Raw genomic sequence first — 121,831 nt, 5'->3', positions numbered from 1 at the left:
TGTTGCTTGTCTGAGAGATTTTAGGAAAGTCCTAAGCATGAGGCTCGAGAGGCTACTTGCACAGAAAAGCCCCTGGAAATGGCCCGGATGAGCTGCAGGTGGGGAGGGGCGGGGCCTCCGGGAATCACGGGGCGGGGCCAAAGGTTGGAGTCAGGTGCTGGCGATTCAAATATGGCGCCTGCCTGCCTGCCGGCTGTGTGCAGTGAGGACTCGCCAAAAGAGCCATGGCCTCCGTCAGCCCTTCTGCCTGGGAGAAAGCTGCGCCTCCACCTCTTGCCCGGATCTCAGGCAGGTTAGTTCCTCCCCGAGTGTCCCAGGTCCTTTCAGGCTGCTGCCCGGCGCTGGGCGCAGAGGGAGCGTCCGAGTGAGTCCGTGCCGGGCCCTTCATGAGGAGCTGCTGGGGCTCCCGCAGCCTCCAGGTCCCTCAGGGACAGTCCCCGCTGGTTTCACAGCCCGGAGTTGTGGGGACGTCTCTTCCCGGCCCTGGAGCCCTGGGCTGAGGGCCTGCTGTGGGGCTGGGACCCCTCCCTCTTCTGGGAAACCTCCGCGGCCGAGATTCCCTCCCGGGTTTCAACCGCGGCACCAGGTGTGGGCTCGGGGCCGCGTCTTCGAGATTCAGCCTCGACCCGCCGGCGTCTCCGCCCCTCCCGCCGGTCTCGGTGCTTCTTCAGTTCCCTGGTTGCAGGGCTTCTGTTCAGCCAGATTTCAGGAGGCTCTGAGTATTTTAGTTGTAATTTTGATGTGGTTGCGGGAGGCAACAGGTGCAGCTGTTACCTACGCCGCCATCTTGTTTTCCAGTCTTTGAATTCTTAATGCTGTTGTTCAGTAGAAGATTCTCTTTAGTGTCAGGTAACCTGGCTTCCTGTTTATTTGTACTTCCCTGAGAAAAATTTTGTTGAGCTTTTTGTTCTAATTGATAATTTATTTGGAGTCGCTTGTAGTTTATGTAAATATTTTAATGGATTTTAAAAGGAGCCAGTTCTTAGTGGTATTACTTGCACTGCCACTAGCTGGAAAGCCACTTCATATTTGAGAAGCCACTTGGGGGGTGGGGCATTGAAATAATCAGAGAAAGACACCAAGCGGCCTGCGGTGGTACTAGAAGTCAAGCTGGGGCCAGGTCCTGCAGGGTCCCACGACGAAGTTAGGATGTTGTACCTTATCCTGAGAGCTGTACCCCAAGGGGAGCATTGAGGAGCATTCTAGGGAAATGGTGTCATCCTGTCTGGTTGGTGGGAGATTGTCTGGGCAAGGATTGATTGGCTTTGGTGAGGTGGGAAGGAGATAAAATGGGGAATGTAGCCTTCAAATATCGGCGCCTGCTGAAAAAGCTCAAAAGAGCACAAGTCTTCCTGCCCATCCACCTTGTTGCTACCAGTGCCTCTTGTGTTTCCACCTCTCCAGGCTGCTAGCATGCCCTAAGCTCTGCTTATGGGTAGATTCCTGCCAGTGAGGACATTGTGTGCCCTCAGGGACATGGCCCTAAAGATGCAAAAGAAACAGGAGTATGTTTGGACAGGGCATAGGCTTTGGTGTCAGACACATCCAGGTTTGAGTGTGGTTTCTGTCACTTAGCTGGATGGTCTTGGGCAAGTTACTTTTTTCTGTAAGACCTTATTTTTAGACCAGTAGGAGAGGCCTCTGCCTTGGGCCCCCATCTTTAGAGGACCCTGCTATGATCTTCTTCCCGCATGCACCTGCTCATGGGGGGAGGCGTCAATGCCAATGATCAAGGCCCACATGGTAGCCTGTATGAATGGTGCTCCTCCAGATTTGCCTAGTGCACAGCCTGTGAAAATGCAGTGTAGGCTGCTAATAACGGTGGCAAGGAGGGCAGGATTGAAGGTGTTGAGGGGGTAGAATCCAGACTTGCAAGTGTCAGGATGTGACCAGGAGCATGATGAGGCTGTCAACGACCAGAGTGAAATTTGACAGAGTTGAGAAGTCAGTTTTAGGTATGTTAAGACTTTGACCCTCTAAATAGCCACCCAGAGCTATCTAGGTTCCTGAACTCATAGGGGAGGTCAGAGCTAGACACAGTTCTGGAAATCATCAGCACTGGGGTCATAGTTGACACCTGGTGGCTGAACGAGGCCTCTGAGGGAAAGGCTATAGGCCATGGTGAGGATTGAGCAGATTCTCTTGAGGGCATCTGTATTTAAAATACATGAATGCACAAAGGGGCCATGAGAGGGGAAGAGAGTTTCAGGGTCCTGGGACAATGGAATGCTGCTGGTGGTACAGCCCAGGAGTGGAGGGTTTCAGGGGTCAAGGCTCCAGAGGGGTCATTGAGGACAGGATCCTTGGCCTAGAAGACAGCTCTTTCTGGAGAGACAAGGGCACGGGTGAGTGGTATGGAAGTTGAAGCCAAGAGGTTGTCTACACCTGCAGAAATGTGGTAGCAATAGGAAGGAGTGAGAAAGGTGATGAGCATGAGGGCAGAGCAGGATCAGGGCACAGACCTGAGAGCACGGTGGGGGGGCGGGGCTACAGAAAGCGGCTAGTGGATGAAGCTTGTTCCAGAGAAGCCAAGGGTGCGAACCAAGGGAAAACATGGAGGTGGGGGAAAGTTAGCCCAGAGGAGTAGGGATCAGTGTGTGTGAAGAAAAAAGATGAAAATATGGGAAGATGTAGGGGAGAGAAATAGGGCAGCTCCCTGGGCCTGGGGTTGGGCTTCTGGGCAGAGTAGAACTGGTATCTGCCAAGGCTTCCAGAGGTAGCAGTGGGGATGGGCTTGGAAGGGCTAGATTTTGATGAGCTTTGGTGGTGTTCTCTGTGTGTGGTCCTCTTGCGTCTTCTGTGGTGGTCATGGCTCTGATGGAATGTGCCCTGTGTTGAAGGTATTTTCAGCAGAACCATGCCTTGGGGGTATGAAAGGATTCATTTCCTCTCACAGGATGGTGAGTGCCCATTATTTTCAGAGTACTTGGAAGACATAGATGACTGACAGTGACCTGAGGTTAAGAAGCCTGAAAGACCCCAGCTGGTGTGACTCAGAGGTTCGGCATCAACCTAGGATCTAGGCGATCATGGTTTGATTTTCGGTCGGGGCACATGCCCAGGTTGCGGGCTCAATGCCCAGTGGGGGGCGTGCAGGAGGCAGCCAATCAATGACTCATCATCGATGTTTCTCTCTCTCTCCTTCTCCTTCCTCTCTCTGAAATCAATAAAAACATATTTTTTAAAATCTTAAGAAAAAGCCTACAAGAGCATCAACAGAAGAACCTGGGATAAGGTTGTTGAGCAGGTTTGCATAGCTGAGCAGGGAAAACTAATGATGACAAAATTAAGATTCAAAATGGGAGAGAGGATGAGATAAACAGTCCAGGTAAGATGGCTAGATATCAAGGGCTATGTGTAGAATTAAAAAGAAGATGAGCCCGGCCAGGTGTGGCTCAGCGGTTGAGCATGAACCTGGGATCCAGGCGATCCGGGTTCAATTCCCAGTCAGGGCACATGCCCAGGTTGTGGGCTCGATCAATGGCTCATCATTGATGTTTCTATCTCTCTCTCCCTCTCCTTTCCTCTCTCTGAAACAATAAAGATATATTTAAAAAAAAAAAAAAGAAGAAGAGGAATTGCATAAAGGCTGGGGTTGGGGGACCAGGCTTGGCAGTAGTTCATATAGGTCACTATGTGGTTTCTGACCAGTCTTGGACACTTTAGTGCCCTATAGTTTTGTATATGTGACAAATAATAATGATAGCTTCTATTACCTGCCATGTCACGAATGCCTGAAACTTTTACGGCAGTATTTTTTGTATCGTCATATCAGTCTTACGTGGTATCATTAGCCTGTTTTATAGACAAAGAAAATGACATTGGGAGATGAAATGGCTCATCTCACATCACACACTTGGGAAGTGAGGGAGCTATGTCCTTTCCACTGAGCCACACAGCTCTCAGCACGACTCAGCTGCTTAAAAAGTTAAACCTGCCCAGCCAGTGTGGCTCAGTTGGTTGAGCGTCATCCCATGTACCAAAAGGTTGCTGGTTCGATTCTTGGTCAGGGCATTTGTTCGGGTTGCAGGCTTGATCCCCAGTAGGGGGTGTGCAGGAGGCAGTGGATTAATGTTTCTTATAGATGGGTCTTATCTCTCCCTCTCTCTGAAACCAATAAAATTATGTATTTTTTAAAATTAAAAAAAAAAAAGGTTAAACCTTGGTGTCTCTGTGCTTGACTTAGGCCAGGCAGATCCCATCTGGAACAAAGTGTTCATTTCTAGAAATCCCAATATAAGGATGCTGTAGGTGTTAACGACAGGAGAGTGGGGAGGATAGGATAAGGTCTGGGGCTATGTCACATGAAAGTTCAGGGAATTAAGGATGTGGTCACATGGCAGAGGGATTAATTGGTATGCTTCTCTGAGTAGAAATTAATTCAGTGAGTGGGACTTGGAGGCAGATTTAAATTGGCTCAATTTGTAATTGCAACAAGTTGAGATTCAGAGTTCAATAATATTGTGGGTGATTAAATGCTTCCATATCCATACAATGAAATACTAGGCAACTCTAAAAAGATGTAGTTCTGGCCCGGCTGATGTGGCTCAGTGGTTGAGTATTGACCCATGAACCAGGAGGTTCCGGTTTGATTCCAGGTCGGGGCATGCACCCAGGTTGCGGGCTTGATCCCCAGTAAGGGGCACACGGAAGGCAGCCCATCAATGATTCTCTATCATTGATGTTTCTATCTCTCCCTCTCCCTTCCTCTCTCTGAAATCAGTAAAAACATATTTAAAAAAAATAAAAAAATTAAAAGATGTAGTTCTGTATCACTGATATTTAAAGATATATTAAGTGAATAAAGATTATAACAAAGTATTATTCCATTTAAAAATGTATGTACATATACGGTTATATTTACACACTCAGAAAACGTTTGCAACCAATAAATATGTGGTTCTCTTGTAGTCAGATTTCAGAAAAAATTTTAAAACTTTGGTCTTCTTATTTTTCTATATTTAACATGGAATTTGTATAAGAAGAGATGAAAGCAGATTTATAGTTACCCAGTAGTGAATCAGCCCCTGCAGAAGCAGGAATGTCCTGGTCCTCACCTCAGGCCATGGACACCGGGCCAACACAACAGGGGCTGGGGAAGGGGACAGGACTAGGGCTCTTTCAACTCAAAAGATGTCAAGTGGGAAGAAACAGTTTACCAAACACAGTGTGGCCTCACTTTTGTAAAACACACAGCCGTGTGTGAGGATCCTGGATAGCTGTTTGTGCCCAGGCACCTCCAGGGGTTCCGTTGCAAGAGAAACAAAATGGGAATGAAAGCCTCTGAGCCTGTCAACTGGTACCCAGTTAGGATTGTGGGGTTATCACTCGGATCCCTCAGGGAGGCGCTCTCCTTTCTAGTGACCTAACAGGATGCTGGTATCAACTAGAAAGAATGCTGAGGTCTCTATGGATGGCTGGGAGCTTGTCTCTCAGATGTGGAATCCATTTCAGCCAGACGTTTTAAGCAGGAGGGGACAGGTTCCCCTCCCAAGTGTCCTTTCTTTTGCTTTCCTTGATTTATAGTTCCCTTTTTAGGATCAGCCACCACAATTGGCAATCTGAATTAAGAGAGGTAGGTAGCCCCAAGCATGGGACCTTATGGGAAAGCTCCTTGCCCCATGGACAGCAGAAACTAGGCCCTATATTTGGCCCTCCCTACTAGACATGGGGTTCAGGCCATCAGACTGGATGGAGCAGGATTAACAATTCTTTAGCAAACATAACATCAGAAGTATACAACTTTGCTGGGGGCGGGGTGTTGGTCTCCAAATTGAATGATAAAAGGGAACACAGATAAAAGGAAAAGAAAGCAAAAGGAGAAACACATGAGAAAAAGGCCGTCTCTGCTTCCCCCGTTTTAACAGCTGATAGCCTTTGAACATTACTTTTTGCAGGTGGCAGAACGAGACAAGGACAGGTTCAATCACTGCTATTAGTGAGGGCTTTGTTTGTGCATCTACAATCTGTGCCGGGCAGTTAGACAAGATCAGAGCAAGGATGATGGGCCAGGTACAGAAGGTCACCACCTAGCAATGGGCAAAACTGGGGAAACAAGGACCTCGACCCCAGATGACTTTTCCTCCCCTAGATATCTCTGGCCATGCGGTTTAGACCCCCTGACCTTTCATACTGCTGGTCTTGCTGTTCAGATCCTCCCCTGGCCTTATGCTAGTCTTGCAGGTTAGACCCCCTTAGGGAACAAACAAGGAGGCCGAAGAATAGCCCTCAAGCATTAAGCCCCCAGGACAAATGAGGTTCTGGCCCACTTCAAATACATCTAGGCCTCAGTTGTGTTTCAGCTCCAGGCCCAGAAAAGCAGCAAAACCAGACAAGAGAGGCCATGGCCGACCTCAGGACCAGCTGCACTGACTAAAGCACCCCCTGCCCTGGCACCGGCCAATCAGTGGTGACCGTGCCCCTGAAAGGACACAGCTGGAAAGCTGATGAATTTTCTATTGAGATCTTCCCCTGGGACCTCCCATAAAATCCTGGCCCTTAAAAGTCCTGTGCTGGAGCACACCAGAGCCTTTCTCCTCTCTCTCTTCCCCTCAGGAATGTTACCTTTCCCCTTCTCTCTCCTAAACTCCAAGGGCCCTTCTTTTGCCTCTGTAGCTTTTTTCCTGAGCCCGTATCCTCTACTGCTCACTTCTTCTATCTCTGTGACTTTCTAAATAAACTTTCTCTTATAGTTTAGTTTGAGTCTTGGCTCTGAATTCTTTCCTAGCCAGAACTCAAGTACTGAGGTTGCCGAACCCAGGTGCGGTCTGACCCCACCCGTCTAACACCTGGTGCCATTCTCTCGGCCAACAAATCTATGGTGTGAGAGTGGAATTAGAGTGAACCTTAAATACCCCAATCTGGGCCTGCTTCCAGGGAGGGAAAAGAAGGATCCACACTGAATTTGAGTGCAAAAAATAAATATAAAATTTATTAAAACACCCACAATATTTTAAAGATACCAGGAGTAATACAGTTCACAAACCCAGTTGTTTGTGTAAATTATAATAAAATACAAATCAAAAAGGATACATACTTGCAATTTCTAGGCACCCTAAATTAAATTTACTGAAACACTGGGGGAGAAGGGAGGGTAAGGAGGGGTAGCTCAGGAGGCAAACCAATAAAGTGGGAGGAAAAATATTAACAAAAAGGTAAAAATTATACAAAATAAAATTATCAGCATAAATTTACTGTACTAAGAATATCTACAGTTTAATAATACACATCCTATTGCCTTGAGACATTGCAAAAATCTACCATTCATCCATCAACCCCAGATAAACTTCATTTCAAGTAGCCACAGTTACAAAGTCAAGACGGAATATTCAAGTATGGTTGTTAAGTTCACCTCCATTGGAAGCCAAGTAACCAAACAGGAATTCAAAGAGAGAAGAAATAAAACACATCAAAAAGCTACAGGGATTCTAGAGTAAATCTAATGCATTTATATGCCTCAATACGACCTGACCTTGTTTCTTTTAAAATTGGAGTACATGAAAAAGAAACACCACCACTCCTGTTTTTCTCCTCCGTTTTCCCCTCAAAACAAAAAAGTATTGGAACCAAGAAAATTTGGATGTTCAAATGAGCCAAATGGTATTTTTTAAATCCCCATGTGAATAGTGACAAGTTATCCCTGAATGATGGGTAGTCAAAATGAGAAAAGAGAGCAAATAATACCACTACACAAAGCATCCCTGATATCAGAATAGAAGCAGAGGAGGAAGTAGGCCACATCGCTCACTGATTCTTAGGCAAAAAGCAGCGTTAGACCTTGCGTTTCTTTCTGGGCTGCAGTCCGCTCAGGGGAGAAGCCTATTGCTTTGCTCTTGCCGGCAGCTCTGCGGGAGGAAGGGCTGGGAGCGCCAAGACCGGGGCCTCGCGTGTAGAAAAGGCTGCAGGCGCGGGTGTGGGGCTGTATAACCTATGCTGGGGGCACGCACCTCAAAAAGTGTTCATTTTGGTCCAGGGTTATCTTGAAATTGGCCGTGTACTACCGTTGATGCAGGTGGCTAATACAACTAGGTTTTGAGGGAGTCATTTCAGATGACGGCAACAATGACTGAGAAAGCTCAATGAGACGGGCAGAGGAAATTCACATTTTATTGAAAAGCAAAACTTAAGAAGAAAACAAAAGTCAACCAAGCTCCTTCCTTTAGGCGGGCTGCTGTTTTAACTGAAGAATGAAAAATGAAATGACCCCAGGTTCTTCAAGGTCAAGTACACCATCAAATGGACAAGCTGCAGGTATCAGACCCTCATGGAATCTACTTTACTGAAGTTGTCATGTTTTCGAGGTATTTAAAAAAAATTATTGTGACAGTGGATGACACAAAATGGAGCTTCCTGTTGAGTTTTTAAAACATCAACTTTTGTGGACCCAAGAAGAAATTTAGAATAGCACCAACTAAAAAGCAGCCTCAGTGGCATTGAGTGAGCAAAGCTCATTCCTTTAGTTTGAACATGAGGGGTGACCGATGAGAGGCAGAAGCAACACTGGGGCAAGGCTATGAGGAGCCAAGGAAGGAGCCCCTGCCCACCACGGCCCTGGCCAGGGCCAGGTGAGGAAGGAGATCCTCTGGCCCACCTCGGCGTGCAGAGCACCTGGGACTCTCGGAGAGGTCTACTTGGCACCCTGGGCTGCAGGAGAACGTGTGTCCTTGGCTATGAGAATGCCTGCCATGTTAGAAGAGACAGGAGACCCTGACCCCCTTCCTAAAAAAAGAAGAAAAGAAAAAAAAGCCCTTCCTTTCTCATTAGGCCTGAGAAGACAGAAGTGGAACTAGAGCACCAGCCACACCAGGCAGGCCCACTGCCCTACGAGTCAGGGAGTAGCCGCCTTTGCGACTTGCCTTTCTGTATTTGGCCACCAAGGGAAGACCGATCAAACAAAACAAATACTGCTCAGAGCAGGTGACAGCACGGTAAACAGAGGTCTAAGGAGACAGCACCAAAATAGGGAGGGGAAAAAAAGCCAAGAGAGACTGGAGCCCACCTTGTTTTTGGTTGGTTGTGGTTTCAGAACCTTGATAGCACCTCAGCAGGACAGGATCGGGGACAGTCACATTAAAACACCATAGCACCATTTTATTGAGACTATTTCAATTCATAAAAATGCTTCCTAGTCCATAAAACACAACTTCAGTAACAAAAGGAAAGAGACTGGTTGAGGCACGTCAGGGATGTCATTTTAATGTTCCACCAGCTTTGCCTTGGTCTGAGATCTGGCGCTGGTTAACTGTCACCGAGTCTGGCGGGATTTCTCTCAATGAAATCAGGTTACCAACTACTCATCACCGACCGTCCTTGCACACCTACTGCTGCTAAGTACAAAACAGTGAAGCTCTGCTACTTCTTTCCTTGCTTTAGCACTTTAAAGATCCCTTGCTCTGCACACTACGGTATCCCAAAGAGGCTGGTGGAAGGACCAAGAGGGGGCAGGGTATGACCTCTTTCCATGCACACCACTGTCATCTCCAGTGAGAAGGCAAAGCAGTGCCCACGAAGCTGGCGAGTGGGAAACTGAGGCCCTGCCAAAAAAACAAACCCAACATCAACAAAAACAAAACACCTCAAAATCCATGAAACACCTTTAGTCAAGATCTCCGATGGTTAAATAATGGTTTCTTGAGCTAGCACCAGTTATTTTGTGAGAACCTGCCGCGAAGCAATTTTTATTTTAAAAATCTCTTAGCACAGAACTTTGCAAGCACGTCCCTTGCACACACAAGACGGAAAAACTAAACGAAACGAAACAAGAGGAACCAATTGTTAGCACTGCATGTGGATGGTGTCTGTGGATGGGGCACACTGGGGAGATGACTAGAAGACATCGTTTTCTGTTGCTATAATATTACTCTTAAAACTTGGTCATGCTGTTAGGTTCTTTAGTTGCAATGGCTTTATTTTTCTTCTCATGATAAAAATGTCTGTTAATCATCTTTAGGGCTTAAAAAATGATAGAGCCAGTAAAAAATAAAAGTTTGATTTTTCTCTTTAAGAAACCTTCAGCAGCAAGGGGGGGATAAAGAGCTGTGCATAGTTACTTTTTAAATATACGTCTAAAGCATGCTAATTTTAATGACTGAGATTTGAGGTAGGTTATACATGTAGTGTACAAATCAGCATGGGCTTGAGCATGGCCACAGCACCACCTAATTTCTGAAACACCATTCTCAGGGGATGGGGGCGTCCAATGGAGACTGCCTCTTGACTCTCCTCTCAGCAGCCTGTTTGCTAATCTAGAAATTTATGCACCAAAGGCTGTTTGAGCTGGGGGGTTGGGGAGGGACAGACATCACATGCTTTGAGCTTGAATTGGATTCTCTTTTCATCTAATGGCTTTGCTACCAAAGGGTGGCGAGGGAAAGAGTATATTTAACATACATTAGGAAGATTCACACATGCCAAGTATCAGAATCACCTGGGTTACACTCGGGACCTTCCAAACCAACAGCCAACCTGGGGCTCTCCCGGGTCATACAGACGGTCACATTCTCCAAATGTTTCGTAAAATATTGTATTTCTTGCTTAAGATCATTTAAAATGAAGTTTTCAAGGCACCCCCGTATCTACCTAAGCACGGAGTCAAATGAGACCTGCATAAAAGTACTGATGCGATAAGCAAAATAGCATTTAAAGGACCCCATTTTCCTCAAAACTAGAAAATTAGCATGCTCATTAAAGACTCTGCTTCCTTTAGCTTGTCAAACTGAAGGTCAGAGGATTTCCTATAAATCTGAGTTCTGAATATTCTAAATCCTGATAAGCATTTGGGTATTTATTTTCAAAAGCAATATTTCATTTTTGTCCGGTAAAATAAATGCAACTTTACAGAATATGGTAAAAGTGAAGGATAGACAAAGCACGTTAAATATTCAGCTATTATTTACAATTTCTCCCACAATTACATGTTAAAACATACTTTTTTTTTTTTTCAAGTTGCTGTTTAAATCTAGGCAAAAGTGCTTAAAAAAATCTTTCACTATTTACAGTTAAAACCAGACCACATAAATGCTCAGGACGCGTTACAGTGACCCTCCGCCAGTGCACCCAGCGGGCGGTTCTCAGCTCTTACACAAGGCACCTGGAAGCTCAGGAACTTGCCTTTAGCATCGTCATCTGATTGTTAAACTCGTTTTCCGTTTTACGAAGACCCACATCTGAATAAAACTGCTCAGTAAATATCTGCCATTTATCTCAGGGCTTGCCATTCACTGTGTGGCCACATTCCCCTCTGTGTGTCCTGATGAAACCTCCCTCCCATTCACCACACATCCACATTGACACAATTGCTGCTAATATATTACCACAGGAAAAACAAACGCTCCAAGGAGTGTGACTTGCTGTCCACGAATGCTGCTTCCACCTGTCAGGCCCAACCTCTCTGAACAATGTTGTGAAAATTAAGCACCACATTCTCATTTCAAAGAACAGAACAAATGCACCAGAATTTTCGAACGAGTGTGTTAAAGTGGGTGGAGAGGGGAGGAAGGAAAGGAGAAAATGACAATAGAGAAATGGCACCAATTAGGGAGGAAAATCATAGCTACCAGTTGAAAACGTTTGACTCTTGCATTTTAAAATTAAGTGTAGGCCCACCCCCCAAATGATAGCATGGGGGTGGGGTTCGGGTGTGAGGCATGCACCATTATCCAATGTGAAAATCCAGGAATAAGGGGAGATGTGTTAACTGCGGTTACACTGATGTGCTGAGCTCCCGCAGGACGCGACCTGCCCCGGAGAGTCAAGGAAGTCCCAGCACAATTCTACAGCACCAGGCTCTGCACAGCGCTGCACACAGGGCAATGCTGGCTTTTCACAGCTTGGGTTCAACTTCTTGTTTTTAAAGATACAGTAGCCCTTTTTCGGTATCAGTATGGACTTTGGGGCATTTTTTTGAAAATTGCCAATAAGACAAATTCCTTCAAGCCCAGTATTGAAAAGGCTCCTAAGGGCCTCTCAACTCCAGCTCCATCACCAGGTGCTGCCTAGGGAACCATGACTTCACGGGACTTGATAAATAACGGACAGAAAGGATTCAGTGTGGTGACTAGCAAGCTTGAAGCTGTCTACTTCCAACCTGGTTTCTGGGGAAATCTCTGTCAGCCTCTCAGGTGCCTGGCCTGGGATGCACCTGCCCCTCCCCCCAACTCCAAGCCAGTGCCTGGAAAAGAGACCCTAGATGTTTTTCTAAGGATTCTCCTATCCTACAGGAGAGGACAGAAGCCATCCTGAGGGCTCCCTCCCCGAGAGGGAGGCATATCTGTCCGGAGGGATGGACTGGGTAGCTACAATCTGCACTTGGCTCATGAGGGGCAGATGGCTGAGAGAACCTCGTCAGCTCCCAGAGGGCCAGGCTTGCTGGGCCCAGAGAGCCTGGGCAGGAACGAGCACGTCTGGTCTTTCCTGACCATCCTTTACCATTACTATTGTCGCTTTTAAAAAATCCAATAAATACACATTTTAAATGGAATTTAAAACTACTCCTTTGTGAAAGGACACTATAAACTTTCTTTCCATTATTGTGATATACAAGGATAGAGTTTTAAAAACAAGAGAAAATAAAAGCCCCCCTAACAAGGGGGGGGAAAGCCAATGTGAAGATATAAATATTAAGATCACGAAAAAATCACCCGACAGCCGTAGCTTCTTCTTCAAAGTGCTGGGGAAGTTGGGGGAAGGGAGGGGCGGGTCAGTTCTGAGGTTTGGACCATAAATACATATATATGCGTATCTATATATGTATATATAGATAAAAAGACTTCTGCACCCCCAACCCGCCCCCAGGTGTGAGGGCAAAAGCACCACAGAGGCAGCTCGGGCGGGGCCCGACGCTGAGGTACGCTGGCACCCCGGCACCTAGATCCAGCGGCTGTAGGGACCAGTGACCTTCGTGTAGGCGTAGGAGGACACGGTGACCGCCGAGTCTGTGGGCACAGCCAGCGCCTGCCGGGTGGGGACAATCCCCTTCTCCTTATGCTGGGGCTCGGGGACCACAGCACCCCCCCACTTGCGCTTCTTCCCGTAGAGCTTGGCCTCCTGCTGGCCCAGGCCCAGGCGGGCGGCCTCCTCCTGCCGCGCCCGCGCCCTCTCCGCCAGCTGCTTCATCTTGGCCTCCCAGAGGGCCAGCCCGTGGTTGGGCTGATTGAGGTTCTTGTGCTGGTAGAAGACCAGCGAGATGCGCGTGGGGTGGCAGCGGTTGGGTTTCTTCAGGGGCGTGGTGGCGTGCAGCTCCCGTCGGGCGCACTCGATGAGGATGGAGCCGTGAGCGGGGGCCACAGCCACGCCACCGATGTTCTCGTCCAGGAAGTTGTGTTCACTGTCGGACCACAGCTCCTCCTCTTCCTCCTCCACGCTGCCCTTCTCCTCCTTCACCGCCCCCTTGCTGGGGGGCTCCTCGGCGGTCCCCTCCTCCAGGCCGAAGGGATCCCACAGCTTCTCCTCGGACTTCAGGGCCCCGAACAGCTTCTCACTGGAGCCCAGGGGCATGCCTAAGGACTGCCAAGCTTTGTCCAGCTGGCTTGCCCCCGGAGTTGGAATCCGTCCCTCCTCCCCTTTCAGGGGGCCCCACAACTTGTCTTGGAACCCAGGACCACCTTTCAGGGCAGAGTTGAAATCCCCTGCCCCCAACCCCCATGGCTTCTCAGTCAGGCTGGACCCAGCCAAGGCCGAAGTGTTGTTCCCAAACTTGCAGGGGCTCCATGGTTTGCCTCGTAGCCGTGCTCCAGGCTGGGGGGCTGGCTGCTGCCCCTCACCAGGGAACAGCCCCCACTGGCCATCTGAGAAGTGAGATGGAGTCAGGCAGCCAGCCCCAAAAGAATTGAGCTTATCGGGGACAATAGCAGGGCTCTCCGCTGGAGGGAACACACTCCAGCTGCCACTCACACTGTTAGTCCTCTTGGGGGACATGCTTGAGCCTCCTGAGTACTGTCCCCACAAGTGATTGGGTCCACCATTCTGAGATGCCTCGGGCAAAGGTGTTTTGACCATCTTACCAGGGTCTCTGGGTACAGATTCGGCCTGGACCAGTGGGTCTACTGGCTCTTGCTTGATGGATCTGTTGTAGCAGTTGGAGCTCTGTGCAAAAGGAGAGGGGCCCCTGGACACTGGGTGGATCTGGGGGGCCTTGGGAAGCAGATACTCCTTGGGGCCTGGATAAGCAGGCTGCTGGTGGTGAGGAGTGGGGTGGTGGGTGTCCGTGGGAACAGCCTGGCCAGGCAGCTCGGCAAACTCAGCACCACCGTAGGCCGGGCTCAGGCTGTTGTGCAGAGCGTGGAGGTCTGGCTTCTTCTCAAAACTGCAATTGCTGCCACTGTGCCCCCAGGTGCCAGGCCCCAGGAACTGAGAGGGGAAGACGGGGTTGCTGGATGGAAAGCCGTAGTAGCCGAATGACGGAAGAGCGTACTTGGAGTGGAAGCCATTGACGGAGGTCAGGCTGGGCTGTGCATAGTAGGAGTGGTAGGAGTACACACTGTTCATGCTGTAGGGGTCGGAAGGCCGGCAGTTGCCCAGCACCGAGTAGCTCTCCACCACCGTGTTGCTGCTGTACTTGAAGGAGCTGAAGTGGTTCTGCGGCTCCACCTTGAGCGAGGGCTTCAGGCTCTGCTGGGACAATCCACCCTTCAGAGACAGGCCTGGAGAGAACAGGGGTAAGACAGAGAAGGAGCAGATAGAACCACAGCTGGCCAAAGCCCTGGGCAGGACCCCTCCCCCCTGAGGTTTCCTCTGCAGGTCAGGCAAGACAGAGAGGCTGGACGTGCTCTGGGTGCCGCTCAGCATGGCCCTCCAGACCCCCTGAAGCCCTGGGGGAAGCGGCTCACAGAGCCCATGGCCCCTCTGCATCACTCCTCCTCCCCACCCCAGCAAACCGCACAAGTCCTCAAACAGCACCTCCCCTCATGCTGGCCACTGCAGGGACAAGGGCCAGGAGGCGGCGGGGCCGGCCCACTCTGCTGGCCCCACTGCAGCCCACGTGCCTGAAGCCATGGTACCCGCCAGACTCTCAGAGAGAGAGGGCAAGCTGGAGGGAACCCCCAGCTCCTCTTTGAGAAGATAAGATGACCTCCCTGCACTCGCTCCCAAAGTATCTCCTACCAGGTCTGGTGTCCTGGGGCTGCTGTGGCTATCACCCTGACAAAATTAAGATAATGGGATGATCCAGGTAAGCCAAGAGGGGCCCTGGGACTGTTCTGTCTGGAGTTCTATCTTGAGGCAGAAATGGGGCAGTGAGGGAGCCGTCCAGGTCCACCACTCAGCACTAATGCCACCCCGGTGGGTGCCCGCTGCCCACACACCTGGGTCAGTGGAGATGCCGGCTATCTCCAGGGCCTCCTGCTTGATCTTCTCCGGGGTGCTCAGCTTCTCCTTCTGAATCTTCTTCTTCTCAGCTGCCGCCTTCCTGGCTTCCAGCTGCCGCTGGCGGCAAGACTTGGCGGGTTCTGGCAGGCGCCGGACCTCGCGGGGGAAGGCGGTGAGCACCTGGATGGCCCCGCTGCCCACCTTGGCGTTCTGGTTCTCCTCGCTGCCAAACTCATCGGTGGTGGCCATCTTGTACAGGGGGAGCACGTGCAACTGCTCGTCCTCGGGAATCTTGCCCACGCAGCGATTGTCTTCCTTGGTCAGGGTGCAGACCTGCCTCAGCAGACAGAGGAAGGGGCACGGAGTTGGGGGAGCCCAGCACTGGGCAGAGGGGCTGAGCATCCCCCGTTGGTGAAACCCCTTCCCCACACAGCCCCTACACCAGCCACACGCGGCCCTAACACTCCCTGTTACCTCTTGGAGAGTCTGAAAAGCACCTGTCTTGGTTCACAGAGTAACACTATCACCAACATTTAGTCGGCTCTAGAGCTTTCAAAGCATGCCCACTCACGCTGTCTCCTGTGATCTTAATAAGGCTGAGAGGGGATGAGATGACTGGCCCAGGGTCACATGGCTGGCAGGGGCCGGGTCAGGGCTGGGAGACATGCTCAAGCCCAAACCCCCTCTCTACACTCCCTCTCCCATTGACTGCGCCTAGCCTCGCGGCTCTAACCATGAACTACATGCTCTCCAGTCCCAAGTTCATTTCTCCAGATTCTTCCTCTCCCCAGCCTATTCCATATCTCCACCCCGACATCCAGCAGGCATCCCAAAACAGAATTCTTGTTTTTCACCCCACAACTGGTCTTCTCCCATTATTCTGTATCTCAGTTAATAACACCAACACTCGCCCAGCTGCTCAAGCTGAAAACCTTGGAGTGGTCTTCTAGTCTTCTCTCTTTTCATCCTATACCCAGTCCATCAGCAAATCCTCTCAGCCGTATCTTCAAAATCACCCAAAATCTGCCCAGTTACCCCCGACCCCCACTCTCACTCCTGCTCAAGCCCTGTCACCTCTGGCCTAGACAACTGTCCCAGCCTCCTATATGGTCTTCCTCTGACTCTCTCCCCCCTCCCCTCTCCTCCCATCCCACATACTTGATTCTCCGCCTGCAGGAGCAAGAGTGTGTCTAACTTTAGGAAAGAGACCTCACCATGCCCAGCTGAAGAGCCCTCCAGGGACTTCCCATCACATTTAGAGCACAGCCCAGGGCCCTGGGCCCTGCCTGCCCTACCCTCACTGCCCCAAGCCCCTGCCTGTGCCGCTCCTTCTGCCTGGAGCACTCCACCCCCAGACATTCAGCTCCTTACTCTGGGTTCATTCATGTCTCAGCTCAGGTGCCCCTCCTCGGAGAGGCCTCTCTGCCTCTAAAATACCTCCCATCACTTCATCCCTTGCTCACGTTCCTCTTTTCCTCACAGGCTTCATCACTACCAGACAGTATGCCACATACTTGGGAAGGACTGCCTTTTATTCCCTGGCTTCTAGAGCCCTCCCTGGGCACAGTAAACCTTTGCTCAATGAGTGAATCAAGAGGGTATTTGGACTTCAGTCCAAGTGTTCACAGAGACCTGGGACTGCACTTTACATAACTGGGTGGGGGGCTCCAGGTGCCCAAGGGGATGCATTCTGTAGCATCCACCTGATCATGGACAAGAAGGCAAGCTCTGTCCGTGCACCTGGTGAGAGTTTTCTCAGAAAGGTGGGCAGCAGGGGGCAGTAGCAGAGTCTGAGAATCTGTCTCTGGGTCCCCCCTACTTGAGCCCACCAGTCTGCATAGACTAGTTGGCCCTCTCCCAGGATGGACCCGTGGGTGGGGCTGTGACAGGACACAGGCGTCCTTACCACTGTGCAGCCGTTGTAGAGGTTATGTTGATCCTTGTGGGCGTGGGCACAGAAGTCCATGCAGGCTGTGACTCCCGAGAAGGGCCGCCCTTCCTTCAGCCCCAGGCGGCAGTCGATCGCTATTTCCTCGTTGGTCACCTGTGTGGATGACCATGGAGAGCCGCTCATGTTTCCTGAGGTGAGTGGCCCTGATTATGTACCTGGGTAGGCCAGGTCTTGGGGAAGGGATGTTAAGGATCACAGTCACCTTGCCTTTGGGCTGCAGGATGGAGGGTTTCTGGCCGAGAACCCTGCAGGAATTACTTCCTCCTGGGCTATCTCAAGTCCCCCTCACCTCCCCTGGGGGGCATTTCATGTGCCCCTTGGAACACATAAAAATGGTCTTTGCTTTTGAGTGCTGTACACTGTAGATTAGAGGCATGGCATGGGTGACGGGATAGAAACTCAAGCCTCACCAGCAGAAACCGGACTAGAGGTGGTGGAGGGGAATGAAAATGAGAGATGGAGGAGAGACGGTCTGGGATGCAGTCAGTGTGGGGTGGAAAAGGGACCTTATCAAAGAACTGCATCACTGCTCCACCTCTGGCTGGGCCTTTCCTGTAAGGAGCACAGAGGAGCTTATCCCAGTTCCCTACTTTAGGCACCCTGGGCAGAGATGTAGGTGACATGTGGGTGGAGAAAGGTCCGAGACCCAGTACCTGGTTCTGGTAGGCCTGGGGGGCCAGCCGCTTGTACAGGGGAGCGACTTCGGTGGCCAGGTCCTGGAAACTCTTCCGCAGCACTTCTTCCTGTGGAGAGAAGGGCCGTCACACATGCAGAGCAGCCCGCCTGTCCTGCCCCACACACTAGGCATTAGCCAGCACTCCAAGACCATCACTGGCTTCCACTGGAAGGACAGGAAGCTAGGTGCCACCAGGTGTTTTTACAGCACTCCCTCTGAGAGGGGCATGGTGCCATGTCTGTTTAAAGTTGGAGACACTGAAGCCCACCAGGAAAAGCTGCTGCCAGTCATCCTGGCTGCTAAGCTACTGTTCTAGCCCAGTGCTCCTCAGACCACGTAAAAATGGCTCTTGCTTTCAAGTGCTCCACACCCTAGGTTAAGGGCGGCATGATGGTAGCATGTGAAAGCATGAGCAATGAGTGTGGGTCCTTCCCGTGTTACGGACACTGAGGGCGTTAAAGGTCTATGCTTGGATTTCCATAGCTAGCCAGGTCCAGAGCCTGTCCTGAGCCAGGTACCCAGATTTCAGAGCTCCACCCTCTATACCTGCACCCTTAGGTGTGTTAGTCACAAGCCAGGTGTGGCTATTCAAACAGACATTAATTTTAATAAAAATTAAAATGCAGTCCGTCTGTTGCACTTAGCCACATTTCAAATGCCCAACAGCTTCATTGGCTCCCGTGGCTACTGCACTGGACAGCGGAGAACATTTCCATCACCACAGAACATTCCCGTGAACAGTGCTGCCCTAGACGAAGCAGCAGACCCTCAGCTACACTGAGTAGAAAGTTCTGGGTGTCTACAGGGTAGCGAGTAGGGCTGTGGAAGCCCCTAGCAGACACTGAAGAGTTTCCAAAGGTAGCATGAAGAGTTTTCACAGAAGAAATCAGGAGCAAGAGGGAAGGAAAAAAGAACCACGTTCATAGACTTAGAAATAGAAGAGCAAGACCAATGGCTGCCATCCATGACGGTACCTCTCTGGCTGCCACCCAGATGCTGCTGCCAGCTCCGTAGGCCCAAAGCCAGCACAGCACGAGGCAAGGCTCATAAGCTCTGAGGAGACCCAGGCCAGGGCTTAAACCCTGACTTCACCATTGCTGCCATATGGCCTTGGACAAGCCACGTGCCTCGCCTGGAAAGTAAGGAGTAATGTGCCTAGGTCATCAGGGCATCGTGAAATTAACTGATACCTGTGAGGTGCTGGGCAGAGTGTCCAGCAATTAGTAAGTGCACAGGAAATAGCAGCTGATGGAACAGGGGAAGTATTTGTGAGAAATTAAAACAATGCATTTTCATTCCCAATAACTCCTAGTTCTCAGTGGCCCTGTGGCTCCTGCATTCATGGAAGCAACTGCATTTGCTACTTTGGGGAGAGCGGATGCTGTCCTAAATAGAAGCCCACTGTCAAATCAGACTATCAGACTAGCTCACACAGCAGTGTGACAGCCAGGCTTGGAGGGAAACAAGAGTTCTAAATTTGAAAATGCTTCCTTTTACTTCTGAAAAGCAAAGCTGGAAGTCTGAGCATAGAAGTTTATTTGTGGTATAGAACAGATGTGCCCCAGGGGAGTCCCCGCCCATGGAAAAGGGGGAAGCCCCTCTGGTTCGAGGAGCTTGGAGAGATTTGAGATACAGTGTTTGGGGCCAAGGTGTTGCCTGGAATCCAGCAAAGAGACCCAGGATGCCACCCTTGCTCAGACAGGAGGGAGGCAGGGAGGCTGGAGGGGAAACGACAGAGCACCTATACAGGCCTGCACCTTCTTTGCATTTCGAGTAGAGACCACCTCCCGGGTGGCCTTCATCACATGGGCCACAGAGGGTAAGTGGCCTGACCTGGAGCTCCCACAGCCTGAGCACAGCTGGCAGTGGAGACCCAGAGGCCCCTTGTCACTGAGTTGGTAAGAGGCCTGGCCTCCAATGAGGAGACTGCAGAGAGGAAGCCTCAGACCTACAGGCCATACCAAGTGGATGCCAGCCCAGTGCCCAGGAGCAGGACAGACCTTTGGTAAAGAGTAAACTGGACAACTACACAGAGACTTCCTCCCAGCTGCCAGACGGGATAAGGGATGCCTTGGGAAGTCCAAAACTGGCCCAGAGAATGGCCCAAGGACCAGAGGCCCTCTTCCTGCTACATCTCCCACACCCAGAAAGAGGTCTTGGGAAGAAGAGAGGGAAGAAATTACCCTTTAAAAGGCTCAAATTCTGATGAGAAATTTGAATATTTACTTTAAAAAGATGGTTTTAAACTGGAAGAGTCTGAAGCACTTGTAAATGAGAAGCCTAATTTTTCACTTGTTGCACCTCTCCGCGAATTCCCCACATAACATTTCACAGCGAGATAAGCTCAGTTAAGAAAAATGAAGCAAGGCCCATTTTCCGTCCATTTGAGTCATGGTGTGTCAACCCCTCCTCCCACCTGGACAAGAAAGACACCAGGTGGGACGGGGTGAGTGGGAGGGTCCTGCTACTCCCTGAGAGCTCCTCACCTCTTTGGGGTTGTCTCCCGCCAGGCGGAACTTGCGAGGTGTCTTGCTCCGAGCATATTTGCAGCCGTTGAAGTACATGCTCCAGGAACAGCCGAAGGAGAAGGAGGCACCGCAGGTGTTGGGGTCTTTGCCTTGGCAAGCGCAGGTCCGGCTGCAACACACATCGCGCGTTAGACACAGATACACTGTGTGTGTTGGTTCTAGAATCTTGGTCCTCCCGCGGGGGAGGCCCTGCTGAGGCCTGGCATCCACGGGACTCCCATGACTGGGACCACCGCCCTTCTGCACCCTCAACTCCTTTCCCAAATTTCTGTGGGTAGAGAGCCGGCTCTCTGCAGCCTATTCTGTTCCCGCTCCTGAGTCTGCTGTTGGAGAAGCACGTGGGATGTTTGAAACAGGTGGGGAGAATCTAGTCAAAAACCCAAATGGTGATACCGGCATGCAGTGGAATACTACTCAGCGGTGAAAAGGAACGGGCTACTGACACATCCACAGATGATGCTCAGAAACACTGTGCTCAGGAAACGCAGACAGACTCAAAAGGCAGAACACTGTACGGCTCCATTTACATAACATTCTTGGAAAGGCAAACCGACAGGGGCAGGAAACAAGCCTGGTGGTTGCCGGTGTGGGGGAAAAGGCCTGCCTGTAAAAGGACATGGGGAGGGTTTTTTGGATGATGAAACTGTTCCATATCTTGATTTATGATGGTTGTGGCTACATGACCATAAACATTTGTCAAAACTCCTCACCCTGTGTACCTCAAAGGATGAATTTTATTGTAAGTAAAAATACCTTAATTTAAAAAATGGGGGGAAAAAACACCCTGTAAGAGTAGATTTTGTGAATACCACTGATGCTCTATATTAGTGGGGCACTTATACATTTTTTTCACACTTTTTATCATTAGAGCCTCAGAGTCGATTGGGCACAACAACAAAGCTGAGTCACATCTGCAGGCCCTCCCCAGCCAGGACCAGAACCCAGGTTGGGACCCATGGGTGAGCATTGTTTCCACCCCAGGCCCAACTCTGCAGGACAAACAGGGCCCCGGATAGGACAGGTGCTTTTCCCAGGGTCCTGCCCAGAGTCCTCGCATCTGCTGCCCAGGGTCCTGCCCACATACTCGTCATTGAGGCCACATCTCCGGCTGGTCGGGTTCCCATACTTCCGGAGGGTGTCAGTGAGCTCCTGGTAGAGGGTGTCTCCAAGGCTGCGGGGGATGCCCTCCCAGGCCAAGATGAGGATGACAATGACGGCGTTCTGGCAGTGGTGGCCCGCCCGGTGCCGCACTAGGCAGAGCAGCTTTTCCTCCAGCGTGTGCCTGCGGATCACCTGCGGGGATGCGGGCGGGGCAGGCGCCGTTAACCCCAGGAGCCAGGCATCCACGCTCCTCTGCGCAGAATGCTGCACACCCTCCCTCTGCCCACCAGACCTGGGGTGGCGCAGGTCTTTAGGGCAGTGTCCTGGGGGTGTCACCACCACAGAGGCTGAGACCATTATAATTAGGGAGTGAAAAACACAAAAGTTATTTTTTAAGAAGAAAATAAATAATTATTATGAAAACTAAATTATTAATGATTTATGTAGACTTAGGAATACAGAGATAAAATTGTAAGCCAAAATATACTGAGAATTTTATGTTGTCCTAAAACATCTGCAGAGAAAATGCTGCGTATCTGTATGTTTTTGGTTAAAAAGCAAGGAGCCTGGTGCTGTGGAAAGCAGCTTTTGGCAATTCCTCAAAAAGCTACACATACAATTACCATATAACCAGTCAATTCCACTTCTAGGAATATAACCAGGGAATATATATGAAAGCAGGGACTTGAACAGATACTTGTAGCCCTGTGTTTCGAGCAGCATTATCTGCAACAGCCAAAGGTAGAAACAACCCAGTGTCCATCAACTGATGAATGGACAGGACAGACACAGTGTGGCATATCCACACACTGGAATATTATTCAGTCTTAAAAAGAAATGAAATCCTGACCCGTGCAATAACATGGATGAACCCTGAGAACATTATGCTAAGTGAAATAAGCCAGACACAAGAGGACAAACATTGTATGGTTCCACTTACAGAAGGTACCTAGAATAGACTAATTCTTCGAGTCAGAGTAGAATGTCAGTTACCAGATGCTGAGGGGGAAGAAAAAAGGGGGAGTGGTTGTTTAATGGATAGAGAGTTGCAAGATGAGATAATGAAGTTTTAGAAATAGACTGTGGTAATGGCTGTATAACAACATGCATGTAGTTGATGTCACTGAACTAGACACTTAAAAATGATTAAAATGGTAAATTTTATATGTATATATATATTTTTACCCGAGGATATTTTTTCCATTGCTTTTCAGAGAGTGAAGGGGGTAGGGGAAGAGTAAGGGGGGGAGAGAGAGAGAGAAACATCGATGTGAGAGACATACCGATTGGTTGCCTCCCACACGACCCAGACTGGAGCCGGGGATCAAGCCCTTAGCCGGAATCGAACCCGGGTGGATTCCACGGGTCATTTCATGGGCCGACATTCTAGCCACTGAGCCAAACTGGCTGGGGCTGTTATATTTTAATACAATTATTAAAAATTAATAATGCCATATACCAAAACCCATGGAATTATATACTTTAGATGGGTCAGTAGTATGGTATGTGAATTATATCTTTTTAAAAATATATATATCTTTATTGATTTCAGAGAGAGGAAAGGAGACAGAGAGAGAGAGAGACAGAAACATCAATGATGAGAGAGTCACTGATCGAGCCCGCAACCTGGGCATGTGCCCTGACAGGGAATCGAACCCTGATCACCTGGATCCTAGGTCAATGCTCAACCGCTGAGCCACGCCCAGCAGGGTTGTGAATTATATCTTAATAAGGCTGTTGACTAACAAGCCAGGGCCTTGAGCACCACCCTGCTTGGCTCTCAGGAGCTGGCCACTCCCTCCCCCAGGTTCTCACCTCACCCCTCACTCACTCCTAAAACACTGTCCTGGCTCACAAGGCAGGATGTCAGGGCAAAGAGTCCCCGGGAACTGGAGAATGTGGTGGCTAAATCTCCCCAAAGGATCCCAACTAATTCTGTAACTAGGTAAGACGTAGGTGCCTAGGAAGAGGGGAGACTGGGAAGGGCTCCGAGTGGCAGACTGAGGAACCAGGATTCAAGGTGGGGGTTCCAAGGACTCTAAGCAGGGAACTTACTTATGTAAATAGTTTCATGTTGCAGAAAGGGGAGCGGATGGTTGGGAGAGGGGGAGACTGGGAAAGCACAGGCTAACAACACAAGCATAAATGAAGTCCTAAACTAGGGCAGTGGGGAATGAAATAGGGAAAGGAATGGATTCCATTTAGGAGACATTTTGGGACCACTTGACTCCGGGAATTGAGGGGCAGGGAAAAGTCTTAAATGATTTCCACGTTTTGTGCTGTAAAAGTGTGAGTAGCTGTTGTTTACTGGTTGTGTTACTGGTGGGTGCTGTTAGCGAGGAACATGCCACTGCTGAGGTCCTCTGGGACACCTAAGTGGCTATTTCTAGGAGGCCCAATAGAGTGGGTCTGGAGGACAGATGCCTGAGCTGGAGACAGACTTGGTCATGAGTATGTCAGTGTCGAAGGAGCATCTAGGAAGGTGATATAAACGAGGAAAACGGGGCAGATGTAAGACTAGGGAGCGGTGTGGAACAGGGCAAAGTGAAAAGCACTTGCATCTTCAAAGGAGGAAGCCAGGCCTCCTCTTCATCAACCACTGCATGCAGGGAATTCCAGCTCAATGCAGCTACCGCTTGCAATTTTGCAAGAAGAAAACAGAAATCCAGATTATTACATGAAATCTCCCTTAAAAAGATGTGAGTACCAAATCCATAATCTTTATTGTAGTAAAATATACATGACATCAAATTTATCATTTTAGCTATCTCCAAGTGTACAGTTCAGAGGCACTCCTCACCAGGCATGCTTCTACCCTCTCCTTGGCCTGTCTGACATGGCCCTATATTCGCAGCCCCACGCACATCCTGGGAAACCTCGCCTGCTGCTCCTCCTGTCACTCAGCTCCTCCTGCCCCTGAACTCCACCCACAGCACCAAGTCTGCCTCTCAGAGTTAAACCTCGACTACCCGTGCCTCTGTGATCTTATTACACATGTCTTGACATCAGAGCAGTAGGAACATAGGGACAGAGCCTCCCATTTCCCCTGCATATCACCCTACTGTGCACCCAGCACAGTGCTGAGCTCAGAGCTCCCGAGGACCTCACGGCTGCTCCTGAACACTCAGTCTGCAGTGGTTCTAGAAATCTCTTTGTGGACTAGAGGTGTAAGGTCAGGAAACTTTGTGGGGTTTTTTGTTTTTTAAGCCAGTTTTATTAAAGTATACTTTACATGCAATCAAGTGAACCAAGGAAACTTTGGGTGAAGGTGGGGTCTGAGTCACTGACGTCTATCTCCCTGCTGAGCCACTCGGGCTGCCTTATCGGAAACAGTGGCTCAGAAGCAAGGCGAAGGGCAAGGCTGTCCTCAGCCCTGCCTAACCCAGCCCATTCCAGACAGGAGAGAGAAACACCAGAAGCTCTGGGCACACAGACGGGGCAGAGGCATCAGTTGGCCACAGTAGGGCCCAGGCTTGATAAGACGCCATCTCCAGCTTCCCCTTTGCTTCTCTCCCTATGGCCCTGAACCCGGGGACAGTATGAGCTGAGTAAAATGACTGGAGCATTTCTGAAGCCAGCCCAGGATGCCAGGGGCTGGCATTTAAACATGAGAACAAATAGCTGGGGGTGGAGGGAAAAGGACCCCAACCAAGCACCAGATGCCAGCTCCAAGGTTCCCAGACAGCAAACACCTCTGCTTCCTCCACACACCCCAGCCCTGGAGAGGGAGGCTCTCAGCTGTGGCTGGGGGGCCACAACACTCACCCACTTTGCGATGGGGCAGCCGCGTGAGCTCTTCCCCTCCTTCCCCGTGTAGATGACCTTCTCGATCCGGATGGCTTTTCCCTTCTCTCCATACCTGCAGAGGGAGGCAGAAGCACCCTGAGCTCAGAGGAACCCAAAGAAGAGCAACTTACAGTGAGAAGGCAAGCCTCAGTGGGCTTCTAGTTACTGCGGGGGCAACAGAGACAAGAGAGAAAGGTGTAAATGTTTATTCGGTGCTAAGAGCCTCTGGGGACATCATGGCCATTTTCAGGTTCCCAGGCCTCTGATCCATCTGGCCCAGCGCTGTCCCAGGGAGAAATTCGGCAGAATGTCCCTGATTATTGCCTCTGAGCCTCCAGGAAGGTAGTTAAACCAAAGGCCAGACATAGGCATTTGTGTCTAGCCCCGTTAGCCATGTCACTCTAAGAGCTAGCTATTTATAAATTCGACAAACAAAAGAAAATAATCGGGGAAACCCTTATTGTGCTCTTTCAACAATTGCCGGCTGACATCCTAACATGATGAGGACAGCTAAAGACAGGAGAAGTTACAAAGGACAAACTGGCTCCAAAATGCCCCCAGAGAGTAAACAAGTATGGTTCTCACATACACTTCTGCCCTATGTGCACATGCTCAGGGATTCTGAGACCACCTGACCAACCAAAGCACCTTCAGAGGGGATGAGACTATGGCCCCCAGAGCTGAACTGACCTGTTCAAGGCCACACAACTACCTGGGGGTAATGCTGCTTAGAGTACAGTCTTGCAGGTCAGATAGGCTGGGCTTGGGTGCCAGCACAGCTACTGCTACAAAGACTGTGAACAAATGACTGAACTTCTCCAAGTGTCAGTTTCCTCATCTGTAAAATGGAGATAAAAATGATTTCTTCCCTCTAGGCATGAAAAAAGATCAGATAAGGTAATCCCCATGGAGTGCATTATTTAAAGTGCTTTGAAGTTCCTGGCATGAGGGATGAGTCCAATAAACATTAATTATTCTTAATAATGTAAGAAGCCATCTTACTGAATTGTCTGTTTTGTGTGTGTTTTTAAGATATATCTTTATTGATTTCAGAGAGAGGGAGGGAGAGGGAGGGAGAGAGATAGAAACATCAGTGATGAGAGAGTCACTGATGAGCTGCCTCCTGCACACCCCCGACTGGGGATCGAGCCCGCAACCCAGGCATGTGCCCTGACCGGGAATCGAACCTCAGTCTCCTGGATCCTAGGTCTATGCTCAACCGCTGAGCCAGGCCTGGCCAGCCCTGAATTGTCTTATTTTTAAGAGCTTTTCAGTTTTAGGTACAGGATCATAGCACCTGCAAATAGGGGTCACTTGCCACCTTCTCCTTTCCACTCTCTATGCCTCTGTTTCAGTCTCTCGTCTCCAGTACTTCTGAAATGCTAGCAGGCATCTTTGCTTATTTCCTGACTGTACCAGAAATGTTCCCAACCATTCATCACTGAGCACGAAGCTCACTGACTTTGGGATAGAGACAGGGACTTCCTTACTTTGAAAGGGTCTCCTGTTCTAAGAATTTTTAATCAAGAATTGATTTCCTTTATAGCCAATGCCACCCAATAAATTTAATCAATTTTTTAAATGTCAAAAAAAGAACTGATTACTTTTATCAAATACATTTTTAGCATCTAAGGAGATAACTGGTTTTTCTCCTTTGGTCAATTAACCTGGTATGCTATTTTAACAGACTTCCTAAATCAAACTATCCTTGGATTTCTATAGTGAATCCAATTTGATCACAGCATATTATTTTAATATACTATTTAATAGAAGGGTAATATTATCAGAGCTACACTGTTATACATATTGTTAACATATATATAGTTACACATATGCTCTTATCACTCCACTTCTAGAAATCTCTACCTCAGAAATAATTATGCAAATACACCAAGATTTAGAAACAAGATATTCATTGTTGCATCAACACCAGAAAAATCAGAAACAACTTAAGAATAGAACTGGCTAAATAAAATATAACAGAATTTCCATACAATGGAAAACCATGTGGCCATGTAAAAGGATTTGACAGAATTACATGTACAGCATGGCAGAAATTGGGGGGGGGCAGCTGCAAAAACAGTGGGTACAGTATGATTGATCCCATTTGGTTCAAAATTTCTTTATATCCATATGTGCATCTTTGTAAATGCTTAGAAAAAAACTGAAAGGTAAACATTTTTTTAAAGTTTCTTCCAGGAAGGCAAATAGCTAGAGAGCTTTATTCACTCTAAACTTTTTTTAAAAGGCCTTTTATAGACATTTTATTTTTGTAATTGGAAAAGAGAGCTAATATTTTTAAAACTGTTGGGCTAAGGATTTCTCTGTGTGTGTTCCCATTTCACTCCCGGTCTCAGTGAAGAGGCGAACCGTGTTTCTGGTCATTAGCACGCTGAAACGCCTCGGCTAGTCCCGTACGGAATGGCCCGCAGACAGCGCTCTGGGGCGTTTACACAGCGAGGTCTGGCTCAACGAGACAAGACCAGATAGTGCTGCTTTTGTTTGGGTCCCGGAAAACTTTAAATTCAACAAGATTTATCAGGAAGCGGCCCCCCCCCCCCCCCCCCCCCCCGAGGGCAGAGGCTGGGCACCCGCTGTGTGCTGGGGTCGCTGGGGGAGGAACAGCCGGAGGTGACCGCACCGCTGTCACGGGAACGACAGGAAGGATATCGTGTTCCCCACAGGAGGGTGAGCTGAGGACACGGCGCGGGGCTTTCTGACCAGGACCTTCCCCACCATCCCACCCTTGTGAGAACGCTTCCTGCGGTGAACTTCAAAGTCCACAGCAAACAGAAGGGCCGAGCACCACCGATCAGCTAGACGTGTTTTTAAAAACCAGAGCTGTCTCAGTGTTTAAAGACAGCCAACCAATTCTAGATTTAATTCTTTTTTCTTAAACATCTCACTTCCCGGGCTATCGTTAAGAAGCCCTTTTCAAATACAGATGAATTCCTAGACCCTGAACAAAGTCTGCAATAGTCTGAAACCTTATTCCCAAGGGCAACCTGATCATCCCATCCCAGCCAGTGGCTCTTAAAAGGTGGTGCCAGGACCAGCATCCCTTGGAAACCTGCGAGGAATGCAGATTCCCGGGTCTCACTCCAGACCCCTAAGTTGGAGACTCAGGGCCGGGGCCCTGTGATCTGTGCTTCCACATGCTCTGCACACTCAAATTGAGGACCACTGGTCTAAAGTGGTGCTTCGTCAGGGTTCCCTCTGTCACCCGGTAATTAGACCAGCTCCCCAACACTTGGAGGAATAGCGCTGGTTCTTCATTTCTAGAATGAACCCTTAATGAGCCTCTAGGCTGCAGAGAATCCCCTTCCAACCAGAGGCCACGTGGCCCTGTGCAGCACACCATTCCAGGTGTGGGTCGGAACAGCAGATTCCAATCATCAGCAACAGTGAGGAGCTGGGTAGCCAGGAGGTACGGAACACGTAATAAATTGGGGTAATATTTTAGGGCTTCCTTCTGACTCCCCCTCCTTTCTCCAAATCTTTACCAGGTAAGCGAAAAGCACCAAAGTCTCCTTGATTTCAGTTTGCTTCCCCTCCTGCCTTTGGCCAACTCCTGGCAGTAGGGTGGTCTGGCAGAGAAAGGGGGTGGGGAGGGGGAGGGAAAGAGACAGCCTGAACCATTCACAAACTAGACCCTCAGCCAGGTTATTTTCATCAATCATTCATTCCCCTTCTTGCTCCAAAAGGAACTTAAAGAGATGCCTATATGATAAAAATAACAGGCTATGGAATCAGAGTAAAGGTGGAACAGAACAGACAGACATGAGGTTGGTACACAGAATGCAAACAGTGGGGTCTTGTATTTTTGAGATGAGCCTGGAACATTTTATCATATGAGAAATTAAGGAAGCTAATGAAGTCTCCTTAGGGTCCTGTCAAAAAGGAGTGAACCTGAATAGGCCCCCATGGGCCAACGATTCCTCCTATTGGGGGTACACAAATCTGGCTCTCGCTTATGAGCAGCCAACATAAAAATGCAAATGCAATCTGTTACATGATTTACAAGGTCCCCAAGATAAAAATAAACCAGTCGCTGAGGAAAAACACAAGTATTCCTGGTCTTGAGAGGAATTCCTCCCTTGGATCAGTTTCTGAAGAATCTATACTTGGCTGTTATTTTTAAAGCAATGAAACAGGAAAAAGAGGAAAAAAATCTCAACTTTATCACTATCTCTTAATCCTGGTTTCAAAACACGGTTTTCTATAACTAAAAGTTATTTAGACAGCTATCTAGAAATCTCATAAATTTGCGACCAAGAAACACACACACAAACACTGTCCCAGATCAAACTTGCACATTTTTTTGTTTAACGATATTAAAAAAAGTTTTTTTTGAGAGAGAGAGAGGAAGGGGGAGGGAGAGAAACACTGATGTGCGAGAAGCCTTTTGGTGCAAGGGACAATGCCCAACGAACTGAGCCACACCAGCCAGGGCCAAACTTATACTTCTGACTCCCCAACAGCCCTCAACCTGCAAACATTAGTGTGAGAATTCCTTACAAAAGTCAATGGCCAAGATGATGCTCCTCCCAACCTTGACACTACAACACACACGCATGTGGGCACAAGCAGGCATGTGGGTACAACACGCACCCGGCTTTAAATCTGTTTCATCCTCATGGACTCAGAGGTGCCCTTTCAATCAGGCTTGAAGTTACAGATTGGGTCTCTGATCAACTGTTTTTCTGATGGGCTACTTTGAATGTAAATGTTTCCAGAGGATACAGGATAATTAAGAGTGATGACAGGAGATCACTGTCCTCCAGCCATCTTACCTTTTACTCATTCAGGGATGCTTGGAGTTATTCAGTTCGAAATTATGTCCCCTGCTCTATTAATGACAGGATTACTTCGGCTCCCCGGGTCAGATAAAATCTGGTTCCCAAATCTGTGGATACTTGGAGCTACTCAGCCTTCCACACATGTATGTGTATGTATGAACAAACATGTTTATGTCCACATAACCTTGGCGTTTACTATTGAAATACTAATGCTTAAAAATGCAGTCAGTACATGTGTATATGAGGTAGACACTATGTAGTACTAATAGAGAGTGTTTTACATACAATTGATCTAGTTTATCCTCAAAACTCTCCTACAGCGTGTGCACTTCCATCATTATCTCCATTTTGCAGATAAGAAAATGGGGTCACAGAGCATCTGAGTGACTCCACAGTAAGTGGCAGGGCCAGGACAGACTGGACCACAGTCTTGCTCCAGTGTCCATGTGCTCTCAGTCACTGAGCTATTTTACCTCGCCATATACTGGAACTCACAGCATTTAATATCTGGTATGGACACATGCACAGACTTTAAAGTCTCTATCCATAAAAACTGCTTAAAAAAAAAAAAAAAGAGCTATTAAGTAAAAACCCTATATTCCTGAGTTTGAATTGGAAGTGTCAATATAAACTCATGATATATTTAACCATTAAACAATGACAAAAATAAAAAACCTCCACACACATCTTAGCTCTTTCTACTGAAATGGTCCAGAAACAGTGAGCACTCCAGTGGCAAGGAGCCTGCCTAGCACCCAGAGTCTGTTTTCTAAATTCTTATGCCCACAATAAAAGAAAGTGGCACTTTTTGGATAAATGCACAATGTGAGCCCAGAATATCTTGTCATACAAGAAATCAAGAAAGCTATTCAAGACTCCTAGGATCATGTTGAAAGGACTCAGGAGGCAAACACTGGCCAAAGATGGGACAGTACATTCCTCCTACTTGAGGTACACAGTAGTTTTGAAAAAAAGAAAGAAAAAAATCAATCTGATTTTGATCAAGCCTTTAGATCTAACTACCAATTTATAGGAATTAGGGGAGGAGACTGTGTTAAACGATACCACAGGAAAGCTAGCAGCAAAATCCAGACAATGGGAAATTCTATAGGACATACTGCCATTTAACCACATTTCTTCAATAAAAAATATTCCAAGAGAGAGAGGAAAAGGGGAAAGGGGGACCGATGGAGGGCAGACCTATAGATAGAAACCCAGAAGCAACAGGGGTGAGAATCCCACATTCCACCTTCCACAGCCTGAATATCAATATTCCTTTCTGTATGTTGTCTAGTACAAGGCAATGAAAATGAGAGATGCTTAAAATCCATATTCTATTAACAACTTGCCCATTTCTCCTTGGACATCTGCCATCACTCACCGCTCCTCCATGAGTTCCCGGATAGAGGCTACCGTGGGGCCAGATCCCAGGTGAGTGTAATACGGACCTTCATCTTTCTCCACTATTTGTTCTGCAGAAACACAGAGTAAACAGTAATTGGAGACACCAATTCATCAACATTCATTTGGAAAGACAAATCACCAACAGGAAAATTAATGGGCACATTACAAAACAGAAAATTCAAATGGCTTACAAACACGCGACTATGTGTTCAGCCCCATTAGAAATCAGGAAATACAAATTTAAATCACAATGAAATACCATTGCACGGAGGCCAAGTTGGCAAAATTTTTTAAATATGATAAAACTGTGTTGTCAAGACTGTGGCCCTACCACGTTGGAATTTAGTGTATCACCGTACATGTTTTAGACCCGGGGTCAGCCAACCACTCCACTCCAGGCATCCACCCAAATGGACTGAAAACAAGGACTCAACAGTACTCGTATGCCCATGTTCACAGCAGCATTACTCACAAGAGCCAAAGGCGAAAACAACACAAGTGTCCATCAATAGATGAACAAAATATAGTCTAACCATACAATATTATTCTACCACAAAGAGAAATAAAGTCTGGTACTTGATACAACACAGATGAACCTTGAAAACATGCTACGTGAAGCCAGACACAAGGAAAAATACTACATGATTCAACTTACATGGAACAACTAGAATAGGCAAATTCATTGAGATAAAAATGAGAGGTTACCAGGGGCTGGGAGAAGTGGGGAAAGGGGAGTTATTACCTAAAGGGTGCAGAGTTTCTGTTCAGGGTAATGAAAAGATTTTGGAAATAGACAGTGGTGATGGCTACATAATATTGTGAATGTAACTAATGCCACTAAACTATACACTTAAAAATGGTGAAAATGGCCCAGCCGGTGTGGCTCAGCGGTTGAGCATCGGCCTATGATCCAGGAGATCGAGGTTCGATTCCTGGTCAGGACACATGCCCTGGTTGCGGGCTCGATCCCCATCGGGGGCGGGCAGGAGGCAGCCGATCAATGACTCTCATCATTGATGTTTCTCTCTCTCTCCCTGAAATCAATAAATACTTTTTTTTTTTTTTAAATGGTGAAAATGGCAAGTTTTATGTTATGTATACTTTACCACAATTTTAGAAAGAAAGGAATGAAGTACTGATTCACGCTACAATGTGGATGCACCTCAAAAACATCATGTTGACCTAGGATCCAGGAGATTGAGGTTCGATTCCCAGTCAGGGCACATGCCCGGGTTGCGGGCTCAGTCCCCGGTGGGGGGCGTGCGGGAGGCAGCCGATCAGTGACTCTCTCATCAGTGATGTTTCTCTTTCTCTCTCCCTTTCCCTTCCTCTATCTGAAATCAATAAAGACATATTTGAAAAACAAAAACAAAACAAAAACAACAAAAAAACATCATGTTAAGTAAAAGAAGCCAGATGCAAAAGATCACGTATTGTATGATTCCACTCATAGGAAAAATCCAGAACAGGTAAATCCATAGAAACAGAAAGCAGATTGGTGGTTGCCAGAGGCTGGAAGGAGGAAGAAATGGAAAGTAACTGCTTAATGGGGTTTTATTTGGGGTAATGAAAATGTTTTGGAGCTAGAGAGGTGGTGGTTGCACAACACTGTGAATGTACTTAATGCCACTGAACTGTTCACTTTAAAATGATTAATTTTATGTTATGTAAAGCTCACTAAATCTTTTTTCAAGAAGGAAGAAACTATAGATACATGCAACATGGATTAATTTTAAATAATTTTTTCTAAGTGAAAGAAAGGAGACCCAAAAGACTATTTAATAGTAACTCTGGAGAACAGTGTTTTGACTGGATACTATAAGCCTAAAAACAGAAAGAACTTTATACAAATACTGTACTACAGCTGGAAAGTTTGTTTCATGTCTAAGGAGACATGACAACTAAACCCAATGTGCTGTCCTGCACTGGGCCCAAAACAGAAATGAGACATTAGTGGAAAAATTGAGTTTCAAATGTACCATAATTATGTAAGACATTTACATTAGGGGAAGCTGGGTAAAGGGGATACAGGAACTCTCTGTACCAACTTTGTAACTCTTCTAGAAATGCAAAATTATTTCAAAATTATTTTTTAAAAAAATAAAACAAACAAAAACAAAAAAACTACGCAGGGGACCCTAAGCTGCTGATCATACATCCAGCCATGAGAACCGACAACTTGCAACAACATGGTTGAATACTTACTATAATGAGTGGAAGAGGCACAGCACAGGACAAACACAGGAAGATCACACTGAAATAATATTCAAAACCAGGCTCAACTAAACTCTATTGTTTAGAGAGCCATAGGTGGGAAAATTACTAGGTTGAAATAAAATTGCAGATATTCAACAATTTTTTACCTACCAAAAAAAAAAAGACAATTTCATACGGTTCAACCTCAAGATAAAAACATGGAAATCATTGTCACAAGTCAAAAGAATGGTTACCTCTGAGGGATGGGAGAGGAATGTGACTGGGAGAGTATACAGGGGACGTCTGGGAAACTGGAAACGGCCTATTTCTCAGTCTAGGTGTTGGTTACACAGGTTCTCATTTTATAAATTTTCAGTATATGAAGAATGTTCTGTGTACTTTCCTATACAGTACATGGAATTCACAAATTTTAAAATGTAAAAAAATTTAATGCCATACCAATTCTATGCAGAACATTATGCTCAGCTTTATGGGGGAAACAAGATAGGATAAAAATTGGGTCCTTAAAAAGTTTTTCATCTGGCTGGGTAGATAAGACCCACACAAAAGAAAATAACTTAATACATTTCAAGTCAACAGGGCAAGATTAATGTTTTAATGCATGGTACTGGGACAACCGGGGGAAAAGTTTGATCCATACTTAATATACCTTTACCCCAAAATACATTCCAAATGATTGAAAGCTTTAAATTAAAAAAATAAACTATACAATTTCTGGAAGAAAAACAATGGAAGTTTTAAAATAATCATGGAAGTGGTAAGATCTTCTCTACGTATAACATGAAATTTAGAAGCCATGTATGTACAAACACAAAAAACCCTGATAGATTTAACTAAAGAAAATTTTATAGTAATTACCACCAAAAGTCAAGCCGAAAGACAAATACCACACTGGGAAGAAATATCTGAAACTCACACCAGACAAAAGGCTAATTTCCTTAATATATCAAGAGCTCCTACAGCTACATAAGGTCAATAATACAACAGAAAAAAGAAAAAGAAAAAAAATGGTTCTTTGAAAGGGAAATGAAAATGTAAAGGTACTAGCTTTACCGTCCAGGTGAGTCACCACAAAGCGGGGGAACTCCTGGTGTTGGTTAGGGCATAGGAACACAGGCAGTATGGAAAGTAACTCAGCGATATATCAAGAGGACAACCGCCCAATCCATGTGACTCAGCAATTTCAAAGAATGTCAAATTCTTCTAAGAATTTATTTCTAGGTACTTGGATATACCTCCAGATGTACAAAATATGTATATACAAGAATACTCACTGCATCATCTGGAATGGCACAATATCAGAAACTCTAAATGTCCACCATAATACACGATGTGTTATAAATACATTATGGGACATTCATATCATAAAATACGAAGCAGCTATGAATAGGACTTAGGCAGCTCCAGATTTCCTAATAAAAAAGGACCTCTATTTTAAGTGGGGAAACAAGCAAGTTTCAGTGTAGTATGTAGAATAGGCTAGTTAGTGTACACACACAATCACATAGATATCAGTCTAAATGTTTGCATATGCAAGCATGAAGGTGCATACGCCATTACCACACTAACAGTAAGTGTAAGAGCAAGTTTGGCAATGGGCTGTGCAGCCCGGTGAGTTGATGGGCTTCCGCTCACAGAGGCTCTTCGTCACCCCCTAATATCCTAAGCCAGGCTCTTGCCTGAATTACTGTCATGGTCTCCTAACTGGTCTTAGTCCTTCTAAGTCATCCTGCCTACCACTACTGCTTATACTCCCCCAAACAGAAATCTGGTCATATCACTCCCGCTGATGACTCCATGCTAAACGGAAGACAGAACCCAAATTCCAGAGCACAGGCCCCAAGGCCCATGCAGAGCCTTCTCTACATACCTCCCAGCCCTGCATCCTGCAATGGCCACCACAGCATCTTCCACACAGCCAGGCAACATCCTGTGTCTTTAAACATGTTTTCTCATGGACAACAGTGCCTTCCTTTATTTCTCTTTGGAAAACTAATCTCTTAAGGTCTACTTTAAATGCCTCCTTTTCTGTGAAACCCTCCTGGACCTCTCAGGCTGGTTTTCCCTCTGGATTCCCAGAGCGCTTTGCATATAACAAAAATATCAAAGCACATATCACAGTACACTTTCACTGTTAACATGGAACAGCAGAATGAACATGGATTTTGCAGACAGAGACCTGGGCAACTGTGACGGGTTACCTTCCCAGCCTCTCCAATCCTTATGTCTCTCTCAGTCTACATGCAGTATTTGGTGCATTATATGAACTCAATAGGTAGCTGCTGTCCAGACTCTGCCAAACAAATTGTGTGACTGTAGTGAAGTTACTATACAACCCTTATGAGCCTAAAGCAGTTAAAATAATGTCTTTACATTAAAGAATTGTTGAGTATTAGATGAGATGTAAGGTACTTAGTACAGTTCAACCTACCAATGCTTAAACAAATATTTTCAACTAAAGGATTAAAATTACTTGCTCCAAATATACTATTTTGAACCATGAGACAGAATTACAGAAAGATGCAATGTGAAGTAGGGAAGGGGAAGAGACCGAGGGGGGATAGGGAAAGAGAATGTAAGAATGCGCGTGTTAGGCTATTACTCAGCATACAGAAAATAGAACTTCAGAACATGCCAGAACTTCTGGGATCTATTCCAGTTTCTATTGTCTGGAGAAAAGTCAAAGTAATGGATTGAATGCAGGGTCTTACACTGGGACTAGAACATAACAATGTAGCTTTTGGTGACTACCTTGTGCCCCAAATCAGAAAATCTCAAAACTTACACAGCTAAGAGCAGAGAAAGGAGTGTTTCAGGAAGATACAAACCAAATCTTGGCAACTCTATCCCAGCAGCTAGAAAAAAAGGTATGAAAATCCAAAACCAAGCCAATCTGGAAACTGAACAGTCAGGTTTCTCTGGGGAAGGCCACAAAAACACAAAGGGCAGACACGGTCCCAAGTGAGAAACAAAGCCAAAGTCACTCTCTCCTTCTGAGCAGTTTACAAGGCAGCCCAAGGAGTCTTATAAAAGTATTGTTTCTTTTAATTACATCCCTTACCCCAACATATATATCTCCCTTTCCTTAATTATATGTATGAGAGAGAAGGCATTCTATGGGAAGAAACTGGATTCACAACCAAGTACGCTTAGTTATAAATGTTTACATATTTAATTATCCTAACACTTACAAATTTAATCATCCTGATTTTTATACATATCCTTTTATATATGCATTATATATGCATGCTCTGAATCAGTGACCAATATGTGTTTCTGTTTTCCCACAGTGAAATAAGGTTTATTAACCTTTTTGGTGCTGTTTAATGCCATTAATCTTAAAATCAATGGGTGAGTTTACCCTATTTACATTTATTGTGGTAACGTACACATGGTGTTCTGTCATTTTATGTTTACATGCTTATGTTTCCTTGTTTTCTTTCTTTCTTAGCTTTTGTTATAAATTTTTTACTTTCTCGCTCCTCCCCAACCCCAGTAATCTGGACAACCTATAGTATGCTTTCTGTGATGCTAATAGTACTTTTGAAGAGAAAGAAGTTAGCACCCTATTTCACACACCTCCTCCTTCACTTTACCTCCTGCTTTTGGTATCTTTGTAAACATGTTTCCCTCCTCTATTATAAAAGAAATATTTACTACAAAAATAAATTTACTTCAAGCATAGTATAAGTAAGTATATTACCTCTTGTTTTAGAGAAAAAAATAATTATCACAATCATTTAAATTTAGTCTTCCCTGCCAGCCTCTTCATACCACAACTTCCCCAATCTGTCACTTATTTGGGTAATCTCCAGAAAATTTGAGTTCTTGCATATTTGGAAATGTTTTTATGAAGGCTTTACATGTGAATACCAACTTTATTGGATACAGAATTCTTAGGTCAAACTTTTTACCTCAATATTCTGGAAACTGCCATACATATATCCAACAAAGACCTCGTATCTAGAACAAATAAACAACACACTTACCAAGCAATAAGTAAAAGACAGAAACACAAAAGAGAAATGAGCAGATGGCTTGAACAGGTACTCGACAAAAGAGGACATATGAAAAGCTGCTGAACTTCATTAGTCATCCAGGAAGTGTAAATTAAAGCCACAGTGAGATGGGATCATACACATACCACAATGGCAGAAAGACTGTTCACAACCCCTGCTGGTGAGGATGGGGAGCACTGCCGTTAAGAGTTGCAACTGTTATAAACACTTTGGAAAATGGATAGTCCCTACTAAAGCTGAACACACAAGTTCTATCCTAGATATATACCCTACAGAAATATATACGTGTATACATATAAGTACCAAGAGACATATGTAAGAACCTCTTATATTAGCACATTTCATAACCTCAAATTGGAAACAACCCAAAGGACTATAAAACCATCTAAAGGATAAATGGTATATTCATAAAATGGAATACTATACAGCAATGAGCATGAGTGAGCAACAGGTTCCACCACACACACACTGTTGAATCTCTCCCACACAACACTGAACAAAAGAAGCCAGAATACTTTAAAATGTGTGTGTGTGCGTGTATGATTCCATACATATGAAGTTCAAGGACAGGCAAGACTGACCAATGTTAGAAGTTAGAATAGTAGTTACCTTAGGACAGGGGTCAGTGAAGTTTTTATGTTAAGGGACAGATGGCAACCATTTAAGACTTTGCAGGGCACGCAGTCTCTGTGGCAACTACCCCTCTCTGCTGATGTAGCGCAAAAGCAGCCACAGATAAGACATAAAAGCATGGCTATATTTCATTAAAACATATGGACAGTGAAATTTGGACTTCATATAATTTTTATGAGTCTTGAGGTACTTTATTTTTTTAACCATTTAAAAACCTAAAAATAGCCTGGCAGACGTGGCGCAGCAGTTGAGCATCGACCTGGGATCCAAGAGATCAGGGTTCAATTCTGGGTCAGGGCACATGCCCGGGTTTTGGGCATGAACTCAAGTAGGGGGCGTGCAGAAGGCAGCTGATCAATGACTCTCTCATCATTGATGTTTCTATCTCTCTTTAACTCTCCCATCCTCTCTCTGAAATCAATAAAGGCATATTTAAATAAATAAATAAATAAATAAATAAATAAATACCTAAAAATAGATTTTAGCTCACAGATGTGGGCCAGATTTGGTCTGCAGGCCACAGTGTGCTTGAGGGGGCCAGGTGCTATGACTCAGCAGGGGCCCACGGGAACTTCTGAGGGGCTGGTAAAATTGTTTCTTGATCTAAAACCATATTGAGCTGTAGACTTAAGATTTATTTACCTTTCTATATGTGCATTTCAATTAAAAGAATGTTTTAAGTTTTTTTTTAAGTAAAAAAAAAAAAAAAGTTTAAAAAACCAAGTATGTGCAACCAGCTTAATGTTTTGGTTAATTTATTTGTAGGCACTTCTTCATTCTTGAAATTCAGTAACTTCATCAGGATCATCATTTGTCCATTTTCCTTCATTTTTAATTTAGAGGAAAGTTTTTTATTCTATCTTTACTCTTGCCTTTGTTCAGTTTGTTCCAGACTCTTTGCTGGGAACCAATGAATGGTCCCAACATTCCCACGGACTGAGTCTGTAACATCCCTCTGTATCCCTCGCTTATCTCCACTCTAGTGATGCTCATTTCTGTTTTCTTTTCCTGGTTAGGAGCAACCTTTCAAGCCTCTCTCTCCTCCTCACCGATTTGCTGTTTCCATAACTCTGATTCTGCTTTTTGTAGCTTCTAGTGAGTTGCAAGGGCCCTGTGCGAAAGCATTGCTCCTTCTGGAATTCAATCCACACCTCTCGTGGTTCTCGGTAACTTTATTCTAGTGCCCCATCTTTCATTTCTGGTTTCACTGTGAACATTTTGTTCAACTTCCTTGAAGTTTGTAAAAGTAAGTAGTTCAAACTCTTCTTGTATTTTCTAATGTAAACCTTCATTTTGAATGTTATATTAATCCCTCGATTGAATGGGCTGCATGTTGGATTTTGTGTGTGTTTGCTTGTTAATCTTTCAGTGGAGTAAATTCATCTCCAGGATTTCTCCTGCTCGGCACTACTGACATTTTGGACTGGATAATTCTTTATTATGCGGGGCTGTCCTGTGCGTTGTTGAAGGTTTAGCCGTATCCCTGGCCTCTACCCACTAGATGCCAGTAGGACCACACCGGTTGTGACAATTAAAAATGTTCTCAGACATTGTCCAATGTCCCCTGGAGGAAAGAGGGGTAAAAGAGCCCCCAACTGAAAGCCACTGGTCTACTCATTTACCCAAAAATAGAATGAACAGAGTCTCCTCACATTTCTCTACCTGGATGCTGCTGAAATTATTCTCTTAGAAATTAAGCTAGAGAATCGGACGTTACAGAGGTTTCAATTATTAGTTCAAAAGTTCAGCAGCTTGAGGGAGGATGGGAGGCACTGGGGCTGGCTGTGGACTGTTGCAACTGGGAAATTTCATTTCTATGCCCTCGGTTCGTTGGGGCCAACACCTCTAATTTGTGTGCTGAGGGTTGGGTTGTACTCTGTCCTGGTGCCAGGATTCTGGTTTATTTCCTCATATAGGAGTGAGCTGGTCTTTCTGATAAGACATCGAGTTAAAATAAAGCCCCATGGTTTGCAGGACTTTTGTTGGGTGGCTCGGCAAGTATTTCTCTCTGCACAATGGCCTCTGCTTGGTGCTGCTGGCCCTTGGTTACAAAGCGAGCTCCTAGGATATGGTCTCCCACCTCTCCAGCCAGCTGTCCTCACCCCACACCTTATCCCCATCAGAAACTGGAGCAGAGGAAAAGGGGGCCTGTGTGCCATCCTGGCTTTCCAAAGAGCATGCCTTCTACTTGGGTGGTCTCCAGCCTCTCTCCAAGCTGCGGGATCCCCCTGAGCCTCCACGATTGTGCTGCACAATACTGGGGGTTGTGCACCCCATGTCATCCTTTATTTTCATTCAAATTGACCGTAAACTGGCCGACAGCCCTTGAAATTCATGTTTTAACACTGGGGCTATTTCTAAATTTCAGTTGGTGAAATTTCTCCTCTACTTTTGTTTCTTCTGGTTTCTTTCACCAGGTTTCAGGAAAGGGATATTTTGCTATCTTGCTGTTAAGTCACCAGTATAATATTTCTTCCTTCTCCATAGAGGTAAAGTGACAGAACAAGGAAACGACTCAGCCCTCCTTAAAGAAAAATCTGTTCCATGTCTCCCTTTGAGCAGTGAGGGCAGAAGTAAAGTGTTTTTCTAAACACTAGAAAGCTCTGGGATAGAGCTCGGGAGAGAAAAGTCCAATTTTTCACAAACGCTGGTTACGTGGCTCTAGGTGCTTTTCTTTGCCCTGTGCACTTAATTCTATGCTCATTAAAATAGAAAATAAGCTCTGTTCCACTTCTGTGCCAGGCTGGGAAAGAATGCAATGTATCCTTTCTGCTATCAGCAAGAGATACTGAGCACAAGAAACTACTCCTTACTGCCTAACAGAAAAAGGGACCCTTAATTTCTAAATAAACCTTCCACCTTTCCCTCTCTCCACCGAGACTGGGGCACCCACACTTCCCCAGTGGGGACCCTCATGCCAGATACAGATACTGACTGAGGAATTTCTTCTCTTTATGATGCTAATACAAAGAGGCAGTTGATAACTGGCATACAATTTATCTGCAGGTGTTAAGACCACACAAAGGTTTTAATAAATATAGCTATCTTTTTTCCCCAAAATAATCCTACATAATGCCTCAGATTCTTTATGTAATGCTAGTGGACTTAAAGCCAAACAACTTAAGCTTATATAACTAATTAGGTTCCATTTCCATTGCAGTGGATGACTGCTAGCACCACACCTCCTGGCAGTCACAAATCCACGAGGAGAGAAGGCAGACTGTTGGGCCCTACCCTGGATCAGGTGTGCCAGAAGAACTTTTTTTTTAAATTCATATCTCTAAAATCTCAGGTCAGCTGCCTGCAAGTTCATGGGTAGCATGCTAGGCCTGCAGGTAGTAGACAGAAATATCTTTGTAACAATGCACATTCTCTGATGACAAAGATTAAAGGTAAGGGGATCATGCCTAAACCGATCTTATGTCTTTGTAGAGTTTAAATAGTGAGGTAGAATAAGGTTGACAAGTTAACCAAAAAATACGTATGTGGTGAACTTACCATATGTTCAGCACTAGTCTGGATGCTTTAGAAATACAATATTCAGTCCCTAATATTTTTTTAAATTCTCACCTAAGGATATGTTTTCATTGCTTTTTAGAAAGAGAAGGCCCTAGCTGGTTTGGCTCAGTAATTAGAACGTGGGCCCGAGGACTGAAGGGTCCTGGGTTTGACTCTGGCCAGGGCAGGTACCTTGGTTATAGGTTCAATCCCTGGCTCCAGTTGGGGTGCATCCAGGAGGCAACCAATCGATGTGTTTATCTCACATTGATGTTTCTCTCTCTCTCTCCCTTCCACTCCCTACCTCCTCCCTTCATGCTCTCTGAAAAAGCAATAGAAAAAATATCCTCAGGTGAGGATTAATAATAATAATAATAATAATAATAATAATAATAATAATAATAATAATAGAAAGAGAGGAAGGGGGAGAGAGAGGAACATCGATGTGAAAGAGAAACATCTACTCGTTGCCTTCCATATGCCCCCTGACCAGGGATCGAACCTGCAACCTAGGTATGTGCCCTGCCTGGATATCAAACCCACAACCTTTTGGTATAGGGGACGACGCTCTAAACTGAGCCACCCGACCAAGGTGGTCCCTATTTTTAAGGAACCTGGGATTTAATTGAAAAGACCAGTACACATGTAATAAGTAATGTAAGACAAAGAAGAATCCAGCATTAAATTTTGGCCCTTCAGTACTGGTGCTGCTAGTCCTCCCAATCTCCCAATCTATCAGTTGGTTCTTTAACCTAGCCTCTCCTCGATTTCTTTCCACATCTCTTCCACACCTCCTTCCTAGCCTCCTGTTCGAGATTCTCTCCCCTCATGTTAGTATCCTGCATTCTCAGGTCTCTTCTCTATTTACATATTCGTCCTGGTGAAATGACCCTAACTGCAAACTTCAGCTACCATGTTTGCTGAAGAACCTCCAATTCACAGATCCAACTGGATACACACCTCCAGACATCTCAAAGGCTACATGTCCAAACTTGCTTCCCTCCCAGTATTTCAAACCTTGGTGAATGGAACCACCATGCCACCCAGTCACCTAACCTAGAAGCTCAGAAGTCACCTGTGACTGCTTCTTCCTCCTTCCTCCCAAATCCAACTAGTCACCAACCAATTAATTATTTTTCTTAGTCTCTCTCTTATCAACCATCCCCCTCCTCTCAATATCCTTCTTAGTTCAGGCACCTATTGTTTCTTGTCTGAACTTGGCCTGAGCTTGCGAACTGGTTTCTCTGCCTTTTGTGCCATCCCCACTTACCCTGAAGCTTTCCTCTCCGGCCACTGCCAATCTCTCATCTAACACACCAGTCACACTGGAAGGACTTGTATTGCCCCATGTGTTCTCATCTCCATATTTTCATGGCCCTTTGCCTGGAACACTCTACCTTCTCCCACTTAATACAGTAAACATCAACTTAAGCCTTTAAAACTCAGATCAGACATCACCTCCAGGAAGTTCTTTCTGATATCCTGCTACCCAGAGTCAGATTCCCAACCTTTATACTGGTGTCCAAATATCCTATTCTCTTAAAAAAAATTTAAACAATGAAGTTCCTCTTTATCTCAAACTGAGATAAAGGGGGTAAAAGACATTCTCATAAAAACTGCAGGAAGTAGACTTGGCATGGTTGTAAACAGAGGTGAGTCTCTGTGTCCCCCATTCAGAACTGTGGTCCACACTGAAGTGACCCAGTGGATCCTGCGGTCAGCCACATTTGCAGGACAACATCCCTCCCTCGGCCAAACTTGACCGCATTCCAGGCAAAGGAGATATTTTTCTTGTATTGGTCTTTGGCTACTTTTTTTAGGGCAGGACGATCAACTGGATAAAAATACAGCACTTCTATGAAGGCAACCCCTAACATTTCTATCTCCCAATCTGCTTACAGCTGCATGTGGCCTGTGCCTCGGAGACATTAGGACAAGACTTAAAAGTTAACACGGGCCTGTTTCCTTATCTATAAGGTGATAAGCAGATGATCTCGAAGGATGCTTTTCCCACTAAAATGTCCTCTGGACTCATTTCCTGTCCTAACCTGGCTCTCCTGGTGAATTTCCCCACTTCTAAGAATAGATAAACTACAAAGGGCCTAGCCAACAGCTGCTGCAGCTCACTGTCCTGTCCCTGACATGGTCACAGGATGGTTAGGTGGTTACTAGCGGAATCTCCAATGTGTGCCTCGGAATATCAGGAATATAGCAATACTCGCTTCCCCTAATAATTAAATGTAGAACTTCAACATGTGCTAAGTTTTCTCAAACCTGTACATACCATAGTACCTTCTGGAGTAAGGCATGTCCTTTCACGACTTTTAAATTTTTTTCTTTAAAGCTTCAAAGGGTGCCTTTAATTCTAACATTTCCAGATTCAGAGAACAAGCCCCTATGAATCCCACCCACACCTTCAGAAACCTATGGTCTTAATAGAAGGATAAAACAAGGCTCTTGGTGTTTGGGTTTTGGTTACCTGATGATGCCCATAATGGCCAAAATTGCTTATTTGGCAAAAAATCACCATAGACCTTGACTATTATGTTTCTTTTGCTATGCTATAAAACCTTTTTATGCTTTTATAAAGTTGTTTCTCCAGTACTTATCAATCCCTTATTGTGAGCATTCCAAATTTCACTGTCATGTTTATGGAAAGTCTTCCTTACACAGACATGCAGTCTGCACCCCTCTACCTGTCACTGCTGAGGGGTGAGTTTCTGGAACAGAAGATGGATCCCATCTGACATGAGTCCCGGAGTGAGTAGCTTTATTCCTAACCCTTGTCCTGAGCCCAAGTTCACAAAGACAATTCTGCCATACCGGCTGAGGGAAGCCCCCATCTTGACATGGGGGTCCAGGCATTTCTGGAAAATAGGATGGCTTTCCCTAACAGGAACCCCAGCACCTCTAGAGACTCTCCATGTGAATCCCTTCTTCTTTGGCCCTCTGCATTCCTAATACCACTGCTTTTGTTAGGACTCATTTCCCAACTAAACAGTCTCAGTCATTGTATGTCATGGGTTAAGAGTCCAACTGCCTAGGTTCAAGTCTTACTTCCACCATTTGCTAGCTTTATGGCCTGGGCCAATTACTTCATCTAACTTTACTTTCTTTATCATTAAGATGGACTACAGCCTGGCCGGGCATGTCTCAGCAGCTGAGCGTCGACCTGGGATCTAGACGATCGGGGTTCAATTCCCGGTCAGGGCACATGCCCGGGTTGCAGGCTCGATCCCCAGTCGGGGGTGTGCAGGAGGCAGCCGATCAATGACTCTCTCATCACTGATGTTTCTATATCTCTCTCTCCCTCTCCTTTCCTCTCTCTGAAATCAATATATATTTAAAAAAAAAAAAAAAGATGGAACTACAGTACTGACAGCACCCACCTCATACAGATGCTATGAGCACGCAATGAGGTGGTCACTGTAAAGTACTTGGCACCATGCCTAGAACAGAGTAAGGTGATGACATTATTATTATTATTATTATTATTATTATTATTAGCTTCCTAACTGGTCTCTTGCCACAAGATCATCTCCCTTCACCAATCCATCTTCCATGCTGTCTCTAGAATGTACTTTCAAAAATATTTCTTGATTATAAAATACATATATTTCACTATAGAAAACCTATGAGGGAAAAGTCACCCAGAGTCTGACTCTGCTGATATATTTCCTTCTAGTCTTTTCTCTATTTTTTTTAACCTAGGTGAGATGATCATTTATATACTATTTATGCCTGCTCTTTTCACCTAAGCATTTTTCCATAATTTAACATTTAATAACACAAGGTAGGTTCAGTTCTAATTCTTTGTTTGGCATTAGACACGACTGGAGCAATAAATGACTGGCGGTGGGAATCTCCGCCCCCATCTCTTCCCAATGCCCCTGGCCCTTGCCGTCTGCCAAAGCAACAGCTGCCAGCATTGCCACCACCAGGCTTCGCTGGTGCTGACTGTCTACTGCCTGCACTTTTGCTCAGTAGCTTCAAAGCTGAGACCTATCCTCTCGGGGGGGGGTCTGGTCCAAGGACTGTAGGAGACCGCTGAGAGGTCAGGTCCACCCCGTGCCACTTGGTCTTACATCCTGCCGCCCCCGAGACTGTGCTCATGCATTCCTCGGTCCGGAGGGGCCCCCTTCTTGTCTCTCCCCATCTGTGTTCACTACATTTTTCAAGACCCAACTCTGAACAGGAACTTGTTAAATAAAACATCACCCTCCATAATGACAACCAAGCCTGATGCTTCAGAGCACTCTCACCACAGTGTAGCCACTTCCATACAACAGCACAGGTACCTGGCAAAATGTGTTGACTGGGCGACTGAATATTTTATTGTTTATATCGTCTCTTCAGACAAACCATGAAGTCTTTCAGAGATGAATTATTTCTCTTAAATGTTATTCCTATTGGTAGTTAGCACAGAGCTAGGTAATCAATAAATGATTGATGAATCAAGCAATAGCAAACATGTTCTTCCTTTGTAATATGTATATTTTTACTTTGTTTTCTTGCCTATTGCATTCAATAGGCTTGATAACAGCTAACACTTCCAAAGTGTGTACCATGTGCCAGACACGGTTCTCAGGGCTTCACGTACATTAACTAATTTACTCCTCACAACAGCCCTGGAAAGGGGCTACTATTATCATTTTTGTTTTATACATGAAGAAATGATGGAATTAAAATTCAAATTTTAAAAGATTAGTCTGGTCAAACACAATGCCCATATAACTGAATCTAACAATTAAAACTTTATTAAGGATCAACTGTGTCCTAAGCTTTAGGTAAGGATACTTCATACCCTGGAGGGGGAGAAACACCTACCAATGCAATAAACACAGGCAGCTGGGACAGGTACATACAAATGCAAAGACAGAAAAGGGCAAAGGGAGCCCACCTCCCATGATCAGAACAAGCCTCTCCCAAGTGCTGGGAAAAAACAAGGGCCATCAAAGTTATTTCCTTATTAGTTAAATCCAGGGTTAGCCCTTAGTGGAAACCACAATCCCAGGGCATGTCTGTGAGCATCTAGCAGGACCCTGCATGTCTCTTCACACCTAGATAGAAGCCCTGGGGCCAACTCTCCCTTGTTTCCCAAGTGACTCCTTGTCACTGATCCTCTGCTCTGCACCCCAGGAGTCTGGGGTAGCTGGACAGGGAGCAGAGCCCAGCTCCTCCTCATTGACAGGGATGCAACGTCTCAACAAACCACACGACGAACCTGATACTAATGTATTTGACAAACAGAGAAGACAGCCTTTTCGTAGAACCTGCCTGTGTACATAAAATCTCAAGAATTCAACATGCTCCTCACCAGCATCAACATGTTTTTTGGTCAACATCTGAAACATGTATCTTTTAGGGAACACTCCATAAATACCAGAGAGCTGGAGTCTAAGTGGAACTGAAGCCAGTGCATCCATGACCCCAGCCCCCCCACCCCACCCCCAGCCCCACCCGCCCCAGACAGCAGAAGTCCATGGGAGCAGTCCTCACAGGGCCAGGACTGCTTTTACTCTGGAAGGCAAGAAACAGACCCAATTCCTCAGTGCTCTCACCCACACCACAGCTTCATCCACCACCTGGACACTATGTCCCAACCCCTAACCCAGATTCCAGTCGCTTAGCCCCTTTCAAACTCAGCTTGTCCAAAAGAGCTCATTACCCTCCTCCAAATCTGTATTCTCAGTGACCACCACCAAGGTGGAGAGCTGAGCTATCCTCATCTCCACATTCCCTCCTCCTCAGAGGCCCTCCAACCCAACCACTCTGTGCCCCTCACACACCCAACTCTTTCAGTCCAGACCCTTGTGATTTCTTGCTTGGCTCAAGACACCTTTCTTACAGGTCCCCCCACCAATCCTTCCTCTCCAACACAGGCCAGAATAGTCTTTCAGAAGCACAAGGTTCATTACTTGCTTTATATGTGCTGCCAAAGCGAGCACATTCATTACTTGCTTTAAAACCCTCAGAAGCTTCACTATAAGATCAAGTCAAATGCTGGGCCCTGCAAGATCTGGCCCCTGCCTGCCTCTCAAACCACCTTTTGTTCATCCCCACACACGCCCCTCTCTTTTTGCTCCCCCCAGACCAAGAACAGTCCAAATAAACCCTACCCTCAGATAGCCACCAAGCTCAGGCCTCAGCACAATAACTACATCCCACAGGAAGACCTCCATGATGCCTTTACTTCAATCTGTGTGACAAAACACCTATGCCCACCTCTACTGACACTGACATGCCATGCACCACCAACCATCATCATTAGTTTCCTTCAATGCCTTCCCATTGGCCTGTGAGCTCATTTCTGTGTCTCCAGACTCCAGAGTCATGGCTGGCACACAAGAACTGTTTGCCAGATGAAAGACAGAGCCCTAGGAGCCCGAGCCTGGGCCACGACCCTTTGCCCTCCCGACACCCAGGAGGAATTACCAACACAGTCGCAGGTGGGGAACTCAGCCTGGGCTCTCTTGGCAGGTGTGTCCAGCAGACTCTTGGTAGGTGTGTCCAGGTACTTAAGAGGCGACTCCAGGAAACCACTGAGGGTGGGTGTGAGTGGGTTCTCAGCCTTGGTAGGTGTGGTCTCCTGGCCTCCCTCCTCTGAATGGAAGCAGGTGGTTGAGAGCACAGTCACAGCTCCTGAAGACTCAATCTTGATTTGCTTGGGGGAGCGGATAGCCAAAGGGCTCTCAGGGGCTGGGAGACATGTTGGCTGGTTCTCGGGGTCCTGAATGGGCACAGACGGGGGGCCAGGAAGCCCAAAGCTATCCCCAAATTCAGCTTCAAACTGCCGGATGAGCTCTTCCAGCTTGTCATCGGCCGGGGGAAGAGGGCCAGCAGAGCCTGGCTGCAGGGTTGCCATGGGGCTGGGGGACCTCATTTCCTGAGTAGGGGGCAGCAGGCTGTCCCCGCAGGGACTAGGTGCAAATAGCGCAAGAGAAGGTTCTGGGGGGAGGGGGACAGCAGAGCCCTGTGAGGCAGGGACAGGGGCAGGTGGATGTGCCTGCGCATCCTCGGTGGCTGGGGACTTCAACCCTTCTAGGACGATTTGCCGCAGAGGTGGGAAGAGAGGCTGCGCTTCCCGGGGCCGGGATTTCTTGATCTGAATGGGCTTCCGGACACTGGGCTTGATCCCAGGAGTGGCTTTCTCGGTTGCCAGGGGACCTCCAACAGGTGTCAGGGGCTTCTTCTTCTTCTCCTTGGGTGGTCTGTCTGGAGGCCGTGGGACAGGTGAGCTTGATGGTGCCCACCAGCCAGGAGCAGGAGGCTCCGTGGGGGTGGAGAAGGAGGCATTTTGGGCCTGGTCCAGGAAGAGACTGCGCTTATGGTGGAGGTGCTGCTGCAGGGCTGCCTGGGCCTTCTGGTGGGCACTTGGCTCCGAGGATGGTGTGGGAGCCTCCCTCTGGAGAATGGGGGATGGGGATGGGGCTGGGGCTGGGGCTGGGGAGGAAGAAGGTGCCTCAACCTTGACCTTGGGCTTGGTGGGCAGGGCCTCGGGCCGCTTGAATACTGACTGGATATAATCACTGGCACTGCCCAATAACTGTTCTAGTTCGGCCATGGGGTCAGGGCTCGGGCGAGGCATGGGCCAAGAGCTCCGGGGAGTTGCTGGTGGGGTGTCAGTGCCCCAGGCTTCAGGAAACTCTGTTCTAGGAGTTGCTGGGGGGAAGGCAGGGCTATCAGGAGGAACAAAGGATGGGGACTCTTCAGGGGGGACCACAGGCCATGAGGGGGCCCGGAGGTAGGACTGGGAAGATCTGAAAGGGGCAGGAGGGGACAAGGCCTCAGGAAGGGGGCAAGAAGCCTGGGAGGTGGAGTGAGAAGGCTGGGGGAGGGCAGAGGAGAGCTGTGTGAGGGCTTCGATGGCAATGGCCGTCTGCAGGCTGATGTTTTTTTCCTTGGCGATACTCAGGGCATTCTGGGACAGAGGCAGGCCCTCTGGGGGAGGTATCTGAGGGACCTCAGAGCTGAGGAGTGGCCTGGTGCTTGGTGCTGGGAGGCCAGCCTCACTAGGGGGCAGAGTCCCTGGGGGCCTGGGCCGTTCCTCCCCTCCCTCCACGACCACAGACTTGATCTTTCCCTCCAGCCACTCGAGGTAGTCAGGGCATTCTGGGCCATCGCAGGTGCAGTTGGGTGGTTTCATGCCATGCCGAGCAAGGGCCAGGGCTGTCTGTAGCGTGTCAAGGTCTTCACTGCCAGCAGAGCAGCTCTCGGACCCTGACCGGGGTCCCCTGCTGTTGTTCCCAGCCTCGCGATTCATCTCACGGTTGAAGGTTTCATAGAGCCGGGTGCTAAGGGCCCCATAAGAGGACACAGCTTCGGCCACAGCCGAAAAGGCCACCAGATCGTGGGCATCTTCTAGCCGAGCAGTGTGAGCTGGGCCTGGGGTAGCGTCCCAGTCGGGCTTCTGGTCTACTCGCCAAGGACCTCCAGCCCCCAGCAGGCTGGGTCCAGCGGGTTCTCTAGCACCATTGACCGGCGCCCCTGAGGCGCTTAGCTGCCTTGAGTCCCCATGGTACACTGGCCCTGAGTCCATCGGACCTGGAACAGGTCCATCAACTGGGCTGAGCTCTGAGCCTGTCTGGAGAGAGGGAAAGGGAGAGAGAGAGAAAAAGGAAAAAGATGAGCTATAATATCTGAAAGGATTGTCCTGCTTCACGCCACTCACAAGCACACTTAAACCTTGCTTTTCTGGCAAACCCTCTGTCTCTGGCATGGCTTTGGACCTCCGCTCATGGTCCCACATCTCCTTTCCCAGCCAGCTGTACTGGCAGACCTTCAATATCTCCTAGTGTGGAATTGAAGCAGACCTTCAATATCTCCTAGTGTGGAATTCTGAATGTTGCTCAGATGTTTTGGAGCCTCAGCTAGATCACACTGACAAGGCACCCCTGAAACTAAGTATTTATTAAGGGCACACAGAATGGTTTTTAACTCCCCATGACCAAGGTGACACCAGGACCACCTTGATTTTATTTTTTGTCAGAAGCAAAGAAAGCTACGCAAGCACACCAGGTAACAATGTGCCATAAGTGTAAAATATGTGTGACAAATTTGATTAGACTAATAAATTTAGCCAGGACAAAGGGTCAGCCATAGCTTCTCAGTGGGAAGGAACCCATAGTTTTTTCCATTACTGTGCCCACTTACACCCAGGCTGAGCTCAGAGTCTGGGACAGGATGACAGTCCCACTCCCAGTCCCAGGCCTGAGGGAAACACGGATGATCTGACACAGCATGTGTTTTGCCCCATGCTGAGCCAGTCCAGTGGATGACAAGCCCATTACTGCTTGGAAGGAGATCCAGGTCCCTCTCCAAGACCAGAAGGCTGATGTCCACCAAAGCACACAGCAGGGGGAGGGCACAAGAGAAAAGAGGGCCAGGGGCCCCAGTCCAGCCAGTTAAAAACTGATACAAAGATGCAGAATGAGTTTGCAAGATTCGTCACTCCAGAAAGGAAAGCTCTTCCTTACAGTAGAACGCCAATTAAGAAAATATATAGAAGGAATGATGGGTTTAGCAAGTCATCAGTGGATGCCACAACTAACAGATGAAAGCTTGATGAGGCACAGGATATATTCACAGTCTCAAAACATGTCCTCAAAAGTTACTTCATTACGATAGCAACTTCATAGTGGAGAAATCTGGGAGACGCCATCTTTACCAAATGATCCAAGTTGTCATGACAAATATCGGGACAAGAAAACATCATGTGCCTCTTGATACGATACACAGGGGATGTAATACCAGTCACATAGAACTCTAGCTAAAAACTACAACCCGAATCTAATCATGAAGAAACATCAGATACACAAACTGAGGGGATGCTAGAAAGCACCTGACTCTTCAAAAATTTCAAAAACAAAAAAGAAAAACATCTCTCCTAGCTTACATGAGACTAAGGAGACAGGACAGCAAAATGCATGCTCATGGGTTAGACCTCGGACTGGGGGAAAACAGCTATAAAGTACCTCACTGGGACAACTGATGAAATTTGAATATGGATGTGGATAAGACCATACCGTGTCCGTTTCATTCTTCTTGACTTGGATCATCACACCACAGTTATGTAAAAGAATGTCCCTGTCCTTAGGACACACACGCTGAAGCATTTAAGAGTAACGGTTCACAGTATCTCCAACTTAATCTCAAATGGTTCCGAAAAAAACAATAGTCACATGCCATTTAATGACGGGGATATGTTCTGAGAAATGTGCCATTAGGTGATTTCGTCACTGTGCGAACACCATGGAGTGCGCTTACACACAAACCTCAATGGTACAGCCCGCTACACACCTGGGCTATCTGGTACACCGCCATCGCATATGTGGTCCATCGTTAGCTGAAATGTCATTATGCGGTGCATAACTGTATATGCATATATAAACACATATACAGAGAGGGAAAATTATAAAGCCAGTAAGGCAAAATGTAAAAAATCCAAGTATGGGGGAGTCCCAGGTACTCTTCTTGCATCTTTTTTGTAAGTTTTAAAATTCTATCAAAATTAAAAATTAAAAAAAAGAAATTGTCCCTCAGGTAGAACACAAGTGATACATGTCCCCAGTCTGTCAACCATGGTCGTCATGGGCCCCACAGTGGTGTTGGGAAGCTGGGATTTGGGGTCAGCCCTGTGGGAGGTGAGCAGAGGCCCCAGCCTATGGTTCCCGCCTCATCATCATCACTGCCCCAATTGTGGACACAAAGGACTTTCATGCTTTTCCAATATGCTTTTCTGAGCCTTGCTGATGCAGTCCTCATTGCCCGGAATGCCTTTCCCAGCCTCTGTGAGGTTACTCTGGCTTATCCTACAATGTCACCTTTTTCCTGACCTGGTTGGCAGAATTACCTATGGCTCCTTCCCCTGGGTCCCCATGGCACCTGATAGATGTCTCTATTAACACTTATCATATCCCATTGCTGTTATTCAAGCAGCTGCCTCCCCAGCAGTTGGTGGTTCCTTCAAGACAGCATCCAAATTTTCCAGACTTCGGGGTCTCCTGCCCATAGCTAGTGTAGTAACACATTCTCAGTCTAGTGAAATGCGCTCCACTCCCCACAGGCCACGGGCTATGCCAGCCTCTCCCTGACCCTAGTGGAAGACTAGGAACTACCTTTCCTCTAGGAATGTGGCTGATCACCCAGCACTCCCTTCCTTCCTTCTTAGAAACCTAAACAAAGGTGGCTGCAAAAAAGGCTACAAAATCCAAAGTGGTCAAAGCTTACAAGCTCATGCATAAAAGCCAGAAGGAGCATGCGTAACCAAGAAGAGCATGGGAGAGCAGCATGGATTTACAAACAGTGCCAGGAAGAAGAATGCTACATGAGCGGAGGCTTCCCCCAAATGGTTAAGACAACAAAAAGGATTGAGAAAGTTATTTTCGGTGTGAGAGTAAGAACAAGGGGGGGCTAGGCCAGCTCTTGTGCCTCTGAATTCCCTGGGAAGAAAAGTGCTCTTTGGACCAAAAGGAGAAGAAAAGAGTAGACACAGATGTGAGGGAAATGAAGGCAGGGCAGGTGGGAAGACTAAGAAATTCTAAATTCCAGTTTCCTGGCCAGCGGAACCCACTGATATATATATATATATATTTTAAATATATCTTTATTGATTTCAAAGAGAGGAAAGGAGAGGAAGAGAGAGAGAGAGAAACATCAATGATGAGAGAGTCATTGATCGGCTGCAGCCCGCAACCCGGGCATGTGCCCTGACCGGGAATCAAACCCTGATCGCCGGGATCCTAGGTCGACGCTTAACCGCTGAGCCACGCCCGGCCGGGCCCCACTGATATATTCCTCACACTTGCAGGTGATCCTGGAGGAAACTTGCCATCAGGGGAAGATGCCAACAGGTGAGAAAAGGACAAGTGTTGTCTCCAATTTTCAGGACACTGAGTGAGAACAGCCCCAGGTAAGATTTCTGAGCAGGTAACTAAGAAACTACAAGGAGTCAGCCCATTAACTAATCTTACTGCTTTGTGTCGTGTGGTTATTGCACCAGGAGATGAGGCTGACAGGTCACAAATTCAAGGGCTGCAGGCCAAACCTGCCACAGATCTGTTTTGTTTGGCCTACACAGGCATCCCCAGCTTTTTGAAAGTTCGCATTATGCCATTTCACTTTTATGAAAGACAGACGTTAGTACTTGTTTTCACTTAACTGAAAGAAATCCGCAGAGGATTTTAACTTTTATTTAAAAAGGCAAAAAGTGAAAACAGCATCCGGGGTTTGTTCTGCAGCGAGCCATTGTAGAGGCAAAGCGCACCCCGAGCGGCAGCAGTGGCCGAACCACACTCTTTCCCCGGCATCCCAGCATCAAGCCGCCACAGCTCTGAATTGTGTCTGTGAGCATCTGGGCTTTACTTAGATTTATTTTTTGCACCCCTTAGCAAGATGTGTCCTAAGCTATGAGAAAAGCTTAAGGGAGCTCTCATGAGGGTGGTATACTTAGTGTAAAACTGGACATAATTCAGCGTATTTGGTATGATTTGGTAGATTATTTTTTGGATCTGGGAATACTCAAAATTTTTTCCATGTAAATTAATGGTAATTTTTTGTTTTATGTCATTTCTGCTTACAATAGGTTTCATAGAAACGCTCTTTCAGATATCAGGGGAAACTTGGACAGTGTTGGGTTTTTGTTTGTTTTGCCATTGTTAAAAAATCAAATTTCAGCGGGCTGGCGTGGCTCAGAGGTTGAGCATCGACCTAGGTAGGATCCAGGAGATTGTGGTTCGATTCCCGGTCAGGGCACATGCCCGGGTTGCGGGCTCGATCCCTGGTGGGGGGTGTGCAGGAGGCAGCCCATCTATGTATGACTCTTTCATCATTGATGTTTCTATCTCTCTCTCTCTCCTCTCCCTTCCTCTCTCTGAAATCAATAAAATATATTTTTTTAAAAATCAAATTTCACATGAAACCCAGATTTTCTTGAGAGTCCACACTTCTGCCTGGCAACTCTGTCTCCCACTGAGCACTGGCTACCACTGCAGCTCACACTCAGCTTCACCATTCAGCACTGACTTCTAGAAACCAAGGCCAAAGGTCAGGGATTACTTATCAACTGCCTGAATTAATTGTCACTTTATTCATTTGTGTTACTTGCCAACCCCCTGTAGGCATTTGGGTTTGTGACTCCAGCTGTAGACCTTCAAGTTTCACAAGGTGGGCAGAGATCCCTTTAAGGGCCAGCTACAGAGAGTTACAGGCTGGGTGGGCTCACCACTGGCGGAATGACCATGCTCAAAGTGTGAGTGGCGTATCAACCAAGGGGGAAGTTTTTAGTGGTCTGCCACAGGGCTCTGTTCTCAGAACCGTCCTGTTCAACACAGTTATCAATAATGACAATGAGCCCTGGCAGGTGTGGTTTAGTTGGTTGCGTGTCTCATGTACCAAAAGGTTGTTAGTTCGATTCCAAGTCAGGGCAAATGCCCAGTTTTCGGGCTCAATCCCCAGTGGGAGGGCGTGCAGGAGGCAGCCAATCTATGTTCCGCCTCACATCAATGTTTCTTTTTCTCTCCCTCTCCCTTCCTCTCTCTCTCAAAATCGATAAAGTTATTTTAATAATGATGATGATAATTTTGATAGCAGAGGCAGATGCTGAAAATGGGAGGGATAAACCTATGTTAAGTGACAAGACCAAGCCAAAAAGGTCAATGGAGATGTCAAAAAGAAAACCAAGCAGTTATTTGGTGATTGTTGACAAGGAGGCAGGACAGAGCTGGAGGAAGAAGGTGGGGGCTAGTTTAGGCCCTTTCAAATCCCCAGCTCAGACATGCCCCAATACTAAAACCCTCCACAGTTTCTCCCTCAATCATCACTCCCGTCTGGGCTCAGCAACCACCACTCTGGGGATGCTCCTCAATGCCTACCTACCCTTTGTCTGAGCCTCTCAGCTGACCTCCAGCTAACTCCAACCCCTGGAAGTGAGGCAGCTTTTCTAAAATATAACTGAATTCCCCCTCCCCGCCTCCAACAGTTCCTTCTCCAACTCTCCTATTTTTTTTTCTTAATCTTCACCTGAGGGTATTTTTTCCATTGATTGTGGAGGGAGGGAGGGAGGGAGGGAGGGAGGGAGGGAGGGAGGGAGGGAGGGAGGGAGGGAGGGAGGGGAGAGATAATCAATTGTTTGCCTCCCGCATGTGCCCCAACTGAGGGCGAAGAATAGAACCTCCAACCCAGGTAAGTGCCCTTGACCAGGCATCAAACCTGTGACCTTTCAGTGTGCAGGCCAATGTTCTAACCATTGAGCCATACCGACTGGGGCTCCAACTCTATTTTTGCCAGTGTTCTTGTACTCACCAATGTCCCCAACCCAAACATCATCCAGGTTCTTCCAACACACCCAGTCACCAGATTCAAAGAACTCTAAACGTGGATGCCTCTCTATCCCATCTCCTCCCTTTTAGTTCCTGCTCTCCTAATTTGCGCATTGGTGTGTGTGCACATTTTAAAATTTTCCAACCTAACAATGGCTCCTTTAAGCAACTCTACACATCCCCAAGCCTGTTCCCCCACCATAAATATCTGTGCGCATGCACACACACACAGTCTTTTCTCAACCCTGCAATCTCTATTGTTGATATCTTGCCCTCCCTCAAGACTCCTAGCTACCAATTTTATAACTCTTCCTTGCTCAACCTTCATATTTTAAAAATGCTATTCGCAAGGACCCAGTGCTTAGCATGTGGCACAAGTTTTATTTTCCAAAGATGGCCACTACAATCCCTCTATCCCACATGCACTTCTCCCATGGAGAGGTGGGGTCTATGTTCCCTCCCCTGATTCCAGGTGAGCTTGTGACAATGGTGGAAGTGACACTACATGGCTTTTAAAGCTGGATTACACAAGGCAAGACAGCTTCTGCCTGGGTCTCTTGGGACACTTACTCTTGGAGCCCAGCCACCACACTGAGGAAACCCAGGCCACCCATGTAGGTGCCCAGCTGACAATTCCAGCTGAGGTTGCAGCCAACAGCTGGCATCACCTGTCAAATGTGTGAGTGAAGAAGCCCTTTGAGGATTCCAGTCCAACCTTTGAGTTAACTCTAGCTTTTGAGTCTTCCCAGCCGATGCCTTAAACATCAAAAAACAGAGACCAGCTACCCCTGCTATGTCCTTTCTGACTTCTGGATCTACAGACTGTGAGCATAATAAAGTGGCTATTTTATGCCACTAAACTTTGGGGTGGCTTCTTACTGAACAATAGAACAGACTTTATTTTAGGAAAATCAAGAAGTTTATAAGGTGAAAGGCAACAAACAGACCTATAAACAAACAAATGCCTCTAAAGCATATCAGTGCAGTGAAAACAGTCTATACAAGGACCATGGGGTGGGGGAGGCGCGAGAAAAGCACAGGGTAGGAGGGGGTCACTTCTCTCTGCGTAGGTGAACATGTGTGTCAAGAAAGGTTTCACCTAGAAGTAACCTTCAAGATGAGGCTCAAAAGATGGGCAGGTGTTTTGGAAGGGGAAGAAGGAGGAATTCCAGATGGAGGGCCTAGCATTGCAAAGTCACGGAATCAGAAGAAGACCTGGCAGCCTGCAGAAGGGTGAACTGTTGGCAGGGAAGGGTAAGCTGCCGGGCATATCTTGAGCATTAAGTGCAGGGAGGGCAGGCATGTGGCTAACAGCATGAACACAATAGAGCAGATTTACATTTCAGGAGGGGCACTAAAGTGTTCAGAGCACGGCCTACGGAGTTCAAGGTCTGGAGACCATTTGGGAGACTAATGCCACTGTCCAGACCAGTGATAAATAAGGGCCTGAACTAAGGCAATAGCAGAGAGCCAGGGATGAAGCGTGGTTCTGGAGGCAAATGATTAAATGTGGAAGGTGAGACAAGGAACGGAATCAACCCCCTGCTGATAAAGTCCCCCTTGACCAGGCCCGCCCACCACAGCGTCTGAACCAGAGCCTACAGTCAGCACACCTCCTGCTGGGGGTCTTTTCCTTAGAGTGTATTATCAACCACACTGTGAGCTCCTAAGGGACAAGGCTTTAGTTTAACACCATCACACCTTCAGAACCTAGCAGAGTGCTGTATGTGTTCAGAAAGAACTGCTGCTTCTTCCTCCTTGCAGCTGGTGGAAACAAGCCTCTTCACTCTAGGACTTTGAGAGGATGGCCCACAGAAGCTCTAAAGCAGAGTGAGTGGTCCTCCTCTTTTTGGCACCTGTCACAGTGCAGACACAGAAGTCTCAAATGGCCAGTGCCATCAGGAATGCCTCTGCCACAAGGTACTCGGGAACCTGACAAGTGATCCTGGAACAGCCTGCCCCCCTTCCTCAGAGAGGCCCACCAAGGTGCCAGCTCTGGCCCTTCTTCTAGGTACAAAACCCTGCCCTGCCCCCACTGAGACCTGCACACCCAGCCTTACCAGGTCTCTTCCCTGTCTCACAAAAGCTCTGAAGGGCTCTGGCCCATCCCAGGCTTGATCTTGCCCAGGCTGGGGGTATGCTCTCCTAACCTGGGGGGTGGACGAAAAGGGGCCACAGGCTAACCTGACAAGCTCAGAGAAAGCCTGAATGGCTGCCTTGCAAACAGAGACCTAAAGTAACCACAAAGGATGGTCTGAAATTAAAACTTTCTTAACAAAAGCAGTTTATGGTGGGTAGTCATGTCCTAGGCCAATATCTTCCCTGGTCAATCTTTACCTTAACTAAGCCTGTCTGTTGTCTTTCGCATCTGTGATAACATTCCTTTGGAATGTCAGGATAACTCTCCCTTTTCCAGACCCCTCACGGCACAACCAACTCACCAGGGGGGACCATAACTCTTCTCATAGTATGTTAATTGTTGACTGTTAACTATTTTGTACCCACATATGTAAAAGACATATGTTTCTATCATTTTACTTTTTATCCAATGCCAGAGGTTTCCCTGCTTTACTTTGAATGTTTCTTACGTTAAACAGGGAGCAGCAAGGGTTTGTTACTGGAAGACAGGCAGAGTAAATGCTGTTTTCAGCTCCAAAATGAGATCTGACCCTCCCCCTACTTCATGAAGAGCTGACTTGTGCATACAGCATTGCCACCCCCAGTCACAGGTTTCACCTCCAGAAGACGCTAGGTCTTCTCTGGGGGTCCAGGAACCTCTGTTGGAATCTGTCCCTGTCCCCTGCCCGGTCAGGGCTCCTAAGGTCCCACCTGCTCTACAATCAACTCCTTCCTTATGCTCCCACAGCTGGCCCCTTGGACATCTACAGGTATTCAACAGCAGCAGCCTGCCCTCTCTACCAGAGGGACTCCAAAGCCCGCCCCCCATGCCAGATAAGGCTGGAGAAATGTAGAATTCTACCCCACCCTCCAGACACCTCATTTGGTCCATAACACAGAGGTACAGAAACACCACCCAGTTTTCCAAGTCTTTCCCAACTCTCAGAGAATCAACACATCAAAACCAGATCAGCACTCTATGAAAGAGAAATCGAAGGGATGTACAAAGATAAAGACTACTATCTAGAGAGATCAAAGTCCTCACTGACAGTATCTTCTTAGGACCGCTAGGAAAGGGGAGGTTAGAAGAGCACAGAGTCCCTAGGGCTGTTCTGCTGACCCTCAGCAGTTAGGCACCATTGTAGAAGAAACAAGTCCAAGAATGTATTTTCATCCAGGATGAGCAAGTCTGCAGTCAACCTCCCAGCGGCCAGGAAGCAGGCCGGTCTGGGCACATCCTCTACAGTGGAATCTCCAAGAACGAATTCTCAGGGAACTTCAAGATAGCGGTGGCTGCTCCCCAGCCAGCTGGCCAGTAAATCCCACCAGTGCTTTCCCAGGCACCAGCACCACTGGCTCTGCTCCTCTATTCCACCAGCTGCTGGCCAAGGAACTAAACTTTCCAGCTCCACCCTTTTCCCCAGTCCTAGCGGCTCAGTGTCCACCTCCACGCAAATCCCGTTTCTCCTCCCCCCCCCCGATGGGTAGCCCCACTCCTCTAACAGCACATGGGGTGATTTATGGCATATTCTGTCTAGATTTGATCAATTACTCATCTCCTAAGAGGATCTCCCCTCCTGGGATTTACTGATGAAAAAGCTGAGGAAGGAGACTTTTTAGGGGAACCTTTGAGAGGATGTGCGTACCGGCCTGCTTTCTGCAAGTGTGAGTGTGTGCATGTGTGTATGCTGTCTAGCCTGGTCCTGTGTCTACACTCCCCACATCCAAACCCTCTCTGCAGACAGCAAATCTCAGAGAGTTAGGTCTGACTTCTCCAGACTGTCATGTGTTGGCAGAGGGTATTCTTGTGTGAGGTGAGGGGGGTTCTGGGTCTGGCGGTTACTATGTACGTATCAGTAAGACATTTTCCAACTACAAAATGGACAGACACAGCAGATCTCTCAACAGCCGGAGTGATGCTCAGGAAGAAGCTGAACTGAGGCCAAATTCCCTGAGGTCATCATGTCTGGCAGAAGCACAGGACTATGACTGTTCATGCCCTCTGACCCAACAGCAATTAATATGGTTTCAGGGAAGAACGGAAAAGAGAGGAAGAGGAACTAGGAAAAGTCTCCGCATGACTCTGATGGAGCACTCTTGTAATGCACTGAATATCGTGCTAAATACTGCACACTCATTTGTCTCCTCCAATCCCCACAAACTCCTACAAGGTAGAGACCGATCTCCACTGATGAGGACACAAAACGAGAGGTTAAGTAACTTTCCCAAGATCACACAGCAATCCAGAGGAGCACAGCCATTTTTAACCACTAAGTACTACTCTTAATCTCACTTCAGGAAATGTAAACAAAATATATAAGAGAAGAAATAAAAAAGTTACACGTGCCGCCAAAGACTTCCCAAGAAGTATTAATAGTAAAGAATTACAAGTGACCCAAGCACCCTACAGTAGAGGAATGATTTTAAAATGTTATGACAGTTCATGAAAAGAGAATGGAAAAGAAATATTTGAAAAACATACTCAGCTTCATTAGTAATCAGAGAAATACAAAATAAAAAACCACTGTAAGATTCCAACTTATATCCAGTATACAGAATTCAAGAGTAAGAATGTTCAGTTTGAATCTTTTTTTTTTTTTTTAAATATATCTTTATTGATTTCAGAGAGAGGAAAGGAGAGGGAGAGAGGGAGAGGGGGAGAGGGGGAGGGGGGGAGAGAGAGAGAGAGAGAGAGAGAGAGAGAGAGAGAGAGAGAGAGAGAGAGAGAGAGAGAGAGAGAGAGAGAGAGAGAGAGAGACATCAATGATGAGAGTCATTGATCAAGCCCACAACCGGGCATGTGCCCTGACCGGGAATCGAACCCTGATCGCCTGGATCCCAGGTCGACGCTCAACCGCTGAGCCACGCCCGGCTGGGCTCAGTTTGAATCTTGCCCCCACTGCTTACTAGCTCTGTGACCTTGGGCAAGTTACTTAACCTCTCTGTGCCTCGTTTCTTCATTTGTAAATTTGTGGTTAACAGTTAACTTCTCTGGGCTTTATTTCCTCATCAGTAAATTAGGGGTTAATAAGAGTACCTAACCTCACAGGGTTGTCATGAGGCTTTAAAAAATTAATATATGAACACTTATAACAGTACCAGGTACACAGTAGGCACTGTAAAAGGGCATTTTAGTGTTTTTTTTTTGTTGTTTTTTTTTTAATATATCTTTATTGATTTCAGAGAGGAAAGGAGAAGGAGAGAGATAGAAACATCAATGATGAGAGAGTCATTGATCCAGCCCGCAACCCGGGCATGTGCCCTGACCGGGAATTGAACCCTGATCGCCTGAATCCTAGGTCAACGCTTAACCACTGAGCCATGCCTGGCAGGGTGGCATTTTAGTTTAACACCAAGTGCAGGTGGCATTTAACAGGAACTTTTTCTAATACACCACTGGCAGAGGGCATAACAGAACAACCATTCTGGAAAGGTCTGTGATGCTACTGTCTAATGTTGAACATGCATGTACCACATGGTTCTGTAATTCCATCCCTAGAGAAACTGCACACATGCATCAGGAGATGTGGACACAATGCTCACAGCAGCATGACACATAAAAACCAAACTGTAGAAATACTCTAAGTGCCCAACAACCACAGAAGGGAAAATGGAATATTTTACAGCAGTGCAAATGAATGAACCACAGGAACATGAATGAATCTTAGAAACTACACTCATTTTAAAAAAAAAAAAAAAAAAGCAAGCTTCAAAAGATTATAGTATACCAATTCTAAAAAGCTCAAACAGCCTTGGCCAGTGTTGCTCAGTGGTTAGAGCACTGGCCTGCAGCCTGAAGGGTCCTGGCTTTGATTCTAGCCAAGGGCAAGTACCTCGCTTGGGCTCCATCCCCAGGCAGGAGGCAACTAATCGATATGTCTCTCTCACATCAATGTTTCCCTCTCTCTTTCTTTTCCACTCTCTCTGAAAGGCAATGGAAAAAATATCCTCTGGTAAGGATTTAAAAAAAAGCTCAAACAACAAAAAAAATTAAATGTGTCATATAAGAACAAAACATATCATTAAAACTTTTTAAACTTGTTTGAGATTTTCCTAGTTTCTTAAAAGCAAGGGAATGATAAACAGAAAAGTCAAGGGAGTGGTTATCTCTGGAGGTGAAAAGGGGGCACAGGGTTTGGGAAAGCACCCAGGTTGTTCCAGTTAGGCTGGCAACAGTCTAGTTCTTAACTTTGGTAGGGAATTCACATGTGTTTATTCCATCTGTTTAACATACAGGCGTACCTCAGAGCTATTGCAAGTCTGGTTCCAGACCACCGCAATAAAGTGAGTCACAATCTTTTTGATGGTGGAGGGTCTTGCCTTCAATTTGTAAACAACAGCAGCAGCAACAAAAATGCAACATCTGTGAAGGTCAGTAAAGCAGAGCACAATAAAATGAGGTATGCCTACATTTAAGACACTAGGTCAAGGACAAGTTTCAAATGATACATAAGAAAAATTACAATATATATTATTTCATCAGATGGAGAAGTGCTTAAAATGATATAGAATAAGAACATATTAAAAACAGGGAAAAAACTTAAGGAAAAAAATGAAATTTAAGAATATCCTTGTGCTCATAAATAGATGTTGAGGGGTTTTATGACAGGGGAAGTGTTTATGCTATTTGAAATAGAAAAAAAGAAACAGGATTCAAAATGTTGCCCAATTTAAGAATCCCATTGCCTTAACAATGCAGACAACACTGAGGGGAAATGCACGGAAATGTTAACAGTCCTCGTCTCCGGTGGTAGAGAATGAGTACATTTTGTTATTCACAGTCTCCAGAATTTATTGCAGGTATTGCACTTTTATTTGGGGATGGGAGGGGTTTAAGAATAGAGTACCTAGGCCACATCTGAAACTGTACAAACTATGGGTGGCCCGGACAAAGACTGGAAGGGAGGGAGTCTCTGAGAGAGGAATTCCTGAATTCTTAATTGCTATTTCTGTTGTTAAAGAGTTGTTTGTGTTACAACACACACACACACATAATCACACATATGCGGAAAGTAAGAAAAATTCTACAAGATGAGTGTCTGGTCGAGGTGGGGGACTGAGCTTGAAACCCCTCCCAGTTAAAAGTTCTCTGTAACTTGCTGGGCTCCAAAGTAAAGCCCTCCAGCCCCAACCCACGCAGAACCCCCTCCCCCAGCAGCCTGGTCCTCCCCTAAGGCAACCGCGGCAGGAAGGGGGGGAGCCTCCGGAGCTGCAGCGGAGCGGGAGCCCCTGCCTCAAGCAGCCGGCGGCGGCCAGAGGCCAGGGGAGGAAATTGAGCCGACCACATCTGAGGCCTGGCGCAAGGCGCAGCAGCTGCCTCCAAAGCCGCCAGCACGAGAAGCAGGTCAGGACCGTGAGGCGGCTCCGCAGCCAGAGAGCAGGAGCCCCCACTGCCTCGCACGCGCGCACACACACGTGCACACACATGCACGCACACACGTGCGAGTACACAACCCCGCCCCACGCCTGCAGCGCGGGGGCCATGGCCCGAGCCACGCAATGCACGTCTCAAGGCCAGAAAAGCCCCCAGCAGTTCCCAGCGAGGGCGGGGATTCCCACAGCTCCACCCACCTGGGCTCAATTCCAGTTCTCACCACCCACGTCCTACCCAAAAGTCTATAAAGCTAAGGACATGAGAAAGGAAACACTGCCAACATCAAGTCCACTGATCTTGACTAATGGCCCCATGCGCTCTCCCTAAAGGTGTCCCAGACCCCACATAACCCACTGGCCGTTCAGGTGTGTCCAAAGGGCAGGAGCTAGAGAACGCCAATGATGACAGCAGCTAACAGTTTTGAGCGCTGGGTGATGAATTCTAGATTCAGTAAGCACTTTTACAATTAAATGTAACCTTTCAATTCTTCCAACAAGCCAACTTTCATTTCAGCGGGTGAACGAATGAGGCAGAGAGAGGTTAACTAAGATACTCCAAGACTCATTATTGGCAAGCTGCAAACGCTCCAACACCGGAGCTGATCGTGGATGCCCACAGCCTCCCAGCTGCCAGGGTTCTCACATTCGCAGGAGACTCAATAACTATGGACTCCAGCCTCTCACTTGGACCCCTGCCAAGTGAGTTTGCCTCCATTCATTCCTTTCTCAAGGACTCAAGACGACTTAAATTTCTTCCATTCAAAGAAATGAATCTTTAAGCTACTACCCAAAAATCTGGAGAAAAAACAATTTTTGCCAGAGGAGCCTTTACCCATCAGACATAAAACCGATTTCACTCAGTGGGCTAGGACATGGAAAAGAGGGAAACTGCCATTTAGGGAAGCCTGGTGCTTGTCCAGAAGGCAGGAAATTAGGGACAGTGGATACATTTTATTTACCCTAAATCCCTGGAAAAATCTCACAACACACATCAGTGTAAAGTCTCATTATCTACAGCCACTGCTGCTCTCTTAGCCCAGAAAACTGAAAGATGTCAGTATTTTGGGTTCTCATACATGTTCATCTCAAAGTCTTGTCTGCAATGCTGGAGAAAAAAGGAACGGGAACCTCGGCCCCCCCTCATCCAGTATGTTCTCCCTGAGGGTCAGGGGCGATGAGAAAGGCCCTGGGAGCCCGCCTCCCTCCAGCCCCTCCGTGGCAGAATCCCACCTCCTGCTCACCCCCACACCTCCCTCCACAGGATCCTGGTCCTCCACCATTCTCTCCTTTTCCTCCCATATGTTCGCTCAGCAGAGCTGCTCTCCGCCCTTCGCCCCTGGCCCTCAGAGCTCTCCTGGAAACCTCACTTTCACCCACGGCTCCATGGCTCAGCCCACACCAATTGCCCAAAAGCTTCCATTCCTGTGGACTGCGTTCCCAAGCTCTCCAGCTACCACTTTTCCAGTTGGATGCAACTAAGACCAACACACTTAAAACCTTGCTTAGCACCTGTCCCCCTTTCCCAGCAACTCTTCCTCTGGATGTTCCTTCTATAAAATTCATGCGAATAGTCATCCTCCTGGGCATCTTGAGAATGCCCTTCCATCACCTCTGACGTTCTCCTCTCTATGCTTCCATATGCAAGCAGACCCTAGCCCTGACAACAGCTCCTCTTGAGAGTATTTCAGATCTGCCTTCTTTCTGTTTTCCCCTCACTTATTTCTCACGGGACAATCGCAGTAGGAGGCTCTTTAACTGACCATCCCCCTCTACTTTCACCCCAGCACACCGCTGTTGGAAACATATTCAATCCACTGAACCTCAAACCCACGTCCCAGGCCAGGGTACCTGCTAATTTACAACTTCAATCTTCTCTTTAGGTTCAAATAGTAAATATAAATAAACAAATAGGTAAATAAATATACATAGATAGATAAATGTATCAAGGGCAATAAAGACCCTTCCATCTCACAGTGAGGCTCCTTGAAACTTAGGTTTATAAATCTGCACTCCAAAAAATCTTTTCTACACATTAGTGAAAGCTCAAAACTCAGGATAAGGGCAACAGTTAGGTAATGATGATACAACTCAGTAGAATATTATATAATCATCAAAACCCATAAATTATAAACACTAAGGAAAAACATTGGATAAAATAGGAAGTAAAAATAGCAGATTACCACACCGTACATGAAGGTGATTACAACCATGTAAAACCATGCATGCAAATAACACAAGAGGGTACTTTAAAAAAAAGTAGAAATAGCTGTAGAAGCCCCATAGAATGAAATTTCACTTATGGATGCTATCAGCATGTATATCGTACCTTTCACATGTGATATACATAATTATGTATTCATTCATTCCTCCAACAAATAGGTATTGAGCATTTACTATATGAGTTTTAGGTACTGGGGATACACCAGTGAGCAAGCAGTCCCTGCCTCATGGAGAGAGACTTCCCAGATGTTTAGCTCGGTCTTGGGTCACATTCAAAAACAGGCTCCTTTAGGGTAGACACTGTACCACTATCTCTAAATATGTATAGCAGCCTAAATCTATGCTATGTATTCTGTGGCTCTGAGTATGTGATGAAAGCAATGAAACTCATAATGACTGTGAGCTGATCTCTGAGTGAAGCTGCTGCCCTTTGTGTAGTTACTGGTAGAATAACGAAAGCAGACAAAAACTCATTTCGGCCCGGGAAAACCCTGGTGGACCACCCAAGGTGACAGAGAAAGGTCATAAGCATCGATTGATAAGGAAGGTAAAAACAGTTTCAATAGAAGATGCTGAGAGAGATGGGAGAACAGGAAGTTCTGTCCCTGCAAAGTGGAAAATGAAGTAAAAACAAGAAACTCGGACTTCCCTGAGATGACCACAGTTCACATTTGGTGCCTTCTCTTTCCTATGCAACATGGACTTAATTTACAAAATGGGGATCACTGAGTATATTTGGGGTTTTTGTGTGTAAATTATTTTATTTATTATTGAAATTAGACCTTCACAAAGTTGTCTTATTTAGGGGTTTTTTAAATGCTAATTTCTTCTCTTTCTGTATCATGAGTATTTTCCATAGTCTTAACTCTTCAAGAGTTTCATTTTTAAAAGCTCAATGCTTTTCCTGGTATGCATATAGCATACATACAGCCCCCGAGGTTGAATGTCTAGTTTCTGTCATGTTTTGCTACATTCTCATGGCACAAAATGACTATTGGGATGTTTTCTCCGCCTTCTCTCTCATCTATTTGGGCATGTGATTCCTTTGAGGACAGGGATAGAAAACTTGGCACAAAGTCAAGGTTCTGGTTGGCCAAATGGATGGACCAGCCCCAAAAGCTATAGGTAACAACCTTTATAATGACTGACAGGACTTTACTCACATTAGCACAGGGTTTCATCTCATTTGGGTGACAATTTAGATGTCTCTAGACTGCCTTTGGAGAGGAATATTATGCAGCCATAAAAAAGGACGAAGTACTAAGACATGCTACAACATGGATGAACCTTGTACACATTACGTTAAGTGAAAGGCTACATATTGTATGATTCTGTTTATATGAAATGGCCAGATAAGGGAAATCCACAGAGATAAAAATATCAGTGGTTGCCTAAGGCTGAGGGAGTTGGGGAGAACAAGGAGAGGTGAATGCTATTGCGTAGAGTTTCTTTTTGGAGTGATGGAAATAGACAGTGGTGAAGGTTGCATCATACTAAAAACCACTGAACTGTATACTCTAAATGGGTAAATTGTATGTTATGTGAATTATATCTCAATTTTAAAAAATCTTTAGGGTAAACCTACATTTTCAGCTCCATCTTGGTAAGAAGCTTTAAGACAAAAGCAGAAACCAAACACTTGCAGAAGGAGGGGGGCCAAGCTGGCAAGCCCATCCAAAGGTGAGAGAGAACACAAGGAGTGACAGGAACATTATCCATCCCAAGTGTTTATCACTCCTTTTATTTCCCCATTCGATTATAAGTGAAAGCAAGAAAGGTCTTATCCCAGGGGAGGTGGTGGTGGTCAAAGTGGGGAGACCACCCCCCACTCTGCTGCTGAGCTGTGAAGGGGATGGCAGCAGGATGTGGTAACTCCTCAGAGCATGTGGCCATGGGCTCTGGGGTGAGGAAGATGAGCCCTGAAAATGCATGGGGGGAAGTCCCTAAATCCAAGAACCAATGAAATAAAACCCACAGTCAGCTGAGTAGAGTCACAGTCAGACAGGAATTCTAGGTTGGTTCAAAATGTCCTTATTATTTAAAAAAAAAAAAAAAAAAGTTGGGGAAGGGAATTCAAAAGAGATTCAGTAAAATTAAAAACAGCAAAGACATGAATATGTATTTATCAATTAACATACCCTTAAAAAGGTAAATGTGAATCCTTTTGTTGAAAAATGAAAAAAACGAAAAAGGGATCATGTTTTTAATACTCACAATGGAAGAGGATGCCGCCCCGCAAGATAACCTTACAATTAGTCAATTATCTCTTAAGTGTCCCCCTTGTAATGCAAATGACCACTCCAGAACCTGCACAGAAGGACCTGGGGCAGGTGAGCAGGTGACCTGCTTACTCTGGCCCAGCCTACAGACATATTTCAGGCTCCCACTTCTGGCTTGAAACAAACAAGTCCCAGCCGCTAACCCCAAAACTGCCAAGGGGGGGTTAATACCCACACCCCAACCCCTGGGTGGCACTCCTCAGAATGCAGCAACTGTGCCCCACCCAAGGCAGTGATCCTTGTTCCTCAGCCCAGTTCTCAAGGGAGAGGCAGTGGCTAGACCAGTTTTAAAGGCCCTCTCTCTCCCCAGCTATGGCCTTGATCCCCAGCCAACACCTAAGCAGCAAGGAAAGGGGAGGAGGTGGGGTGCTGTGGCCTGGCATGGCAGACAGAGGGGCAAAAGGGAAGGGCAGAAGAAGGCAGTTCCCTGGGGAACCAGCCCCACCTCTCTGCCTGAGGGGTTGGCTGATGGTAAAGACCCAGGTGTTCACCTGGGAGCTGGGGGCGGGGGAGAGGAGTGTAACTAGGAGAGCACTTTATCGGAGGCCAGAGTCGCAGTGCAGCTCTTCTAAGACTAGCCTGCTGTACAAGCCCAGGACATGCCATTTTACTGATCTGGGCCTCAAATTCCTCATCTGCTTTTTAAAAATTATTTTTAAATCTCAGGAAAAACTGAGGCTCTGCTCCAGAGTAAAGGAGACAAAAAGCCTGACCACTGAATATGTGTGATCCTTGGATTTTTCTCCTACAAAAGAGGTTGTGACAATAGACAAGATTTGAATAGGTCTTTAAGTGGTGATATTAGTGTTCATAAGGCCTGTAGATTAAGTCCGCAGTGGTGGTGTATCCGTGTTAATTTCCTGATTTTGATCAATGCACTGTGGTTATGTGACTTTAGAAAGTCGACACTCAAGTATTCAGAAGTAAAGGGCATCATGTCTACTATCTACTTTCAAATAGTTCAAATAAAAATTATAAAGAGACAGAAAAGAAAAAGCAAATGTAGTAAAATGTTACTTTAGGGAATCTGAAGCTGAAGAGGCTTCTTTGTACTTTTGCAACTCTTCTGAAACTCTGAAATTATGCCAAAATAAAATAAAAAGTTAAGAGGTATGTTACTAGGCCCTGGCCAGTGTGGTTCAGTTGGTTGGAGCATCGTTCTGTACACAAAAGGCTGCCAGTTCGATTCCCAGTCAGAGCACATACCTAGGTTGCAGGTTTGATCCCCAGATGGAGCACATACAGAAGGCAACCAACCAATGTTCTCTCTCACATCTCTCTTTCTCTCTTTCTCTCTCTCTCTCTCTCTCTCTATCCCCCCCCCCTTCCTCCCTCCCATCCCCTGTCTCTAAAAATCAATAAGCATTTCCTGGGGTGAGGATTTAAAACAGAAAAAGAGTTATGTTACTAGATGATCTCTAAGATCTTCCAGTTTCTGTGAAACGGTGACATTATCTGCATTTTACAGATGAGGAACAGGAAACAGGATGACGCTACTCCACAGCAGCAGGAGGGCTCTGCAACCCAGGGTCTTTGACTCAAGTCCCCTCTCCCCCAGCTCTTCCAATGGGCGAGGGACAAGAGTCCCAGGCACCATCCCAGGCCCTGGACAAGAACAGAAGAGCAGCAGGCAAGTAAGGAAGGGGCCATCTGGGCAGTGTCCAGCCTAGCTGTCATCAGGAGAAGCCCAGAGCCTCAGAACAGGGGCCACCCCTGCTCTTCTCCCAAGACCCCTTCCCCCTCCCCCCCCCCACCTGCTCAGGGCTCGAGCAAACTCTTCAGGCACAGCCCAGGCTAACCCGAGGCTTCAGTGACACACACGCACAAGCTCGGCCAGAATGTGCAGGCCCACGTGGAGCACAGCACCACAGCCTGGAATGACCTGGACAAGCCTTCTCTAACCAAAAGAAACACAACATCTGGAAATCCTAAGTCAGTCTCCTAAAATCACTCCAGGGTCAAGGGGGAAAAAAATCAAAAGCACAATTACGTTTATTTCCAATCTGTTTATGTTAGTTGTACTTGTTATGGCAAGTACATACTTTAAATATCATTGATATGTAAACTGATATGAGTATAAAAATAGAGCTGTTTCTTTTGGGGGGAGTCACACTTACAGATCTGAAGATTAATATCAATGAAAACAATAACTATTAACAGAGAAAAAAATCATGCTTCTAAAAAATTTTTGTTGAATAAGAAGGAATAAAAATGAAGGTTTCAATCTAAGAAGCTAGAAAATAAAAACTAAGAAAGGCAGGAAAAAGGAATCACTAGAGATAATGACAGAAATATGTGATTAGAAAACAAAATGTAGTGATATTTATAAAAGAATCTAAGAGGTGGCTCTCTAAAAGACCAATAAAATAAATTTCTGGCAAGCATGATCATCTTAAAAAGAAAAACATAAACAAACATTATTAGAAATGTGAAAAGGAAAATAACTATGGCCAATAAATAAGACATGAAGTTCACTACTAAAAACTTTGAAAATATGGATGAAAGGATAATTTTCTAGAAAAAAATTGAGAAAAAGTAGAAATACTGAAAATACCAGTCATCAGAAAAGTCAGAGAACTACCTCCCAAAAAGGGTACCAGGCCCAGTAACTGTATATTACATTATTTTCCTAGCTCATAAAAAATGTTGATCTTTTTTATCCTTTCATTTAATTCTCCCAGATCCCTCTGAGGTAAGCACTGTCTCCCCATTTTAAAGACAAGGAACCCAGGGATTCCAAAGGACCAAGGCACTGTCTCTAAGTCACATCTTGGCCAGCCAGATGTGGCCAAGCTGGGACTCAGTTCCACAGCCAGATGTCTCCAGGGTATAACCCAGAAAACTCTGTGTTCCAAATGCTCAAGTTCCTCTGTGATCATCCATGTTTGGAAACTTCTAGCCCCTTGCTACTTAAAGTGTGGTCCAAAAACCAGCAGCATCAGCATCACCTAAGAGCTTGTTAGAAATGCAGAATCTCAGGCTCCACCCATTATAAAGAGATTCCTAGGTGATCTAGATGAATATTAAAATGTTAGACACACTGGTCTGGCCTATTACTGTCCAATCTCTTTCAATTCCTCTTGAATTTACAAAAGCAGTGCCTGTTTTATTTGGTAAAACAAACAAAAAAATCAACTTGATAAACTATCAGAACTAGCTTTGATCATAAAAACATGTAAAAAAAAGTTTGGCAAAATAAAACCAAAACATTAAAAAATTATAAACATTTGTAATATTTGTCAAGGTATGGTAAAGAGTTAATACCACTAATATATGAAACTCTCATGAATTCATAAGAAAAATCACACAAAAGAAAAATAGGCAAATCAAATCAAAATATATTCGCAAAGAAATGAAGATCACAACAGAGCAGTAAAAGATTTGCAAATCAAAACATTTTACACCAATTTTATACCAAGTAGAAATAAATCATTTTTAAAATAAACATATTATTTTGATAATCAGGGGGGAATCGACAGATATTTAAAATTTAAAAATACATATAATTATTCTAGAAGGACCAAAATATTAATAATAGTTCTGAGTGGTAAAATTACGGTTTTATTTTCTCTATTTGCTTACATGAACTTTCTGGTTTTTCTGCAATGAACTTACCTTCTTTGTAATACACAACAAAGTTTAACTATTTCCTAGAATTTGATCGTATCTGAAATTTAACAGCCTTTACATTTAGTCTCTCTTGGCTTTTCACCTAGCCTTTTCACAAATCATGGCAGCATGCAAAGCCATGTCTTTTCAGTCCTCATCAGGCATGGGAATCCCAAATAAACAGAGCCTCTCTGACATTACTCCACAGACCGGCAGTTCTCAAACACCAGGGGGTAGAGGAATCACCTGTAGGGAGCTGACTACAGATGCAGATTCCCACGTCCCACCCCCAGAGATCAACCCTGTGTGTCTATGGCTGTCCCCGGACTGCCCTTTGACAGGCCACCTCCAATAACCCTATGAGGCTGAGGGTGAACATAGGAGAGGAGAAAACCAACTGGTTCAGAAATTGGGTGAACTAAGGGTCTTACGGGCTGGCAGGGGACAGCAGTCCCTCCATCCACCCTGCCATGCGCACTCACAGGCTCCACCAGTCAGTGGTCTGCTCTTTGAAAGAGGGCAACAGGTGGGAAGGGAGGCAGGTGGGAAAGGCTTTCTCCAACAGGTGAGCTGAAGCCCTGAGCAGTCCAGCATTGCAGCTTCACTGCCAGAGCTCGCTCTGCTCCGGGAGAAGTCATTTGGAACAACTCCATAGGATCACAGAGGTCCATCTGTCAGTTTCTGCTGGGCACCCTGAGAAGGCAGCTCCTCCAGAGCTGGCAGAGATACAGCTATGAGGGGCCTGAGGACTTGGCTTCGCAGGTGGGGCCCACAGTGACTGTCCCCAGTCCTGGGCTGTTCCCCAACCCCAGGTGGGCTCTAGGGAAGAGAGTAAAGACACCGATCGGGTGGGGCCGGATCTCTTGAGTGTATCCTTGGCTCCACTATTTCCCTGGTGGGTTTAAGTAAACTAGCAGAGGAGCCAGCGAAAATGTTTCTCGCTCCTCTGCCTCCCTGAGCATCGAAGGGGAGGGAGAGCACAACCTGGGGCTAAATGGAACCGGTCATGGCCACAGTCAAACAGAACCTGGTGACACACTGAACCAGATGCGTGAGGACCGTTACCGAGTGACTGGGAAGGAGCTCACAGTCCACCTCTAATTGCTATTTCTTTTATACACGCACAAGCTAAGTTGATCCTCTCTCCCTACCTTCTTTTCAGGCAGGACTCCTGACCTCTGCTTAAGAGCCGCAGGGATCCCCACATCTCCAGGTCTGTAGCCTCCGTTCCCCAGAGATGAGAGGGCCCCTTGTTCCTGGGTCCTGGTGGACCCAGCCTTCCTAGGCAAGTACAGATCTCCATCTCCCTCCCAGTTCTGTGGCAGCAGAGACTGGGGACCTGCAGGATGGCAGGGAGGCAAAGCAGAGTGGCTCGCACTGGACAGCTCCTTCAAGAAACAGGGTCTTTCATTCCCCAATCACAAGTACAAGCTCAAAATGCAAGCACAACAAGGAGGATTAGCACACTGACAGAAATAAAGTTTACCTAGAAATCACCTGGGGGGTGGGGAGAAAGAAAAAGCCACTACCTTTGAGGAAGACCAGGGACACAGGCCTGGAGCCAATGTCACCAGTGGTCTTTGCAAGCTCTGCTTCAGACTTGATGACGCCTCATCCCCCAAGAGCAGCTGCAGGTAAGTGTGTGCTGCTTTCAGGTGTCTGGGAACCAAGAAGGCAGCTCTCCCTACTAGTTAGTACTAATGAGGGTTAATGACAAGTGGGCTGTCAGTCCCGGGGTAATTAAGAGGTATCAGATCAGAGGGCTCCTCCCTGATGTCTGCCTGTGGGAAAATGCCAGGACCTTCCTTTTACTGTGGGAGCAAGGCAGGTGCCCCATCTCTGTTGTCCGGCTAGCAGCCCCCAGGGCTGCTTTAGATTCTGCTCCTTGCACGGGCCTGGGTTGTCACACTGTGGAGGTGAAGCTCATTGTCTCCCTCATCAATCTGATTCCACAGCATTTATTAAAAGGATTTACTGCATGCTAGGCTTTGTGCCAGGAACTGGGGAATGAAATTGAGTAAGATGAGCACCTCACCAACTAGGAACTCGTATCAGGCCCTTAAGTGTTGCTACAGAGGTAGACAAGGCACAATGGGCTGCCTGGGCCCAGAGGGAACAAGGGGCTGCTTGGGCCCAGAGACAGCATCACAGAGCAGCTGGCAGAGAAACGAGAGCGTTTATAATATACCAGCAGTAACAGGATAAAAACTGTAGCAAAAAAGACCCCCGTCATTGAAGCAACAACAAAACCTACAACATCCTAGCAATAAACGTAATGAGAAATGTGTAAGAACCATATGAAGAAAACTCTGATTCTGATGGACACACAGAAGGACTGGAATGAACAGAAAGATATACTTCCCATTTCCCAGATGGGAAGACTCATTGTAAAGCTGTCCATTCTGCCCCAAATAATCTATAAATCCATGTGATTCCAATTGAAAAATCCAAACATTTTTCATAGAACTTGACAAGCTGTTTATAAGCTTATTTGGAAAAGGAAGTGCAAAAGAAAAGCCAAAAAAAAATGTTGTGGAAAAAATGAGTTTTTGAGTTTTTTTAAACCAAACTGTTATATAAAAACTGCAGTAATTAAAACAATGAAATACTGACATAGAATCAGATGAATAACTTAATGGAACTGAAGAAAGGCCCTAAAAACCCATGGATATATGCGTATTTATAGAATGCTTAAGGTAGAATCATGAACCTTTTGGGAAGCAATAAATATTTTATAAATAGACTGGACATAAGAGGCCTTCTATTTGGGAAAAATTCAATCCCTATCTTACACTATATACAAAATAAGTCTCAGCTTAGAGATCTAAGTATCTAAAATAAAACTATAAAGTAAAAACTCAGATGCCAAAATATTCATGAATTCCAATTCCAATTACAAAATCAAATTTCCATATGACAGACACAATGAAAAAAACCTGAGAGGCCACAATTTTTTCAAAATATAACAGAAGTTAATATTGATAATATTTAAGAAATTTATGGATCAATAAAAAGACAATCTAATTAAAAGTAGGTAATGTACCTAATATGTGACACACAGAATAAATGCAAAATGGTTAACATTTTCTCAAGTTCACTAACAAAAAAAATTAAATAGGAGAAATTCCTTTTTACCTACCAAATTGCAAAAATTAAAAACTGATAACTCCTCATTTAGTGTAGGTGGGGCAGTAAAGTTGATAGATATTATCAAATTTTCTTTTGGGAGGGTAATTTGGTAATGTTGATTGAAATTTCATTTGCATGATTTTGTCCTATACAAATACTTAAACAAATACCAAAAAAATATATTTATAAAAATGTAAATTACATCATTTAATTGCAGAATACTAAAACTGTAAATGTTCATCAGTAGGAAACAAATCATAATAAATCTATAAAATGAAAGACTCCATAGCCATTTAAAAAGTTAAGATAGATACACTGATCTGGAAAGACGTCCTTAACATATCAATGAGCAAATAAAAGAATACCAAAATTAAAACATCTGGTACAAACACATTTCTGTGGGAAAGACAGTAAGTTCATGTACACCAGCTTAGCTAGGCCATGAGCTCTGCATCAAATGCTTTCCCCCTTCTCTCTCGCTGTCCTTTGCATCTAGCTTTCATTTCTTCTGGTGTTAATGTGTGAGGCTTTTCTAAATACTACTAAAATTTCCATTTAGGCTTGGGAGATGCTCTGGTCCTAGGTAATAAATTCAAACTGATTTTGCTTCGGTTAAAAAAAAGTTTCTGCAGGCCCTGGTTGATGGTAAGCTATTACTAGGTCCCTACCAAGGGGTTTGGAGACAAAGCCCCCAAGAGTAACCAAGCACTACACTCTGGTCTTGTACTGTTCCAAGTACAGGGGTTCTCCATGAGGCCCTAGCAGGGAGGAAGGGGATCGGGCTACATCAGGACTTGGCATTCACACAGTAGGTATGCCATCAGCATCTCCCCAAGAGCTCTGGCATACATAAAATATCAAACCGTGGACAATGAGGCCACAGTAGAACTTAGAGAAAGTCATATTTTTAAATGTGTTTGTGATCAAAGAAGAAAAACAGTGTCCTGAGGATCCATCTGAGAATCTAAAAAAAGCACGTACCAAGTGAAACTAATGAAAGACAATAAACATAAAGCAGAAATTAATGCTTTAGAAAACAGAAAGTACAACTGACAAATCTATGCACTTTTAAGTTACATAAAACTCTGGCAAAGTTAATGAAGGAAAAGAGAAAAAATTAATATGTGACATTAGGAATTAAGAAAATGAAAAAAAATCAGATACTAAGGAAATTGAAAAGGAATAACAGATTATGCTAATAAATCCAAAAATAGCTCACTTTCATGGGAAACACAAAGTAAACATTTTATACCAATAGCCACAGGAAAGAACAAATCAGAAAGCTGCAAAGATCCATCCCTCAAAAGGCACCAGGCTCAGACAGTTTCACTATCAGATTTTTTTCAAATCCTTATGGAATAAAATTATTATTTAAACTATTATTAAATTGTTCCACAGTATAAAGAAAGAATCAAAGCTTCACTATCCATTACATGATGTTATTATTACTCTCATACCAACATCTGACAATGAAAACACAAAAGGAAAATTATAGATCAATCTCATTAACAAACATAGATGCAAAATTCCCACATTAAGAGTTCAAATTAAACAGTGTGTTTAAAAAAATGCTCCATCATCAAGGATAGTATATTCAAGGAATGCAAAGATAGTTCAATATTAAGAAATGTATTAACACAATTCACCTTAACAAGAGACAAAGGAAAAATATGATTTCGCCTTTAAGCCACGCTGTTATGAGAACTAAGGGAGCAAACGATGAAAATGTGCCCCCCTGTGCCCCGCACAGAGTAAGCATCCCACAGACGGCGTTACAGCCAGTCTTTACGTGGGGAAAAGTGGGCTCCAACACAGCATAACTCCGGTTTTATAAACAGTACAGAACGAGGGCATGAACGCAGAGAATCTAGTCTGGAGGGGTGCTCCAGGTAGCAGTGGTAAACTGGGTTGTGAAACTGTGGGCAAATTCCTTCCCTTCTGTCTGTTTCTATTTCTTAATTTTTCCAAAGAGCATGTACTATTTGTATACTCAAAAAAGAATAAAAAGCCAAAAAATGAGGGAGATGTTTGGATTTAGCCAAGAGGACTGGCAAACCTAAAGGCATGCGAAGATGGGAAAAAACCTAAAGGTGACAGGGAAGAGGGTAACTCTGGGGAGGGGGCTTGCAGGATTCCTCTGTCCTGAGCCCTATGGCTGCAAAACCCACTCAGCTCCAAGAACACGCGCACACTCACAGAAAGATGTTCCTGGCTGAGGACAAGCTAAAGTGCGCGGGGCCCACAGCCAGCATACATTGCCGTACTACACAGGGCCTGACCTGACTTTGCCCAAAGGCCACAGAAATTTTGGACAATGGGAACAGGGTGAGGGTACTCATTTTTCGATCCAGGTGCTGGTTGCACAGGTGTACTTACTTTGTGAACACTCAACCAAGCTGTACACAGTGGGCACTTTTTTGTGTGTATGCTATACTTTAATAAAGATTTTAAATAATTAAAAACTGAGAGGAGAACACTGAGTTTCTGTCATCTGCTACAGAATTTCCCTCAAATTCTGGTTTTAATAAATCTAAACTCATGGATCAGTCTCAAGGAACAGAACATTCAACCCAGTATTTTGTCTGACATATCTCATTGTCTTAATTTTTCCAGACTCTGGATTATCACTAAAATTACCAATGGATAAGAAAAAATTATTGGGCTACCCCGGGGTATAGGAGACACATGGAAAGCCTAACTGGATGAGGACAGTGGCTTCTCAACCCCAGTACACATTCAAATCACCTGGGGAGCTTTGAAAATGCTGGGGCCAGGGCTCCACTCCAGACCAATTACATCAGACTCTCTGGGGCATGGGCCCAGGCATTGATATGTTCTTTTTAAAAAACTCCCAGATGATTCTAATATGCAGTGCAACTGAAAACCACTAAACTAGCTGAACCAGAGGGACTGGGCACTGGAAACTCTCTAGGCAAGTTGAAGCGTGCATGGCCCCTGCCCATCCTGCTAGAGGCTGTGGGGGTGGGAGCTACCGTTTAGGGCTGAAGTGCCCTGGTAACCATCCAGGTCCTCCTCCACATTTCTCTTCCCCCAGACCTCAGGCGGAGGGTGGGAACAATGCCCTCCACATGGAGGAGGCAGCCTCTGGAAAGTGAAGGGGAGGGCTTCCCAGGGGTTGGGCACAGAACCCTGGGCTCTGGCTCCCGGCGGGTGTTGAAACTGCTCTGGACCACTTGCCAGTACAACCCCAAGACATACACCACTCCAACCACACAACCCCAGAGCTAAGCCCTAACTACTACCCAGGGTCCAAATGACACCACTGGGAACCCACAGCTAGGAAAAAGGAAACCGAGGAGAAATAATAGTGGGAAGAAAGGCCACAGGGCAGAGGTCAGCAGAGAGCTCAAATCATCAGGTAGGACTTGGCTCAGCGACAAGTGGCAAGGTCAGTGAAGAGGGGGATGCCGCATGGCCCACCTGCCCAGAGCTTCCAACACTAATCTCTGGGGTCCCCATGCCGCCCTCATCCTGCATCCACTCTACCTAGCTGTGTAGCAGGAACCCATGGGTCTGACCCCAACAGATGGTTATCTTGGCCCAGCAGCCCCGCAGCATCTTTACACACACCCCTAGATAATTCTGATACAAAGAGCCCTTGATCTATGCCCCACAAAGCAGTCCCTCAGAGGCCCTCTCTGCTCAGTCTAGAACTTTGAGCTGAGCTCAAAGCCAGAGGGGTGAGAGTGGGGGTGGGCTGAGGCCATGAAGAGTGTCCTAGGATGGAGAGCAGAGAGAGAGGAGGGAGAGGGATCATAGTGCCAGGAAAACATGGGGAGCATCTCTTGGGCATAATCTCCAGCGCTCTACAGAAAATTCATTTCTGTATCTCCCCCCTCCGGCCCCCAGCAAGCACAGGGTGTAGGGCAACAATGATTCCACTTGGGAAGGCACAGTCTTCCCTCTCTGGGTCCAACAGAGCCTGGTGCAGACAGGGGGCATCCTCTGCACCCCATCCTGAACTTGTTCAGGACAGCAGAAAAGTGACTTGGCCCAGGGGTCCCACTCAAGGGAGAAGGTGTGGCAGAGAGTCTGTCTGGGGATCCAGCCTGGGCACTCAGCCCAAACCCTTCTGGGGTTTCTGACTCTGCCAGAAGCTTCTAGCCTCCCTGGTTCTTCCCTTCTGCTGAGCGGCCAGCAGGAATCAGAAACGGACCTTCCTAAGGTACAGGAAGGTGGACTGGCAGAAACAGGCCCCTTCTGTAAACTCCACCTGCTTAGCAGGGCTGGGACCCAAGGCGCACAGGCTGAGAGCAGGCAACTGGGGAGAAGGAAGTTGGGGAGGGGGTATCGATGCTTCAGAGAAAGAAAAGCAGGAAAACTCAGTCGGCAAGACAGGGAGTTTAGGAGCTCACTGTCAGGGACAAGTCGCAAACCCTTTCAATGTCTTTGTTTCCTTTTGCAAAGCCCATGGGGTTAGGATTACACTGAAAAATGCTTGGAGGCGGGGTTGAGAAATCCAATTACTTAAGCACCAAGGGCACAAGAGTTCCAGGCCACAGAGGTAACCAGGATTTACTCAGACCCTAATCTTACTGGCCTTGGGATGTTTGCCTCTTAAGGAATATTTCTGTGGCAAGACTGTTACCTACCCCTTAGCCCCCCCATTCTCCTCCAAGATGAGGCAGCTAGGGGAGAAGCGAATTAGCATTTTACATTTTTGTCTAATCTTTAGCATCTCAAATAAAAATAAAAAAGCCAAAGATCCTCAGGCAGAAAAAACTTTGCAGGGGAAGGGGGGCGGAGATAAACTCATGCAATGGAAACTATCGGGATGTCTGTCCTTACAGACACCAGGACAGTTTGTGATCAGCCCTCAGAGGAAAAGGTCTCTACCTCCAGATTACTGAGAGCAGCCAAATGGGGAAAGCTCAAAATTCAGGGTGTCCTGCCTGCGGCCATGGAGCTTCCGTGCGTTGCAGGGCCCAAGTCCACTCAGCATCTCCCAGAGACCTGGCCTTCCCCTTACCTGTCCCCTTCCTCTAAGTCATGCAGTTCACACACACACACACACACACACACACACACACACACACACACACAATTCTGCCCCTTAAGGGGACTCTGTAGGTCCTGACACTTCTCCATCAGAATCTGAGACTTGCAGAGATGAAAGGGCAATCAGGAGGCATCCTCACCTATATAAGCTGAGATGCAAGAAAATCTTTTCAGGGACTCAGAGAATCTCTGGGACAGCAAGATCTCTACTCTTCCAAGTGGTGCTCTGTCCCCAAGATGGACAGGACAGGAGAGAGGGGAAGTCATGTCCAGAAAAGGTTGGAGTGGTCAAAACAGAGACCCTCTGCTCTCCCAGAAGTGAAATTCAAAAGCAGTGCTGTGCAGGGTATGGCCCGTAAACTGTTCACCACCACCGACCACAACATAAACACAGGAACCAACAGTGGGCCTTCAGGAGCAGGCACAGCGATTTGAACCTGCACCGACACGCAAGAGCAAGTGTCCTGGACTCGCCTCCTTCAATGGCTCACAGACCAGTCAGAAAGTTTAGCATAGATGGTGCTGAACTTTCAAAATACACGTGGCGCAAGCTGCAAACTACTTGTACAAAGTAGGACTGTGTATCAGTCTGCAACATTTTAGAAATAAAAAAACACTGCCACATTTAGTTTGAGAAAAATTAACTTTGGAAAGCTACTACTTCATTTTACAAAGGAAACTGAAGACCAGGGACACTAAGTGACCTCCTCATGACCAACAACAGAACCCAAGAGTAGCAGAGTTGGGGCTAGAGAGGAAAAGAAACAGGACAACTGCACTTTTGCCACCTCCTAGTCTCAGCCAGAGGTGTCAGTGGGAGCCCCCCTCCCAAGCAGTTGAGGCTGCAGGGCCCACACATGCCCCATGCATAGAAAGCAATTTTGGGTTCCAGGTAAAATGCCCGGCACAGCCTTATCTGAATCTCAAACCCAACACAACTAAAACCAACACTTTCCTTTCAAAATAAGCTCTCTTCCCAGCTATTCCATTTCCGACCCCACTACCCTGATCTGTAATTGCCGGATCCCAGAAATGCTAACTTATTGAAAACATGGCTGGCATGCTGCTTCTTGCTTCAAAGTCCCTTGATGTCCACTGAGCCAGTGATAAAAGCAAAGGTAAAGAGCTAGGCACAGCTGGGGGCGAGGGTTTGGTCTGCTGCGCATGCAAGTTCACAGCCCAAAGCACAAAGATCAAAAAGCCTTCATGGTATAAAAAACAAAACATGCCAATGCTGGTTTGCCCACATAGAGTTAGATTTTAGGTACTTTAGTCAGTGTCTCTTGCTTCCAATGGTACTGTAGAGCTCAAATAATAATAATTTCTCTTATTTTTCAGGACCTAGTACTGTACCTGGAACATGGTAAATGCTCAGTAAATGTTGAAAGACAAAAGGAGAAAGGAAGAGAAAGTGAATGGGGGTGGAGTCATAGTCCTGGATAGCATGACAATCCAATCTACAGATCCTAACTGTCTGAGCCATCCCTGCCCCCCATCAGCCCAAAGGCTTCCAAAACTAACCCACAAGGAAGCCATCTCCTTCTCAGACGCTGCAAACATGCTGGGAACAAAGGGGGAGTCCTCGGCTGACTGCCATGCCAGATGCTCAAGTGTGAGAGGAAACAAGGCCCAAGAGGTCAGGGTGGGAAAGAGAACTGGAGAGGACTGGGAGACCCAAAAGCGGAGCCAAACCAAAGCCCCTCCCACATTCCCTGCCCCCACCCCCAGCCAGCCGAACCATTTGCTACAGCCTGGGGGATATGGGAGGGGACTGGCAAGACCACAAAGACCATTTCTAGCAGAACCATCCATCTGCAGCTGGAGGGAGCCCAGAGCCAGGCAGGCCCCTCCTCAGCGAGCCAGCAGGAGCCCTGCAGTGATCCCTGTGGGCACTACAGTGGGCAGGAAGGCTCCCTCAGGCCCACTCACCTGTCTATCCTGCAACATCCTCTCTCTCCCAGGATATATAGTTGGGAGTCACCAAGGAGTTAGGGCTGAACCCTGGGACTCTAACTCCAGTTCTTGTTAGGACTTGGGAAGCCCTCGCTCCCCCTCTGTCCTCAAACTCAACTTGAAATCCTTCTGGTTGGCTTGTTTCCTGCTCTAGCCTGACATGCTCACCTGCTGCTTACAAACGGCCCCCTCACAAAGGGCTGGAGAATGGGAAGAGCAGGCAAGAAACTAGTAGGAGTCACCCACGGTGTGTGGAAAGTCGAGGATCAGAGATCCTCAACAAAGAGGCATTTCTGCAATGGTCAAAAGCAGAGATAGAAGGCAGAGATCCTGGGCACAGTCCCAAAATAGTTTCCAGACATCTTCAGCCAATTGAGGATTCCCACGGGGCAGTGCGTGGGAGCAGCGTGGGAGCCCAAAAGTCGGGCAGCATGATGCTCTCGGCACCGGGCACTCACTCCTGCCCAGGCTGCCAAGGAGGAGGTGACAGCAACAGTGTGTGCTCTGGCGCATATCATGGGTAGGCATGTAACACACTAGACAGCACAGTGACAACTTGTGTTTATCAAGCTCAACTCCGCACACCCTACATCATGGATATTCTTGAAACCCTGGGAGGACTCAGCACACTGTAGATGAGCATATTCCCACTGGCTACTGGACACCTGTCAACCCTAAGACTTCCAGTGTGAATTTCACCCATCCCATGAGAACAGACTGTGAGACCCCCCTTGTCCTCTGTCCCAGAGTCTTGGCCTGACCTCGGAATGAACTCATGCAGCAGACATCTTCCTACACCATGACCTGCTGACGGAAGAGGATCCAGGGTATGTGGGACACCGCACTGAACTCGTCACCCAAGAAAAGTCAGTATAGAGGGAAGGTGGCCCCCAGGGACAGAGGGCTTAGATCCCCATGCTTGCTGGCAGTGCCCAAGGCAGGCCCAAAGGAAGCTGTGATCCTCCAACTGAGAACTCAACAATAAAAACAAGCACAGACACAACCTCAGAGCTTTAAAAACAGAGCCAACTCAGGTTCCAGTCTGAGAAGGGGGAAAGAGAGAGACGCATTTGAAGGGCTTCTTCTGGTTTTCCAAGTAGCCCTGACACATGCCCACAACATTAAGGGTCAAGGTACTAGGCTGGAAGCTTCTAGCAGGACTGCAGGGCCAGCAGAATGCAGGCAGAGAGAAATGGAGAACACACTTGGAAAGAGCTGAAGAGAAGCCACCGCTAGGCGGGAGGGAGGGGGTGCTTTCGGGAGTAAACAAACCTGCCAGCAGTCCTTCCTCCCAGCAGAGAGGGAAGCTCTGGCTGACAAGGCCGGAGACACAGAGGAGGGAGGGAGCTGCCCCCTCCCTGAGCCCATCTGTCCTCATTCCCTTGTCCTGCTTTCCCCAGGGTGGGGGACAGAACAGGTGCACTCCATGCCATGATCTCTGTGCCCACAGACCTCAACAGCACACTCCCCGGTCAGCAGTGGGAGGCTAGGGAAGGAAGTGGAGGTGGAACCTGGGTTTCTGCTCCGGAGAAGAGCGTGTGGGGTGAGCTCACAGCTTTCTCCTCCCCACCCACAGCACTGACAGTATCAACCACCCTCTGCTTGCCTCAGGGGCCTCCCACAGTCTGGTCCCAGGTGATCACCCACTTCTCCCAGCCTCACCAAGGCATGCCCAGCTCCCCAGGGGAGCCAATGCCACCTGGCTCTTCTCCTTCCCCCAGAAGCTTCTCTAGAAGCAAATTCCTGCCCTCCCCCAAGTACTTCCTTGCCTCAAGTTCCTTGGGAAGAGGCCAAGGAACCACCCCGGCTTCTGATCCACCCTGCAGCCTCACCCAGGAGCCCCCATCCCACGTGGGGAAGCAGAGCCCCTCCCTGCTAGTGTTCCCACCCAGGCAGTGAGGTGGCAGAGTGCCACTTCCAGCACCCACGGAGCTTCCCACAGCTTTCCCAGGAAGCAGGAGGAGGATTTCCAGGGAGGAGAGTCTGGGGACACCAGCAGCACATCCACCTGCTACCCAAGCCACCAGAGTCCCCCGGCTCCCCACAGGCTCCAGGGGCCCACGGAAAGGTGGGGCTGAGATGGGCTAGAATGGGCTCCCTCCCTCCTAAGAAAAGTCCCATCCGGTCCTGCCCGGCCCACCTGTCCCCAGCCTCTCTGTTCTGAACTTGAGAGACAACCACATAGAACTGCCTCCCGCTTTGTTTTCTCTGCCCCGGGCCAGCAGAGGATACTGCTGAGTAATCCCAAACTTACCCCAGGTCCTCAGCCCTGAAAACAGGGACAAAACCCAAGGAAACCTACTGATCCTAGTCCCTGTCAACCTGGGAGGAATATCCTAGTAATGGCTGATACCCCACCAGGCCCTGCCCTGACCCAAATACTCCCAGCCCTGACCTTCAGACAACCACATGGAGAAGCTCAGTGCCCCTTCTCTGCTTCCCACTCACCTGGTAACATTCCCTTCCCAGTTCCCCAGACACCAAGCCACAGAGTAACAGCAGCCTCCTCCCGGCTTCCCAGTCATGATGTTGCATCAGCCCCCACCCTACCCAAAATATCCTCACCCCCACCACCTCCTCTCCTCTCCAGCCATCTCCATGGTGACAGCAGCATGACTAATGACACCCTATCAGCTTCAGACTCAGGAGCACAATTTACCCTCCCTCCTACCCTCCCACCCCACCCAGGGATTTCTGCATTTTGGATGCAAACCAACAGTGCCAGAGACATTCTCAAGAGAGATTTCCAGGGGTAAGGGTGGGTAGTGGGTTGCATGTCTTTAAAAACACACACACACACACACACACCAAAAAGACACAGTTCAACAAACCCGATCCCAACTGCACCCAAACCATCCAGCTGAGAAAGCAAAAAGAATCCAAACAAAACCCACACAGGCCTGAGAATTCATTGGCCGCCCACACCCCCCGCCACCCCTCCCCCTCAGCTGCTGCTACACACACAGTGGGAGATTAAGGGATCACCCGAGGAGACCCTTTATTTTTATCCAATCCAGTCAAACACTTCACCCCCACCACACACACACACACACACACACACACCCTCTCTCTCTCTCCCCCCCTCTCTCCCTCCCTCCCTCCCTCTCTCGCTCACACACACACACACACACACACACACACAAGGTACCTTGACAGCGGCCCCTTGTCCCCAGGGCCCGGCTCCTTCACCAGCCTTTATTTCCACCTGCAAAAGAAAACAGAGAGACAGATGAGCCAGGCTGACAGCAGGAGAGACTCCAAGTCCTCCCGCTGCACCCCCAGCACCGCTGCAGGGGAGGCGGAGGATGGGGGGGGGAGCCTCGGGAAGAAAGGGCAGCGGGGACCATCTTCCTGCCTCCAGCTGCCGCGCAGACACGCAGTGGAGAGGCGCATTTGCCTTCCAGTGTGTTTTTGTTTTCATGCCTCCTTCTCCCACCCTCCCGAGATCCAAAGGCCACTGCCCCTCCTCCAGCGCCCAGCCGGCCTGGCCCTCCCCGCCCTGCCGCCCTACCTCAGCCGGCCTCCTCTGGTGCATGGGCCGGCGGGCCTCCCATTATCCCCGCCGGAGCGCGCGGAGGGAGGCACTGCAGAGGAGGCGGCGGCCAGCTGCCGGCTTGGCTCCCCTCCCTGCCGCCGGCGAGGCTGGTGTGGAGGGGGCGGCGCGCTCGCCAGCCAATCCCCGAGGCCGGCCGGGCGGGGGCAGGGCCGCCGGGGGCTGGACCTGCCCAGCCGGGAGGCGGGGGCGCCTCCGAGGGTGCCGCGGAGCCGCGTCCGCTGCGGCCCAGGCCCACCGCCTTTCCCAGGCAGGCCCGGGAGCCCGGGGCACCCCGTCTCCTCCGAGTAGGGGACCCCGAAGGTAACCCCAGAGGCACCCTCTGCATCTCCAGGGTCAAATGACAGACCGTGCCTGGGGTCCAGCAGCAGCTGGTGGGATTTCCTCTCCCACCGCTCGCGTCTCACCCCCGGACACCAGCCTCACCCAGCACCAGCGCTGCAAAAGCTTGAGGAGCAGTAGCCCCTGCAATCTTCGAAGAAAAAATAAAGCCTCACCAGTATGAACCTTTACCCTGTTTTGCAGATGAGGAAACAAGGCAAGCCAAGTGAAGTAACTTACCCAAGGTGACACCGCTAGAAAACAGCAGAGCAGGAACTCCCAGCCAGGTCTGGTTGGCTCTAAAGACCAGGCTTTTAACCATATGCAGTCCTACTCCCTCCCTCCCTCCAGCTTCCACCTCAGAAAACAGACTTCCTGAAGCCCACACTGCCTGTGGCTCAGAGCCTCACCAAGTCAGCCTGCCCTCCCCATGCAAACACCCACACCTCACCCTAGGATGGCTCATCCCTCTGCCGGAATATACCCCACCCCATCCAGACAGCCCCCCCATCACCACCACCACTCCACGATACTTTCTTCTCTCTTAGAAGAGCAACAGCAGCCCTTCCACCCCCGCCCAAGTGTCAGGGCTTCCCATCCCTGGGACCACAAGAGCAAGGGCCTCCAGTCACCAGGCTCTGAGCCTCTGAAAGCTGCAATGCCCAGGACACTGAAGGGCAGGAGAACAGGACAGGGCAAGGAAGACCCTGTACTCCACTCCTAGATTTAATTCCTGGCATCCCTGGGCACATTCTACTCCGCTCCATCCCCTCCCTGTAGCTGAACACCCAGAGCCTCCACCCCCCAGGAAGGGGACGTTACAGACTCTGGTCCCTCAAGTATCCAGTTGCGTTCCTGGCTCCACCACTACCTAGCTGCAGGGCTCTGGTGATGGCACCTTAGCCTCACTCACTCTGCTCATCTGGTAAAATGCAACTACAAAGAACAGTGACCTGGAATACATGTGAAGATTCTGTGCAGAAATGCAGCGCATCCCCATGCACTGTAGGTGCTGCTAGCTACCATCACTTAGTTTCTGGGAGGAATCCTTCTGCGCTACTTCTCATCTCACAGATGAAGAAGCTGAGGCCAGAGAGAAGTGACTCAGGGCTAGTCAGGATGTGTAACAGCCCATTTCAGTGATGTGCTCTGCTACCAGGTCCACCACAGATGCCCAATCGCTGCTCCTACCTGGTGCCCCAAGGGGGTACTGAGCCGGGATAAGCTGCCTTAGGAGAGAGCGAAAAGCTCGCCTCTGGTGAGGAGATTCCAGGAGGCACAGGGCCCACACCTTCATCACCCCTGGGGACAAAGGGCAGCACTGCTGGGCTCCTCTCCAGGGCAGGTGACAAGGCAGGGCAAGGAACAGTGTCCTGAGTCACGGCTCAAGACGGAAAAATGGGCTCCTGCACCCCTTAGCTTTTACTTAGCCAGGCCAAGTAAAGTCCCTTCTCTACCCTGGTCCCCCAAACCCCAGCCCCACCTACCCACCCTACACACAGTCTGCTGCTAGATAAGGAAACAAACACTGCTTGGACAGGAACAATTAATTCTGTTGCTGCTGCGGCTGCCACAGTTTATCAAGCCCCTGCTATGTACCAGGCTCTGTGCCAACCATGCCAGTAGGAGCATCTCATTTGAATTACTTCACACACAACCCTGTCTCTTACGGGGAAAAGGACTTGTACATAGAAGTTGGTTATTAGCCTGTACAGCACACAGCTGGTGAGTGGTAGGCTAGAATTCCAATCTAGGCCTTTCTCCTCCCAGTTCTCTAACCCCTCTCTCTCTGCCAATCCCAGGGAAGTGCAAAGAGGGATGGGGTCACTTGAATTCAGCCACTTCCCTTTAAGCTACGGGTCTGAGAATAGTATCAGAAACTTCAAGATGCTGCTTCTTGCCTGGGTTCCCCACCCCTCCCCCACCTGGTGCAAGGAGCAAGGCTTAATCCAAAAGTCACTTCCCTCTGTCACTTTTCCAGCTCATCTAGCCTCTATGAGCATCACCCACTTCTCCCAAGGCCTTCACAGAGCAGCGCAAGGGCCTCTTCCAGAGCACCAATCACAACCAAGTTCAGTTATTTATTTACACGGCGGTCTTTCCCCACGTGGGCGGGGGCCCTGTCTTCCCCACTTTACTAGTCTCGGCACAGAGCTGGAATGTGCTGAGCTGAGTTTCTACGCAAGGAGGGAGGAGTGGCAGGGGGTTGGGCGATATTCAGAGGCCACTCTCCAGGTCGGCTTTCTCTCTGAGATCCCCAAATATCAGAGGGACACCTCCTCTCCTGGGAGGGCAGGACCTGCCACAACTAAACTAGAGCTGAGTCTCAGCCTGTTCAGCCCAGCCCACATCTTCCTCACCAGCCTGCAGGAGCCACCCTGACTTTCTGATTCACCAACACACACACCCCCCATTGCTAACTCATTCCTACCTCAATTACAATCACCCGCCTACCCATGCCAACCCTAAGAGGAGCCCGTGGTCCCTGAGGAGGGCACCTGCTCCCATCTCTGTACCACCCTGGCCTCCTGCCTTTTCTGAGGCATCTGAAAAGCCAGGGCTCCAAGGACTCACAAAGGCACGTGCTGGGGCTACCCTGCCTCCAGCAGAGACACTCTCCATACCCAACCCTGTCCTGTCTCTATCTGCCCCTCTTTCTACATTTGGAGCTTCACAGTGACTGGCCAGAGGTACTTGGGACCCTTCCATATGGGGGCCAAGGGTCCTGTTCATCTTCCATGGTGACCTCTAGTTCCCCCTGCACTCCTACCAGGATTCTGGAATGGGGCCACAGTCCTCACCACCAGGGAGAGATGAATAGATTCACTCACTCTCAGAACACACAAAATACCCCAACACTGAGAGCCTCAGGAACATGGATATCCACAGGCCAGAAACCACACAGATATATAAAAACTAGGGAATAAGAACACATTCAGACATAGACCGAGCACCAACCCCATGCCAGGCCCCATACTTGGAGCAAAATATATCAATATCTTATGTAACCATCAAAACAAAACAATGAGACCGGAATTATTCATGCCCATTCTACAGATGGAGAAATTGAAATACAGAGAGGCTAAGTACCTTGCCCAAGGTCATACAGCTAGAAAATTACTGAGCAGGGTTCTCGCTACCCCCTCATTTGTAGCTGTACTGTCAGTGCTGCTCTGTGTAACCCCATGATTTTCATAACAACCTACCTCTTCTAGAGTTGGCAGTGGGTAGACAGACTTCTCCTCCCTGGCCATGACTGTGTCCTGCACGAGTCACTCCCCCACAAAGCTTTATTTCAAAGCTCAGCTCAAGCCCACTTCCTCCAGGAAGCCTTCTCGGGTTACTATGGTCCTCTGCCAGCCGACAGCACTTCTAATGTTTCTCATTTGACACTTGTTACTGCTATTTGTCTCGCTGGGTGTGCTGCCTCTCCAACCAGAATGGCTGGAATTGTGCCTTTCCAAAGCCCCTGCGGGGTTTTACCCAACATTCCACACACTGAAGGCACCTGGAATCCACGCGGGGAAGTCTGCGACCTCCCTCTCTTCCTTCTTCATCACACAAAGGATCCTGCCAAGGAAACCCAACACCCCCTCCACCTTCAGAGCTATGTTTGAAGTCCCGGGTGTCCACGCATCAATTTCCACCCAAGTAATTGCAGCCCATCACACACATCATCCCCTATATTTGAAACTCTTTGCGGTTGTCATGGGAACTGCCTTTGCCTTCATTCACTGATCAGGCCTCACAATTAGCTTTGGCAGCGGAAGTCTGTGTCAACAGCAATCTCAGGGAGGAGGCTGAGGAGGAGGAACAGCAGCAGCAGGGAAAGAAGGAAGGTGCTCCTCCTTGGAGATACAGCAGATCCAGACTGAACCCAGGCACCCAGCAACGTCCACCGGGAGAGGGTCAGAGCCGGCCAACTCCACCTACACGCTTCAGTACCAACAAACAGAATGCATCGTGGCAGCAGGCTGACAGGTGGCAGTTGTGGCTCCGCCCAAACTCCGCATGCCCTCCTAGGTGCTTGTGAGGAGGTCTTACAGTCTATGAACCTCAATAGGGTCTCCCCACCTCACATTCAACAGCCTGGGGCCACCAAATATTCCAGAAACCAAGTAAGTAACACGGGACCTTAAGAGGTGGGAGGGGAATGCTCAGTGGTTCAGACACCGGGGAGCAGCCTCTCGGAAAACTTCCAAGAGGAATTAACACAGAGTCTTACCTTCCACCTGCAGGATCCAGGAACACCTGAAGGTGGCCCCCTGTGACCTGTGTCCTTCCACACTCCTGCCACCAATGACAAGCATTCAAGCATTCGGGTAGCATCTCTACACACCTCAGACTCAGAGGAGATTTCTCCCTCCTCCTGGAAGTCCGCCCCCCCCCCCCCCCCCCCCGCAATCATTCACATATCGCTAGACTGAAACTCTCAAAACACGTCCCTTCCCTTTCCCACTGGGCTCTCTGGTCCCAAAGATGACTAAAGGCTGGTCTCTGCCCTCAAGGCATCCCTCCCCTGTAGCCCTACCAAACCACACTGTAATTATTTGTTTCCACGCTCATCTTCCTCCACAGACCGTGAGCTCATCAGGGACAGAGTACGCACTGCCTCCCCTTTACCCATAACCCGGGCTCAGCGGCAGCCCTGCACACAGCCAGGCGAGACTTGCTGAATGAGGCTGGGAAAGCAACTCACTGGTCTACAAGTTAAAGCAGATGACGTCCCGCTGCGGGGAAACTGAAGCAATGCCAGAGGGAGGAGCTTCCCCCCCCCCCCCCCCAGGCACAGGTACTGTAGGTCCTGGGAGGGAGGGAGCATTCCAGGAAGGTGTCTCTCCTCTGTCCTAGCGTAGCTCTCCTCCTCCCGACGGCTCCCTGCTGCAGCAGGGGACACAGTCCAGACAGGACCCAGCCCTCACAGTGTGAGTCTGCCATCCCTCTTCTAGTGCTCCAGGGTGATTCTCAGCATCAACATGGGAACTGGGACACCCAGAGTTTACCCTTAAAGGGAATCAGCAATCAACAAAAAGACAGAGAAAAAAATAAGACAAGAGAGTCACCCAAGGTCCTCACAAGGAATGGCTTAGAAGTGGAACAGCCTCTACTCCAATACCTTGATACTTTTTTTCAACCCAGCTCTCCACACTCTTACCTGAGGCTTCCTGGCCGTGATTAGGAGAGGTGGGAAGCTGCGGGGCACATGCAGCTCTCGCAAATGCCTCCAAGTGACTCTACCCAGTCTAACTTCCCTTCCATTTGGAGAATCTAGACTTGCTGCTTTGCCAGTGGTGGGAGGTACACTGATCTGTCTCTGGCTGGGTGTGGAACGTGGGGCACGACAAGAGCTGGAACTTGTGCAGGTCAGAGCCAGTAGGGCAGAAACAGAGCTTGTGTGACCTGAAGCAAGCGAGCAACCTCCCTGGACTTGCGGTCACCTAAAGGCCAGCCAGTCACCTAATACTGGGCTGCAGCTTTTTTTTTTCCCCTTCCTTAGTGACTAAAACTTAGGTTATCAGATTTCTTATGGAAATGACAGGAGATAAGCACGGAGGGGTGTCCACTCTAGGTATTCCAGCAGCCTCGGCCCTGCAGACAGGCTGTGCACAGACATTCGGGCAGAGGCCACAGCAACCCTTGGGAACTCTCCCCCAAACAGCCAGCCAGGCTGCAGAGGGCTCCAGAAAGATGAAGAGGTCCCTTCCTGAGCATCTTGCCCTCAGTCCACAAGGGAGCTGTAAAGAAGTGATGGGGAGCCCTGGCCAGGTGGCTCAGTTGGTTGGAGCATCATCTCGTACACCAAAAGGGTTGCAGATTCCATTCCTGGTTGGGGCACATACTAGAGGCAACTGATTCATGTTTCTCTTACATTGATCTCTCTCCCTTCCTCTCTCTCTAAAAAAATCAATGGAGCCCAGCTGGCGTGGCTCAGCGGTTGAGCATCGACCTATGAACCAGGAGGTCACAGGTCCAGTTCTCAGTCAGGGCACATGCCTGGGTTGTGGGCTCGATCCCCAGTTGGGGGCATGCAAGAGGCAGCCGATCAATGACTCTCATCACTGATGTTTCTCTCTCCCTCTCTGTTCCTCTCTTTAAAAAAAAAAAAAAATCAAATAAAAAAAATCAATGGAAACATATCCTCAGGTGAGGATTTTAAAAAATAATTTAAAAAAAGAATTGATGGGGAGGCGAGTGGAGAATCAGTGACAATGCCTGAGGCCCCTGATGTGGTCGTTTAACTTGCCTGGTCACCTCACTACCTTCGAGAATGAGACGCCCAAGGCACAGAGGCGACGATTTGGTTGGCATGGGTCTGCGCACAGGTAAGTTTGGGGCCAGAAGTAAACATGGTCAAGTTTCACTAGGGCCTCCGGTCAAGTCTGTGGGTGAGAGAGGCAACTTTCCATTGGGAGCTTTGGAGAGAGCATTTGGGTGGAGAGCCACACCTGACTCCTCCTGCTATTCCTTTCCCATAGCTGATTATTAAAACATGGCCATGCCCACAAGGAAAAGCAATGAGCTTCACGGTGGGTTAGAACCCAGGAAACCACTGTCCCCTTCCATATCCCTCACTTGGGGAGGGAACAGGAATCCTAACCTAAAATACCCTTCTGAGAGCAGCCAACCAGGATGGCTATTTCCCCAACCCAGAAATAGGTCTGGGTGAGGGTTCAGATATCACACAGGGCAACTCCATGTCCTACAGAGAACTTCCCACGATGATGGAAATGTTATCTGCACGTTCAATTCACAAGCTGCTAGCCACAGGCCGCTATGGAGCACATAAAAAGGCAGCTAGTGCGACTGAGCTGAATTTAATTTGAATTAATCTGAATTTAAATAGCCACACGTAGCTAATGGCTACCATAACTGGACAGCTCCAGTAGAGCATGCTTGTTAAATTTGGGGCGGTCATGAGTACTCTTGAGAATCTACTGAAAACCACGGACCTTCTCCCGAGAGAAGAAAGCCCTGCACATTCACAACATTTCGCTGAAGTTTTCAGAAAGTTCAGAGTCTATTCCAAACTAGGTCTGAGAACAGGTCTACATATAAGATTCTCTGGAACTTGACAAAAACTTTATGGTCTAAAGGAGATGTTTCTTCTGCAACATAGTTATCTGAGGAATATGAAAATAGACGTGCCATTATACTTTTATGTAGTCTTAGCAAGAGACGCCAAGTGTAACATCCCCACCAGTCAGCGCCCAGCCTCTACCAGACACAGGAAACGCACCACCGCTTAGGGCTTGCTCTTCAATCTTGGAACAGCTGCAAACGTTAAGACAATTCTCTTTTCTAACATGGGTTCAGTCTACCTGCTTATAACCACCACCCACTAAAAAATGTTCTGCACACTCCTCTACACCACGGAACTGACTCCGCCTTCCACACGAGAGGGGCCTTAGCCTGCATTCCTCTACCCATTTCCAAGGTGAACAGGCTGTTTCCTTCAATCGTCTCTCATGCAACCACTCTGACAGATCTCAGTATAGATTATCAACATCCCTTTTAGAGTTTCAGCTCTTCCTACCTTCTTGGAAGGCAGGGTTCCCTACTTGCGCATTTATTTCTTCGTTTTTAAAACAAGTACAGGACTTTGGATTTATCAGACTGTACCAGTCTCCTTAAGCCCTTAATCTATATTATTCAACTTAATACCTGCACCATCTCCCCCCACACACACACACAGATCTGACTCACCTCCCTACCTACATCTTATGAAGAGGGTACACATGCCTTCGGCTGCATAAGCCTCCAGGCCCTTCGGTGAGTCCCAAGATTCTATGAACGTGATCTTTCTCTTCACAATCACCATCAGCTCCTCCTCCACGGGGCTCCAACACCCTGAGTCAGGCTCCTGAACAGCACACATCTGAGAGCCTTTTCCCAACTATTCTCAGAACACACACAGATTCCTAACGGGTTTTGATAACTCACGAGGCTAGCAGGAAATGGTCTCCAGAACAAGGGTAAACCTGGAATCAATCTCAAAAGGTACTGGTCTCCCTGGCCTACCTACAGGTTAAAGAAATGAAGTGGGTCACCCTCTTTAACCTTGATGGCACCTGGAGTTCTTTTACCTGTTTATCAAGACTTACTTCTGTTCTCTTCTCTACGCGCCCCCTCCCTTCTCCCAGTGGCCAGCTCCTCAAACTCTCCTGGACATACAGATCACCTGGGAGCCTGGTTAAAGTGGAGATTCTGACTCACTAGGTGTAAGGTGGAGCCTGACAGTCTGCATTTCTAACGAGCTCCCAGTTGATGCCAATGCTTCTGGTCCACTGATTAGCAAAGTGGGAGTATGGATGTGAACCACTCAGGTGCCCCAAGACTCAGGTGAGCAATTTACAGAAGAGTCCAGGTAGGTGCCCATCAGCTCAGCTCTCATCTGTATCAGAGGACTTGACTCTAACTACACATTAGATACACCTGGGAGCCCCAGCCCACCTGGGCTCACCAATTAAATCAGGTTCCTGGAGGTGGGACTCAGGTGATCCCAATGTGGAACCCCTGGTTCACATGGTTGATAAAAAGATTGAACCAGGGCAGTTATACCAGCACCATCTCATCAGGATGACTTTAAATTAAAAAACTGGCCCTCTGATCTGTCCAAGAAGCTGGCAGGAGATACCATCATTTATTTGCAGAAGTCCAGATATGTGAGTTTGACTAGGCTGCTTTGTAAAGAACCACGGGAACCCCCAAAACTCACCACTTGCCTTTCTAAAGCCTCACAAGCCACCTTTGTAACAATCTGCTCTAAAACTGTCAAAAATTGACGTCAAACTTTTAACTTATAATTTCCAAAATTTCTTTGAAAATGTGGACTTTTTGCCTGTCTCTGGTCTTTTGGCCCCATCTCAATCATCATAATTCATACAGATGTCATTCCACAAACATATCTGAAGGTGTTCAGTAGGGATTGAGGGAGCAAATGACTGAGACTCAGGCAGGGCAGCCAGCTGGCTCTGCTTTCCTAACCACACACGTTGTGGTCCTTCCCAGTTTACACCTCCTAACACAACAGGGACCCAATGGCTGCTTTCTCTGTGTCACGGGTTATGCTCCCTGAAGTTGTAAGCCTATCTCTTCCTTCTCTTTCTTGCTGGGAGTATATAAAAGGCTTTTATTGTCTTGAATATCTTCTACCAGCCTCAGCACATTCTGGTCACTGGAGTTCCTGACGCTCCTCCTAAGGGGTCAGACCACTCTCGAATCTGCTTTCAGTGTCATGCACCCTTTTCCACACGAGGAGCATGGTCTGTTACCCTCTGCACTCACTAGACAGCAGCCATGCAACACACAGCTGGTTCAGTTCCTTCTCTCTCCCACCACCTTCCTCCTTAGGGCGCCATTCAGGACTGTTCCATCAGCATTTCCTTTTTAAAGAGCAATCCTATCCCTCCAGCTAACTTCCCTTTCAGAGTCTGTGGCCATGGGGTTAAAAACTTTTTGAAAAACAATTGTCTCAAGTCTATGGCAAACACCTCTCCTTGCCCAGCCTTCCCTCTGGCCTCACAACCACTATGATGGGGTCCCTTTCTCTACAGTCTCATCAATTCTACTTCACCCATCAACTCTATCCCTTTGTTGGTTGAAAGGATCCCTCCTCACAGCCTCTATCTTCAGGACGATAGACCTACTGGCAGGCAAGAATCCATCAAGTGTTCTGACTTTGTTGAGAGATCCCTAATTCCAAGGTATCTCTTTTTTTTTTTTTAATATATCTTTATTGATTTCAGAGAGAGGAAAGGAAAGGAAGAGAGAGAGATAGAAACGTCAATGATGAGAGAGTCATTGATCAAGCCCTCAACCCAGGCATGTGCCCTGACCGGGAATTGAACCCTGATCGCCTAGATCCCAGGTCGACGCTCAACCACTGAGCCACGCCCGGCCGGGTGTCATCTCAAAACCAGCAAAGAGAGCTATTTCAACCACTTGCTTGAGGGTCAATGTCTCACACCACATATTTTCCCCTTTCTTTCCATTTTCACTGATAACATTCTCAGTCATGCTCCCACCCTCATGCATATATCTTCCCATACAGGTTTTTTTTTCCCCACAAAGGGTTTTCCTCCTACCCTATCAGGTATTCACTTCCCTTGCCCAGGAGTAACTTTTCAGTCAGGACCAGAGTGGCTCCTTGCTCCTGATGCCCAGCCTCCTCCCCAGCAGAGAGGCTGGCAAACTCCTCCCTCCCTATGCCCGGCCCCGCAGTTCTTCTATGAGCATGTTAGGGAATGTCTTGAGATAAACGTTTAACATGAATTGCGTCTTTACAATTGTAACCTGGAGGCTCACTAATGCACAGTTGTTTATGCATAAAGATTAATTCTTTTCTACATGTTCTAGAACTGTTCTATAGCTATGCACTGATTACCTACTATGTGTCAGGCATTATGCAAACTTTATCTCAATTCTCACAGCAACCCTGCAAAGAAGGGTTACCCCATCTGACAAATGAGAAAACTGATGCTCAGGCGAGTTAAGTGGCACAGCTCTTAATTTGGGTTCTGAGGCCACACCCACCAAGTCTGACTTTTCTATTCAGCTGTCCTGTGCTACGAGCCACCACTCAGGTAAAAAGAATGTAGAGATCAAACAGCCCAGGATCTAAATCCTTCCCAGAACTAGGAAGGAAGACCATGGTACAGGAGTGAACCCTGTCAGTACAGAAGCAGTCAACTGCATCTGGTGGGAGGGCCCACTCTGGGAGCCGTCTCTAGCCTTAAAATGCTGGACTTCTCCTCTGAGTAGAGAGGCTCCACAACACTGCCACCCACCCCTTCCACTGAAAAACGGGTGAGGAACAGGGCAGGAAGCCGGGGAAACCAAGATAACGTTTACCCGATTACAGGATGATCCAAAGCAGCTGTCAGCAGATAGCTCAAAGAAAGCCAGGGAGAGGTGGAGACAGGATGGAAGTAAGGAAAAGGTGCCCAGAGGAGGAAATACCAAGAAGCAGGGATGCAAGGAGATGGTCTGATTCCCAGGAGACTCCTGGGATGCTGTCTTATTCCACCTGAAGAGTCAGGGCCAAATTCTAAAGTTCTATTCCTGAGCCAAAACCAAAGAAAACTCAGATGCCAGGAATGCATCCTCTCCCTTCCCAACTTCCCCAGTCCTGGGACTTGTTCCTGCGCCACATGGCTGCTCAGATCTAAAGGTGAAGGTCCCAGCAGTCCCCTGGGGGGCTGGTAAAAGCTGGGCTACTTCTGGAGCTCCTTCACTCAGGCTAAGCCTCTAGGCATGTCAGCTCTGCTAGAGGTGCATCCATTAAATGCAGTGTAGCCTGGCAGTGGTTCCCACGCTTTCAGCCTGCGAGGACCAATAAAAAATATATATGGAGACAGACCCTGGCCGGGTAGCTCAGTTGGTTAGGGCATCCATCATCCTGATGCACCAAGGCTGTGGGTTCCCTGGTCAGGGCACATACAACAAATCAACCAATAAATGCATAAATAAGTGGAACAACAAATTGATCTCTCTCTCAAAAAAACCCACAACAACACAAAAAACAAACAAATAAACCCCATAAAAACATCCTCAGGTAAGAATTAAAAAATAAATAAAATTAAAAAACAATTATGGAGACAGATATTAGTTACCATTTTGTACTTTGTCAAGTAAAGTATTCTTTTAAAAAAAGATAGATCAACTTTCTATCAACACCTTCATTTCATAAAAGCAAGCACATTTTAAACATTAAGTAAAAAGATCCTATTATTAAAACAAAATACTCCTCTTTAAGTCAAAGAAAATTAGCTTTAAGAAAAAGCTCACTCCATTGTCTCCTTTCCATTGTTTCTCCAGAAACTGGGATACAGTCATGGACTGTCATGTGGACCTTCTGTCCTGGGATACCGCAGGCCACCAGCTGCACTTTCCCTGACCCTGGGGGCCCGGAGGGGCAGCCAACCATTGCAAGGTCCGTAGGGATGCAGACATCTCTCAGCAGGGTTGTCTCAAAGCCTTAGCCAACTCCGATCCCGCGTATCTTAACTCCGACCACCCGTCAAGTCCAGGCCAGCAGCTCACACACAAGGATGATGGGACTCTGGCCTCACTCCAGCCCCTCTCCCTCAGGTATGCCTGCCTCATCACTGCCGAAAGAAAAGCTTACACATGGTTCACAAGGGCCACTGGTTCCAGGAACATCCAGCCTAGAAAGCTCAGCCCCCCAGCCCTCAAATTTGATTACCGGAGGAATGGAATTAGACAACGGGACGGAGAAGGGGGTGAACCCTGGAAGCAAGGAAGGAAGCTAAGGAACCCAGCTTTACAAAGTAGCCTGGGCAGGGTCTCCTCTCCCCAAAACACCAGGTCTCATGCCCAGAAGTAAATCTCACCCCTGATCCCACTCCCCTTCAGAAATGACCCACGAGGCACTGGTCCAGCAGGATGCCAACTCCCCCCAACACCACGAACGGAAAGGGGCTGGACACTTCTCTCAAGTTGGGGTGGGAGCTGCAGATGTGATCCAGATGTCCGTTTTAACCAGAGACCGGGGAAATAGGGCACCGAGTCGGGGATCCCCAGATGAGGATATACAGCTTCCACTGGGGTGGACAAGAGAAAGTGAGAGGGAGCAGAAATATCCCCGCAACACCCACCTCCCTGCCCCCAACACTTGGAATCATTCTTCCTAGCCACGGGACCACAGCCCCACCAAGCCCATGGCACAGCTCTGCACTCAGCGGTCAGGGAAACCCTGAGCACCAGCGCCAATCCATCGAAGCCACAGGTGCCCTAGCCCTCAGAAGCACAGCGGCTCACAGCTGGAAAGGGCTTCAAAGACCATCAAGCACAACCCCTCCATTTCCCTAGGGAGAAGACAGGCCCAGAGAGGGGACTCAGCTTTCTGAGCCCCGGACAAATCAGTGGCAGAGCCAGGGAGCCCCACAGACAGCGCAGGCCTCCGTCTCTGTCCAGCGCCAGTTCCGCTGCCTGGAGCAACCTCAGCCACTACACGGCGCCTCCCAAGCTGCTCAACTTCACTCATCCCTATTTCTGCCAACTCTCCGCTGTCACGGCTGCCACCAACCTTGTGGAAGGAAAAAATGGCCAATGCAGGGTCACTGCCTCTCCACTTTCCTCCTCTGATCTCACCCCAACTCCTCCTTCCCTCCCTCTATCCCCATACTCTAAATAAAGGGAGTACCCCTCCCTGGGGTTGACAATGTCTCAAAAATACACCATTCATTCTTTCAATTAGTATCTGAGTGCTTCTGACACACCAAGGAACTAAGCCAGGTCCTGAAACACAGATAAACACTCTGACTTCAAGACATACTTAGAAGGGGCACCCAAATCCTGGGATTCCCATTAAATTCCCTAGCAGTTTCAACTGGCTCTCGTGCCATCTTTCTGAGAAAAATGATGGTGCCCAAGAAAAAGGCTTATGGAAAGAAATATCCCACTCCATCAGGGTAGCATAAAATCACTCCAAATTTTCCTTTCCAAACCCATCAGCTTTCATCTCTTACCTGACACCATCACTCTTCACATCACCCAAGCATTGGTGTGACCTTGAAATACAACTGAGGCTTCCAGCAGGACAAGAAACCTCTAGTGATTAAGCTGGACAAATGCAGACATCAGAGATGAGAGTGCTAGCTCAGAGTCCTCTGTGACCCAGTAACTCCCTAATTAATTATCAGTCCAGCAAAGGAGCCCAAGCCAGCTTCCAATGACACTAACACTCAAAGTTGGACCAAGAGGCTCAGAACGAGTGGAAGGGCTTAACTGTCTTTAACAAGACGCTTGGGAATACAGCACCCTTGAGGGGACAGGGTGGCCAAGCACGGGCCAGCTTACCTCCTTGAGAAGCCCCACTTTTTTCTTCAGCACCTCACACTTGCGCAGTTTGCAGATTTGGTGTGTGCGGCGGTTGGTACAACTGGTGCAAGCCCCACAGTTTTCCAGCCGTCGGCAGGGCTCACAAGTACCACACCGTTTCCGTTTCTTTCGCCCATCTCCACCCCCTCGGAGTTGAGGTTCACTCCCAGCCACTGGGAGCCCAGGCCCCTGGAAGCCCCCTACCATTACCTGGCCCTGAGGGAAGTCATAAAGGCCTGGCAGTTCCGGCTGGACTGCCAGGGGCACCTGAAACTGGCTCATGACGCTGCCAGAAGTGGGGGCATAGGTGCCAGGGCAGAGCCACTGTCCAGCTTCCTGCCTGGCTACAAAGGCGACCAACAGGTCCTTCTTTCCTAAAACAGTCAAGAGCCTACAAGGTGAAGGCAATCAGCTCCAGTCTCTGGGGCGGGCGCCTCTTCTCAACCCCTCTTCACCTCCTCTGCAGCAGTCTGATAGGGCTCAGTTGGGGGCCAATCTCCCACTTGCTGGGGCCCAGGGTCTGGGGGAGGACAGCAGCAGCAGTACCCAGAGGAGGGATCATCTTGACTGGGTGGGCTCTTCACCCTCACCCACCCTGGACCCAGGCATGAGGTGGGCAGGTGTGTGGTGGGGGCACAGCAGGGTGAGGAGTTTCTCCTGATATTTCTCCTCTCCTGTCAGGATGATGAAGGCAACGCTGCCTGAAAGAGACAGAAAGGGGAAGCGCATCACCTGGGGCTCAGGAACAACTTTCACATGTTACCTCTTCCTGCTGCTGGGAAAAGAAAATGGGGGAAGAGAAGGGGCTTGCTTAATGAAGCTCTGCCCAGAACCCCTGGCAGCGCGCTATCACCCACTCCCTGTCCCAGGGAGGGGGCTGAGGGTCTGGTGGAGTGTTAAGGGAACCTGGACGAGGAACTGAAGGAGGTGATAAGGTGATTTATAAGAAAGTTGTCCTCTGCCCCACCCCCACGGGCCTGGGAGAGTTTCACCCAAATTCCCACACACACCCCTCACTGGAGGTCGCTGGGGCCTCCCCAACGGAGCAGAGCTTTCAAAATAAAGTTTGCTGAAAGCTGCACTCGGCGGGGCTGCCCGGGCGCCCCCGGCACGGAAGCCGCCTGGAGGGGGGTCGCGCCCGGGGTAGCCCGCGCCGGCCGCCCCGCCGCGCCCCCCGCCCGCTGGCCGGACCGGGGCGGGCAGCCCGCTCCGCCGAGGGGGCGCGGGGAGGGGGGCGCGCTCCAGCTCGGCCCGGGCCGCGCGCGCGCCGCCGCTCGGGCTCCTTTGTTCTGGGGCCTCGGCCGCTCGGCTCCGGCGGCTCCGCAGCCCCCGCCCCGCCCCGCCGCCCCCGCCTGGCTCCGCTACACTGTGACCCGTAGCACCCCCGCCCTGTCCCCCGCAACAAAGTAGCGGCCCCTCCGGCCGGCCCCGGGCCGTCCCCTCCCCCGAGGCCGGGCCCCCCACGCCTCCCCGCCGCCCCTCCCCCACCCCGGAGCCGGAAAGGCACCGACTGCACCGACCTGCCCGCCGCCTCCGGGGCGGAGCGCACAAAGGGGCAAAGTTTCCCGGCCCGCGCCGCTGCCACCACCGTCGCGGCCGCCGCCGCCGCCGCCTGGGGCGCCCGCCTCCTGGAGCGCCTGGCCCGGCCGAGCTCGGCGCGCGGAGCCCCCCGCCCAGGCCGAGGAGGGGACGGCGCAGGAGGAAGGAAGAGGCAGCGGCGGCCGCGGCGGCAGCAGCAGCAGCAATGAAGGCGTCCGCGGGACTCCCCGCCCCCCGCGCGCCGCGGCACGTGCTCGCCCGGGGACTCCCCCGCCCGGGAGGGCGCGCACGTGCGGCCCCGCTGAGCCCCGCCGGCCTCGCCGTCGCCCCCTCTGCCGGGCCTGGGGCTGCGCGAGGGGGTTAGTTCCCGGGGAGGGGGAGGGGACGAAGCGGGCGACCCACGAGTGGGTGGGGGCAGGGTCTGGCCCGGCCGCCGCGCCTTTGCACCTGCAGGACCTCCCCAACCCCGCGGTCGGCCTTGCCTGGACCCGGCCACCACCCTCGGGAGAGCCGCGCCCGCCCTCCGGTGTTTCTGCAGCCGAGGCGGGCTAGGCGGGCCGCACGGGGTGGGGCACGCGGACCTCCCAGCCTAGGCCCTCTCCGAGCCGGCCCGTTGTCCCCACTTCCTGCCACTCCCAGCGGGCCGGAGCGGTCTGGGACGGCCCCAGCTCCCTCGGGAGCCCACCCGACTGACCCCCCCCCCCACTCCCTGCTGCTCGCTCGTTTCGAGGCAGGACAATGGGGGGCATCGAGGGTTTGCGTACCGAGTCAGCCCGGCTGGCAAAGAGGGGGTACCCGGGGACAGAGGCCGCGCTGGCCGGCGGCGGGGCACCTTCGCGGGGGTCACGGCCGAGCGCCCTGCCCAGGCGGCCCCCGGGACCCTGCCATCCCTAGCCTCCCCCGTGCGGCGCTCGGCTCTTTCGCGTCGAAAACAAAGACTAATCCGATACCCCCGCCCTGCCTCAGAGGAGGGGGAACGGGCGCGTCGCGGAGGGTAACCGAGGAGGACAGCGTTCAGGAGGGGCTCGGAGGGGACCGCAGCGCAACCGAGTCCTGTAACCAGGAGCAGACACTTTGAAAAGTCACCCTGGGATGTTTTCCAGGTGGGCGGCAAGGGGAAAGGCACAAGAATATTTCCAAGTTGCTAAACTGCCCCTTCTCTGTTGCTTTTTTCCCTCACCTGTTGTTCAGGCCAAGTTGAAATTCCAGGTTAGATTAATTCAACTCCACCCATCTGGCCTGACTGCTAGCCTGGTGCCTGCAGCTGCCTTCCACCTACCTGGGTTGCTGGGGGAAAAGGGTGGGTCTCTAACACACACACACAGACACACACACACACACACACACACTCACACTTACATTTGAGGTCGCGCGCGTGCGCGCGCGCGGGCAAGTCCTGGCAGAAACCACCACCGGCGGACTGGCCTGACCAGTTTGGGCGGTGCTCACGGAGCCAGGTACCTGGCAGGCGTCCCCGCCAGGCTGAAGCTAACAAATCAGCCAGAGCTGGAAAAAGAGCATTCGGCCGGCTATTTAGAAAAAAAAAAAAAAGTAACTGATCTCTAGAAGCGCTGTCCAGAAAGCCCTAGGTGGTAGGAGAAGCCCGGGTTCTGTCTGGAACTTCCTTCCTCCCAGGCTTAATTTTGACAGCCTGCTCCAGTCGCAAGGTTGTCAGCTGTGGGGTGGGTGGTGAACATGGCTGCAATACCTACTTCCTACCCTGGCCTTTGAGAGTTTCTATTCAGGGAAGTCTAGAACTGAGAAGAGAAACCAATAGAGTGTAATTTTCAAACATGAGAAGAGTTATGAACTTGTAATTGCTCTTAATGTTATTAATGTTATTTTATTATAAATAAAATTATATTAAAGAAAATGCAGAAAATACAGAATTAGAAGACAAACATCACCCAAGTACAACATGGAACCATTTGCTACATTTCCCTCTAGCCTTTTCTATGTGTAGATTAGCTTCCTTTTTTTAATAAAATGGTTGTATTCACACTGATTATGCAATGTGCTGCCCTCTTTTGACTTAGCATTATACCATAAGCATTTCCCTATTTGTTAGACAGTCTCCAGAGAGACAGTGTGACAGTGAGGTAAACAAGGTGGCTTAGGAGCCAGAGAATTCTAGGTTCCAGACCTGGCTCTGCCACTTGCTAGCAGAGTGACCTTAGACCAGGTATTCACCATCTTCCAAGAGAATCCAAGTAAAGAACTTAGTATAGGGCTTAATAAATGACAGCAATGGTTGTTTAATCTATAGCACAGCCTTGTGAGGTAGGGAATGTCACTAAATCCATTTTATAGGTAAGAAAACAGGTAAGTAACTTGCCCAAGATCACTCAGCCAGCAAATTGTAGATTCAGAATTTGAGCCCGGGATCTCTCTTCCTATATTCTTTCTTGGTGAGTGGGACTAGCAATTTACTGTGCCAATTTACTCTTCACCAGCTGTCTATGAGAGGGTCATTTCACAAAATCCTCTGGGTTAGGTAACTAGGGGGGGTGCTGGTGCCATACAGCAGGACAGAGTACAGGAGGAAAGATGCCTCTGGACATCTGTGTGGAGATGAATGTAGAGTTGAGGGGGCACAGTCTGGGCTGGAACACACGCATAAGCCCTCATCAGTGAGTAGATTGTAAGTGAGGCCTCAGGTACCGAGGAGCTCATCAGGAGTGGACATGGAGAGAGCCTGGGGCAGCCACGTCAGAGCCCCAGGGAACATCAGCTCCTGAGGGACAGCATATGACAAGGGGTCAGCAAAAGGGACAGAAGGAACTGCCATAGAGTAGAAGGGAAACCAGGCCCAGGTCTGAGACCTGCCTGTCAAGTCTTTCCCACTGGTGCCCCCTCCCCACCCCCAAAAAAACTTCACCTTGGCAGTCTTGTTGCTTTTTCCTTCTGTCTGGGGAAATCCCTTCCCCCTTCAGAGCCCCACCCCCACCCCAACTACCTCTTCTACCTGCCAAATTCTTAGTTATCCTCCAAGTCTCCGAATAAATGTCAATTCTTCCACGAAACTTTTTCCTGCTCCTCCGATTCTGGAGCCCCGCCCTCCACCCCTCCACCCAAGTCTAACGCTCCCTCCCTGGGAACAGTTATCTGACTGGCGTTGTCATAAGCATTCCCCTCCCAGTTCCTAGGAGCTCCTGGAGGGCTGGGACTCTTGTCTTTTCACCTTTGCAACCCTAGGAGGTCAATGAAATATCCAGCAACACGGAGGATCCACAGGTTTCCAAGGTTTTTTACCTCCTGCCTTCCTACTGGCACAAACCCTTCCGAGGCCCCCCCAAATAAAATCCAAACTCCTCGGGCCCTGTCTTGCGGGGTCTGCGGCCTCCTGTGCACCGGGTTATTTCCTATTCACACAATGCTCAGGGCGGGAGAGCTGCTGGGGCGGGCGTGGGGGGTGCGTGGGGGTGCCCAGCGAGCCTCTGTCCGCGAGTAGCATTAAGCTAGAGGCGGTGCGGTTCGCTAAGTGTGGCTCGAGGACCGCAGCATCGCCAGCACCGGGGAACTTGTTAGAAAGGCAAGCTCTCGGGCCCACCATAAATCTACTCAAGCAGAAACTCCGGGGGTGGGGCCCAGCGATCTGCTTTAACAAGCCCTTCAGATGATACACGCTCAAGATTGAGAAACTCTGGACTAGAGAAAGTGGGCCAGAAGCAAGTTCAGCACTCAGACCGCGGCCAGGATCAGGCCCCAGGCGCTTAGAGGAGGCAGAGGGAGGAAGGCTCCTCTGCGGCTCGGCGGCCCCACCCCCAGCGGCCCAGGGCTGAGCCCTTCAGGCCACTGCCTCGGTGAGGTCAGGATCTGGCGGCGCAGGTGCCCCAAGGGCTAGAAAGGGAAATCCCGTCGCTAGGGAAAGCCCAGACTGCAGGCGGTACTGTGTAGACGGAGAGCGCGCCCCTGGGTGGAGCTGGAGGTGGGGCTACGGAGGAAGGAGGGCTCCTGCTCCAATGCTGGGCTGCAATCGATTCAGCCCTGGGCCAGGGCAGAAATTGGATGTGCGCCTGTGGTTCTTGGGGAAGTCACTGTGTGGAACGAACACCGCTGGGCGTTTGCCCAATCTGCAAATGATTGACTGTGACTAACCACCTTTGAGGTGCTTGACCCCACTCCTTCTCTTTAGCTAATAAGCAATTTGTCCTGTTCGAAGAATGAGCTTTGTACTATGGGACCTTTTGCAGAAATGTAAATAGACCGATGGTCACACCTGGGCTTGGTTGTGAAGACTGAAGGCTTTGGGAAGTTTATTGGATTTGGGATGTTTCTTCTTCAGTCATGTATTGGTTAAAAGTATTACCAGCTAATATTTTCATACAGCTTTTCCAGTTCAAAACGCTTCCACACACATTATCGTCTGTCTGTACAGAGGTTAATACACCAAATGTTACTTTCCTTTTCTTTGTATGATATAGTTTTTATTATTATTATCACCATTTTGCAGATAAGGGAACTGGGGCTGAGAAAGGTAATTTGACCAAGGTCATTCACTACTAAGTGGCACAATCAGGACCTCTGAAATTAGTCTACCAATGCTAGGGCTGATACGGGGCAGAAGCTGGCATTTTGCTCTTGGGGAAAGGGAGATTCAATAGTGGGTTGCTTTTGGACATGCTTTGGTTAGTTTGACATATGTAGGGTATCTAGACTATGCTTGTGAATAGCTCAGTAAAAGCTTTCATTTTTTATAACTATTTCTGTGACTTCATTTTGAATCTAGTTTAAATCAAATAGACTATGTAACTTACAAGGAGGATGCCAGAGTCCCCCTCATAATGCGAAAGAGATTAAATAACTTGGAAATCTTCCAGCCTAAGCAGGCTGAGCAGAAGGGTGGGAACTTTGATCAACTCATACACTCAAGTTGCTGAAAATTCAACAGGGATAAAGACTTTGGTGCCCCCAAACCTCTATTTGACTGGGTGTATCAGTCAGGATCAGTTACCTTGTGCTAGAATAACAAACAATCCCCAGATCGAAGTGCTTTGACATAACAAAATTTTATTTCTCAAGCATGAAATAAGTCCATCAACAACCACTCAGGGTCTCAGGCTGCCACAATGGACATGTGGCCTACCTAACCCTGAAGGCAGGAAACTGATCAAGCCCACAGCCCATGCATGTGTCCTGACAGGGAATCAAACTGCGATCTCCTGAATCCCAGGTCGGTGCTCAACTGCCTGGCCAGGCTCACAACACTTCTGCTCTCATTTCATGGGCCAAAGCAAGTCGGGGGCAGAACAGGGGACCAGAAAATGAAATAGGTGCAATGCTCCCATGTGCCTGGAGAGAGAAGCAAAAACATTTGGCTAAAAGTACTAATAACTAACACACAGGGAATGTGTGTATGGGAGATGGATGTGTATGTGTGCATTTGAGGGATGTGTAAGTGCAATGAGTTCTGCCCATTTCCAGGGTGCTTCTCCTTCCTGGGAACATGTGCTTGAAATTCCCACTCTAATGGGTTGTCATTTCTCACCCTAGGGCAGCTTCAGAAGTTTAGACTAGTGTGAAAAACCTGAGCTGAGGGAAGCATGGTGGAAGGGATAAGTGGCAGTGGGGCAGAGTCAGTAGAAATTAATTTATAAATAGAGAAAGAATCCAGCAAAGGAAAGAACTCGCGGTATATGTGTCACTAGGGGTCTGCCTGCTAAAGGAAACTTCTAAACCAGCATAGCTTTGGTAGAAGCATTTCCTGCCTTCTTGCCATTCACTCCCACTCATCCTTCCTGGCTAAACCCAGGTGACACTCCAGGAAGCCTTTGATAGCTGGGCCTGCCAATCACATGGTAAGAGAACCTATGTCTGTCCCACCCACTGTCGGTGGACAGGGACCACATCTTGCTCCATGCTGGCTGTGGTATGGAGGTTGTGTTAGAGTAGGGTCTGCAAATGGAGGCAGAGAGACCAGCTGGAAGGCTGTGACAGGAACCCAGGTGAGAAAACATGCTGGTCCCCACTAAGGTAGTGGAAGTGGGGATGGAGAGAGATATTAGAGAGAGATTTAGGGAGTCAAATCAACAGGATGGGTGTTGATTGAATGAGAGGGTAGGAAAGATTTCTGGAAAAGCAGCAGGATGGATGGTAGCACCACCAGGCCCAGAAGAGGAGCAGGTTGTTAAATGAGGTCAGCAAGGGCATGTCCCTTTGAGGACCTATGGGACATGCCCGAGGAGAGACCCAGGAAGCAGCTCATGTAGGGGCCTGAGGTTCAAGTAGAGAAAAACTGATTGGGCCAGACCCTATGATCTACCCCTTGGTTAAACTTCAGCAGCAAATCTTCAAAGTCATCATTTTTGAAAGGAGCTTGTGAAAGGGAAAAAAAAAAAAGTGGGGAAGGGGGAGAGGAAAGCAGAGAAAATAAAAATGAGAAAAATCCTGAACTACAAGTCCTAAGAATCCATCCAGAGCAGTGCAAAGGCTTTATAGAAAGAGCTGAGCATCCCTGGAAGGCTGCTTCAACTTTGGCTGGTTTGTCCCATGATCTTGTTTCCATGGGTCGCTCCTGTCCTGTCTCCTGGTAAGCAGGAGCCTGCTTGTCCCATGCAAGACCTGAACTTGATATCAACCCCTTTCATCCTGGAGGCTCCCCCTTCCTTCACCCCCTTATGGGTGGGGGTCAAGCCCCATTTGCAGAAACTGTGCATGCAGGGGACCAATCCTCACAGACCCTATGAGAGGCCTCTTGCTCGGCCATTGTGCCCCCTCCTTGATACTCCACATTCCCACACACTGAAAGGCTCCGTCTGGATTCCCTGACTTCGTTTCCCACTCCTCCATGTACTGATTTGTGACGGTGGGTGAAGTAATTCCCTCTCCTGGCCTCCTTCCCATCCCATGATGCCTCCTTTGCAGAGGACCGAGTGAACCACTCCATAGCAAAGTCCTATCTCAGACCTTGGTATACAGCAGGCGCTCAAACTATCCCACTCTCCCATCCCCACCCCTTCCCCTGATTCCTATTCCTACTTCACAGAGAAAGGATCTACAATATTTTAACCATATGTATCCATGACAACCAAAGTTAAAATGTATGCGTGCAGTTAGTGGGGACATTGTGTCACCTAAGGTAATGGAGATAACAATGTCCAGGTGCCCAGGATGAGGCTTGGCACTGAGAAGGAGCCCCTACTCAGCCTCCCCAGTGGGAGACATATTCAGTCGGCCCACGGTCCTGTCAGCTCCACTCTAAACTGTCCTAAACTTGTCCCCTCTCTCAGCTTCCCGTCCCCACCCGGCTCTCTCCACTCCAGCCTACCTCCCTTGCCCGCACTCTGTGCCCTTGTTTCTCACTGACGCGGATCACATGCTTTTGACTCAGACCTCCTGGGCCCCGGGCAGTCCCACCCAAAGTCCCAGAATTTAAAAGGCCGGTGCCTGGGCCGTCCTGCAGCCAATGACGAAAAGTTTTCATCCTCTTCCTGCTCAGAGTGTGATCACTGGACTTGTAGCAGTGGTACCAGTGAGAGTTGGTAGAAGTGCAGAATCTCAGCAGGCCCCAGAGCTCTGGAATCAGAATCTGCATTTTAACAAGATCTCCGAGTGATTCGGAGGCGCCCCAGGGACTGAGAAGCTCTGCTTTAGAGGCCTTCAGGGGCTAGGGATAAGCAGGCTAGAGGTAAAAAGACTCAGATGCCCCCCACTGAGCCAGGAGAGCCAGTCTTGGTAACTCCTGCACTAATGGATCGAGTCACTTGAGGTCAGTCTAGAATCATTCCTGGGCTGATATACTGTAGTCACAATATTGTACCCCCTAAAACAGGGAGGGGGGTACCAGTCGATGTCTCAGTCTTGTTGCCACTTTTTAGGACTGTCCTCATGGCTGCATGACTGGGCCACGACCCACATGCACAGGACACTCAGCCTCTCAAACCACAATAAAACTTGAATTTGAACACCCAGCCTTTGGAAAACAATCTAATTATTCATAGTCGATCAAGAAACTGTAAGACAGAAAATAGTATGTAAGACAGAAAATAGTAAAGGCAGAAAGAGGCCACAGGGAGCAAACAGATTGGCCACTCAAACAGGAACGTGCGGTGGGCTAAGGGCACCTGAGGGAGGCAGTGGCCCATGGGCCCCAAAGGAGCCTCACAGCTGCTAGGAGGAAGAACAAAGAAGCACAGGAAGTCTGAAAGCACCCATGAGGCCTGGCAAAGCACTCAGGTTTATAAGAACGTGCTGATCTGTGTAGAAAAGTCAATAGAGTGGGGGTTTTAAAAAATATCTCTATGGCCCTGGGAGGAGGCTGCTCGTGGCCCTGAGAGCCCCCTTACGTGTTATGCCAGAGGGGCCCATCTGTCTACTGCTTTCTGTGTGTGCCACTGGGACATAAGCCCCAACATTAATACTCAACAGAAACCTTGGGATTAGGGTGGCCAGATTTAGCAAAGAAAAAATACAGGACCCCCAGTTATATTTGAATGTCAGAGAAACAACAAATCCTTTTTAGTATACATATGTCCCATATATTACATTGCCAGAGCAGCCCTACTCAGGATTGGAGTCTATCCCCAAGGCATGGGACCAGGGCAGGTTTGGGCTGAAGGACAATCTCCACCTGGGGCCCAATGGTACCATTCCTAAAACCCACTCCATTTTTTCATACAGAGCAGAAATGGACTTTGTTAGTTTTAGAGGTGGGGCAGTTTTTTGTGAGAGGCTACGCCATATTGTTTGCTTTGAAATTGTTTTGCCCTACAAAGTAGGTGGGAACTACCAACATGGTTTTGTTTTTTTTTACATTATTGTAATGTAATGTAAGGTAGGGTAGTTCAAGGAATGCATCCTATAAAAGTATTGTACCCCAGCTGGCGTAGCCCAGTGGTTGAGTGTCGACCAATGAACCAAGAGGTCACTGGTTTGATTCCCTGTCAGGGCACATGCCTGCGTTTCGGGCTCGATCCCCATTAGGAGACATGCAGGAGGCAGCCAATCAATGTTTCTCTCTCATTGATGTTTCTATCTCTCTATTCCCCTCCCTTCTTCTCTCTCTAAAATCAATAAAAACATATTTAAAAACAAAGTATTATAGTTTTGATAATTCCAAGTCAAGTTCCTATAGGAGATGGACTCTTTCTTACTTAGTTCAGGCCAATAAAATCCTGTTTACCCAGACAAATTGCTCTTATATAAGCAAGCATTTATTCATTGAGACCTATGAAGAAAATGTTGGTAACTATTTACCTGACTAAGTAATCAAATCTAAAGGTATTTCTAAGCATAAAATCAATAAACCCTTCTGAATGTCAAAAAAACAAATTAGCCCTGGCCAGGTGGTTCAGTTGGTTGGAGCGTCATCCCATAGACCAAAAGGTTGTGGGTTCGATTCCTGGTCAGGGAACATACCCAGGTTTCGGGTTTGATCCCTGGTCAGGGTGAGTAGGGAGAGGCAACCAGTCAATGTTTCTCTCTCACGTTAATGTTTCTCTCTCTCTCTCTCCCTTCCTCTCTCTCTAAAGTCATTAAAAACATTAAAAAAAACCAAAAACATTTATTTGGAAGTAGACATCTTATGACGTTTGTTTAAAGCACAGTCACATTTTCATGAGAACAAGGTTTTGACTTCTGGAGGTGAGCCACCTCTCAAAGCAAGATGACCATATGGTCTAAGCCAACCCAGATCTATTGGCTGCTGTCCACTGTTCATGAGCCCTCTGGCTAGCACTGCCCCAGGCAGCCACATCTGACAGCACCTGCCCACAGGATCTCCAAATCAAATCAAATTACAAGATGGACACGGCTTAGAAACACGCTCATTTATTTGCATGGGTTCCCATGTTGTCAAGGGTATTTCATTGATCAAATATGATGGCTATCATGTGAGTTTCCAGTCTAACAACATATTCAATATACTTTCTATTTCATGCAGGGCTTTCTCATGTATCCTCTCCTTAAAGCCACACCACACCTCTTGCAGCAGGCATTAAATATTCCCATTTTGCATATAGACAAACTAAGGATCGGTTAAACGACTTGCCTAAAGCACATAACTAGAGAGGGTCACCCATGGGGCTTGAACCGAGGTCGTGCAGTTCCTCCTCCACCAGAGGACCGTCTCCTAAACTCCTTTAGAAACTCCTGTAAACAGCAACTCTCAGCCTGGTTGCACGTTAGACCCCCCCAACCTGGGTGGGACTGGATGTTGCCAAGGACACAAGGCCTGGGTCCCCATCCAGGTCCATCGATCAGAATCTGGGAGAGCGGGGCCTGGGCATCAATGCTCCTTAAATCCTCCAGGTGGTTCCAATGTGCAAAGTCATAAAGTTTGGTTAGTAATCAGGATTTACTTCTCTCTTAAGGACCTGCTTTAAGGCATTGATGTTCCACTTGTCTCTAAGTAATTTTCTATTTCTCAATTATACGACTAATAACACCTATTTATTATAGAGTTTTTAGAAGGAAGGTATGAAGAAGAAAACAAAAATCGAGAGTCATTGCTAATATTTAGAAGTGTCCTCTTCCAACCTTTGTGCATGTTTACATACAAATTTTCCATAATACAATATATACTGATTATTTTCTTTTGACTTCATATGGTAAATATTTTCCAATGTTACCAAATATTCTTCAAAAACACTATTTTTTTGTAATCCTCACCTGAAGATTTTAATTTTTTCCATTGCTTTTTTTTTTTTTTTTTCAGAGAGAGAGGAAGGGAGGGGGAGAGAGAGAGAGAGAGAGAGAGAGATCAGTGGGAGAGAGACACATCGATTGGTTGCCTCCCGAGTGTGCCCTGACAGGGGCAGGGGATCTAGCCTGCAACCGAGGTACATGCCCTTGGCTGAAATCGAACCCAGTACCCTTCAGTCCGCAGGCCAACACTCTAACCACTGAACAAGACCAGCTAGGGCCAAAAACACTATTTTAAAATTAAGACAGAAAAGATTTTTTTCCCCAAACTATAAGAGAACATTTATTTATAAAATCACAGAGACAGAAGAAGTAATTCCTAGAAGAAATAGGCTTAGGAAACAAGTTATAGAGGTAAAGGAAGGGCCCTTGGAGCTAAGGAGCGAGGAAGCTAATGATAATGAGTAGGGGGAGGGGAGGGAAACGGAAAGGCCCTGACATGCTCCAGGGAGGACAGTAACAGTGATTGTCAATGGACTGCAGATTCTTTTCAGATTTTTCTTTTTGCTCATTTGTATATTTTTATCTTTCTATAATTAACCTGTATATAATGTTTAAATGTTTAATAAAATCATCATAATGGCTGTGTCATTTTCCAATGTACTCATAGCCCATAAATTAATCACTCTTTAATGTTGGATATTTAGGTTGTTTTTAATTTGTTGTTGTCTTCCATGAAGATCTTAGTACCATATTTCTGGGCATCACTTTCCCAGAAGTGAAATGTTGAGTCAGAAGGTATAAACATTTTGAAGGTTATTGATAAACATTGATAAATTGCTTCCCAGGAGAGTAAAGGAGTTTAGAGTCCTATCAGTGGCACATCTTGGGAAAGAAAATGGTTACAGACTTTGCAAAATTGAGCATTATCATTTGTGATCTATAGATTTGCTATTAATGAGGTTGAACTTTTTATATCATTATTGGTCACTTGTATTTCTTCTTTTGTGAATTTTCATGTCCCTTGCCTCCCCCCCTTTTGGGTATTTGTCTTTTTTTTCTTACATATTAAGTATGTATATAACACTTCTCCTGTTTATTTATTTTGTTTTCTCTCAGTTTATCATTTAATTTTTTAAAAAATCATCACCAGACATGTGGTTTGAGAGAGAGGAAAGGAGAGAGAGAGAAACATCAATCAGTTGCCTTCCATACTCGCCCCCACTGGGGATCAAACCTGAAACCTGGGTATGTGCACTGACTGGGAACTGAACCGGCAACCTTGTGGTGCATAGAATGACATTCAACCAACTAAGCCATGCCAGCCAGGGCCCAAATAAATGTTATCTAAATTGGCTCTTTGGGAGGTTATGTGACCATTGCTTAAAATGTCTTGGGAATTCCTTTTTTAAGATTGCATTTGTCTAAGCTACATGTTTTTCTGAGTATTTTCAGTCAGTGAATTCATTTTCCATCCTTCTAAGAGGAGCTTAATTTTAGAAAGCAGCAAAAATATCTTTCAGAACCAAACCTGATGATTAAGACGGTATTCAAACCTAGGTAAAACATTTTATTTTTTAAGTAAAGAGGGCACTTGTAAAGTATGTGTATATCTATCTTGCTACCCAGCATATCCCCAGCGCTCTGCCTAGCACCTGGGACCCAAATGTTGGGCGAATTCTTGTTGAATGATGAACAGAGCCCAGCTCTAACTAAGACCCATAAACAGTCTCCAAAGGTAAATCTGAGAAGGTTTTTGAGCAACAGCAGCCTCTTTGGGATTAATAAATTCTAGCTTGTATGCTGATTAGAAATCAGCCCCTTTTCTTTGATAAGTATGCTGTGTATACTTGATGCATTTGACTTAGGAGAAAGTGGTGCAGATCCTTCCCCTTACTGGGGCTAATACTGGATTTAGTCTCCTAAGGCAACTCTAATCAACAACACTGGGCAAATCCAGGCATTTTTGGAATTATTTTTTACGCCAACTCAATCCACAAAACATCCAAGCATGGTATTCTTAACAAGGACAATGCCTGAAACATAACTCACTTTTTCACACAAGGATTTCAAGACCCTAACATTAATCCAGACCCACAAATTAGCTGAGGTCCATACCTCCACACCCTAATAAGTTTGAGGGGTACAGAGTTAAGCATCTGTAGCCAGGACAGACAGCATGGGCAAGAACTCCAGAGCTGTTCCAGCTGTGTGTGCGTTTGGGGGGCGGGGATCTCACAGCTCCCGCCTGAGTCTTTTTGCCCTTATCTGTACCATGATCTTGCACTCTTAAAGTCATTAATTCCAAACAGAACAATGAAGGCTGACAAGAGGCAAGGAGAGCAGATTGCTAACTGGAGACGCCCCACTGATACGCAAGGGAGAGAAAAGCTAGGTCCTGCTCAGGTAATGGGGGAGGGAGCTTTTGGAGCCACGGAAGCCTGTCTCTGCTGAGACAAAGTCCCCGCTTTGAAGGAGGAAGAAAGCCAGAGATGGAGCCCAACTGCTCCTGGCAATGAAACTGTTTCCAGGAAGGGAACACACCAGGTCATCTGAGGTCAAGTTCAGGGCACGCAGCCAGCCGCCAGGGCCAGGCGGGAAGGAAGCTGCAGTGAATGCCTGCCTGCCTGCTCTCCCAGCCCTCCACCTTCGGAACACAAGTGCTGCACCAGCCCCTTTGCCAGGGCCCCAAGGGGGTCCCAAGGGCTCCTTCCAGACCCAGGCACTCTGCTCTGGCCTCACAGACACAGCCCTCACAGAGGTGCTGAAAGGACCGGCCTGTGTTGTCTTGGCCTCGCAGAGAAGAGGGGCCCAAGTGCTCTATTTTAAACATCTGAGCATTTCTCCTCCACTATTGCCCCCTCCTTCAGCCTCATGACCTCCCCTCCCCCAGACACACAGGACACTTTTTTAGCTCCCTGCCTTTGTCCATGGTGTTACTCCAAAGCCACTTTCATCCCAACTTTTTTTTTTTTTTTTAATATATCTTTATTGATTTCAGAGAGAGGAAAGGAGAAAGAGAGAGAGAGAGATAGAAACATTAATGATGAGAGAGTCATTGATCGAGCCTGCAACCCGGGCATGTGCCCTGACCGGGAATAGAACCCTGATCGCCTGGATCCCAGGTCGACGCTCAACTGCTGAGCCACGCCCGGCCGTCATCCCAACTTTTACTCTGAAAATCCTACTATCATTTAATGCCCAGCTCAAATGCCTCGTGATCCATGAAGCTCCCTTAGCTGGAAGAAGCAATCTGTCTTGTGTCACACTCAGGGACATGCTGTCTCTCCCCATTTGGGACCACACTGTACCCACTCTTCCCCGTCATGTCACGGGCATTCCTTCCTTTGCTCCTGCTGCTCACCTGTCCGGCATGTCCTGCCATTCTGCCTCCCAACATATTCCTTATCTCACCCTTCAAGTCTCAGCTCAGCTAGACTCTCTTAAAGACTTTCCAAGTCTCTCCAATCTTTGCAACAACACAAACCTAGCCGCTCCACTTACCGAGTGGATACTTTGTGCCCAGATGTTTGTCTACAGTGTTTCTAACCCCTGCAAAGTAGGTGCAAAGCTGGTTTCACTTTCAGGTTTAAAGAAAACAGAAGCTCAGAGAGGTTAAGTAACTTGTCCAAGTTGCACTGTAGGTTAGTGGCCCAGGCAGGATTGGAACCCAGGTTTGTTTGATGCCTAAACCCAAACCGTCCATCTATTCCATGCTACTTTTTCATTCATAAGGCAAATATTTTGAACATGAGACTGTATGGACCTTGAAGATCATCTTTTTTGTTTTCAAAGCAAGGAACCTAAAGAGGCCTGATGACTTGCCCAAGGTGACACAGCTTCTCCCTACACCCTTTCCTCGTTCCTGCCACGTGCCAGCACTGGTAGCCCAGGAACCATCTATCAGCCGCAGGGGGTCCCCAGTGCTGGGTAATATTCCCAGTTACAAGCCATCTGACACACAGTTTCCTGCCTTGCAAGCAGGGCCCCAAACTAGACAAGAAAATGTTGCAAATAAGCTCAGAGCCACAGCTGTATGTAAAGGTAAAATCCCAAACAGTAACAGAGGTTATAGCTTTTCCTTGTAAAAGAAGTCAGAGGCAGGCAGTTCAGGGATGTTGCGGTTTTACCGAGTCAGGGCCTGGGGCTTCTTCTTACTTGGGCAATTCCCTCCCCATGAGGCATTTCATGGTCCACAGTGGCCCCCAGGACCACTGAGGGGTGCTCTGAGAGCAGAATCAAAGTGCTCGCTGCCCATTTGCCATTCCTTTCATTGACTCTAAGGATCACACAATCCTACAGCCTGGTGCAGAGGTGGAGCGGCTGCTCAGAGCCCAGCTGGGGGCTGACCGGGCACTTGGCAAGTATGTAGCAAGTATGTAGCTGGCAGCATAAAGGGGTAAGGGTGTGGGGGAACGTTATTGCTGAGGCCGAGGGGGCCCTCTCAAGCTCAGCCTACTTCTTCTTTTCTCCTTTCTTCTTTCTTTCCATTTGACTACTATTTACTGAGCTACTCACTCCTACGTGCCAGGCACTGGAGATTCAAAGAGGGCTAGAGGGCTCTGAGCTCTGACAAAAAAAATAAATAAATCATTTTAATGCTATGTGGTGAGTGCAACAATAAGACAGATGCAGAAGGTACTCCACAGGAGCACAAAGGCAGGGCACAGAACCCAGCTGGGGAGGCGCCAGCAAGGCTTCCTGAAGAGGGTGCGTGCTGATGAGACAGATCTGAGAAATATTAGGGGGAAGTGGCTAGCCCCAGGGTGCTGGGGATGAGTGAGGAGTCAGGCAGTCCTGGCGGTCAGAGGAGCGATGGGGCCACCACCGACAGAGAGCACGGGGTCTCCTCTCAGAGACGGAGTGCTTTCTGGTCATGGGGAATACCCTCAGCCTCAGAGTAGACTATCGCTTCCCCAGTATTTGCTCTCCCAAAGGTGTGCTGATGGGCCTGTTTCCCTTTAAGGGTTTTAATTCAAGTGCCCTCATGAGATGAAGTCCCCATGACCCTGGTCTGGTGAATCAAATACAGGAGCATAGTCTGCACCATGCAACCTGCAAGCCAAACCAAGCTGGAGTTTCGTAAGTGCCGCCTCAGCCCGATGGTCCCTAGAGGAAGCCTTGGCTCTAGGAAACCCACCTGTAGTGAACAGCTGCCACTTTGTGGCGAGCCAGAGAATGAATCCCCCACACACTTACCCACCTCCTCGCTCAGTGAAGGTGAAAAATCAGATACTATATTTCCCAGACTTCCTCGCAGCTACTTGGCAGGTTAGGGGCATGCAGCCTAGGCTGCGAGTCAGATATCCCTACCAGAGTCCTGGGTCCATGAAGAACTTTCTGTGACAGCAGCCATGGTGCCCCCCCCCCTCCCCGGGCCTTGCAAATGATGGGCCCTGAAGCTTAAGCTTCATCGGGTTCACAGTAACTTACTTCTGGTTTGCAATTAAGGACCAGGATCAAGCCCTAGCCAGTTTTGCTCAGTGGTTAGACTGTCAGCCTGCGGAGGTCCCGGGTTCAATTCTAGCTAAGGGCGTGTATCTTGGTTGCAGGTTTGATCTCTGCCCCAGTCGGGACTCGAGTGGGAGGCAGCCAATCGATGTGTCTCTCTCACATTGATGTTTCTCTCTCACTCTCTCTGAAAGGCAATGGAAAAAATATCCTCAGGTGAGAATTAAAAAAATTTTTTTTTTAAAAAAAGACCAGGACCAATTCTTTGGCAGTTTGTCAGTCCAGGAGGGTACATGGCTAAGGCAAATGCACACATGAGGAGAGCACGATTTTGTACCGAGGACAGCAAGTAAAAGTATTTAGCTAGCACAGAGGGTCCTTTCACAGGGGCAGGGGAGATAAGGCTGGAGGACCGCCAAAGCTCAGTTAAGGAGCCTGGTCATCATTTTCAAAGGGGCACCAAAATTTTTTTTAAGTGAACTTCTGTTTTGGAATAATTATAGATTTACAGAAAAGTTGTAAAGATGGTACAGAGTTTCCAGATGCCCCTTGTTCGGCTTCCCCTAATGTGAACACCTTACATTACTTGGTACATTTGTCAAAACTAAGATGCCGTCATTCGTACATTAACTGAACTCCAGACTTGAACTAGCTTTTGAACTAATGTCCTTTCTCTATTCCAGGAACCACTCCAGGATACACTTCGCATTTAGATACCAACAGTAGCATGATTAAAGGTGTTTTAGGAGAATCGTTTGATAACATGCAGGTTGGACCCAGAAGTGGGGTAGGAAGGCATTTTGTAAAGGCATTCCGGAACCTTCACCAAAATTCCAAATGCACCCCAAAACCCAGTACCTGAAGGGGCTCACCACTTTGAAGGTGCAGTTGCCAGGAAGAGGAAATCTGAGCCACAGGAAGCATCTCTGTGCCTGCTGAGGGCCCCAGGGGGACAAAGGCATATTTAGGGGGCCCCACCCAGCAGTGCTGATAAGTTAAGACCATTTGCCTGCCCAGGCAACCAAAGCAGGCTAATACATCTAGAGAGGCAGCCACAGAAATGCACTCTTGCCTTGTTTTCTGAAAGTCTAGTCTTGTCTCCCTCACAAGGTAGTTTGATGTTGTGGAAAGAGAACAGGCTCTAGAGTAAGGATGGACCGGGGTCGAGTCCTGGCTCCACCACTTATCCAGGGACCCGAGTGAGTTCAGTGTCCTCACTGGTAAAAACTGGGATCTTAAATTCCCTTCATGGGGTTGAGAGGATTGATTAACATTTTAAAGTGTTCAGTAGGGCAGCTGGCACCCAGCAGGCATTCAACAATCATCAGCTCCCTTGACAACTTAAAGGTGAGGTCTGGGCCAGTCACTTTCTTGAATATCCCCATAATGCTTAACACACAGGAGAGTACTTCATAAATTGATGATTGTAATATGGAGCTCACAAACCCAGTGACCTCAGAAAGGACAGATCATGTCTCCAGTTACATCGTTCATTTATTTAACAAACCTATATTAGGCACTCACTAAATAGCAATACGTAGTAAATGTCAGGCACCGCACTAAGTGGCCAAGACATGGTGTCAAGAATGGCAAAGCCTAGGAGGGGAAAGACATCTCCAGGCAAATTCCATTCAGGTCTGATACATAGTTTGGCAGAGTTTAATAAAGCAGAGTGCCTAGGAGCACAAAGACTGGCTACTCTGTGTGGGGCAAGGGGGGAGCCTCGCAGGGAGAGGAGTGGTAGACTTGGGACTGGCAGAATGAGCTGTTCTTCCAGTAAAAAAGGGTGGGCTGAAGGTGAGAGGGAGAGAGGAGCATTCCATCAGGTGGGAAACACAAGGTATATTCTGGAACCGCTGGAAGCCTTGTAGGTTTTATGGAATGAGTTTGGGGAGATGAGGTTATAAAAACAGGGCAGGCAGCTCTACTACTTCTGCCCAGGAAGGGCTGAGGGGCAGCTATCTGGGGGCAGGGGTGGGGAGGGAGAGGTGTGCTTTTGCATAGCACCCTCAGTTCTTTGTTGTACATGGTTTAGTTGGGGTGGCTTGGGAAAGCGATGACAACTGGTAGTCATGGGCGGCTGTGGGAAAGGTGGGGATTGGGCACCTTCAACTAGAGAAACAGAAATGAGAAGCGGAGGAGATTTGAGAGATACCGGAGATGAATAGGCAGAATTTGGTGAGAAAGGGTGTAAGGAGAGAGTTGGAGGGACAACGATGACTCCAAGGCTTCTAATGTGGCCATCTGGGTAAGTGGAGCAGGAGAAACAGGATTTGTTGGCTGAGGTGGGGGCGGGGTGAGAACCCTGTACCGTACACATGGAGCAAGAGCATGAGGGATATTCGGGTAATTATATCCACAGGGCAACACAGCCTTGGCTTTAAAAGTCACTTCCGTCTGGGATTTGCTTCAAAAACATTTGAGAACAGTGGGTAGGCTATAGGTGAAACAAAATTGGCTATGAGTAGATAACCAAAGTGGGCGAGAAAGTGAAAATTAGCTCAGGCAGGCTAAGAAAAAACGCTGACATTCATCAGGCTGGGAGGACAGACATAGGTACAAAGTTTCCATGAAACAATGTTCTTCCCCGGGGCAGCTGCAGTGAAGAGTGTCATACCCACCCCCTTCTTTGCGTGACTGCTGCTTTCTGACTCACCGAGAAACCTTGTTAGACCATCAGAAACTTTGCTGTTTGAAATTTTATCAGTAAAAATGAAACACCCCTCTGTTGCCAGGAGGATCTAAGTCACTTTGACACAGAAGTGGTCTCGATTTGCAACCTGGGTTTGGAGCTCCAGATAAGGGGCTTCTGACCACAATATTCCACGTTTGTCTTGACTTTGTACTTTCCAAGGAGATGAACCGGGTCTGCTGCGCAGGTCAGACCAGATATTGACTCCTGCTTTGCTTTAGGCCTATCAAAACACGGCTGCATTTAATTTTTACCTAAACTCTGTCCTTCCCCCAAATCCTGTAACTGGCTCTTTGCCTTTTTGGTGAGACACCCCCCATAGTTCCTTTGTGTGTGGTCCCCTTTGTTGCAATGAGTTAATAAGTCTGATTTTGTCAGACTGCAGGTTTGTTTCTATGGTCTTAGGCTGTTTAAACCAGGACATGGGTAGTGGGGATACAGGAGATCTTTGTACTATTCCCTCAGCTATAGCAAATGATTCATTTTCTGTAACATTTCGAAGTTTTATAAAAGTCCTTACCCCGTGATAACAGCACCAGCCATGACAGTGTTTGAGATCTGTGGAAGGCAGACTTATAACCCCCACAGACATCCGCAACCTAATCCCTGGCACCTATGAATGTTATCTTAATAGCAAAAGGGACTTGGCAGGTGTACTTAAGGCTAAAGACCGTGATGAGTATCCTGGAGTATCCAGGTGAGTTCAATGTAATCATGTGGATCCTTAAAAGCAGAGAACCTTTCCTGGCTGTGATCAGAGAGATTCGACACAATGGAATAAGAGTCAGAGATGCAATGCTGCTGGTTTTGAAGATGAGGAAGGGGTCGTGAGCCAAGGAATGTGAGCAGCCTCTAGGAGATGCAAACCGTTAGGAAACAGGTTTTCCTCTGGAAACTCCAGAAAGGAACACAGCCCTGTCGATTATGTGACTTTAGCCCAGTGAGAACCATGTCAGAGTTCTGACCCACAGAACTGGGAGGCAGTAAGTCTGCGCTGCTTTTAAGCCACATTTGTGGTCGTTTGATATGGCGGCATCAGAAAATGAATTCAAGATCGCCCAGAGTGAGGAAAGAAATGAGCCAAGGGTGCCTGGGGCCACCAACACTTCAGAGGACGAGTCAGCCAAGGAGACAGAAAGGGAGACACCAAGCAGTGCAACGGCCAGAAGAGACCAACGAGGAACAGTCCCAAGGAGGAGAAAGCGTCCCGAGTGAAACTGCCTCTTCTTTAAGGGAGGGCTGAAGCAGGTCAAACAACCTTGGGAATTTAAAGCTCACGTCATTTCCTTGCTTCTTTCTCCCTGTGAGCCCAGCATTTGCATAGAACAAACAGCCTCTTTCCCCTGAAACTATCACCTTCTCCCTCATGTTGAAAGCCTAAGAGTTTGAGAACTTTCACAACCTCAACCCGTATTATAAACCCATTAAGGTAATATTCTGGTTCCAGAAGTGTAGGTTTTAGCACATCGTAAGCCGGAAAGAAATGTAGCTATTTTTATATGTTAATTCAAGTTATTTGACTCTGGGGGACAGCCACCCAGACTGGCCTGACAGTGCAGGCCTGATCACCATATTTCAACATGCCTCCCACGCCTACCCTTCCCCTGAGACTTAAGGTCCAACGCTACTTCTCATTAAAATATTTACTTTGTCTCCAGACCATCTCAGCTACCAATATGGAAAATGGCAAATTATTTCGCCCAGGTGAGACTGTTGATGGCTTTGACTATCTTAGAGAATATATACATTCTAAAACACAATGTTCACAAATGGATAGAAACGCTGGGTTTGTAGATTTTTCAGGCTTTAAGACTAAGTGATGAATGCACAGAGGAGTATGTTCTCAACTTAAACTCACTAACCTCAGCTGGTTTTGACAGTCTGGGCCTAAGGTCTCATTCTCACATGAAGACCTAGGC

At 47.7% G+C, this 121,831-nt stretch overlaps 1 protein-coding gene across 4 annotated transcripts; it reads right to left on the bottom strand.

Annotated features, from left to right (window-relative positions):
• Positions 1-6,912: 6,912 nt before the first annotated feature.
• TET3 (tet methylcytosine dioxygenase 3) lies at positions 6,913-102,475 on the bottom strand. Of its 4 annotated transcripts, none has more exons than XM_081157302.1 (12): positions 102,369-102,475; positions 99,629-100,350; positions 85,082-85,138; positions 48,351-50,499; positions 31,526-31,616; positions 25,325-25,418; positions 21,543-21,751; positions 20,417-20,567; positions 17,908-17,997; positions 17,210-17,347; positions 15,300-15,636; positions 6,913-14,639 (listed from the first exon to the last, which is right to left on the bottom strand). In XM_081157302.1, exons 2-12 carry the CDS (start codon positions 99,929-99,931, stop codon positions 12,865-12,867), a joined length of 5,394 nt encoding a protein of 1,797 aa, XP_081013428.1. In that variant the 5' UTR covers positions 99,932-100,350; positions 102,369-102,475; the 3' UTR covers positions 6,913-12,864. The 4 variants fall into 4 exon arrangements, with proteins under 4 accessions (XP_081013428.1, XP_081013426.1, XP_081013427.1 ...); XM_081157300.1 differs by lacking the exon at positions 102,369-102,475 and adding an exon at positions 101,170-101,404; XM_081157301.1 differs by lacking the exon at positions 102,369-102,475 and adding an exon at positions 100,660-100,774.
• Between the last annotated feature and the right edge of the window lie 19,356 nt (positions 102,476-121,831).

Source organism: Miniopterus schreibersii (assembly GCF_964146895.1).
Source record: "Miniopterus schreibersii genome assembly, chromosome: 13".
Taxonomy (NCBI): Eukaryota; Metazoa; Chordata; class Mammalia; order Chiroptera; family Miniopteridae; genus Miniopterus; species Miniopterus schreibersii.
Note: the sequence above shows the minus strand (reverse complement) of the source record. Positions and strands in the feature narration are given on the sequence as shown.

Bases quoted from the DNA above. Each gene is read 5' to 3' on its own strand.
- TET3 (XM_081157302.1), bottom strand. From the start codon at position 99,931: ATGAGCCAGTTTCAGGTGCCCCTGGCAGTCCAGCCGGAACTGCCAGGC. The intron at 31,617-48,350 runs GTAATTCCTCCT...GTGTTTCTGCAG, and splicing joins CCCCACCTGCGACTGTGTTG to AACAAATAGTGGAGAAAGAT. The intron at 17,348-17,907 runs GTACTGGGTCTC...TCATCCACACAG, and splicing joins CCCAGGCCTACCAGAACCAG to GTGACCAACGAGGAAATAGC.